The following is a 144,179-nucleotide window of genomic DNA, read 5'->3' on the forward strand; positions in this document are numbered from 1 at the left end:
TTTTTTGCCTTTAATACAAAGGAATTGTATCATCTTTAACTTGAGCCCTTTTACAGAGCATTTAATCTTCAACTTGCTTAACTGTTCACTATAATGCTATGTGCACACGTCAGGATTTCTTGCAGAAATTTCCTGAACGAAACCGGACATTTTCTGCAAGAAATCCACATGCGTTTTTCTCGTGTTTTTTTCGCGTTTTTTTGTGGATTTTTTGCGTTCTTTTCCCGGAGGTTCTGGGATGCAATAATATAGTGGGAAATCCACAAAAAATCTGCAAAATTAATGAACATGCTGCATTTTTTTCGCGGAAGAAAACGCAACATATGCACAAAAAATTGCAAAAAGCATTATAAATTATGGGATGCATATGTATGCGTTTTCTAAGCATTTTTATAGTGAAAAAAAAAACGCGAAAAATCCTGAACGTGTGCACACAGCCTAACAGTAATTTTTACCAGGGGTGCCCAAACTGTCACATGACACTGTATCTAAAAGATTTTTCAACCATTCCTGTTAACCATTTCACCACTTAAAGCTATAACCGCTACAGCTGCAGGGTGAATGCACATAGCTAGGAAACACTATCGCGCTGTTATTAGTGTCTGTCTTACTTTGGGAACATAGAAAGTAATGAGTTACAAGAGGTGGAGAGTTCTCCTTCAATGGAAGTCTTCAAACCAAGGCTGGAAAGACATCTGGGATGGTTTAGTGAATCCTGAATTGAGCAGGGGGTTGGTCATGATGACCCTGGAGGTCCCTCCCAACTCTAACATTCTACGATTCTACAGTAGGAGTTAAAATTGCTTTTGGATCACATACTCTTTAGTATATCAAGAAAGTGTCCAAATTCACAAGTTTTATCCTCTCGCTTTCACTTGGCGGTTCCTTATGGTCTGCATTATAGGCGCTGGAACTTTCTTTTCTGTACTTCCCAACATGCATTCTTATTGCATTTGTTAAACGCCTTGTCTGCCCTGACTACAAGTCTACCTCTCCGCTTTTACCTGTATGCAGCTTGAAAGACAGGGGAGAAGGAGCAGCGAGAAAGAATTTCCCTCATTTCCTGTAATCCATCTCTGATTCTCTGCTGCTGGAAATGGATTATATTTAACAGCAAGTAAGCAAGAAGGGGGACAACTAGTAACCTATGCTTTGGAGTGATTATTTAGGGGTGAGACAAATCATTTTAAATAAAAAGACAATCTGCAGATCACTTTACCAAAAGAAATTGTGAGACAAACCATGCAGGAAATTTAAAGAAGCCCTCCTATTAAATTTTAAATTTTTTACCCTCTCAATATATTGCAGTCTTCATATCATACAGCACAGTGTACTTACAATTGCTCATTTTGCCTTTCTACCCAGCTAATTTTCTCTGCTCTATGTATAAACAGGAAGTCTCTTGTCCCAGCAAAAATCATCCCCCTCTTCAGCTCCTGACCCAGCTGCTCCGCTCTTCACCCTGCCTGGAACAGTTGCAGTATAAACATAAGGATGAATGACCTCGGGGAGATCAAAACATCCAACACCGCGGAGACACCATCACGTGTTTCTCAACGCAGTGATCCAGAACACTGCCCCCATCCCTTATGGGATTTATGCAAATGCATGTAGAAAAACCGCGGAGACACCATCACGTGTTTCTCAACACAAGCAATAAATAGCCAGGTCTTTCACCGGGAAGGAACAACCACGGGAAGGGCAGCATCCAAAAGGAAAACCACCTATGCCAAAACATGGTATCCATCCACAGACAGCTGTGGTTGTTCCTTCCCGGTGAAAGACCTGGCTATTTATTACTTGCGTTGAGAAACACGTGATGGTGTCTCCGCAGCTTTTCTACATGCAGTTGCATATTTCCCATAAGGGATGGGGGCAGTGTTCTGGATCACTGTGTTGAGAAACACGTGATGGTGTCTCCGCAGTGTTGGATGTTTTGATCTCCCCGAGGTCATTCATCCTTATATTTATAGTCTTTTCACTAGGCACTGCTCCTAATAGCCAGTTTCCTACTCCACACTGATGAGGGGCAAATACCCCGAAACAGCTGTCTGTGGATAGATACCATGTTTTGCCATAGGTGGCTTTCCTTTTGGATGCTGCCCTTCCTGGTGAAAGACCTGGCTATTTATTGCTTGCGTTGAGAAACACGTGATGGTGTCTCCGCGGCTTTTCTACATGGAACATTTGCAGTGACTTATGAGTCATACAGGAAAAATAGATCTCCTGTTTCTACTTAGTGCATAGAAGGATTCAGCCAGTCAGTTTTTAAATACGGGATGTCATAAATCTAATGGAAAACAGAAGAATTATATCTGAGTAGAAAGGCAAAATGAGCACTTGTAAGTACTCAGTGCTATATGATAATTGCAATATGTTAAAAGAGGGTAAAAATGTTGATGGGAGGAGGAAGAGTGCTTCTTTAAAGGAATTTATGCTGCTATACCTTGAGCAGCACGCGGTGTGAACCTTAGGTCCCCACTCTCTATGTCACATGCACAGGTGTCTAGAAGAATATTATTAGCTTTTTTGGCAGAGTCCTTATACTGGACAGGAGTGATCATCAGGTCTTTATATTTATTCTGCTCCCTGTATGATCCACTTCTGATTTAGTTACACGAGTTGCAATCAGAATGCCGTATTTGACAATACATTTCCTGCCTCAAATTGCAAAAGTTCCCAAGAAATATATGTTGTGTCCCTTCAATTATTCAATAACTATATTACATTGTATCCCTTCCCACTAGAATTGCAGCAATAATTCATAACTGTATCTACACTGATAATTTCCGATGCGCATTAACTTCTAATATTTCCTATTACGTAGAAGCAAAAAAAGAGTCTGTTCCACCGCTCCACCCTAATGAGTTAAGGCCTTGATAATATTGCTAAGCAACAGGTATCCAAGCACCGAATCTTCCATGCGTTCCGTGGTGATCCTTTTCAGTATCCGCAGCAGTCCGCCTGCTCTTACATATCGTTATTTGCTGTCTTAAGTGTCTGTGCAGGGAATGATTAGTGAGGATTGGATTCTGCACATTGGACTGGCTTCCATATGTTTCTAGCTCAATAAGTGAATTAACTTTCCACCAATTCTGCGCTTACATCAGCAGCGTGATGCGTGCCAGACTAATGATATTATGCAAATCGCTCCAAATGGTGCATATGCCTGGGGTTGTCAACACCTGCAGAGATTATGGCGTGAGCAGTATTCACTGATATCTTAGTGCTGTCAGTGAATGTGTGATACACATAATTAAAAATTACTTTCTTAAAAGTGTTAACTCTATGGTTGGAATTACACGTTTTGATCCAAACACGGCATGGATACAAAAGCGAGAGGCATCTGTCTTGTCAGTATAATTTTCAATATATAACTTTCTTGTATTTACTCCCACCTTTGTCTTCAAAAATATAAATTAAAAAAATGCAAATGTTTCCAGTCTCACACATTTTTAAAGTGAACCCTGCAATGGATTTTTGTAAATTAAACTGAGTACCCCCTCCAGTTGGTGCTGCTCCACTCATTCTAGAACAGTTTTTCCTCTTTCTTCTGTGCCCCTCTTCCATAGTTACCATATATACTCGTCTATAAGCTGAGATTTTCAGCACTTTTTTGTGTTGAAAACGCTCCCCTCAACTTATACACGAGTCATTGTCCAGAAAGCCAGCGGGGGAGGGGGAGCGGCGGAGCAGGCGGTTGTGACATCATACTCACCCTCCTCAATGAGCAGTACCACGTGACCGCTGAGGACAGGAAGAGCTGCCAGCACCAGGACAACGGAGATGGGGAAGGAAGGGGAAGGACACCGAGCCATGCATACAAGAGGGAGGACGGGGGGGGGGGGGAAGGATGCCGAGCCATGCATACAAGAGGGAGGACACCGAGCCATGCATAGAAGAGGGAGGACCCAGAGCCAAGCATACAAGGGGGAGGAAGGGGGAGGATGTCGAGCCATGCATACAAGGGAGAGGATGCCGAACCATGCATACAAGGAAGAGGACGGCGAGCCATGCATACAACTAGGAGACCAGAAGAGCCATGCATACAACAGGGGGAGCCACACACATCAGGACAGGGATGAGAGGACAATGCATACCTGGCTTATACTCGAGTCAAGAAGCTTACCCAGTTTTCCATTGCAAAATTAGGTGCCTCGGCTTATACTAGAGTATATACGGTATGTCACCAGGTAATAAAGATGCTAATTTTCCCTTCAACCACACAAGGCATATACTACACAATTTTTCTGGGGGCGTTTCCTTTATCTCCTCTGATGTTGGCCAATCAAAAGCATTCCCATAGAGAAGTTCCGTAATAAAAGTCCGGTTGGTTCAAGGGAAATTTTGCACCATTGTTACCAGAGGGCATAACTTTGGAATGTAGGGGCACAGAAGAAAAAGAAAAACTTTTCCAGAATCAGAGCAGTGGCAAATTGATGGAGGTTATCAGCTTAAATTGAAAAATCTAGTGAAAGACCCTCTTTAAGCAAAAATATAGGGCTTTTCTTTTTTTACAAGTTTTCTTATTTTTTTAGTTTTCTTATTTTGTACATGTGTTTGGTTTGACATTTTTCAAGCCCTACAGAGAAACCTATGGAAAATATGCCAGATAAACTAATGAAATAAATGCCACAAACCACATAACTGGTAACACGTTGGCAAATCCATAGCTTCTACGTGGAGCATTACCCTAAACATTAAGGCCAAATCCACGATTCTGACATTGACAGTCCAAGTAGGGTCAGCGATGTCCACACTGGCCACGGATCCCCTGAAGCAAACTCAACAGTCTATGTCTAGACGCCTGGTCCAAACACATACTAGCAATGTGCCTTGTGAATAAAAAACATAAGATTTTACAAACATTATCTGAATCTGTGCAAGTAGTTGTTGTCCAGCATACAATTACAATAAAAATAAAAAGCTCATAGAAAATTTGTATCAAAAGTGAACACTATTTTGCAATACCGTTTTGTTTTTGTCTATGTGGTACATTACGGTTGTATATATTTGGTCAAAAAGAATAACAAAAAACAAGACATCTAAGGTTATCAGTTGGACTCAAAAAGATAAATAATTAATTTTTCTCATTTAATCTAACTAGTGGATAGATCATAGATGACCTTCAAGAAAATCAAGATATAAGACGTTCACAGAACACAGATAAAGAGAAAGAGCAGCATTCTTTTCATAAAACATCAACAATACTGAATTATGTGTTGCCATTAACCATGAAAAATTCATAAAAAAACAAACATAGGGAAGATCCTCTGTACTGCAGCATTAGGTCCTGCTGTATTTGGGCCCATTATTGTGTCATAGCTTGGGCCAAAAAGGATCCTGGTGGGTTGGTCTGATTCTAATATGGCTTTTGTTCTATCAAGTTGGGTTAAGTATTAGTCATGAGCTAGTATTACTTAAAAGGGAACCTATATACAGAAAAAACGCCATTAACCTGCAGATATGGGGTTTATCTGCTGGTAATAGCATTATTAAACAGCCCAGTGCGAACTTCGCAAAAGCTGTGGGGTGAAAATTAACTTTATTCCCCTTGGCAGCATTTTGGTATCAGCCACCTTTGTGTCTGAAACCTGAACGCTGAGGGGAAAAAGTTCATTTTCTCTCCACAGCATTTGGATAAGTGCGGGTGCCAGTCAAGTTAATAACACTATTAGGCCGGGGTCACACTAGCGTATTGCATCCGATGCGAGATCATCGGATGCGATATGCTAATGACTCTCAGTTCCTGCTCTGCTGCAAGAAGGAGCTGAGTGTCATGTGTCTGTGTTCCGATTCGCTCGCACAGGGAGGATCAGAGCACAGCTGCAGAGGAGGCGGAGAAACTAATTTCTCCATCTCCTCCATTGCCGGGGTCAGCGTATAACGCACATCAGTCGGATGATATCCGAGTGATGTGCGCTGTCTCACTCGCACCCATGGGCTTATATGGGTGAGAGTGAGCCTAGAGTTGGCCGAGGGTCGGTGACAATTGCAGCATGCACCTCCCACCTGCCAGCATCCCCGGCTCCTCTGTTGATTAGCCAGCCTGGTGCCATGTCATCTGCGCATCACACCAGAATGAGGATTTCTGGCTCCTCTGTTGATTAGTTAAGTAAATAAGTTAAGTAAATAAGGCAGCACACTACAGTGCTAGAACATGCAAACTTGAAAAACGAAATTTGAACTGCATTACTGCACTAGAAATATGAAAAATGAGAGCCTTTAGCGCATAAAAATGGCCAATTTTATGTGTACCTGGTAGCCCCGTTACGGCATCTCTCTTATACCAGGTCCTAAACTTGCCTTACCTCACTGAGAATAAACGTCTCCATCTGAATGGGTACATGTGAAAACCTCTTTTTCATATTTCTAGTGCAGTAATGCAGTTCAAATTTCGTTTTTCAAGTTTGCATGTTCTAGCGCTGCAGTGTGCTGCCTTATTTACTTAACTATATACGAGTTGGCGACTCTAGGTTCAGCACCTGTTCACACTGAGTCTATGTTTGGATGTGCCGGTCAGGTTTTGGAAATGTATTCTCTAGCCTTCTGATCGTGCACTGCGCCTCCTAGCTTCAGGTGTTTTAATTACAGCAGGTCCAATACCCCTCCACAGAGAGAGAATTTTAGTCTAGTAAGAGGTTTTCACATGTACCCATTCAGATGGAGACGTTTATTCTCAGCGAGGTAAGGCAAGTTTAGGACCTGGTATAAGAGAGATGCCGTAAAGGGGCTACCAGGTACACATAAAATTGGCCATTTTTATGCGCTAAAGGCTCTCATTTTTCATATTTCTAGTGCAGTAATGCAGTTCAAATTTCGTTTTTCAAGTTTGCATGTTCTAGCGCTGCAGTGTGCTGCCTTATTTACTTAACTATATACGAGTTGGCGACTCTAGGTTCAGCACCTGTTCACACTGAGTCTATGTTTGGATGTGCCGGTCAGGTTTTTGAAATGTATCCTCTGTTGATTAGCCAGCCTGGTACCAGTCATCTGCGCATCACGCCACAATGATAATCCCCGGCTCCTCTGTTGATTAACCAGCCTGGCCCTATGTCATCTGCACATCACGCCACAATGATAATCCCCGGCTCCTCTGTTGATTAGCCAGCCTGGCCCTATGTCATCTGCACATCACGCCACAATGATGATCCCCGACTGCTCTGTTGATTAGCCAGCCTGGCACCATGTCATCTGCACATCACGCCACAATGATAATCCCCGCCTCCTCTGTTGATTAGCCAGCCTGGTACCAGTCATCTGCGCATCACGCCACAATGATAATCCCCGGCTCCTCTGTTGATTAACCAGCCTGGCCCTATGTCATCTGCACATCACGCCACAATGATAATCCCCGGCTCCTCTGTTGATTAGCCAGCCTGGCCCTATGTCATCTGCACATCACGCCACAATGATGATCCCCGACTGCTCTGTTGATTAGCCAGCCTGGCACCATGTCATCTGCACATCACGCCACAATGATAATCCCCGCCTCCTCTGTTGATTAGCCAGCCTGGTGCCATGTCATCTGCGCATCATGCCGCAATGATGATCCCTGGCTCCTCTATTGATTAGCCATTCTGGCGCCATGTCATCTGTGCATCACGCCATAATGATAATCCTGGCTCCTCTGTTGATTAGCCAGCCTAGCGCCATGTCATCTGCGCATCACACCATAATGATGATCCCCGGCTCCTCTGTTGATTAGCCAGCCTAGCGCCATGTCATCTACGCATCACACCATAATGATGATCCTGGCTCCTCTGTTGATTAGCCAGCCTAGCGCCATGTCATCTGCGCATCACACCATAATGATGATCCCCGGCTCCTCTGTTGATTAGCCAGCCTAGCGCCATGTCATCTACGCATCACACCATAATGATGATCCTGGCTCCTCTGTTGATTAGCCAGCCTAGCGCCATGTCATCTGCGCATCACACCATAATGATGATCCCTGGCTCCTCTGTTGATTAGCCAGCCTAGCGCCATGTCATCTCCGCATCACGCCATAATGATGATCCCCGGCTCTTCTACTGATTAGCCAGCCTGGTGCCATGTCATCTGCGCATCATGCCATAATGATGATCCCCGGCTCCTCTGTTGATTAGCCAGCCTAGCGCCATGTCATCTGCGCATCACGCTATAATGATGATCCTCGGCTCCTCTGTTGATTAGCCAGCCTGCCCCCATGTCATCTGCGCATCACATCACAAAGATGATGCTGCACCAGGTCGGCTAACCATAAGAGGATCCATGAATGCTGGCAGGTAAGAGGCGGTATATTGAGATGGCTGCTGGAGCAGGGTCCAGTGAACCGATTCGATCATCTCCACTATCTACATATCTAGGTTATCATGGATATCAGCCCATCGGCAATCCAATCTGATATCTAGCATGACTTTTACAGAAAAATCAGTAGTTAAACAGTAAAAATATCAGACTTCATCATACATGATGGGACAATCTTCTAAGTTAAAAATGGAGGTTTTTATTGAAAGTGGGCGTTCCCAAGTGGGTTTTGGGTAGTAGTAACAGGAGTAGGGCTAAAATGTACTGACTTTGCTGATCTAAATTTTGACAAATGGATGCTAATTCCACTGGCAAGTGACAGACAGATGGTATTTAACATTGTGCTCATAAGAACCCATAAAAAAAAACTTAATAAATCTAATGTTGCGAAATGCCTTGATTAAATGATAACCTTTTCCATTTATTTAGAATATTTTGCGTAATGTTCTGGATTTACATTAAATATTTGTTAGATCATTCTACACCAAGAAAAAAAGCGCTGGGAATCATTTATTGAAACTAGATCGTAGAGTTATTGGCCTTGTTCTTCATGGCAACCAATCAGAGCTCAGCTTTCAATATTTAACCTGCTGCGAAAAAAGAAAGCTGTACTGTGATTGGTTGCTATGGGTCACATGGCCAGCTTTTCTGCTAGATAGCTTTAATAAATGAAGCCCGATTAGCCCGTTTACACCAAACTTACGAAGATATATTAAGATATAAAAAGTCCTTGCTTTGGTTGGCATTTTCCGGCAGTCATTCTGGCAGAAGTCAAAACATACATAAAAAAATATTTTTTTTTTCTCCTTTAAAAAGCAAGGTTCTCTTTGCAAACATGTATTCACTTCATATATGTCTAGGTCCATACAGCTGCAAAGGGTTGAATAAGGTAGTCTTGGTAATCATGTCCCACTGGATTTCATGCTGCCCTGTGGTAGGATGGCCGAAGGACCGCCCAGCGGTGCCCTCTGATCCTTAGTGCAGTTGCCATGTCTTCCTCCCAATCAAAAATGGCAATAAAGAGTCTACTTCTGGTCCGATAGACGGATCTTGGTGCGGCTCTCTTTAAAATGTTGGTTTGTTCATATATTCTTCCATTGTCTAAAAAAAAAAAAATACAAACAAAATATGAAATATTGCCCGAGTAAGTCCGCCATTGGGGGTTCTACAGCATAAAAGGGGCTGCTTTTGACACTTTTGTCCCCAGACTATAACTTGATAATAAGGCATCTCCTTAGCAAGTGTTCAATTCCCTGCAGCGTCTCCGCAGGAGAAATGAATGTAATTAAATGAATGGGCTGTCCAGGTCCTCCAGAACTGCTCCCGCTACTGGAGGAGGGTCCTGTACAGCAGGGGTGTCAAACTGCATTCCTCGAGGGCTGCAAACAGGTCATGTTTTCAGGATTTCCTTGTACTGCACAGGTGATAATTTAATCACCTACACAAATGAGTTGGTGATTAAATTATCATCTGTGCAGTACAAGGAAATCCTGAAAACATGACCTGTTTGCAGCCCTCAAGGAATGCAATTTGACACCTCTGCTGTACAGGAAACACCTACTCACTCACAACTGAACATCAGTAAACGCAAAAAATCCTATACAAAGAAAAAATAAGCATAAATGTAAGAATTCTTCTTGATTGCGCGGTCCTATGCCTTTTACTCCTTAACCCCTCTGTGACCTTAGACGTACTATCCCGTCGAGGTGCCCTGGGCTTATCTGACCCTGGACGGGATAGTACGTCATAGCCGATCGGCCGCGCTCACGGGGGGAGCGCGGCCGATCGCGGCCGGGTGTCAGCTGCTTATCGCAGCTGACATCCGGCACTATGTGCCAGGAGCGGTCACGGACCGCCCCCGGCACATTAACCCCTGGCACACCGCGATCAAAGATGATCGCGATGTGCCGGCGGTGAAGGGAAGCACCGCGCAGGGAGGGGGCTCCCTGCGGGCTTCCCTGAGCCCCCCGCAGCAACGCGATGTGATCGCGTTGCTGCGAGGGTCTCCTCACCTCCCTCCCTGCTCGAGCCCCGGATCCAAGATGGCCGCGGATCCGGGTCCTGCAGGGAGGGAGGTGGCTTCACAGAGCCTGCTCAGAGCAGGCACTGTGAAGGCTGCAGCGCTGCATGTCAGATCAGTGATCTGACAGAGTGCTGTGCAAACTGTCAGATCACTGATCTGTGATGTCCCCCCCTGGGACAAAGTAAAAAAGTTAAAAAAAAATTTTCCAAATGTGTAAAAAAAATTAAAAAAAATATTCCAAAATAATGAAAAAAAAAAAATATATATTATTACCATAAATACATTTCTTCATCTAAATAAAAAAAAAAAAAACAATAAAAGTACACATATTTAGTATCGCCGCGTCCGTAACGACCCGACCTATAAAACTGTCCCACTAGTTAACCCCTTCAGTAAACACCGTAAGAAAAAAAAAAAAAAAAACGAGGCAAAAAACAACGCTTTATTATCATACCGCCGAACAAAAAGTGGAATAACACGCGATCAAAAGGACAGATATAAATAACCATGGTACCGCTGAAAGCGTCATATTGTCCCGCAAAAAAAGAGCCGCCATACAGCATCATCAGCAAAAAAATAAAAAAGTTATAGTCCTGAGAATAAAGCGATGCAAAAATAATTATTTTTTCTGTAAAATAGTTTTTATCGTATAAAAGCACCAAACCATAAAAAAATGATATAAATGAGGTATCGCTGTAATCGTACTGACCCGAAGAATAAAACTGATTTATCAATTTTACCAAACGCGGAACGGTATAAACGCCTCCCCCAATAGAAATTCATGAATAGCTGGCTTTTGGTCATTCTTCCTCACAAAAATCGGAATAAAAAGCGATAAAAAAAAGTCACGTGCCCAAAAATGTTTTCAATAAAAACGTCAACTCGTCCCGCAAAAAACAAGACCTCACATGACTCTGTGGACCAAAATATGGAAAAATTATAGCTCTCAAAATGTGGTATTGCAAAAAATATTTTTTGCAATAAAAAGGGTCTTTCAGTGTGTGACGGCTGCCAATCATAAAAATCCGCTAAAAAACTCGCTATAAAAGTAAATCAAACCCCCCTTCATCACCCCCTTAGTTAGGGAAAAATAAAAAAAAATGTATTTATTTCCATTTTCCCGTTAGGGCTAGGGTTAGGGCTAGGGCTAGGGTTAGGGCTAGGGTTAGGGCTAGGGTTAGGGCTAGGGTTAGGGCTAGGGTTAGGGCTAGGGTTAGGGCTAGGGTTAGGGCTAGGGTTAGGGCTAGGGCTAGGGTTAGGGCTAGGGTTAGGGCTAGGGTTAGGGTTAGGGTTGGGGCTACAGTTAGGGTTGGGGCTAAAGTTAGGGTTAGGGTTTAGATTACATTTACAGTTGGGAATAGGGTTGGGATTAGGGTTAGGGGTGTGTCAGGGTTAGAGGTGTGGTTAGGGTTACCGTTGGAATTAGGGTTAGGGGTGTGTTTAGATTAGGGTTTCAGTTATAATTGGGGGGTTTCCACTGTTTCGGCACATCAGGGGCTCTCCAAACACGACATGGCGTCCGATCTCAATTCCAGCCAATTCTGCGTTGAAAAAGTAAAACAGTGCTCCTTCCCTTCCGAGCTCTCCAATGTGCCCAAACAGGGGTTTACCCCAACATATGGGGTATCAGCGTACTCAGGACAAATTGGACAACAACTTTTGTGGACCAATTTCTCCTGTTACCCTTGGGAAAATACAAAACTGGGGGCTAAAAAATAATTTTTGTGGGAAAACAAAAAGATTTTTTATTTTCACGGCTCTGCGTTATAAACTGTAGTGAAAAACTTGGGGGTTCAAAGTTCTCACAACACATCTAGATAAGTTCATTGAGGGGTCTAGTTTCCAATATGGGGTCACTTGTGGGGGGTTTCTACTGTTTAGGTACATTAGGGGCTCTGCAAACGCAATGTGACGCCTGCAGACCAATCCATCTAAGTCTGCATTCCAAATGATGCTCCTTCCCTTCCGAGCCCTCCCATGCGCCCAAACGGTGGTCCCCCCCCACATATCGGGTATCAGCGTACTCAGGACAAATTGGACAACAACATTTAGGGTCCAATTTCTCCTGCTAACCTTGGAAAAATACAAAACTGGGGGCTAAAATATAATTTTTGTGGAAAAAAAAATATTTTTCATTTGCATGGCTCTGCGTTATAAACTGTAGTGAAATACTTGGGGGTTCAAAGCTCTCACAACACATCAAGATGAGTTCCTTAGGGGGTCTACTTTCCAAAATGGTGTCACTTGTGGGGGGTTTCTACTGTTTAGGTACATTAGGGGCTCTGCAAACGCAATGTGACGCCTGCAGACCATTCCATCTAAGTCTGCATTCCAAATGGCGCTCCTTCCCTTCCGAACCCTCCCATGCGCCCAAACGGTGGTTCCCCCCCACATATGGGGTATCAGCGTACTCAGGACAAATTGGACAACAACTTTTGGGGTCCAATTTCTCCTGTTACCCTAGGGAAAATACAAAACTGGGGGCTAAAAAATAATTTTTGTGGGGAAAAAATTTTGTTTTATTTTTATGGCTCTGCATTATAAACTTCTGTGAAGCCCTTGGTGGGTCAAAGTGCTCACCACACATCCAGATAAGTTCCTTAGGGGGTCTACTTTCCAAAATGGTGTCACTTGTGGGGGGTTTCAATGTTTAGGCACATCAGTGGCTCTCCAAACGCAACATGGCGTTCCATCTCAATTCCTGTCAATTTTGCATTGAAAAGTCAAACGGCGCTCCTTCCCTTCCGAGCTCTCCCATGCACCCAAACAGTGGTTTACTGCCACATATGGGGTATCAGCGTACTCGGGACAAATTGGACAACAACTTTTGAGGTCCAATTTCTTCTCTTACCCTTGGAAAAATAAAAAATTGGGGGCAAAAATATAATTTTTGTGAAAAAATATGATTTTTTATTTTTACGGTTCTGCATTATAAACTTCTGTGAAGCACTTGGTGGGTCAAAGTGCTCACCACACCTCTAGATAAGTTCCTTAGGGGGTCTACTTTCCAAAATGGTGTCACTTGTGGGGGGTTTCAATGTTTAGGCACATCAGTGGCTCTCCAAACGCAACATGGCGTCCCATCTCAATTTCTGTCAATTTTGCATTGAAAAGTCAAACTGCGCTCCTTCCCTTCCGAGCTCTCCCATGCGCCCAAACAGTGGTTTACTGCCACATATGGGGTATCAGCGTACTCAGGACAAATTGGACAACAACTTTTGAGGTCCAATTTCTTCTCTTACCCTTGGAAAAATAAAAAATTGGGGGCAAAAATATAATTTTTGTGAAAAAATATGATTTTTTATTTTTACGGTTCTGCATTATAAACTTCTGTGAAGCACTTGGTGGGTCAAAGTGCTCACCACACCTCTAGATAAGTTCCTTAGGGGGTCTACTTTCCAAAATGGTGTCACTTGTGGGGGGTTTCAATGTTTAGGCACATCAGTGGCTCTCCAAACGCAACATGGCGTCCCATCTCAATTTCTGTCAATTTTGCATTGAAAAGTCAAACTGCGCTCCTTCCCTTCCGAGCTCTCCCATGCGCCCAAACAGTGGTTTACTGCCACATATGGGGTATCAGCGTACTCAGGACAAATTGGACAACAACTTTTTGGGTCCAATTTCTCCTGTTACCCTTGGTAAAATAAAACAAATTGGAGCTGAAGTAAATTTTTTGTGTAAAAAAGTTAAATGTTCATTTTTATTTAAACATTCCAAAAATTCCTATTAAACACCTGAAGGGTTAATAAACTTCTTGAATGTGGTTTTGAGCACCTTGAGGGGTGCAGTTTTTAGAATGGTGTCACACTTGGGCATTTTCTATCATATAGACCCCTCAAAATGACTTCAAATGAGACGTGGTCCCTAAAAAAAAATGGTGTTGTAAAAATGAGAAATTGCTGGTCAACTTTTAACCCTTATAACTCCCTAACAAAAAAAAAAATTGGTTCCAAAATTATGCTGATGTAAAGGAGACATGTGGGAAATGTTACTTATTAAGTATTTTGTGTGACATATCTCTGTGATTTAATTGCATAAAAATTCAAAGTTTGAAAATTGCGAAATTTTCAAAATTTTCGCCAAATTTCCGTTTTTTTCACAAATAAACGCAGGTACTATCAAAGAAATTTTACCACTATCATGAAGTACAATATGTCACGAGAAAACAATGTCAGAATCACCAGGATCCGTTGAAGCGTTTCGGAGTTATAACCTCATAAAGGGACAGTGGTCAGAATTGTAAAAATTGGCCTGGTCATTAACGTGCAAACCACCCTTGGGGGTAAAGGGGTTAAAGGTGTTGTCACGGGACTAATATATTGATGACTTGCCAAAGGATAGGTCATCATTTTGAGATAGGTGGAGGACTGAAACCTGGCACCATTCTTAACTGAATGGTGCCAGCACGGTGGCTCAGTGATTAGCACAGCAGCCTTGCAGAGCTGGAGTCCTGGGTTCAAATCCCACCAAGGACAACATCTGCAAGGAGTTTGTATTTTCTCCCCATGTTTGCGTGGGTTTCCTCGAGGTTCTCCCGTTTCCTCCCACATTCCAAAGACATACTGATAGGGAATTTAGATTGTGAGCCCCACCGGGGACAGTGATGATAATGTGTGCAAACTGTAAAGCGCTGCGGAATATGTTGGCGCTATATAAAAATAAAAATAAAGATTATTATTATAAAGAGAGATAACCTGCAGTACTCAGCAGCAGCTGCTAAAGCTATATACAGAGCTGCAGTGTTCCACTTGGTTCATCTCTTACATCTGGCTTTCATTGAGTGTCGGACACCAACCTATCTCATCTTGATGACCTACACTACGGATAGGTCATCAAAATTGAAAGGGGTTGTTCCCTTTCAGAAAATGAGTGTCCCAGACTGTTGGTTATTATAAAGAAAGAGCTGTACTCTTCCCTGGGTCCACCAGCGAGTCTCTGCCAATGCTACAAGTGTCTGGTATTGCAACTCTAAAAGGGGGAGCAGTGTCTAAACTGGATGAAGCTCTGAGCTTACTGACTGGCCACTGTACGCTCAACGTGACATCGGTGCCGCAGCAAAGGCCACACACTGGGAGTATTGGCAAAGACTCACCGGTGAACTGGAGTAACAGCCAAGGTGGGGGACGGGTCATGGCAAAGCCTGCCCGACTAAAGCAATGAAAAGTTATGGAGTACCTAATTCCAGCTGTCAAATTTTCCTAATCATTAAAAGGGGTAATCCCATTTCCAAGATCCTATCCCAACATTAATAATAATAATAATAATAATTTTAGCAAATACCTCCAATTAGAAATGTAGTATAGTTTTTCTGATTCCCTATGTCTCTTTCCACATGTGCAGGCATTGCAGGACCTTAGATATCCATGGTTACGACCACTAGCAACTAGCTAATACTCACTATATCAGTGGTCGTAACCATGGATCCCTAAGGTCCTGCAATGCCTGCACATGAGGAAAGAGACATAGTGAGTCAGAAAAACTATACTACCATATTTTTGGGATTATAAGACGCACTTTTGTTCCCCCAAATTTTCGGGGAAAGTGGGGGGTGCGTCTTATAATCCGAATCTGTGTGCTGTGCTGTAGAGGAGGGGGAGCAGCTCTGGGGAGGTGTCAGGGGGCTGGAGTGGGCTGGCTGAGGGCTGCAGAGACAGCAGGAGATCCTGTGCTCCCGCTCATTAGCCTCATGTAATATTCACTGCACCTGCTGTCCATCACCTCGGTGCTGAAGCTGCAGGAGTTGATTCACAGGGGAGCAGCGAATATTACCTGTGCCTGCATCTCCCCTCCTTCCCATCATGGATATGCCCCCCCCCTGTCACTCTTATATGCCCCCCTGTGCTACTGTCAGACACATGCCCCCCACCCCACCTCTGCTGCTGGCAGACATGATAAAATAACAAACATTTAACTCACCTTCTGATGATGGCTCCTGCTCACAGCTCCTCGGTTGCTTCCTGTGTCTGTGCGGACATCTGATCATGTGATCGGCACAGCACAGTGATGACATCACTGTGTGCCCAGGTCACATGATCCGATGCCTGGGAAACAGGAAGCAACCGAGGAGCAGTGAGCACAGAGCCATCATCTGAAGGTGAATAAGTGTTTGTTATTTTATCATGTGTCTGCAAGCAGTACAGGGGGGGATGGGTCTGCAAGCAGCACAGGGGGGGGGGGGGCATGTGACTGCCAGTAGCACGGGGGGGACATGTCTGCCAGCAGCACCGGGGGGCATGAGTCTGCAAGCAGTACAGGGGGGGCATGTGTCTGCCAGCATCATCACGGGGGGGGGGGGGGGACATGTGTCTACCAGCATCATCACGGGGGGGGGGGGGGACATGTGTCTACCAGCATCATCACGGGGGGGGGGGGGGGCATGTGTCTACCAGCAGCACGGGGGGGCCTGTGTATGTCAACAGCACAGGGGGGGCATGTGTCTGCCAGAACAGGGGGGGGGGGGCATCTGTCTTCTAGCAGCACAGGGGGGGGGGCATTGTCAGCTGTACAGGGGGCATATTGTGACCGGGGGGGAATGTACCTGCCAGCAGCACAGGGGGGCATGTCCCTGCCAGCACAGGGGGGCATATTATGACTGGGGGGGCATGTGCCTGCTAGCACAGAGGGGTATAGTGACCCAAGAGGGCATGTGCCTGCCAGCAGCACCGGGGGGCATATAGTGAACCAGGGGGGCATGTCCCTGCCAGCAGCACAAGGGGACATATTGTGACCAGGGGGGCATGTGCCTGCCAGCACAAGGGGGCATATAGTGACCCGGGGGCAAGTGCCTGCCAGCAGCACAGGGGGGCATATAGTGACCCAGGGGGGCATGTGTCTGCCAGCAGCACAGGGGGGCATATAGTGACCAGGGGGGCATGTGACTGCCAGCAGCACAGGGGGGCATGTGCCAGCACAAGGATGGGGGTTATATAGGTACCAGGATGAGGGACATATGATTTGTAAGACGGACACTGGAATTATAAGACAGACCCCCATCTAACAGAAAAAAATATTTTTTTCTCTTTTTCTTCACCAAATTTGGGGGTGCGTCTTATAATCAGGTGTGTCTTATAAAGCGAAAAATACGGTACCTTTCTAATTGGAGGTATTTGCTAATATTATTATTACACCTACTACATATAGGGATAGGATCTTGGAGATGGAAATATCCCTTTAAGTGGCAAGTGCCTCTTAATGAATTATGCTCATTTACTCCAACACGCCCATCACGAAGACTGGCGTCCTCAATGCTGATCAAGAATCAGCCCCCAAATCTTTTCATTTGGTTACCATACTCTCAGAACACTCACAGGTTTCTTATTTTTCTGTAGACAGAGCTTTGCGAGTGCTTTTCTATTTATACGCTGAACTTCAGTTTTTACTAGTTCCTTTTTCAGGATCATATGACTTAATGGTCACCTTTTCCTTTGTTCTTAGGGAGGGATGAACAAAAAACAGCAATTCTGGCATTGTTTTTATGGGTTCGATTAATAATGACAGCTTATAGCACTTCTAACCAACTGAAGCCCATGCTCCTTAGGAAGCTTCATATATACCTTTATTCCTGTATATGACGACAGCAGCAACGTTTCCACCTGTATGGTATTAGTAATACATAAGTGGTGGAGCGCATTAGCTCAGTCTGTCAGTGTAACAGTAACATGCAGCCTATTAGACCCCAAATCCTGCAGGGACTAACAGGTTTTGGTTGAGTGGCAGACCCAGATGCCATGGTTATGCTTGTGGTTGCCATAGTAACCCATCGGCATCCCACAATCATGCTGTGGGGGACTGATGGGCTTTCAGAGGGAGCCATTTCCCTCAAACTCCAATGAATAGGTGAGAATTTTCAATGTTGGGAATAACCCCTTCATAATGGCAACAGAAACATAGAAAATTGCCAGCAAATACAATATATGATCTATCTAGTCTGCCCTTAAACTATTTCTTCTTTTATTTGTACTTGTTCATTATTTTCTGACATTTCTTCTCATCCTCCACTGAACGGATTTCATCTTGTGCCTCCTTGTTCTGGTGTTAAGTCTCTTACTGAAACACTTTGAACCTTATTTAAACCTGTAAGATATTGAAGGTTTTCCATCGTGTCCTCCCTTTCCCTTCTTTACTAAAGGCTATAGAAATTAATGAAGGTGAAACCAGATTAACCCGAGTGTGTGATGCCCAATCCCAAAATATCCACCAAGATGGGATTACATAGGAAAGATTACAGTCCTGGCCACAACAGTACCAGATGGTTGGCATGTTTTTTTTAAGTAAGCATTTTTTTCTCCATAGCTTTCTTAACATTACAGAGTGCACAGGTTGTGCTTCAAGTAGGCGCAAAAGGAAATTACCTCTTGTAACATATCCGAATCCTCAATGGCCCTCACTACAGACTCTTTGGAGGTCTCCTGAATTTCACCTCCCATGAGAAACTCATCCAGTATGAAGTATGCCTTCTCAAAGTTAAAAATGATGTCCAGCTCACAGACCTAGGAAAGCAGATCAAAACATACAGTAGTTACACAAATGTTACTTAAACGAACTAATTTATTAATGTGCGTTTGCATTTTTACTGTTCGAGCTGTGACTGTTATATCGATCATTTTGCAATCTGGCTGTAATTGTTAAAGGGAACCTGTCAGCAGAATTGTGCTGAGTAATCTACAGACAGTGTTAGGTCGGTGCCGTTATACTGATTAAAATAATTCCTTGGTTGATGAAATATGTCTTGTGGTTGCTATTTAATATTTCCAGTTTTCAGTTAGTGATATGCTCGTGCTGAGGGGCGGCCTGTGGGAGGTCTTCATGTGGTGCTCTGATTAGGTATTCACCAGTATGGCTTATGACAGGTCACCAATCCCGCAGTGAACTGCCCCCTATTTTACATAACGAATAACATATAAATTGTATGCTATATACTATCTACTATATAATTGTCTAAGGGTCGCTTCTGTCTGTCTGTCACGGATATTCATTGGTCGCTGCCTCTGTCTGTCATGGAATCCAAGTCGCTGATTGGTCGTGGCAAAACGCCCACAACCATTGCCACGACCAATCAGCGACGGCCACAGTCCGACGGCAACATGGCCGCTCTTTCCTCCCCGCAGTCAGTGCCCGCTCCATACTCCCCTTCAGTCATGCAGTCAGCCCTCACACAGGGTTAATGCCAGCGTTACCGGAGCGCGATGTAACGCACTCCGGTTACCCAGCTATTACCCCTGTGTGACCAACTCTTTACTATTGATGATGCGTATGCAGCATCAATACTAAAAAGAGCTAATGTTACAAATAATAATAATAAAAAAAAAACGTTATTCTCACCCTCCGACGTGGCACTGTTCTCGGCAGTGCAAGCGACAGGTTCCGGTGCTAAGCATGCTATGCGAGAAGGACCTGCCATGACGTCACGGTCATGTGACCGCAACGTCATCACAGGTCCTGCGCTCATACCAACCCTGGGACCGGAAGCTGCAGTGCACCCAGTCCTCATCTCTCTCTCCAGCCTGCAGCTATGGCATTTCCAGGAGGAGGCTACTATCCGGCCCAGGCGGTGAGTGCTGCGCCGCGGCCTCTGTACGCTCACTGACTGCTTGTGGTTAGTGATGAGCAGGAGGGGGGCTAGGTATAATCGCATGCGGTACCGCGTGTAGTCTGCACTGGGAGCTCACAGGGCGGATTGCAGGGATGCACAGGGTGTGGTCCCTCACTTGGTCCCTGGAGGAGAAGTCACTTTTAGGGCAGTTCCCACATTTTGCAAATTGGACCATAGTCCTGTATGGGGGGTAATAATGCAAAAAAGGAAGTTCTAGGAGCCACGTAATACTATGTGGCTGGGCAATATACTACGTGACTGGGCAATATACTACGTGGCTGGGCAGTATACTACGTGACTGGGCAATATACTACGTGGCTGGGCAATATACTACGTGACTGGGCAATATACTACGTGGGCATGCATATTCTAATTATATATATATGTATATATATATATAAATGAGAGAGAGAGAGAGAGAGAGAGAGAGAGAGAGAGAGAGAGAGAGAGAGAGAGAGAGAGGTGATTTGAACTTTTATAATTTTTTTTAATATTTTTAAACACTTTTTTTTTTTCCTTTTGCCATGCTTGAATAGTCTCCATGGGAGACTGGAAGCTGCCATAACCTGCTCTGCTACATACAGGGGATGATCACATTGCCTGTATGTAGCCGAATTGCTCACTTGCTCTGAGTGCCGACCACCAGGCGGCGCTCATAGAAAATCCAGCAGTGACAACCATAGAGGTCTGCTGGAGCCCTCTGGTTTTCATGCCAACCCATTGGCGATCAGCGGTCATGTGACACGGGTGCAGATGGGTGGGATTTCCATCGTGCTTGCCGGAAAAGCGTGTTAAATGCTGCTGCTGTTAGAGGCACATGTCAGCTGTTCAGAACAGCTCACATGTGCCAGCAAAGATGTGGGCTCAGCGCCGATCTGGATAGGATGTCTGAATGGGCAAACATTTATCTACATTAAATCTCATTTGCAAAATGTAGAGTAATGCACCTAGGACGAAGTAATCCTATTGCTGCATATACATTAAATGAGAGTATACTCAGGAGTACAAAACAGAATAAGGACTTGGGTATTCTTTCTGATTACAAGTAAGCTGAGCAGTAGTACTCAATGTCAAGCTGCAGTCGCAAAAGCAAACAAGATTGTAGGATGTATAAAAAGAGATGAAATCCCGCAATCCCGACATATTGTTAGCCCTTTATAAATCACTGGTGATGCCACATCTAGAATATGGGATCCAGTTTTGGTCTCCACATTTTAAAAAATGGTACCGTATTTTCTGCCGTATAAGACGACTGGGCGTATAAGACGACCCCCAACTTTTCCATATAAAATATGGAATTTGGGATATGCCCGCCATATAAGACGGGGGTCATCTTATACACCCAGTCATCTTATACGGCGTGTGGTTCCCAGGGTCTGGAGGAGAGGAGACTCTCCTTCAAGCCCTGGGATCCATATTCATGTAAAAAATAAAGAATAAAAATAAAAAACATGGATATACTCACCCTCAGACGGGCCCTGGCTCACAGCGCTGCTAGCGTCTGCCTCTGTTCCTTAGGAATGCAGTGAGTGAAGGACCTTCAATGACGTCGCGGTCACATGAGCGGTCAGGTGACCGGTCACCTGACCGCGACATCATCGAAGGTCCTTCACTCACTGCATTCCTAAGGAACAGAGGCAGACGCTAGCAGCGCTGTGAGCCAGGGCCCGTCCGAGGGTGAGTATATCCATGTTTTTTATTTTTATTCTTTATTTTTTACATGAATATGGATCCCAGGGTCTGAAGGAGAGTCTCCTCTCCTCCAGACCCTGGAAACCACACGCCGACATGCAGGATCGCTCCCTGCACAAGCTGTACCCAGCGTATAAGACGACCCCCGACTTTTGGGACAATTTTTAGGGGTCAAGAAGTCATCTTATAAGCCAGGAAATACGGTATTCCGAATTTAGAGTCAGTTCAAAGGAAGCAACTAGATTATTACAAGGGATGGAACTCGAATACTGTGTCCAGTTCTGGGCAGCACATTTAAAAAACGACATTGAAAAACTGGAGCAAGTTCAGAGAAGAGCGACCAGGATGGTGAGCGGACTGCAAAGTATGTCCTAAGATGAACGGTTAAAGGATCTTTGAATGTTTAGCTTGCAAATCAGAAGGCTAAGAGGAGACTTAAAGGGAACCTGTCACCCCCAAAATCGATGGTGAAGTAAGCTCACCGTCATCAGAGGCTTATCTACAGCATTCTGTAATGCTGTAGATAAGCCCCCGATGTAACCTGAAAGAGGAGAAAAAGAGGTTAGATTACACTCACCCAGGGGCGGTCCCGCTGTGGTCCGGTCAAATGGGTGTCTCAGGTCCGCTCCGGCGCCTCCCATCTTCATTCCATGACGTCATCTTCTGGTCTTCATGCTGCGCAGGCGTACTTTGTCTGCCCTGTTGAGGGCAGAGCAAAGTACTGCAGTGCGCAGGCGCCGGGCCTCTCTGACCTTTCCGGTGCCTGTGCACTGCAGTACTTTGCTCTGCCCTCAACAGGGTAGACAAAGTACGCCTGCGCCGGAGCCGCGGCGTGAAGACCAGAAGAGGACGTCATGGAATGAAGATGGGAGGCGCTGTTCCAGACCTGAGACACCCATCGGAGCAGGACCGCCCCTGGGTGAGTATAATCTAACCTCTTTTTCTCCTCTTTCAGGTAACATCGGTGGCTTATCTACAGCATTACAGAATGCTGTAGATAAGCCCCTGATGACGGTGAGCTTACCTCACCATCGATTTTGGGGATGACAGGTTCCATTTACATAGTAACATAGTAACATAGTTAGTAAGGCCGAAAAAAGACATTTGTCCATCCAGTTCAGCCTATATTCCATCATAATAAATCCCCAGATCTACGTCCTTCTACAGAACCTAATAATTGTATGATACAATATTGTTCTGCTCCAGGAAGACATCCAGGCCTCTCTTGAACCCCTCGACTGAGTTCGCCATCACCACCTCCTCAGGCAAGCAATTCCAGATTCTCACTGCCCTAACAGTAAAGAATCCTCTTCTATGTTGGTGGAAAAACCTTCTCTCCTCCAGACGCAAAGAATGCCCCCTTGTGCCCGTCACCTTCCTTGGTATAAACAGATCCTCAGCGAGATATTTGTATTGTCCCCTTATATACTTATACATGGTTATTAGATCGCCCCTCAGTCGTCTTTTTTCTAGACTAAATAATCCTAATTTCGCTAATCTATCTGGGTATTGTAGTTCTCCCATCCCCTTTATTAATTTTGTTGCCCTCCTTTGTACTCTCTCTAGTTCCATTATATCCTTCCTGAGCACCGGTGCCCAAAACTGGACACAGTACTCCATGTGCGGTCTAACTAGGGATTTGTACAGAGGCAGTATAATGCTCTCATCATGTGTATCCAGACCTCTTTTAATGCACCCCATGATCCTGTTTGCCTTGGCAGCTGCTGCCTGGCACTGGCTGCTCCAGGTAAGTTTATCATTAACTAGGATCCCCAAGTCCTTCTCCCTGTCAGATTTACCCAGTGGTTTCCCGTTCAGTGTGTAATGGTGATATTGATTCCCTCTTCCCATGTGTATAACCTTACATTTATCATTGTTAAACCTCATCTGCCACCTTTCAGCCCAAGTTTCCAACTTATCCAGATCCATCTGTAGCAGAATACTATCTTCTCTTGTATTAACTGCTTTACATAGTTTTGTATCATCTGCAAATATCGATATTTTACTGTGTAAACCTTCTACCAGATCATTAATGAATATGTTGAAGAGAACAGGTCTCAATACTGACCCCTGCGGTACCCCACTGGTCACAGCGACCCAGTTAGAGACTATACCATTTATAACCACCCTCTGCTTTCTATCACTAAGCCAGTTACTAACCCATTTACACACATTTTCCCCCAGACCAAGCATTCTCATTTTGTGTACCAACCTCTTGTGCGGCACGGTATCAAACGCTTTGGAAAAATCGAGATATACCACGTCCAATGACTCACCGTGGTCCAGTCTATAGCTTACCTCTTCATAAAAACTGATTAGATTGGTTTGACAGGAGCGATTTCTCATAAACCCATGCTGATATGGAGTTAAACAGTTATTCTCATTGAGATAATCCAGAATAACATCCCTCAGAAACCCTTCAAATATTTTACCAACAATAGAGGTTAGACTTACTGGCCTATAATTTCCAGCTGTCTACAAATATCTCAAGGGCTGTCACATAGTGGGATCATCCTTATTCTCATTTGCACAAGGAAATACGATAAGCAATGGAATGAAACTAAAAGGGAGAAGATACAGATGATGGAAAAAACTTTTTGACACTGAGGGTGATCAATGAGTGGAGCAGGCTGCCACGAGAGGTGGCGAGTTCTCCTTCATTGGAAGTCTTCAAACAGAGACTGGACAGACAACTTGTCTGAGATGCTTTAGTGAATCCTGCATTGAGCAGTGAATTGGATCAGATGACCCAGGACGTCCCTTCCAACTCTACCTTTCTATGATTCTATGAAGGACTCTCATATGATGAGGTGTTGGAAAAGTTGGGTTTGTCTAGTTTAGAAAAAACAACGCCTCAGAGGAGATCCCATTTACATGTATAAATATATGTGTGTTCAGTACAAAGGACTGGCTCATATCTTATTCCTTCCCAGGACCATACGCAAGACAAGGTGGCACTCATTATGGGTGGGAGAAAGGCACTTCCAGCAGCTAAATAGGAAAGGGCTCGTTAGAGCAGTCAGACTGTGCAATGCCCAACCACAGGAGGTAGTAATGGCAGACACTAACAGCTTTTTAAAAAGGGCTGGATGATTTTCTCGATACACATAACATTGTGGATTATAGTTAAATTAGTGACAAAGTGTACAATTGGTGGATAAAGGTTCAACTTGATGGACCTAGGTCTTTATCAACCTACAGTATGTAACCATCAGGCATGTAGTTGCTAATTATGTGCCTGTCTTACTTGGTGCTAATCTCTGCCGGCTCAGAGCGGTCATGGACCGCGGCTACAAGTGATTCCGCGATTTCCGCTAACATCTCTTTGGCAAAGTAGCACCTTCTCTGCCATTCTGGTCTGTTGATAGGGGTGTCTCTGCCCCAGTGTCATGCTTATTGACAGCTGGCTCACTACTGCCCAACTTCGAGGAGCCAGCTGTCAATCAGCATTACAGTGCAATGACATCCCGTCAACAGAGCAGAACAGAAGAGAAGGTGCTGCCCTTGTTGACAAGAGATGAAATGAAGCAAGGGAGTCGCCGGTAGAGACCGTCCCAGTGCAAATCAGGCAGTTAGTTACTATCTGCCCATTCATTCTTAGCGCTATACACAAAGATATTAAAAGTCTTGGATAACCCCTTTAAAACCCAGCTGTTAGAGATTGTAAACTCTATGCCATGCATGCTGGAGCTCATTTTCCCCTCCACAACATTGCCTTCAGAGCACTGATGGGTTACCATTAGTGAGGAGCAAGTGTACTCGTTGCTCGGGTTTTTCCGAGCACGCTCGGGTGACCTCCAAGTATTTGTTAGTGTACGGAGATTTCGTTTTCATCACCTCAGCTGAATGATTTACAGCTACTAGCCAGCCTGAGTACATGTGGGGGTTGCCTAGTTGCTAGGGAATCCCCACATGTAATCAAACTGTCTAACAGTCGCAAATCATCCAGCTGCTGCGAGGAAAACTTAATCTCCGAGTAGTCATAAATACTTGGAGACCACACGAGCGTGCTTTGGAAAACCAGAGCAACGAGTACACTCGCTCATCACTAGTTACCATGGTAGCCAGGGATCGACTGAAGGACCCCGTTGCTGCCATCTTCGTACTCTTATGAAGTTGAACCACAACTTGAGCTTCAAAAGGAGACTTAAACTTTCATGATATATTGCGACACTGAGGTATTGTAGTATAAAGCGATTGGATAATCGCAGGTTCAGATTCCTTAAAGACGCTCTGACATATATATATTTTTTAATTATATATGTGCATGTATTGTGGGTCTATTAATATACTGAACTCCCGCCGCTCTCTCCGGTGTCAAGCGCCATTCTGCTCCTCTGCTTCTTAATGAGGACATCCCAAATGTGTTTAGCCACCTCACTCCATGCGAAATGCGTGAGCTGGGAGTCTATTTTACACTGTAAGCCTATGGGGCTACGTTCTGACGCTCTATAGACTTACATTGTAAAAGCCACTTCCAGGTCACGCAGAGCTCAGTGTGACCCCAAGAGTTTGCAGAGAAGTGACGTCACTGAGAAGTGGAGAACAATGGTGTGGGACACCAGAGAGAGCAGCGGTAGGCGAGTACGTTAATGCACTCACACTACATTACATGAACATATAGACACATTTAGTACAAAAAATACCGGGAAGTGCTTACTTAACCACTTAGGCTGGGTTCACATTGCGCTAGGTGTGTCCGTCTAACGGACTCGTTTTTAAGTAGTAAAAACGCAATGTAACGCACATACTAACGCGCCCATAGACTTGCATTGTCTGACGCATCGTGACGCATCCCTAAATTGGTATGCGTTTGTCACATAACGTTTTTTTTCTGACGGACCTTCAACGCGGCTTGCAGCGTTTTCGGGTCCGGCCAAGCTAACGCACTACTAACGGAAGCGTTCATTCTGCCATAGAAGGCTATGGCAAACGCAGTCAGACGCAAATCATGAAAAATTTCCAAATAGAACCACACGTTTTAATAGCTTTTGAAGGTGGTCACATGTGGTCATGTGACAGGAAATGTGACTTCGGCCATTAAAATATCCCACTCACACAAAGTCTCCTGCACGTGACAGAGTGTTTTGCCGTAGAATGAATGTTAACATTATTTAATGTTAAAATATTTTTTTTTACATTTTACATACACAATAGGTTGTGGCACAAGGAGGACAAAAAAAGAAAAAAGGTCCCTAGCCGTCTGTCGTCGCCACAACTGCCAGTGGTAAATATAAAATAGAAATATTCTATCCAATATTTACCAACAAAAAAAAAAGAACAACTTTATTGACAGTGACAAACGCAGACAAACGGATACTTCGTAAACGGACATCAAAATGAAAAAACGCGATCACATGCGTTAACGCTAGCGTTACCGTGACGACGAATTTCACATATTTTTGCTCCGTTTCTGTACATGCGTTTAACGCATCCGTTTGACGCCATGTACTTGACGCAATGTGAACCTAGCCTTAGTGACAGAGACAATTTGGTACTTAATGACCGGGCTAATTTTTACAATTCAGACCACTGTCACTTTATGAGGTTATAGCTCTGGAACGCTTCAACGGATCCCGCTGATTCTGAGACTGTTTTTTCGAGACATATTGTATTTCATGTTAGTGGTAAAATTTCTTCAATATAACTTGCGTTTATTAAAAAAAAATGTAAATTTGGCAAAAATGTTAAAAATTTAGCAATTTTCATACTTTAAATTTTGAGTTATGTCCCACAAAAGTTTTTGAGTTTTTGAGTTATGTCCCACAAAATAGTTAATAGATAACATTTCCCACTTGTCAACTTTACATCAGCACAATTTTGGAGACTTTTTTTTTTTTTGTTCGGATGTTAATAAGGGTTAAAAGTTGACCAGCGATTTCCCATTTTTCCCCAACAAAATTTACAAAATCCGTTTTTTAGGGACCACCTCACATTTGAAGTGAGTTTGGGAAGGGGGGGGGGTCAAAATAACAGAAAATACCCAAAAGTAACATCATTCTAAAAACTGCACTCCTCAAGGTGAACAAAACCGCAATCAAGAAGTTTATTAACCCTTCAGATACTTCACGAGAGCTAAAGCAATGTGGAAGGAAAAACTGAACATTTTACTTTTTGTCACAAATCATTTACTTTAGAACCAATTTTTTTTATTTTCACAAGGGTATCAGGAGAAAATGGACCACAAAACATGTTATGCAGTTTCTCCTGAGTACGCCAACGCCCCGTATGTGGGGGAAAGCCACTGTTTGGGCAAATGGCAGGGCTCAGAAGAGAGGGAGCACAGTTTGACTTTATTTTTTTTTTCATTCTTTTTCATAGAGTTTTATTAGCATTTTCAATATAACATACAGGGAAAATTAGGAAAGAATTAATTGGGAAGGGAAAAACAAAAGAGGAGGGGGGGGGAAAAGGGAAAAAAGAAATAGAGGAAACTTTAGATTACTTTAAATCTAAAAATTTCCAACCATAAAGCAACTTTTCAAAAAATTACAAATAAAAATAATTGTAATAACATTTAAGGAAATAATTATGACCATCTATTCCTTTTTTTTTTTTTAATTTATCAGAACAGGAATTAAGCAGTGCTAGTTTATATTCGGATGATTTATGTAAGTTTGACTTTTTGAATGCAAAATTGGCTAGAATCAATGGTGTTTGCTATGTCGCGTTTGGAGACCCCGTGATGTACCTAAACAGTGGAAACCCCCCAATTATAACTCCAACCCTAAGGGTACCGTTACACTATACGATTTACCAACGATCACGACCAGCGATACGACCTGGCCGTGATCGTTGGTAAGTCGTTGTGTGGTCGCTGGAGAGCTATCACACAGACAGCTCTCCAGCGACCAACGATGCCGAGGTCCCCGGGTAACCAGGGTAAACATCGGGTTACTAAGCGCAGGGCCGCGCTTAGTAACCCGATGTTTACCCTGGTTACCAGCGTAAAAAAAAACAAACACTACATACTTACATTCCGGTGTCTGTCCCTTGCCGTCTGCTTCCTGCACTGACTGACTGCCGGCCGTAAAGTGAAAGCACAGCACAGCGGTGACGTCACCGCTCTGCTCTGCTTTCACTTTACGGCCGGCAGTCAGTCAGTGCGGGAAAGCAGACGGCAAGGGACCTGACGGACACCGGAATGTAAGTATGTACTGTTTTTTTTTTTTTTACATTTACGATGGTAACCAGGATAAACATCGGGTTACTAAGCGCGGCCCTGCGCTTAGTAAGCCGATGTTTATCCTGGTTACAAGCGAACGCATCGCTGGATCGGTGTCACACACACCGATCCAGCGATGACAGCGGGAGATCCAGCGACGATAGAAAGTTCCAAACGATCTGCTACGACGTACGATTCTCTGCAGGGTCCCTGATGGCTGCTGCGTGTCAGACACAGCGATATCGTATGGATATCGCTGGAACGTCACGGATCGTACCGTCGTAGCGACAAAAGTAACACTGTGAGATGGTACCCATACCCAAACAAATCCCTAACCCTAATCCCAACCCTAACTGTAATCCCAAACATAACCAAAACCACAACCTTAGCTCCAATCCTAACGGAAAAATGGAAATAAATACTTTTTTGTTTTATTATTATTTTTACTTAACTAAGGGGGTGATAAAGGGGGGTTTGATTTAATATTTTATATTGATCATTGGAATAGACCCTATCACAGTAATCAAAATGAACCAATAAGAAAAATTTCCTATTGTTGCCAGGTGCCGGTCAGCAGATCTCGGCGGGAGCAGTGCGTATGCGCCCGCCATGATCTTCCCGAAAGAAGAGGTCGACAGGTGGGGGCCAAGACCAAGGCATACAGCAGGGGCAAGGGACACTAAAGGTACGGGGGAGTGGGGCGGTCTTAGGGGACCCCATTTCTCTCTCCTTTGATGTGCTAGATCATATCAGAGGAGAGAGAAATTAAATGGGAAATCAGACTTTTTTTCAGTGAATAACAGTGATCGCAACACTGGGGTCGGTAAAAACCGACCCGAATCATGTTCTCTGGGGTCTCGGCTACCCTCAGTAGCCAAGACCCTGGAAAATTTCCGACACTGGGGAGCGCTATAACCTTATTTCTCAGCTCCGTTAAAAAGCGGCGCTGGGGAATAAGTTTCCTTAACTGCCACCGTTAAAGGCGTATCGGCGGCCGTTACGGGGTTAAGTGGACTAAAATATACAAAAACATTTAATAAAAAAAAAACAAATATATATTGTGTGGGTCAAATCCGCAGTTCAACCACAGATATAAAAACCATCTGCGGATTAGCTGCAGATTTGGTGCAGTTTTGGGTGGCAAAAATGCTGCAGAACGAAGTGATGTCATAAGTGTGGAGGAAGTCTGTGGGCGGAGTGTCGAGAAAATGGAGTCGTACCGTCGGATGGGGATCGATGTGAGGCGTATGGTGGAAATGGTATGTATGTTGTTTTTGTGTCTGTGTGTCTGTCTGTGTCAGTCCATCAGTAGTGACTCATTGTAGTCATTCGTCGGATGGGACTACTTCTCTCATCGAAATCTGATGATGGGAGAGTTGTCCAATTGTCAGGCGACTGACTACAATGGGTTAAAAACACAAAACATACATTACATACACCATAGCACATGTAGTTACATACTCACCACATACGTCCCCAAACTCCACCTCCCTTGATAATCCCGGCAAAAAAAAAAATCCGACGTAATCCAATAATACAATGTCCCACGACGTCCTCCGGTAATACACTGCAAGAGTTAATCACTCCTGCAGTGTATCGGAGCTGCCCAGTCATTTCCTGGAGTTCAATGAACGCCGGGAGCTCACTTTATGGCACTTGACCTGCTGAGAAATTTTCTCACGCAGCAGTGTCGTAAAGAGAGAGTCCCGGAGTTCATTGAACTCCGGTAAACTCCCGAGCATGCACAGTCACACTGCAGGAGCTTTAGCTTCTATCAGTGTGTTTTGGAAGCCGTGGAGAGCAGTCACATCTCCTGATGTGGCTGTTCTCCATGGCAGATTGTCGTAGGACACTCATTATGGGATTTCTGTGGACAGGGAGTATGAATTTGGTTTGTTTTGTTTTTTTGCAGGACGAGTGTCTTCAGGAGTATTGAGCGTAGAATAAAGGAATTGTCAAAAAGTGTCATTATTTCATTAAAAGAATTTTTTCTAGTGTCTTTTTTTTTACACTTTACTAGGATTAATAATGGATAGGCGTCTTATTGACGCCTCTCCATTATTAACCGGGATTAAGGTCACCTTACAATAGCAATAATTATTACAACATTTCACACTGCTACTAGGCAGTGGAAAGAGAGGGACTAGTCAGGGATCACACATGTGATAAACACATCCAATTATTGCTTGTTAATACCTGCCATTGCCGCCGTTAGTCATGATTGTAGCCCGCTGCCGCAGGGCAATACATGGAGCTGCACACTACGCTCTGAAGAAGTGCATTAGCCAAGGCCGGGTATTAACATACATGACTTGTTTGTGTTTCTCGCATGTGTCGTCCCCGCCAAGGGCCATGTTAGGCCTCTTTCTATCGTTTCTATCTGCGTTGCCTCCGCCTGATGGACACCGATTTTATGCCGGATCCTGCGCACAACGGATGAAACGGATGGTCATCCCTCACAATCCGTTGCTAATACTAGTCTATGACAAAAAACTGGATTGTGCAAATCTAAACGATGCTAAATGTTTGTGTTAATATCAGGCCTAGGCTCTCTCTATGGGTATACATATGTGTATATATATATCGTATTTTCTGATGTATAAGACGACCCCCAACTTTTCCATATAAAATATGGAGTTTGGAATATACTCGCCGTATAAGATGGGGGTCATCTTATACGCCCAGTCATCTTATATGCCCAGTCATCTAATACGGCGTTTGCGGTGCATATGGTTCCCAGGGTCTGGAGGAGAGGAGACTCCTTCAGGCCCTGGGATCCATATTCATGTAAAAAAAAAAAAAGAATAGAAATAAAAAATATGGGATATACTCACCCTCTGACGGCCCCTGGCTCTCAGCGGTGCAAGCGACGGCCTCTGTTCCTCAGGATGCATTGAGACAAGGACCTTTGATGAGGTGCTACGCTCAATGCATTCTTAGGAACGGAGGCCGCCGCTTGCACCGCTGACAGCCAGGGGCCGTCGGAGGGTGAGTATATCCATATCTTTTATTTTTATTCTTTTTTTTTTTTTTTTTTTTTACATGAATATGGATCCCAGGGCCTGAAGGAGAGTCTCCTCTCCTCTAGACCCTGGGAACCATAGAGGATCGCTCCCTGCGTATAAGACGACCCCCGACATTTGAGACGATTTTCAGGGGTTAAAAAGTCATCTTATACGCCGGAAAATACAGTATGTATCAAATATATAGGTGTGTCTAGATTTTCTATTTGTTTTTTATAATTAATACATTTTATGAATGTCACTATTCTATATGAGCATGTTTTCTTATTATATTTGAATACAGAATATAGATAATAACATGCCCGCCATATGGGACCCGGCCGATGAGGCCTACAAAGATAACTATTCCCGTGATAACTGCTGGACCAGGATTTTCCGGGACCTTTATCCAGATTATGATGGATACAACTGTGCCCTGCAGCAGAAAATTAGTAATTAGTTTTTTACGGCCTTTCCTAACATTCTTTTTTGTAATGGAATGGAATGATCATATTTTATTATTTTAGATAATGTCAAACAACGGTGGAGGTCGGTTCGAGATTGGTTTAAAAAAAAAAAAAACACATAGCAACCTTTCGAAGAGGAGCGGGTCTTCCCCGGCCAAAGGGAACTTCAGTCTGTATGAAGATTTGACTTTCTTGCTCACAGCAGGACTTTGAGGATGTAATTTTTTTAGAGATAAAGTGAATTCAGTAATGATGAAGAAAAGGTTTTGTATGAAACTAAAAAAATTCCTTGTCTTTGTTTTCACAGCACTGAAGGGAACATTTCGGCTCCTGAGCCAGGAGAGGACGCCTCCCAAGAAACTTCAGGAACTTCGGAGTCGGCAGATGATGGATCTCCATGTGCTGCAGCAGCCTCTATCCCTGTTGTAGCAGGAACATCTGCTGCATTAGGTTCCAGTTCAACATAATCTGGGACGGCTTCTGCGGACCAAAATGATGCCACACAAAACCAACAAACCTCTGTCAATCCGGTAGCAATAACTGTGCCCCCCCCCAAAAAAAAAAAAAAAAAAAAAAACAAAAGAAAAGAAGATCAAACAATAAAAAAGGTAAACGATACAATAGATCTTCTTAACAAATTAGCAAAAGAGGATTACATGGATCTATTTGGCTCAAGTACAGCGAGCAAGGCACGGTTATTGCCACCGGATAGACAGAGCAAATTTATGACCTCTGCGCATGCTCTCTTAGATGCCTTTGAGGAACCGGGACCAATTGCCCCCCTAGCGGACATTGTCATGGGGGTCACACAGAGTGCGAGGCCAAAACCACCGACACCACCACTGCAGCATGAGCAATACTATCACCGGCCTACCAGCCATTATTATTATACAGATAACAACTCACAATTTGGTTTTGGGCCGAACTACACTAGTTTAAATGAATTCAAAGTGTGACAATTATAATGCAGTTCAATTTTATACAGTTTGTCACACTGGTTGTGTATACCAACACCCAGGTTTTTTTTTTTTGCAAGCAATATAAAAAAAATCACCTATTTTCCTAAAATTGTGATTTCTTTACAGTTAAAATTTAATGAGAAATAAATTGTATGTAATTTTTGCTAAAAACAAAGCAATTTTTGCGTTGTTCCTACAGTATTTAAATGTTTTAAATAAATTTATATTTTCAATATTTACTGGCGTATTGAATCAACTATAATATAAGGGGTATATGACATGGTTTGTATTAACCCCCAAATTTTTTATCAATTAATCAACTCCATAAAATTTGCTGGATTTTTGTAAAAATAAAAGGATTGGGGGACCTATAGAAGATACGAGATAAAAATATCTTCCTAGGCCTACAACTCCTGACTGGGCCCCGATGAAGCTACTATGGTTACCCTTCGTTCACGGCACCGCACACACACGACTATTGGCCCTCAGCATTATATAACATAAGTCACACAACCAGTGATGGAAAAGAGACAATAATGTGATGGTCTCTTTCCCATCACTCATAATTATACTAAAGAGAAAACTAAAAATTAAAAAAAAAAAAAAAAAAAATCAGATTAGTAATATTTTTTAATCAATGAAAATATAATACAATTTTTTTTGTAAAAAAAGGGGAATGATTTTTCTTGGTCTTCGGTTTAGTTTTCTTCACTCCTCTGCTGGTCCGGCTGTACATCACTGACACGGGAGTATTGCCAGTGCACGGCACCTTCTGGACTCTTAGTCAGTGAAGGTTTCTCTCACACACGCACCGGAGCTGGATGGTCTTCCTAGATCCACCTTGACCACTGGATTTAATACAGGCTGCTGGTACTCCACATCTACGTCAGTGCTGTAGTCAGCAGCATAGTTGTGGAGTACACAGCAAATCTTCATCACAGCGTCAACGGTGTCAGTATCCAGCTGGATGGGTGTGTGAAAGATCCTCCACGTACTACTCATGATCCCAATGGTTAAAAATCCTCCGTCGGGCATCCAGTCCCCTTCGTGGGTATGGGCGCAGCAGGTTGGTCGTTAAAGCAAAGGCCTCATCCGATACTATCACAAAGGGTACTGAATGTGTGGAACCCGGCAAAGGTCTTGGGGCTGGGAGCGTTCTGCCATCTTGAAGAATTTGCATCCCAATTTGTGACATTCGCAACACCCGAGAATCCCCAGTACTACCATAGGCACCAATGTCAATGGCAACAAATTTGTAATGGGCATCAGCCACCGCCATCAGGACCACAGAAAAATACTTCTTATAATTAAAGAAGCGTGATCCTGATCGTGGTGGCTGCTGAACCCTAACATGTTTACCATCGACTGCACCTATGTAGTTTGGGAAATTGGCCACAGAATTAAAGCCTGCTGCAACCTGCAGCCAAGTCTCCTCGGTCGGGGAAGGCATCACGATGGGCTGCAACTTCTGCCAGATGACGGCACAAGTGCACCGCACAATTTAAGAGATGGTAGATTTACCAACTCTAAACTGGAGGTGTAGGGATGTATAGCTCTCTCCTGTGGCCAGACCTCTGCAAGGAAAAGAAAAGATGGTTAGTAAGGTCACCCTAAAATTATGAATTATGTAGTCCCCACAGCCATCTATATAATGTATGATGTCCTCTAAGCTCCCACTATGCAGTATGAGGCCTCTACATCTCCGTTTATATAATATAATGGCCCAACAGATTCCTATATAAAGTATCATGGCTCCCACAGTTTTCCTTAGGCCGGGATCACAAACACGCGAGAAGTCCAAGTCTGGCATGGTAATCCCCGACCCTGGCGCCTGCACTCCAGAGCGGAGTGTGCGGCTGCATAGCAATACATGGAGCCACACGCTCCGCTCAGGAGTGCAGGTGGCAGGGCCGGGGATTACCATGAGAGACCCGGCCGTATCTCACGTGTGTGTGTAATCCCGGCCTCATATGCAGTATGGATGTCACAGGTATACCGCAACAGAGAGGAGCCAAAATACTGCAGCGGCATCTGGTTACATGAACTCCTGCACTCAGTGTACCATGCGGCCGAAAAATGGAAAAAAAAAAACAAAAAAAAAAACTAATTTCCATAAAACCAAGCTGACATGTGCATAGACCCAAAGATTTCAATGGTCGTGTGTCAGTGTCTCCAAGACATGGGAAAACTGTCACCACACGTACCGGAGACATTGACGTGCCAAAGAGGACTTCTGACATACAAAACAAAAAAAATACTTACCGCAAGGTGACGAGAAGCCTTTCCTCAGCAGAGATGGACTTCCTCATCACTGTGTCGTTGTGCGTCAGTTCAGCTCGCAATGACACAAATTTATCCGGATAACTGGAAAAAAAGGAGGAAGATTCGGTCATACATGGATAAGTTTACAGGAAAACATTTCACATAAGAAAAACTTACCTCCTCAAATCTTGGTATAGAACACGAAAATGACCCTTTTCAGTCCTTTCTGCAACTATTGGGTGGAGCCACATTTTTCGGGTTCTCCTTCTGGTCTGCGACTAAGAAAATTATGGGTTACTGCACAGCACATAAATAAAAAAAAGAGACATGTAATATTATTTTACACATAGCGTAGCTTACCTGCAATCTTTGCTGATTCAGATAATCAAGCAATACCCCAAATATTTGGAGGCGTTGTGGCCTGCGTATCCGTAGATTACTTTACACACGCTCTTCTCCATGGGGTGGGCTACGTTTTTCGCTCCGTTGTACATTTAAACGGTTAGCACTCATGGTGATGGCTTTCAGAAAATGTGCTTATGGCTTTCCAAAATGGAGATTCAGAAGACGTTGGACTAGGAAATGACATCACCATTTTTGTGTTTTTTGTTTTTTTTTAAGTTTGTCTCTTTATGTAGCTTGACAAAAACGCTGGAAAATCCACATGAAAAACGCATAAAAAAACCGCACAAAATCCACATTAAAAAACGCACCAAAACTGCACTGAAAAAAACGCATTAAAAACGCATCAAAAGCGCATTAAATCTGCAGGACAAGTCTCCAAAACTGCAGCTGCGTTTTCTGCCAGGAGGTGCAGATTTTGTGCAGAAAATTCTGCACCCAAATCTGCAACGTGTGCACATAGCCTAAGTGCTGAGAGGGGTTAATCGACCATGACAGATTGATTGTGAGCAGCTGATGAGTTGGGAGAGACTGCTGCTCACCATATCTCCACCCCTGGATGGGGTTCACTTTGTAAATTGAGATCTGTTTGTCTCAGACTGACCTGTGTGTGTGGAGGTTGCAGATCTCCTGGATCGTGTGCCTTTGCTAAAAGAACTAAGAAGCTGGACTCTAAACCAGTCAGGCTAACCAGCACTATTGCATGGGCTTGTTACTTTATGTTATACCTTGTGCCGGACAAAGGCTCCATTTACATTTTCCGGTGAACTGGTTTATGAGGACTGCAAAACCAGCCAGAAAGTTAAACAGAAACTGTACCTGTGTCCAGCACTTTAAGAAGCCGAGTGAGTCGACCTACTACAATATGTACACATTTTTACAGACATGTCTATACCAAAATATTTTTTTTTCTTATTTCTACCACATTAGAAATTTAAAAAATAATATTTGGCATAGACATGTCTATAAAAGTCTGGTCTATCAAAATAGAATAATTAACCTATATGATAACTGTCATAACAACAAAGAATAAAATCATTAGAACTGTGTTTGTTTGGTCACTACTCCTACTGACAAAAAAGAAAATAAATGCACCATCATGTAATGTACTGAAAAATAGAGAAAACTAAAATTCCAATTGGGGTAAGATCTCCCGAAACACGTGTCTGCAAACTGACTTGTATCCTAAGTCATGTGGCAAGGCTCAAGAAAGGATCAACATTGACTATTAGGATTGCTACTTCCAATAGGTGGCACTAGAGTTCAAGTTGTCTTCCGCTCTGAAGACACAATTTGCATATTTAATTTCCCAGAAGAGCATTGCATGGCTTATAAGCCTCCTTACACTGGCATGTCACTCTCCATAAGAAGACTATAAAGGCACAGATGATTGGCCTCGGGGAGACCAAAACATCCAACACTGCGGAGACACCATCACGTGTTTCTCAACGCAGTGATTCCAGAACACTGCCCCCATCCCTGTTTCCGAAACAGCTGTCTGTGGATGGATACCATGCTTGGCATAGGTGGCTTTCCTTCATAGGATGCTGCCCTTCCCGTGGTTGTTCCTTCCCGGGGAAAGGCCTGGCTATTCACTGCTTGCGTCGAGAAACACGTGATGGTGTCTCCGCAGCTTCTTTACTTGCATTTGCATATTTCCCATAAGGGATGGGGGCAGTGTTCTGGAATCACTGCGTTGAGAAACACGTGGTGGTGTCTCCGCAGTGTTGGATGTTTTGGTCTCCCCGAGGCCAATCATCTGTGCCTTTATAGTCTTTTTACTAGGCACTGCTCCTAATAGCCAGATTCCTACTCCACACTGATGAGGGGCAAAAACCCCGAAACAGCTGTCTGTGGATGGATACCATGCTTGGCATAGGTGGCTTTCCTTCATAGGATGCTGCCCTTCCCGTGGTTGTTCCTTCCCGGGGAAAGGCCTGGCTATTCACTGCTTGCGTCGAGAAACACGTGATGGTGTCTCCGCAGCTTCTTTACTTGCATTTGCATATTTCCCATAAGGGATGGGGGCAGTGTTCTGGAATCACTGCGTTGAGAAACACGTGATGGTGTCTCCGCAGTGTTGGATGTTTTGGTCTCCCCGAGGCCAATCATCTGTGCCTTTATAGTCTTTTTACTAGGCACTGCTCCTAATAGCCAGATTCCTACTCCACACTGATGAGGGGCAAAAACCCCGAAACAGCTGTCTGTGGATGGATACCATGCTTGGCATAGGTGGCTTTCCTTCATAGGATGCTGCCCTTCCCGTGGTTGTTCCTTCCCGGGGAAAGGCCTGGCTATTCACTGCTTGCGTCGAGAAACACGTGATGGTGTCTCCGCAGCTTCTTTACTTGCATTTGCATATTTCCCATAAGGGATGGGGGCAGTGTTCTGGAATCACTGCGTTGAGAAACACGTGATGGTGTCTCCGCAGTGTTGGATGTTTTGGTCTCCCCGAGGCCAATCATCTGTGCCTTTATAGTCTTTTTACTAGGCACTGCTCCTAATAGCCAGATTCCTACTCCACACTGATGAGGGGCAAAAACCCCGAAACAGCTGTCTGTGGATGGATACCATGCTTGGCATAGGTGGCTTTCCTTCATAGGATGCTGCCCTTCCCGTGGTTGTTCCTTCCCGGGGAAAGGCCTGGCTATTCACTGCTTGCGTCGAGAAACACGTGATGGTGTCTCCGCAGCTTCTTTACTCTCCATAAGAAGAGACGCTACCCCTTATATTTTACACTTTAAATAGTTTATGAACAGATTCATGTGGGACCAAGACGTATGGGAGAATTAAAAGCAGGGACAGCACTGAAACAAACCAAAGGGTCCAAAGCCTGTAAATAAGCATAGTCTATATCACAGTGAAAATGGTAAGACATTCATCCATTCAATGATGCAATTATTGGGTTGTATGCATGCTCCGATATAGATGCCAAGACACTGACTACAAGAGCCATTCCTACAATATGTAAGGGATGTGCTGGGATCATGCACACACCCCTCATTCTCATGATGTTGTTTATATGTGCATTACTGCTGTGTATTTACATTCACTGGTTAGTAGGGAACAGTGTCGCTGCTCCCATTAGGCGATTTGAGCTTTTTGGCTCAGGCGGGAGAAGAGAGGGGGCGGCAGATTCTGTAGTACCCGGCCCCTAGAGGCCCCCAGCCAGGAGTGGACATACCGCCAATGCCACTGCTCTGGGGCTGAGAGGTGGAGGGTGGCCCCTGCAGGCAGGCCCCCTATCATGTAGGATCGGGCCCCTGTCACTCGTTCCTGTAATCCTGCCAACACCCTCAGCTGGGGAGAGAGCGGCGCGGGAAGTGCAGGAGTTCAAAAGGGGGGCGTGTCATGCAGGGAGAGATGCTGGCCAATGAACGCTTTCCTCACCAGACTGAGGAGAGCGCTCACTGGCTGCTGTCTCTCTGTCCTCCTGCATGGCGCACCCCTGGTGACTGGTGAGTACTCCCTCCCTTACAGTACAGTCAGGGGCCCCGCCGCACAGCACACAGGGACAGCAGTGGAGGAAGAGCAGGACTTGGGGTACCGTCACACTAAGCGACGCTGCAGCGATACCGACAACGATGTCGATCGCTGCAGCGTCGCTGTTTGGTTGCTGGAGAGCTGTCACACAGACAGCTCTCCAGCGACCAACGATCCCGAGGTCCCCGGGTAACCAGGGTAAACATCTGGTTACTAAGCACAGGGCCGAGCTTAGTAACCCGATGTTTACCCTGGTTACCAGCGTAAACGTAAAAAAACCAAACACTACATACTTACCTTACGTGTCTGTCCCCCGGCGCTGTGCTTTCCTCTGTACTGTCAGCGCCGGTCAGCCGGAAAGCAGAGCGGTGACGTCACCGCTGTGCTTTCCGGCTGGCCGGCACTCACAGCCAGTGCAGAGAAGCAGAGCGCCGGTGGACAGGCACCGGAATGTAAGTATGTAGTGTTTGGTTTTTTTACGTTTACGCTGGTAACCAGGGTAAACATCGGGTTACTAAGCGCGGCCCTGTGCTTAGTAACCCGATGTTTACCCTGGTTACCAGTGAAGACATCGCTGGATCGGTGTCACACACGCCGATCCAGCGACGAAATAAAGTGCTGGACTTTGTTCAGCAACCAACGATCTCCCAGCAGGGGCCTGATCGTTGGTCGCTGTCACACATAACGATTTCCTTAACGATATCGTTGCTACGTCACAAAAAGCAACGATATCGTTAACGATATCGTTATGTGTGACGGTACCTTTACAGTGTCTTCTTCCTCCACTGTTCTGTCCCCAGCAGGCTGCAGCATCTCCGTCCTCACTGTGAAGAGATGGGGGAGGAGCTCACTGCACGGGACAGCACAGCAGCACCAGGGGGCTGTTATCAGTCTGCTCTGTGCACCATCCCCCAGTGAGTTCTGCAGCCCTCTCCAGCTGAACTGACCTCCTCCAAGGCTCCTCTGATCACCTATACAAGATTAGTATGTGTGTATGTATATGCTTGTATATGTATGTATGTGTGTGTGCATCTGTGTATGTACAGTATGTGTGTATCTATGTGTATGCTTCTGTATGTATCTGTGTATGCATGTACAGTATATGTGTATGTCTGTGTGTATAATATGTGTGTATCTGTATGTGCGATATATTTGTATGTATATATGGTATGTATGTTTATGTGCATGTATGTACAGTATATGTGTATGTCTGTGTGTACGGTATGTGTATACTTTGCGTATATAACTGTATATGTATGTACGGTACGAGTATGTGTATCTATGTGTATGTACGGTATATGCATGTATGTATGACGGTATGTGTATCTGTGTGCATGTACAGTATATGTATGTACGGTATGTGTGTGTATGTACGGTATATGCATGTGTGCGCGATATTTACCCCTCCTCGTTCCAGTGCGGCTCTGTCTTCAGCGTCCTCTAGCAGTGACGCTCAGGTCAGAGGACCCGGTGACGTAGTCAGTGCGCGCCCTCTGCTGAACGTAGTGCCGAAGACAGAGCCGCACGAGGAGCAGGTAAATATTGCCAGTGCCGGAGTCCTGAGCGAAGAGAGGTGAGTATGTGATTTCATTTTTTTTATCGCAGCAAAAGCATATGGGGCAAGTGGCTGTACGGAGCATCTTATGGGGCCATAACACTTGTGCAGCACTATATGGGGCAAGTGGCTGTACGGAGCATCTTATGGGGCCATAACACTTGTGCAGCACTATATGGGGCAAGTGACTATATACGGAGCATCTTATGGGGCCATAATGCTTGTGCAGCACTATATAGGGCAAATATCTCTATGGAGCATCTTATGAGGCCCTTATTACCCTTTATTCAGGATTATATGGGGCATATTTTAATATGGAGCATCTAATGGGGCCTGTCAAACTTTATGGAGCTTTATATGGGGCTCCTGATTCAATATGGATATTCAACAACACTTAACCTGCTGATGTCTCAATTAATTTTACTTTTATTGGTATCTATTTTTGCTTTTCAAATTTACTGGTAGCTGCTGCATTTCCCACCCTAGGCTTATACTCGAGTCATTAAATTTTCCCAGTTTTTTGTAGCAAAATTAGGGGGGGGGCGGCTTATACTCGAGTATATACGGTAACTGGATTTGCGCTGCTAGGTTTTTTTTTTATTATAAAACTCCGGGGTCAAGTATAGCAGGGACACTGTGTGTGTGTGGGGAAGGGGGGGGGCGCCATTTTTCCGTTCGCCTCAGGCAGCAGAGAGGCTAGGTTCACCCCTGGTAGGGAAAGTGAGTTACTCCGGGTCAGCCACTAGATAGGGGTATAATGCTTAAGGGGTGTATTACCTCAGATTGGCCACTAGATGGGACATAGTAAATAGCTACGGTTCACATAGGAGGGACTTCCTGATAGGAATTAGTCGGGGCAAGGGCGCCCATCAGCTCAGGAGGGCTGGCTAGCCCTGGGCAACAGGGGCGGATTATCAGAGGGTCAATATGGGCGGTAGCCCAGGGCCCAGTGGTCTGGGGGGGCCCTGGGCTACCGCACAGATTAACCTTCCGCTAATGGTCTGTGACTGCCCGCCGGGCGGCGTTTATGTGCCCCCGGACCTGGTGGGCAGAGAGAGGGGGCCCGCATCGGGCCCCTTCTCATCTGCTCACCGGGCCCTTTCCGGCGCTGCGGCAGTTTCCTATTGACGTGCGGGCACGCGCCCGCACGTCAATAGTTAACAACGACAGCCGCCAGCCAATTGGAGGCTGGCAGCTGAAGTCGGCTGCAGCGCACACGTCGCCGGCGTCTGAAGTCATTGTCAGTCGCCGGCGAGTGTGCGCTGCTGCAGGGAGCTCGCCGCCTGGAGCGCGGACAGGTGAGGAGACTGAGAGTTATCAGCTATTGGTGGACACACTGGGGGGCAATGCTGGAGGACACACTGGGGGGCAATGCTGGAGACACTGAGGCAGCTTGGAGGACACAATGGGGGGCAATGCTGGAGACAGTGGGGCAGATTGGAGGACACACTGGGGGGCAATGCTGGAGGACACACTGGGGGGCAATGCTGGAGGACACACTGGGGGGCAATTCTGGAGGACACACTGGGGGGCAATGCTGGAGGACACACTAGGGGGCAATGCTGGAGGACACTAGGGGGCAATGCTGGAAGACACTAGGGGGCAATGCTGGAGGACACACTGGTGGGCAATGCTGGAGGACACACTGGGGCAGATTGGAGGACACACTGGGGGGGCAATGCTGGAGACACTGGGGCAGATTGGAGGACACACTGGGGGGCAATACTGGAGACACTGGGGCAGATTGGAGGACACACTAAGGGCAATGCTGGAGACACTGGGGGGCAATGCTGGAGGACACACTGGGGGGCAATGCTGGAGGACACACTGGGGGGCAATGCTGGAGACAGTGGGGCAGATTGGAGGACACAATAAGGGCAATGCTGGAGACACTGGGGCAGATTGGAGGACACACTGGGGGCAATGCTGGAGACAGTGGGACAGATTGGAGGACACACTAAGGGCAATGCTGGAGACACTGGGGCAGATTGGAGGACACACTGGGGGCAATGCTGGAGACAGTGGGGCAGATTGGAGGACACACTGGGGGCAATGCTGGAGACAGTGGGGCAGATTGGAGGACACACTAAGGGCAATGCTGGAGACACTGGGGCAGATTGGAGGACACACTGGGGGCAATGCTGGAGACAGTGGGGCAGATTGGAGGACACACTGGGGGCAATGCTGGAGACACTGGGGCAGATTGGAGGACACACTAAGGGCAATGCTGGAGACACTGGGGGGCAATGCTGGAGGACACACTGGGGGGCAATGCTGGAGGACACACTGCGGGGCAATGCTGGAGACAGTGGGGCAGATTGGAGGACACACTAAGGGCAATGCTGGAGACACTGGGGCAGATTGGAGGACACACTGGGGGCAATGCTGGAGACAGTGGGACAGATTGGAGGACACACTAAGGGCAATGCTGGAGACACTGGGGCAGATTGGAGGACACACTGGGGGCAATGCTGGAGACAGTGGGGCAGATTGGAGGACACACTGGGGGCAATGCTGGAGACAGTGGGGCAGATTGGAGGACACACTAAGGGCAATGCTGGAGACACTGGGGCAGATTGGAGGACACACTGGGGGCAATGCTGGAGACAGTGGGGCAGATTGGAGGACACACTGGGGGCAATGCTGGAGACACTGGGGCAGATTGGAGGACACACTAAGGGCAATGCTGGAGACACTGGGGCAGATTGAAGGACACATTAAGGGCAATGCTGGAGACAGTGGGGCAGATTGGAGGACACACTGGGGGGCAATGCTGGTGACACTGGGGCAGATTGGAGGACACACTGGGGGCAATGCTGGAGACAGTGGGGCAATGCTGGAGACAGTGGGGCAATGCTGGAGACAGTGGGGCAGATTGCTGGAGGACACACTGGGGGGCAATGCTGGAGACAGTGGGGCAGATTGCTTGAGACAGTGGGGCAGATTGCTGGAGACACTGGGGCAGATGATTGCTGGACACACAAGGGCAATGCAGGAGACACTGGGGCAGATGATTGCTGGACACTCTGGGGCAATGCTGGAGACACTGGGCCAGATTGCTGGACACACTGGTGGTAATATGCTGGACACACTGGGGCAGATTGCTGGACACACTGTCTGGGGCAATATGCTGGACATACTGGGGCAGATTGCTGGAGACACTGGGGGTAATATGCTGGACACACTGGGGGCAGGACTGGAGGCATGGGCAGAATGGAGACACGGGGCATGATTGGAGACATGGGGCAGGATTGGATCATGGGGCAGGATGGATACGATGGAGACAGATGGGGCAGGATGGGGAGATCATATGGTGTAGAATGGATACTCATGAGTGCAGGATGGGAGAACATATGGCTGGAGCCAGGAATGAGATAAACGGGGCCAGGGTGGGGAATATTATTACCATAGGGGCTAATTAAGGGATATTATTACTGCAGTGATGTATTTATTTTATTTTTTGAGTATACTGTTCTAAATGGGGGGGCGATCCTGTTACTGTGCAGAGTGACACTATATCGCCTTTTTATCTTCATGTGGTGTAATGTAGAAGTTGTGAAAAATTAAGTAATGTGTTCTGCAAGCGGAGCTCGAGATAACTGTGTTATTTCCTGCAGAAACGAGTCCTGGCTGGAAGAAATTATGGCGGTCTGTGCTGGATGAAAGATGAAGGACTTCACCTAGAGATGTCACTGGTGAGTCAGTGTTACCTATACACTGACACTATACACTGTATACTATATACAAAGGTCCTGTGTACAATGTCACCAGTGATCACTGTATTACCTATACATTATATACAGAGCTCCTGTGTATAATACCACCAGTGATCTCTGTATTACCTCTACACAGACACTGCATATTAATTACAGATCTCCTGTGAATACTGGCACTTATGGTGATAGTATTGTGTTTTTTGTTTTTTTTTCATTACTGATCAGTATTGTAGTATTCAGTCACTATGTGGTGGTAATATGTGGTCTGGAAATGGTGTTGTGGTATTTGTCCCTTGTATGTGCTATTTGGTCACCAAGTGGTAATATGTGGTCTTGACATGGTGCGGTGGTATTTGTTCCTTGTATGTGATATTATTCGATCACTGTGGTTGTAATTTGTGGTCTGGTCATGGTGCGGTGGTATTTGTTCCTTGTATGTGATATTATTGGTCAAGATATACCTAAATTGTATTGCAGATTTTAACAAATATTTAATAGGTTACAGTAGAGTAGGGCCCGGCCATTTTTCTGGAATAATCTGGTTCGGGTATATCATGACCCCCGTCTCATGACCCCCGTCTCATGACCCCCGTCACATGACCGGGGGGCCCACAGTGTGTGAACAGCCCGGGGCCCTGGCTACCCTTAATCCACCCCTGCTGGGCAACATCGTGTCACGCAATGTTTAGCTCAAGCCAAAGGCCCAGCATATAATATCCGTAACCAGGATTGTTACAGAGGGATCTACAGCAGTGCAGCAGGGTGGGAAGTGCAGAATAAGTGGGTCTGCAGCTGCCATCCGAAGACTAAGCAGTACGAGCAGGTCACCCAGGATGTAGCAGCTTATCACGTGGGCGGATGCCCTCAGGACTGGGGTGAAGCGGTCATGGGGCTCTAATGGATTAAGCCTGCACAGAGTAGATGCTGAGAATACGGAAGGTACAGCCCATCCCGGAAGCGAGCTTAGTGACAGAGAGAGGAGGCAGGGGACAGAAGAGAAGCTGTATGTTGTGAATCCTGATGATGATCATGCTGGATTGAATATGAATATGCTGTGTACAAGTCTCAGTAAAGTTGCCACGTTTAAAGTTGGACTGTGACTCTGTTATTTCTAAAGTGGATCCCAAAGTCCTCCAGAAACGTACGGAGGACCCTGATGGAGCAGCGAAAGGCGATGCAGGTATGCCGAATGATAGGCAGCGTGTTTATGTAATGGAAGGCCAGGGCACACTGTTGCAGATGCTGGTGGCCAGTACAACTGCCTTATCCTTCCCTCACAAATACATGGAAGCACTTGCACGGGATGTTGTGTTCTCTATGTTTTTAGTGGTCAAACCAACATGTGGCCATTTTATTGTTTCAATAACAGATGAAAAGATGGTGAAAAACTTACATTTCCAAAGTATTTATCGAGCAGCTCCACAAGCCTATGAACGATCTCCAACGTCAGCAGCTCATTATCTTGATCTTCTATGGCACAGCAGAAGTACAGGCTGGCATACCTGAAAAGTCAGAAGACAAAAGGCCAAAAATAATTGGGATAATTGCTACTTATTAATAAAGCAGTGTAGGTAGCAATCAGGAATCACAGATCTGGGCTGACCTTTTTTTTTAATAAAAGAGTGAGGAATCCAAGATTTGGGAGTTCTCTAAATATAATCCAGTAACAAAACACATCAAAAGGGTCATTAATAACCAACGAAAGGGCACAGCTTTCCAGTAAAGTCGGGTCTGAATTTTTAGGTTGCGAGATCCCAGCATGCAGATCGAGATCCCACAGCCTCTTTTGTAGTGAAAACACGAGATATTACTTTTTTAGCCAACCCAGCACTCCTTCATACTTTCAGCAAGTGCTTGTCTTGTTACCTGAGAGCAGTAGGAGGATGTAGAGGCAGAGACCTAGATTCCAATGATGTGTCACTTATTTGGCTGCTTGCTGTCATTTTGATAATAAATTCCTCTTTTATCTGCTGCAAATCTGCCAGTGCTCAGAATACTGAGCTCTGGATAACCCCGCCCACGCCACTGATTGGCAGCTTTCTGTGAACACTGTGCAAAGGCAGAAAGCTGCCAATTAGTGGGGCAGGATTACACAGAGCAGGAAGACTACATGGCACAAAACAGCTAGTCAGGCAATGATAATCTCCTGCTGATAAAACACTGATTCAACTGAAACTACAAACACACAGCCTAGTAAGTGACACATCAGAAATCAGAGTCTGCCCCTATAGCATTGCTGTCCTCAGATTACCGTATATAAAAACCTGATCACAAATTCTCTTTAAGCTGTTACCGATTGGTAACATTATTACTATTTTGTAACAGCTTAAAGTATGCAGCAGTGTTGGATTAGTGGAAAGAGCCAGAGTAACTACGGGCGGGTTTGGGATCTCGGAAAGTCTGGCTCTTACTGGGGCCATTAGGGCAATTTCTGCTATTTTTATTACTAGGAGATATATATAACATGTATTTGGTGCTGCCCGCTGTTTTATTAAATGGCTGAAGTTCTCAATCATCTAAAAATCTCAATGATCCCTTAGGAGTGTTCTGTTGTTAGGGCCACCCGGTGGCTCAGTGGTTAGCACTGCGGCTCAGTGGTTAGCACGGTTGCTTTCTAGTCCTGGGTTCTTTGGTTCAAGGGCAACATCTGTATGGAGTTTGTATGTTCTCCCCATGTTTGTGTGGATTTTCTCCGGGTTCTCTCCCACACTCCAAAGACATACAGATCGGGAATCTACATTGTGAGCCCCAATGGGGCCAGTAAGGCTACGTTCACATTCGCGTCTTTCGACGGAGCGTCGTCAACGCAACGCACGACGCAAGTAAAACACATGTCCAATGCAGGTTTTGTAGCCGCACGCGTTCAACGCATGCGTCGGAAAACGCTTCGTTTTTTTTTGTAATATTTGCGTTTTTGCAAAAAACGCAGCATTTTCTGACGCATGCGTTTACCTAAAGTGATGTCATTTTTTACACAATTGCACAAAAGAAAGCCACAATTTACTGTCTAGACACTAGATAAGGATCACCAATGGCTAGAAGAGGCCCGGTGTAGTGTAATTGGGTATATATACCCTGGCATAGATGAATTCCTCAGATTTTGCTTGTTTCCAGCATCATGATGGCGCGTCCTATGGAGAGTATCTACATGAATAGGGAGTTGGATTTTGCCTTGGCTATTGCTTATGCTATTGCCTTTCATGAACAAAGGAAAAGAGAAAAACGGAGGAGTCATCGGCGCTTTTGGCTACACCCTATCGTGGAAGTCCAGGAGAGCCGTGGAGCCTACCATTGTTTGTTTGGCGAGCTAAATGAGAACCAGGAAAAATATTTTGAATATACCCGGATGTCTTAAGACAGCTTCCGCTATCTTCTGCGTCGTGTGGAAGGAGCCAATACCAGGCAGGACACACAGCTCCGGAGATCAATTTCCGCAGAGGAACGGCTGCTGGTGACTCTACGGTACATAATGTAGTTGTATTTGAACGACTGTCATATGTTCTGGCCTTTTTAAAAAAAATATTTTTGGGGTTGGTATGTTTTTTAATTTTTTTTTATTACAATGTACTTTAATTAAATTTATTTATTTATCTTCTTGCCAGTTTTCTGGCTACCGGAGAGACCTTGAGATCCCTGCATTTCCAATTCAGGATTGGAGTTTCCACACTTTCGGATTACAAAGCCTGCAAGAAGTGGATCTCTGTTTTTTAATTATAAAAAAATACTTTTCCACCGTGCTCATAGCAATTGCAGGTGCGGACTGCAGGTTTCTCGCCGTGGACATTGGAGCTTTCGGCCGGACCAATGACTCGCGGACATTTAAAGAGTCTGATATGGGCAGAAGATTATATGGGAACAATTTTAATTTCCCCCAGCCACGACCTCTTCCCAACACCGAAGGCCCGGCGATGCCATTTGTTGTGGTTGGGGATGAGGCATTTCAAATGTGTGCCAACCTACTGAAACCCTACTCCAGTCGTGGCTTGGACCACACCAAAAGTGTATTTAATTACAGACTGTCCAGGGCCAGAAGAACAGTGGAGTGCGCCTTTGGGATCCTGGTGTCCAAATGGCGTATTTTAGGATCCGCCATCAATCTGAAAATTGAGGTGGTGAAGGCTTGTGTGGTTCTACACAATTATGTTATTGCTAAAGAGAGACTGAATGTGGAACTAGATGAACCCATACCAAACCCTTTGCCCGACTACCATGATCATCCTCTGAGGACAAGTGTTGAAATTGGGCAGATGAGGGACCGATTTGCTTCCTATTTTGTTTCTGATGTTGGTCGTGTGTCATGGCAAGATCAAATGGTGTAGTGTTTATGTTTCAGTTCAACTTTATCTGGCTTTTAGTTTACCATACATTTATTGTGATTAAAGTCAAATAAAATACTGACATAAGATTGTAACACAATTGGGTCCATAAAATGTAACCAGTTGGGTGGCTAATGTAATGTTCTTCTAATTTTCTAAGGTACTGTAAGACTCATGCTGGTGTGGTAGTTGGAGGCAGGTATATCTCGCCCAGGTGTTTGTCCTATGTGAATTAGGCCACTCAGTATCTTCAGGGTGCTAATGGGTTAATGATTGCAGGAATAAAAGATGACCAGCTGGGGGTTTTCAGCGTCTGCCTGGGGCACACAGATTGCCTGCCTGTGTGAGACAAACGTGAGTGAAGAGCTCTGCTCAAGAATTTTGTGATGTTAGCTGGGTGGGAGAAGCCCCCCCAGTTGTTGAGATAGCTACTTATTTGTTTAGTTAGTGCCGGACAGGCTAGGATTTATTTTTATGTTTTGTTCATGTTGCTTTCACGTTAATAAATCTGACCTGAGGTCAGCCTGCTCAGAAACCTGCTGTACGCCTCAGATTCAATGCACAAACCACATGACCTTTGACCCCAGCAAAGGCGATCCCAGAGTGTTTTGTCACAGTACCTAGAATATCTACTGTGTTGTTTTTTGAACAAATGTACGTGAATGTGCCTTTCCTTTATAAAAACGGTTCCCCTTTTTTAACCAAAAGTTGTGGTCAATAAAATTTTGTAAAAAAAATATTCCTTTGTCCATTTTAATACCAACTGTGTGTACCACTAAAAAAATGTAGTCAGGTGATCACCATTTCCCAAAAACACTCTGCCTAACCACCCCACTTATGTTCACATCCGTGTGTTGCATAGTTGAGCGAACATGATCGGCTCCCTCCTTGTCAAGTTATGAAGCTTGCAGACTAGTTGCATATGGAACGCGGCTTCATGTAGTGCGCTGGTTGAAGCATTTTTCAGCCGCCGCAGCTGCATGTGCCGCGGCTGTGTGACAGGCATTACACATGCATGGCGAGGCCTACAAATTAGGCTTGGGTTGTGCATGTGTTCTGCATGTCACTCAGCCTCGGAACATGCGGCTGCGGTGGAGGAAAAAAATCCCCACTCTAGGAAGCCGGCTTCCATATGCTAGTAGTCGGCAAATGTTAGCTTGCCAAGGAGGGAGCTGATCATGTTTGCTCAACTCTAGTGAGTTAACACTATTGAACTCTGGATGATTGACAACATCCTGAGTCAAATAGTGGCGACACTTGGCCACGTGACCATTGCTACCACCTCACCTGACCCATTACCTTCAAGTATGTTTAGGCTGCCGTCACACTAGCAGTATTTGTTCCTTAATTTTACATCAGTATTTGTAAGACAAAACCAGGAGTGGGTGATAAATGCAGAAGTGGTGCATATGTTTCTATTACACTTTTCCTCTATTTGTTCCAATCCTGGTTTTGGCTTAAAAATACAGAAGTAAAATACTGACCAAATACTGCGAGTGTGACGGAAGCCTAAAAATTGTAATATTTCCTCTCTTTGTGTTTAACACCTCATAGTACAATGAGAGACACACAAAAAAAGAAAATAAAAAAATTTATAAAATAGTGTCTGACATTGCAGATATGAGGTGTGAAAAACATTAGATATGTGTACACGGCGCACGGTGTGAGTTGCTGGCAACAACAATAAAAATAAATTGAGTTTGTAAACAAACTTTTTTATTGGGGGACACAAGAAAAAAAAGGGAAAGATTAAGGGGTATCCACGTCGGCAATTAAGGGCGACTCATATCCACCGGTTTGGGAGTATGTTGGGGAGGGGGTGGAGTAGGGGGAGGTGGAAGCATAATCTAGGATGCTTGAAGGTATCTCCGACCACCCTGTGGCCGTCGGTGGTGTGGCCCTCGGTGGTGACATTGCCAACTCATGAGAGGGGGGAGGAGGCACAACAAGTGTACGAGTTCCTGTTGACAGGCTCCGGCTACTCCAGCTCAGGCTTGAACCCGGCCGAGAGCTCGGTGTGGTTGCAGGAGCTGCCTGAGCCGCCGTAGCTGTCCGGGTTTTCCTTTTTTTTCGGTGTCCATCTTGTTGTTCCTCCGCAGGCTGTCTTTGTGAACTTGAGGGCCTGGCAGGAGCAGGCCTCAGCGGCTCGGTGCGATGGTGTCGGTGGCGGCGTCCCTCAGCACCCGGACCTCGGTAGAGTTGCTCTGCAGCAGGACTAGGAGTCATGCTTGCCAGCGTTGGAACTACTGGCATTGTAGCCGCTGACTGCATTATCCTAGCCTGCTGCAGAGCACTCACATAGGCGTTGTTGCAGGCCTGCATCACCGAAATCTGGAGTTCCGGCGTAAGGTGTTCCACCATGCCCTTCGCAATTGTACTAAAAAAATGTTTCGCCGGCTTCATGAGCTTGGATTCCATTGATTCAAGGCGCCGGTCGATAGTGGACAGAGCAGTGTCCATCCTATCTCCCAGCACCTTGAAACAATTTTGGAAAACCGTGCCCAAATGGAAATATTCGGGCATTAGCGGCCTGTCCCAGGCCCGCTGACGCTGTTGGGAATACCCGAAAGAAGGAGCGCCAGAGGCCTCGGCCAGGCGAAGACCAGATGTACCGGCTGCCGGTTCTCCAGATCCTGGTGCAAGCCTGCTCACGCTGTGGGATGGCTGTGACGGGTCTGATGGCGATTCATGAAGGACCGCTCCAGATGGACGAACAGGCTCGAGGGTGCTGCTGTGTGTTCTGTGAAAACATAAGCAAAACATTAGTATACAAAATCTTACATTTTACATTCGCCACCTCCTGTGTACTAAAAAGTTAACATTGCATCACACAACACTATAAAATAATCTAACATAATTGTAAAGGGTCAGTTCCGTCTGTCAGTCTGTCTGTCCTTCAGTACCCGTTAATCGCTGATTGTTCTGTCCAGCTGGCTGTCATGGCTGACGCGACCAATAAGCGATGGGCTCAGTCCTGAATAAAATGACCGCTCCTTACTCCACGCAGTGAATGCCTGTCGCCCGCATACTCCCCTCACCGCGGGTGCAATCCGTTGCCGCTGTTTACCTTGATGTCACCCACGTTTTAATATTGACGCGGCCTATACCGCATCAGTATTAAAAAAATGTAAAAATTTAGAGTTTAAAACTAACCAGGGTATACTCACCCTCCGTTGACGTTTGTGACGGCCGTCATGGTTTACACTTATCGTCTGACCTGCCATGACGTAACGGTCAATAGACTACACCACTATGAAATATTGGACGTGGCTGGGCAATATACTATGTGTCTCTGGAATGTAGACTACGTCACTGGGCAATATACTAAATGGCTGGGCAATATACTACGTGAACATGCATGTTGTACAATACACGATGTGGTGGAATAGGAACTAAATACTTACTCTCGGCAGCCAAGGATCGGTCTCATGAACTGTAGAAGTCGTGCGTACTTATACGTTGATGTCCTTGCCGCAGCAGCACCACTTCGAGCCTGTTCCTCCTCCTTCCGCAGGAATTTATTGAAACGGTCCTTCATGGAATGCCATCTTGTCTTCAATTTTTGGACTGTTAAAAAGCAACAACAACAAAAAAAATTAGAGATTGTACCTTTTCAAATGATAAAACAACTGTGTGCGATACAACAAACTTGCAGGAGTTGATCACATCGCATACGGTTGTGATATCCTGGCCTGATGGGTCATAGTGGCGTTTCAGCAATACTTACCAAATTTTCCTTTGTCCGTGGGTGAAGCGCTGTCAAAGCCATCCCACAGCGATTTTGCCACCTCATTCCACAGGCGCCTCAAAACAACCTGGTCCGCGTGCCGGGGGTCACGGCTGTCCCACAACGGGCCTCGCTCCTGGATACAGGCGACCATCATATCGATGTCTATGGACTCCTGTTGGTCCCGTCATGGAACCTATAAAAATTGGAAAACATTAATGTTTGCAAGCTAAATAACCCCCCCACCACCACCAAAAAAAAAAAAAAAAAGGGTTTAAACATTAAAAACATTCCTTGAAGAAATACTTACTCGCCGGCTTGCCACCACAGCTTGGCCCCGAGGTTGCTGCTCCTGCTGGTTCTCTTCCTCCTCATTTGAAGAAGCCTGGAAAACAGTTTACAAAAAATGTAATGACATGTGTACAAATACAACGAATAGTAACCAACAGTGGATCATGTACTCACCGAACTCCCCTGCGGTGTTGTGTGGTTTGAGTCGCTGGTCATGGTGTACAAGATAAATTCTGCAAGGAAACAGTTAAAAAATTATTACATTAACAGAATGCATAATACTCAGCCACATAGCTGAAAATATAAAAAATCCATACATAAACATTACGACCACAACGCACAGTGCACTCTTAGTACAATGCCAACTGAACAAGCGCTGAGCAAACAACACCGCCATACATTTAAAAAAAATCAATAGCAAAGACGACACAATGGCAGAGTATAGCAAAAACAGAATACAACAGTCCCAGAAAAGATAACAAAAAAAATAAACTACAGCCCCTATGTGCAAATCAAAAAAAGACACATAATTCTTTTTATAACAAAAATGGCACAAGACAAGGCTATCCAGAATAAACCACCATATTTTCCATTCTTCTTAAAAAACAAGAAAGCCAAGATAACGGTTACATAGAAGCCCAGACACATCAGAGCCTGATAAGAAAAAAAACATTTCCAATAAAAAAAAAAAAAACTGGAACAACCGCATGCAATACATAACAACCCCGAAAAAATTTTAAACACCACAAACTCATAGAAAAAAAACAAAAACAAAAAAAAAAAAAGAAGGGAAAAGAAAAGTCAATCCTGGATAGAACACCGTAAATTACAAAAAAACCTAACAAGGCCGGAGACAATGAAACGCCATCATATAACGGCAGAAATACATCACAACCAGAATAAAAAAACACCAATTTCCATATTTCCATTAAACAACAACAGTATAGCCAGAATAAAGTACAGTACAACATCCACAACTTGCAATAAAAAATTTTTAAAAATAAAACACAAAGAAAATGTGCAGAATCCATTCTATACTTACATAACTTGAAGAGAGCTTGTCTGGTGTGTGTCCAATGCTGCAGCCAACTGACAAACAATGCATCAACCTATATTTTATATCTAGGTTGTTTTGTCATTGTCTAGACACAGTCTAGACACTTTATCTTGTTATTTTATTAAACGACGCATGCGTCGCACAACGCGCTGCAACGTACGCACTTGCGTCATCTGCGTCGTCAATTGGTTTCTATGGGAAATTAAACGCATTGACGACGCAAGGCCGACGCATGCGTTTTTTTTTTTAAATTTCGCCGCTACAAAAACGCAACATGTAGTGTCGACCGCGCCCCTCCAGGTGCAGCAAAACGACACATGCGTCGGAGAACGCATGACAACGCATACAAACGCATGTCCATGCGTCCCCAATGTTAAAGATAGGGGCGCACGACGCATGCGTTGATATGCGTCGTCGACGCTGAGTCGAAAGACGCGAATGTGAACGTAGCCTAACAGAAAAAAACATGTCAATTCTAGTGTATATGAACGACCATGCAGACCTCTTCACTAACAGCAGTTCTGACTTGTCCCGCTGGTAACAGCTGATCACTTGCAGGTTAACAAAGTAAGACCGGCAGTCGGGGACTCTCTGGCGAAGCGGTAGCGAAACGCGTGTTGCAGTGGTGTGTGGGGGCCGTGGTGTCCTTTTGATGGTCAGTATAGTGGTTACATCGGCAGTTTCTGACTGGCTTTATCTCATTTTCATCTATTTCCATGAGTGTCATACATTTTCAAACTGTGCAATATTTATTCTAAAATAATTTAAACATTTTATGGACATCTTATGTCCCATTAATCAGTTCATTTTATCACCAACTTATTATTTATTGTTTGTGTGGTGCAATATTTTGTTATTAATGTTTTGCCCATTTAGTCATTTGTATTAATTTGGATTTATGTAATTATTTATATATTTGCAGTTACCGTATATATAAATACAATGTATATACATACATCTTTACGCAGTATTGATATACTACATTTAATCCCCTTTATAGTTTGTGCGTCCATCCCCCTCCCCCTTTTTATTCCTTCCCACTCCCCACACCCTTTTGCCTTTCCCTTATTTTTTACTAGTTTGTGTTCTAGGTTTAGAACATATCAATTAATAAAAAAAACACACGATTTGTACAACTTTATTTTGTATTGTATGCAGGCTGTCAATCGTGCCCAGGAAGAGGGAAAATAGAAGATCCGAGGCAGGACTAATCTGGGGAAGAGATGCCCTGCTGGACTAGTCCTCATTAGCACATGCGATACTGCAGACTTAGGAACCAATTCACAAAGGCTTTTTCAACAATTTTCTGGTGTAAAATACCTGAGATGTTGCAAAATATATTTTTCTATCTCATATGCAATGTTTTGAAAAACTATTTTATTGGTAGTATACAGAGAAAGATATCTAACAATGTCACACCATGTTGTGAGAAGAGGGCAGCCGATGGATATTTCCAATGGGAACTACATGTGTCTGTAAATGATATATAAATCGTGCTCACATGGCTAATAAACAGAAATGTTTATGCTCACAATGGTACAAGTTTCTTTTATCCGAGCTCTCGGGACTGAAAGGGCCATGTCCCACCATTTGGCCTCACTGGTGATCCCGTGATCTGACAGAGTCCGAATATATTGCTACAACAGGACCCAAGGATGTAACTGGCCTGGGAGTGGTAGCAATGCTCCTCTGTGATGGGCCAACCAGCAGCTGCACCCACGCCGTGCCAGCAGTGCCTAGTGCCGATGCTGCATCAGAGATGCTGGCGTAATGGGGGCAGACAGGTAGAAGAATGGGAGTATATGGACAATATACCTCTTGTATACAAGTTTTAAATCCTTCCAGTCCACAAAGCTGCTGGTCTTAGGGCTCCGGGTCAGAATTATGTGCATCAGCTCCCGTGTTATCTTGCGTTTCTCTTTCTCGGTCAGGGTTACATACCATTTCTGCAGTCTCAACTTCCCTTGCCGGCTGAACAGAAGGAGGAATCGAATCTGTAAGACAGGCCAGAGCAATGAGAAGAGAAACATACCCAACCTTAAAGGGGTTTTCAGGCATCAAATAACGAATGACAATGAGCTCGCTCTGTTTGAAAATATTAAACTCAGCTGTTACTCACCCTCCCCAGCTTCAGTGTCGCCCCACTGCAGAAAGGCCGTACTGGGGGTCCACGGCACGTAAGGGGAGGCCGCCATGACGGGGTTACGTGGGACCTGGGGAGCTGGAGCAGTTAGAAGGGATACGGTTGTAAGGGGTTAACTGGGAACTCAAGGGGTGGCTTTAGGGGCATTTTTTTAAAATAAGGGGTGGAACTAGGGGACTGCGGGGAGGGGGCACATAAAAAGGGGCACGCTCCTCACGCAGGCATCCATTTTAGGTGCCTGCGTGACAAGTGAGGAATCTCCCGCCCACCCTCCCTTTTTTGGTTAGGGTAATGGGGGGGGTGAAGTCGGCATATGTGGGCTTTTGGAGTATTGTTTTAAGAGGCGTCTAAATGTATTTATTTTGTTATGTGAATGCGGTCAGGGTATTGTCACGGCAGTTGGCGGGGGTGGAGGTCCTCGAAGTCGGTGGAAATGGTAAATCGTGGTTCAATGGGGTGGGGATCTTGAGAGGTCCTGGACACCCCATGAGAGAATTTAACAAGGCGCGGTACGGTTATCCCGTGTGAGGTGGATTTATGGGCCCCTGGCATGGGGGTGGGTTCAGTGGACCAGGATTGGTTGTTATCTATCCCTGAGCTGGTGCTTTACGGCTGGGGGTAAGACTCATCCTGGGCTGAACATTGTGGAGTTTTTGGGATACTGAGTTTTATAACTTTGGGGCTTCGAGGACCGCCCCTCCTATTCTGGGTTGTCATAAAAGTTCTGTTATCTTTTATTTAATAAAATGGCTGCTGTGGCCAATTAAATCCAACATATGTCTCCGTCTGCGGTTTTGAGTACGTTAGAAGTTTATTCTTTAGATTGTTAAGAGGCCTGTTTAAGGGGGTTGGGGTAATTTTTCCAGGTCACGGAACTCACGTATACCCTATGTCATGCGGTTCTCATCTTTGTTGACAGGCTGTATTAGTGTCATCACTACTACCTTGGCATCACTCTCGAGCCTAGTGATTGGCTGCAGCAGTCATATGTGCTGTAGTTGTATCACCGCTGCAGGTTGTGAATAAAGACAGTAGTAGCAGAAGAGAGCAGGCAGTGCTGGAGCCGGAAATCCCCTCTTAGGCATCTTTCACACTTGCATCGGTACGGGTCCGTCGCTATGCATTGGGCCGACGCATCCACTGCCCAATCTGCAGTCTGGGGAGGAGGGGGCGGAGTTTCGGCCGCACATGCGCGGTCAAAAGTGGTGGACGCGACGCACAAAAAAAGTTACATTTAACTTTTTTCGTGACGACGGTCCGCCAAAACACGACGGATCCATCGCACGACGGACGCTACGTGTGGCAATCCGTCGCAAATACAAGTCTATGGGCAAAAAACGCATCCTGCGAGCACATTTGCAGGATCCGTTTTTTGCCCAAACCAACTGATTGCAAAAAACGGAAGTGTGAAAAAGGCCTTAGTTCACAGGTTGCAGCGGTGATAAGTTTGATTGCACTGTGAGAATGTGCACACTCTGCTCATTACTGGGTGCACATGTTCCCGCCCCAGCGTCTGCTACGTGGGTGCACATGCTCCCGCCCCAGCGTCTGCTACGTGGGTGCACATGCTCCCGCCCCAGCGTCTGCTACGTGGGTGCACATGCTCCCGCCCCAGCGTCTGCTACGTGGGTGCACATGCTCCCGCCCCAGCGTCTGCTACGTGGGTGCACATGCTCCCGCCCCAGCGTCTGCTACGTGGGTGCACATGCTCCCGCCCCAGCGTCTGCTACGTGGGTGCACATGCTCCCGCCCCAGCGTCTGCTACGTGGGTACACATGCTCCCGCCCCAGCGTCTGCTACGTGGGTGCACATGCTCCCGCCCCAGCGTCTGCTACGTGGGTGCACATGCTCCCGCCCCAGCGTCTGCTACGTGGGTGCACATGCTCCCGCCCCAGCGTCTGCTACGTGGGTGCACATGCTCCCGCCCCAGCGTCTGCTACGTGGGTGCACATGCTCCCGCCCCAGCGTCTGCTACGTGGGTGCACATGCTCCCGCCCCAGCGTCTGCTACGTGGGTGCACATGCTCCCGCCCCAGCGTCTGCTACGTGGGTGCACATGCTCCCATCCCAGCGTCTGCTACGTGGGTGCACATGCTCCCGCCCCAGCGTCTGCTACGTGGGTGCACATGCTCCCGCCCCAGCGTCTGCTACGTGGGTGCACATGCTCCCATCCCAGCGTCTGCTACGTTGGTGCACATGCTCCCATCCCAGCGTCTGCTACGTGGGTGCACATGCTCCCGCCCCAGCGTCTGCTACGTGGGTGCACATGCTCCCCGCCACAGCGTCTGCTACGTGGGTGCACATGCTCCCGCCCCAGCGTCTGCTACGTGGGTGCACATGCTCCCTCCCCAGCGTCTGCTACGTGGGTCCACATGCTCCAGCCTCAGCATCTGCTATGCGGTGCACATGCTCCAGCCTCAGTGTCTACTATGAGGTTTATTCTCCATCTCTAATGTTTCCTATGATATATTTACTCCAGCCCCAGCGTCTCTTATGTGATGTACATGCTCCTGCCCCAGTGTCTCTTATGTGATGTATATGAAACACCCGCCAGGGCTGTGCGGTAATCGGTACAGGGTCCGCTCGTTATTAATGGGGTGGTCACAGTGGCAACGACCCGGTCCGGGGCCCTGGGTACCCAAGTAAAAGGGACGGTCTTTAAAGGGATTTGAATAAAGTTTGTAGAAATGGGAAATGTTTGTGACGCCACCTGTGGTACTTGATCAGGGGTGACCGACGCTGCTTAAAGGGGTCCTCTGGGGGTGATAGTACTGCAACAAAGATGGTATCGCTTCCCACAGGTGAAGCAGGGTCCCCAGGGCTCCCGATGTGTTTGGCAAGGATGGTGTGGTGCCAGAATAATCAGAGGACACAGAGTTGCATTCTCTTTACCTAGCTTACTGAAGATGAACAGTCTCAGTCCAGGGTACCGGCAACAGGTGACGGTGGAGTCCTGTCAGTATGGAAACGAATTGAACCCCCTTTGTCAGGTCATCTGACCCCTTTGTCAGGTCAGATTGGGAGCCTTCCACTATGCGCTGAATGTTAATCCCTTGCTGCCTGCGGCTTCCTGACAAGGTCCTCTCTTTGTCTCCTGTCCTGGGACAGTACCTGCAAGGTAGGCAACTCAAGCTGTTTCCTTGGGGTCTCTATGCACGGGGACTCCAGGTTCTGGATGTTGCTGTACATCAGGTGTAATGTGGACAAGTCACTTTCAGTTTCCTGCCCCCGGTTCTGCAGTGGGACTTGTAGTTCCACACAGCCTTGGGCTCCCGATGCCCGCTTTCTGCGCTTTAGCTTTCTTTCGCAGCTCTACTGTAGCTCCTGACTTCTCCTGTGCTCCTTCCCTGTTCCTTGTCTGCACCAGACTAACTAACTCCTCCTCCAGACCAGAATGTATATTATCTAAGGAAGCTCCCTCGAAACCGGGTTTAGAGCTCACCCTTCTGGCCTGGAGTCAGAAAGTGTTGCATGTACAGTTTACCTGTCAAAGGAATCCTCCTCGTTTCCAGGTATGGCATCACCCTCCCTGAGAGGAAGGCAATACCACTGTGGTACCCGAACTCCCGGGGTGCCACATATACAGTAGTCTCAGTGTCTCCTATGTTTATGCTGCAGTACCAGTGTCTCCTATGTAATGATCGTGTGGATGAGATTGAGAGTAAAGTATCGGACTTTGTTGACGACACCAAACTATGCAGGATATTAACCCCTTTCTGACCTTGGACAGGATAGTATTAACTGGTTAAATGCCGCTGGCAGCGGCATTTAACTAGCGCTTCCGGCCATCGGGCTGGAAATGAGCGCATTGCTGACCCCGTCACGTGATCTGGTCATCGATGCGTTGGCATGACAACCAGAAATCTATTGAAGACCTCTATGGTTGTTGATGCCAAATTGCTGTGAGCACCACCCCGTGGTCGGCGCTCATAGCAATGCAGTAAATCTACTATATATGAGTGGTCTCAGCATCGCTCCTATGTAGCAGAGCCAATCAGGCTATGCCAGCTTCTAGCCTCCCGTGGAGGCTATTGAAGCATGGCAAAAGTTTTTTAAAAAAAAGTGTTTTGAAAAAAATGAAAAAAACACATATACATACATATATCTACTATATAATTGTCTAAGGGTCACTTCCGTCTTTCTGTCTGTCACAGATATTCGTTGGTCGCGGCCTCTGTCTGTCATGGAATCCAAGTCGCTGACTGGTCGTGGCAAAGCAATATACTACGTGGACAAGCATATTCTAGAATACCCGATGTGTTAGAATCGGGCCACCATCTAAATATATATATATATATATATATATATATATATATATATATATATATATATATATATATATATATATATATATATATTTATTTTTATTTATATTTAAATCACCCCCCTTTTCGCCCCATTCAAAATAAAAAAAAAAAAAAAAAAAAAAAAAAAATCAAACCTACACATTTGGAATCGCCCGATGTATCAGTGATAAGGATTAACCTGATAGCTAGACGGCGTAGCGAGAAGAAAAAAAATTTGAAACACCAGAATTACTTTTTTTGGTTGTCACGACATTGCATTAAAATGCAATAACGGGTGATCAAAAGAACGTATCTGCACCAATATGGTATCATTAAAAACGTCAGCTTGGCACGCAAAAAAAAAAAGCTCTCACCCAACCCGAGATCACGAAAAATGGAGATGCTATGGATATTGGAAAATTGTGCAATTTTTTTTTTTTAGCAAAGTTTGGAATTTTTTTTTACCACTTAGATAAAAAAGAACCTAGACATGTTTGGTGTCTATGAACTCGTACTGACCTGGAGAATCATAATAGCAGGTCAGTTTTAGCATTTAGTGAACCTAGCAAAAAAAGCCAAAACAAAAAACAAGTGTGGGATTGCACTTTTTTTTGCAATTTCACCGCACTTTGAATTTTTTTCCCGTCTTCTAATGCACAGCATCCTAAAACCAATGATGTTGTTCAAAAGTATAACTTGTCCCACAAAAAATAAGCCCTCACATAGCCATATTGACGGAAAAATAAAAAAAGTTATGGCTCTGGGAAGGAGGGGAGCGAAAAACGAAAATGCAAAACCGAAAAAAGCTGGGATCATGAAGGTAAAGGGAACCTGTCACCCCACCAGCTTCAGGGGCTTATCTACAGCATTCTGTAATGCTGTAGATAAGCCTCCGATGTTACCTGAAAGAGGAGAAAAAGACGTTAGATTATACTCACCCAGGGGCGGTCCTGCTGCGGTCTGGTCAAATGGGTGTCTCAGGTCCGTTCCGACGCCTCCTATCTTCATTCCATGACATCCTCTTCTGGTCTTCACGCCGTGGCTCCGGCGCAGGCGTACTTTGTCTGTCCTGTTGAGGGCAGAGCAAAGTACTGCAGTGAGCAGGTGCCGGAAAGGTCAGAGAGGCCCGGCGCCTGTGTACTGCAGTACTTTGCTCAGCCCTCAACAGGACAAAGTACGCCTGCGCCGGAGCCGCACCATGAAGACCAGAAGAGGACGTCATCTGATGAAGATTAGAAGGCGCCGGAGCGGACCTGAGACACCCATTTGACCAGACCGCAGCGGGACCGTCCCTGGGTGAGTATAGTGTAACCTCTTTTTCTCCTCTTTCAGGTAACATCGGCGGCTTATCTATTACAGAATGCTGTAGATAAGCCACTGATGGCGGTGAGCTTACCTCACCATCGATTTTGGGAGGTGACAGGTTCCCTTTAAAAACAGACCTTGATCGTACAATATTACAAAACGATCTGCATAAGATATCTGAATGGGAAAACACAGTACACAACATTGTTGGTTATAGATAATTTAGTGACAAACTGTAAAATTGGTGAAAAAAAAAAAAGGTTGAACTTTATGAATCTAGGTATTTTTTCAACCTATGTTACTATGTATACTACAGTCTCAGGGTCTCCTATGTGATGTATATGTATATAGTACTGTAAATGTTATGTGAGCGGAGATTAATTTCACACTTTGAGGGGACATGCAGAGTAATCTACACTGGTGTTCAGAACTTACTGCTACGAGTTCTTTATAAAACTTACCACCACAACAAGTCAACTGTGATCCAAACCAACACATGGCGAGTAGCAACATGATAAGTATCGGCTAACATCACGCGTCTCACCACAGAGAAGCGGCTTTTCTTGGCCTCCAGCTATGCAGTGGGAATTAGTTTAGATTTTTGCCCAAATCTACAATCCTCAAAATTCTAACACATGTGGAGCTGAGGAAAGTAAAAGCAAATCAATATTTCCATGGGAAAAAGCACGTTTTTGGTTTACGCTTTGGTATATGAAATAGATTGATAATTAGGGCAAGCATTGCTAATACTTGTTTACTTAATCCATTGTTACTCGAAGTCTTTAGCTTTACAATGAACCCTACCCACAATAATAAAGCTATTATTACACAAGCATGGGGTGAGGTAGAAACCCATTATCATATAATATATCATTACAGCACACTAGAAACCTCCCATCCAAACAAGACATTATAAGCCACAGCAAGAACACACAGTTCCCCCATAATCTAGAGACTTTCATCCTTAGATTATCTGTACAGTCATTTTACTGGGCGCCCAGGAGCTCCCCAGCGCTGACATCATTTATTTTATAGCTACACTTCCTACATTTCTTCTCGTAACTCATTAATGAAAAGTCAAAATTCTGCACATGGATAACATTTCCCTTCTGGTGCAATGAAACCAACCCTTCTTGTCAAATTTTGCAGCGGAGTAGTTTTATTCCAACAAATATTTTTATTTAGTCCGGAGTCCTAACACAAATATGAGATGAAAAATTAAAAAAAAGGGAAATAGTATACGGCTCTGTGTGTAATGGTTAGTTGGGATATGGTCGCATCAGGGATTGAACTTCCAGTAAGAGTTTCTGTCAATTTAACTGAAAGTGAAAGAGAAGCACAAAGATGTTATTTTTTTTCCTGCTAAAATGACAACAAAAAAAACTAACAAAAATCCAATATGGTCATTATGGGATACCAGTGACAGTTTGTGTCCGACATATCCATAAAGTGGAATCCCTAATAAAGGTGTGATCCTAACCGTAACATGTATCCCAGGAAATGTCCATAAAGACAAGAAAAAAAAACAAACCAAAAAAGGTTACATTGGCCAAAGACAAAAAAAAGTGCCACACGTATGCAATCCTTGAGCAGCCGATCGAGAGTGCATACTGCTGTGCGAGATGTGAGCACGTTGTGCATTTGGAAACCCAGATTCTGAATCTAAATGTGCAGCTGGCAACACTGAGATGCATTGACAATATGGAGAGGAGTCTTCTGCTCACGGAGCAGACGCTCAATGGGATAGATGAGGGGGGGGGGATGGTAGGATGGAGCTGTAGGACGATGAAGTAGCAAGCTGGGTGACAGTTAGGAAGCGGGGTAGAGGGAAGAGTGCCAGGGAGGCTAGTCCTGATCTGGAACACCCCAATAAGTTTGCTAAGTTGGCAGATGAGGGGGGTGCCAGTACAGGGGTAGCACTGCTGCAGCCAGGCATGTCCTCTGAAAGCCGGAGGAGTGACTGCTCCAGTAAGGAGGGAAATAGGAGAGCAGGGCAGGCCAGACAGGTGCTGGTAGTGGGGGACTTAATTATTAGGGGAACAGATAGGGCAATCTGTCACAAAGACAGGGATCGTCGAACGGTGTGCTGCCTATCAGGCGCTCGAGTCCGACACATCGCTGATCGGGTGGACAGATTACTGGGAGGGGCTGGTGAGGACCCAGCGGTCATGGTGCACATTGGCACAAATGACAAAGTTAGAGGTAGGTGGAAGGTCCTTAAAGATGATTTCATGGAATTAGGCTGCAAGCTGAAAGCAAGGACCTCCAAAGTGGTATTTTCCAAAATACTGCCTGTACCACGTGCCACGCCAGAGAGGCAACGGGAGATTGTGTTGAGGGAGAAAATGGCTAGAAGGTTGGAGGAGTGTTTAACCCCTTTACCCCCAAGGGTGGTTTGCACGTTAATGACCGGGCCAATTTTTACAATTCTGACCACTGTCCCTTTATGAGGTTATAACTCTGGAACGCTTCAACGGATCCCAGTGAATCTGACATTGTTTTCTCGTGACATATTGTACTTCATGACAATGGTAAAAATTCTTTGATAGTACCTGCGTTTATTTGTGAAAAAAATGGAAATTTGGCGAAAATTATGAAAATTTCGCAATTTTCCAACTTTGAATTTTTATGCAATTAAATCACAGAGATATGTCACACAAAATACTTAATAAGTAACATTTCCCACATGTCTACTTTACATCAGCACAATTTTGGAACCAAAATGTTTTTTTGTTAGGGAGTTATAAGGGTGAAAAGTTGACCAGCAATTTCTCATTTCTACAACACCATTTTTTTTTAGGGACCACATCTCATTTGAAGTCATTTTGAGGGGTCTATATGATAGAAAATACCCAAGTGTGACACCATTCTAAAAACTACACCCCTCAAGGTGCTTAAAACCACATTCAAGAAGTTTATTAACCCTTCTGGTGCTTCACAGGAATTTTTTGAATGTTTAAATAAAAATGAACATTTAACTTTTTTTCACAAAAAATTTAATTCAGCTCCAATTTGTTTTATTTTACCAAGGGTAACAGGAGAAAATGGACCGCAATCATTGTTGTACAATTTGTCCTGAGTACGCCAATACCCCACATGTGGGGGTAAACCACTGTTTGGGCGCATGGCACAGCTCGGAAGCGAAGGAGCGCCATTTGACTTTTCAATGCAAAATTGACTGGAATTGAGATGGGACGCCATGTTTCGTTTGGAGAGCCCCTGATGTGCCTAAACATTGAAACCCCCCACAAGTGACACCATTTTGGAAAGTAGACCCCCTAAGGAACTTATCTAGAGGTGTGGTGAGCTCTTTCACCCACCAAGTGCTTCACAGAAGTTTATAATGTAGAACCGTAAAAATAAAAAATCATATTTTTTCACAAAAATTATCTTTTCGCCCCCAATTTTTTATTTTTCCAAGGGTAAGAGAAGAAATTGGACCCCAATAGTTGTTGTACAATTTGTCCTGAGTGCGCTGATACCCCATATGTGGGGGTAAACCACTGTTTGGGCGGATGGGAGAGCTCGGAAAGGAAGGAGCGCCGTTTGACTTTTCAATGCAAAATTGACAGGAATTGAGATGAGACGCCATGTTGCGTTTGCAGAGCCCCTAATGTACCTAAATAGTAGAAACCACTCACAAGTGACACCATTTTGGAAAGTAGACCCCCTAAGGAACTTATCTAGATGTGTGTTGAGCGCTTTGACCCACCAAGGGCTTCACAGAGGTTTATAATGGAGAGCCGTAAAAATAAAACAAAAATTTTTTCCCACAAAAATTATTTTTTAGCCCCCAGTTTTGTATTTTCCCGAGGGTAACAGGAGAAATTGGACCCAAAAATGTGTTGTCCAATTTGTCCTGAGTGCGCTGATACCCCATATGTGGGGGGAAACCACTGTTTGGGCGCATGGGAGGGCTCGGAAGGGAAGGAGTGCCATTTGAATGCAGACTTAGATGGAATGGTCTGCAGGCGTCACATTGCGTTTGCAGAGCCCCTAATGTACCTAAACAGTAGAAACCCCCCACAAGTGACCCCATATTGGAAACTAGACCCCCCCGGGAACTTATCTAGATGTGTTGTGAGAACTTTGAACCCCAAGTGTTTCACTACAGTTTATAACGCAGAGCCGTAAAAATAAAAAATCTTTTTTTTCCCACAAAAATTATTTTTTAGCCCCCAGTTTTGTATTTTCCCAAGGGTAACAGGAGAAATTGGACCCCAACAGTTGTTGTCCTATTTGTCCTGAGTACGCTGATACCCCATATGTTGGGGTAAACCCCTGTTTGGGCACACGGGTGAGCTCGGAAGGAAAGAAGCACTGTTTTACTTTTTCAACGCAGAATTGGCTGTAATTGAGATCGGACACCATGTCGCTTTTGGAGAGCCCCTGATGTGCCTAAACAGTGGAAACCCCCCAATTATAACTGAAACCCTAATCCAAACACTCCCCTAACCCTAATTCCAACGGTAACCCTAACCACACCTCTAACCCTGACACACCCCTAACCCTAATCCCAACCCTATTCCCAACTGTAAATGTAATCTAAACCCTAACTGTAACTTTAGCCCCAACCCTAACTGTAGCCCTAACCCTAGCCCTAACCCTAGCCCCAACCCTAACCCTAGCCCCAGCCCTAACCCTAGCCCTAACCCTAGCCCTAACCCTAGCCCTAACCCTAACCCTAGCCCTAACCCTAACCCTAGCCCTAACCCTAGCCCTAACCCTAGCCCTAACCCTAGCCCTAACCCTAGCCCTAACGGGAAAATGGAAATAAATACATTTTTTTATTTTTCCCTAACTAAGGGGGTGATGAAGGGGGGTTTGATTTACTTTTATAGCGGGTTTTTTAGCGGATTTTTATGATTGGCAGCCGTCACACACTGAAAGACGCTTTTTATTGCAAAAAATATTTTTTGCGTTACCACATTTTGAGAGCTATAATTTTTCCATATTTTGGTCCACACAGTCATGTGAGGTCTTGTTTTTTGCGCGACGAGTTGACGTTTTTATTGGTAACATTTTCGGGCACGTGACATTTTTTGATCGCTTTTTATTCCGATTTTTGTGAGACAGAATGACCAAAAACCAGCTATTCATGAATTTCTTTTGGGGGAGGCGTTTATACCGTTCCGCGTTTGGTAAAATTGATAAAGCAGTTTTATTCTTCGGGTCAGTACGATTACAGCGACATCTCATTTATATCATTTTTTTATGTTTTGGCGCTTTTATACGATAAAAACTATTTTATAGAAAAAATAATTATTTTGGCATCGCTTTATTCTCAGGACTATAACTTTTTCATTTTTTTGCTGATGATGCTGTATGGTGGCTCGTTTTTTGCGGGACAAGATGACGCTTTCAGCGGTACCATGGTTATTTATATCTGTCTTTTTGATCACGTGTTATTCCACTTTTTGTTCGGCTGTATGATAATAAAGCGTCGTTTTTTGCCTCGTTTTTTTTTTTTTTTTCCTTACGGTGTTTACTGAAGGGGTTAACTAGTGTGCCAGTTTTATAGGGCGAGTCGATACGGACGCGGCGATACTAAATATGTGTACTTTTATTGTTTGGTTTTTTTTTTATTTAGATGAAGAAATGTATTTATGGGAATATTTTTTTTTTTTTTTCATTATTTAGGAATATTTTTTTTTAATTTTTTTTACACATTTGGAAATTTTTTTTTTTACTTTTTTACTTTGTCCCAGGGGGGGACATCACAGATCAGTGATCTGACAGTTTGCACAGCACTCTGTCAGATCACTGATCTGACATGCAGCAGTGCAGGCTTCACAGTGCCTGCTCTGAGCAGGCTCTGTGAAGCCACCTCCCTACCTGCAGGACCCGGATCCGCGGCCATCTTGGATCCGGGACCTGGAGCAGGGAGGGAGGGCGGCAAGACCCTCGCAGCAACGCGATTACATCGCGTTGCTGCGGGGGTCTCAGGGAAGCCCGCAGGGAGCCCCCTCCCTGCGCGGTGCTTCCCTGCACCGCCGGCACATCGCGATCATCTTTGATCGCGGTGTGCCGGGGGTTAATGTGCCGGGGGCGGTCCGTGACCGCTCCTGGCACATAGTGCCGGATGTCAGCTGCGATAGGCAGCTGACACCCGGCCGCGATCGGCGCCGCTCCCCCCGTGAGCGCTGCCGATCGCATATGACGTACTATTGCGTCCTTGGGAAGTAGGGCCCACCCCCCATGGACGCAATAGTACGTCTGATGGCAGAAAGGGGTTAAACTAGGAATTGGTGGGAGGGTATTCAATTTATAGGAGGGGAAGATAGTGCAGATAGAGACCTGGGCACAAATAAGGAAGATGGGGGTGGCAGTGGGATGGGGGGTGGGGTTAGAACAGTTAATAATTTAAGACAGAATAGAGGTACAGAGAAGAACATCATGTGCATGTATACTAATGCCAGAAGCCTTGCCAACAAAATGGACGAATTAGAACTAATGTTGTTGGAGCATAATTATGACATGGTGGGGATATCTGAGACATGGCTGGATGAGAGCCATGACCGGGCTGTTAACTTGCAGGGCTATAGCCTGTTCAGAAATGACCGTACAGATAAGCGAGGGGGTGGGGTGTGTCTATGTAAAATCGTCCTTAAAACCCATCCTGCGTGATAATATAGGTGAATTTAATGAAAATGTAGAATCCCTGTGGGTGGAGATAAGGGGAGGGGGAAAAAATAATAAATTATTGATAGGGGTTTGTTATAAATCTCCAAAAATAATGGAAGCAATTGAGAATATCCTCGTAAAGCAAATAGATGAAGCTGCGACTCAAGGAGAAGTCATTATTATGGGGGACTTCAACTACCCTGAAATAGATTGAGGAACAGAAACCTGCAGTTCCAGCAAAGGTAATCGGTTTTTGACAACTCTGAGAGACAATTACCTTTCACAACTGGTTCAGGACCCAACAAGAAGGGGGGCACTGCTAGACCTAATATTAACCAACAGGCCAGACCACATAGCAAATATAAGGGTTGGGGGTCACTTGGGAAATAGGGATCACAAAATAATAAGTTTTCATGTATCCTTTAAAAAGATGTGTAATAGAGGGGTTACAAGGACACTAAACTTCAGGAGAGCAAATTTCCAACGGATGATAGAGGATCTTGGTGCAATTAACTGGGACGATATCCTGAGACACAAAAATACACAAAGTAAATGGGAGACATTTATTAGTGTCTTGGATAGGACCTGTGCACAGTATATACCGTATGGGAATAAACATACTAGAAATAGGAGGAAACCAATATGGCTAAATAGAGCTGTAAGGGGCGCAATAAGTGACAAAAAGAAAGCATTTAGAGAATTAAAGGAAGTAGGTAGTGAGGAGGCATTAAATAAATAAAAAAAATTAAATAAATTCTGTAAAAAGCAAATCAAGGCAGCAAAGATTGAGACAGAGAGACTCATTGCCAGAGAGAGTAAAAATAATCCTAAAATATTCTTTAACTACATAAATAGTAAGAAACTAAAAAATGGTAGTGTTGGCCCCCTTAAAAATAGTCTGGGTGAAATGGTGGATGAGGACGAGGAAAAAGCCAATATGCTAAATGACTTTTTTTCATCAGTATTTACACAAGAAAATCCCATGGCAAACAAAATGACTAGTGATAAAAATTCCCAATTAAATGTCACCTGCTTAACCCAGCAGGACGTGCGGCGGCGTCTAAAAATCATTAAAATTGACAAATCTCCGGGCCCGGATGGGATACACCCTCAAGTACTGCAGGAATTAAGTACAGTCATTGATAGACCATTATTTTTAATCTTTAAAGACTCCATAATAACAGGGTCTGTACCACAGGACTGGCGTATAGCAAATGTGGTGCCAATATTCAAAAAGGGGACAAAAACTGAACTCGGAAATTATAGGCCAGTAAGCTTAACCTCTACTGTGTGTAAAATCCTGGAGGGCATTCTAAGGGATGCTATGCTGGAGTATCTGAAGAGGAATAACCTCATGACCCAGTATCAGCATGGGTTTACTAGGTACCGTTCATGTCAGACTATTCTGATCAGCTTCTATGAAGAGGTAAGTTCCGGACTGAACCAAGGGAACCCAGTGGATGTAGTGTATATGGACTTTTCAAAAGCTTTTGATATGGTGCCACACAAAAGGTTGATACATAAAATGAGAATAATGGGGATAGGGGAAAATATGTGCAAGTGGGTTGAGAGCTGGCTCAGGAATAGGAAACAAAGGGTGGTTATTAATGGAGCACACTCGGCCTGGGTAGTGGTTAGCAGTGGGGTACCACAGGGGTCAGTATTGGGCCCTCTTCTTTTTAACATATTTATTAATGACCTTGCAGGGGGCATTCAGAGTAGAATTTCAATATTTGCAGATGACACTAAACTCTGCAGGGTAATCAATACAGAGGAGGACAATTTTATATTACAGGATGATTTATGTAAACTAGAAGCTTGGGCTGATAAATGGCAAATGAGCTTTAATGGGGATAAATGTAAGGTCATGCACTTGGGTAGAAGTAATAAGATGTATAATTATGTGCTTAATTCTAAAACTCTGGGCAAAACCATCAATGAAAAAGACTTGGGTGTATGGGTGGATGACAAACTCATATTCAGTGGCCAGTGTCAGGCAGCTGCTACAAAGGCAAATAAAATAATGGGATGCATTAAAAGAGGCATAGATGCTCATGAGGAGAACATAATTTTACCTCTATACAAGTCACTAGTTCGACCACACTTAGAATACTGTGCACAGTTCTGGTCTCCGGTGTATAAGAAAGACATAGCTGAACTAGAGCGGGCGCAGAGAAGAGCGACCAAGGTTATTAGATGACTGCAATACCAAGATAGGTTATTACACTTGGGGCTATTTAGTTTGGAAAAACGAAGACTAAGGGGTGATCTTATTTTAATGTATAAATATATGAGGGGACAAAACAAAGACCTTTCTGATGATCTTTTTAATCATAGACCTGAAACAGGGACAAGGGGGCATCCTCTACGTCTGGAGGAAAGAAGGTTTAAGCATAATAACAGACGCGGATTCTTTACTGTAAGAGCAGTGAGACTATGGAACTCTCTGCCGTATGATGTTGTAATGAGTGATTCATTACTAAAATTTAAGAGGGGACTGAATACCTTTCTGGAAAAGTATAATGTTACAGGGTATATGTTATGACCTGGTGGTAAGGACAATAATGGACCTGGTGGTTAAGAGCACACGGAATGACCCGATAGTTACAAATAATATAGGACGAGCTCTGAGACGTGGGAACTCTGCTGACCGCAATCCCTAATCCTATCACACACACTAGAAATAGCCGTGGATTGCTCCTAACGCTCCCTATGCAACTCGACACAGCCTAAGGAACTAGCTAGCCCTGAAGATAGAAAAATAAGCCTACCTTGCCTCAGAGAAATTCCCCAAAGGAAAAGGCAGCCCCCCACATATAATGACTGTGAGAAAAGATGAAAATTACAAACACAGAGATGAAATAGATTTAGCAAAGTGAGGCCGACTTACTGAACAGACTGAGGATAGGAAAGGTAACTTTGCGGTCAGCACAAAAAACTACAAAAAGACCACGCAGAGGGCGCAAAAGACCCTCCGCACCGACTCACGGTGCGGAGGCGCTCCCTCTGCGTCCCAGAGCTTCCAGCAAGCAAGACAAAAATCAAAATAGCAAGCTGGACAGAAAAATAGCAAACTAAAGAAAAACAAGCAGGAACTTAGCATCTGCTGGGAAGACAGGTCACAAGAACGATCCAGGAGTGAACTAGACCAATACTGGAACATTGACAGGTGGCATGGAGCAATGATCTAAGTGGAGTTAAATAACGCAGCCAGCTAACGAATTAACCTCGTCACCTGTGGAAGGAAACTCAGAAGCCGCAGCCCCACTCACAACCAACAGAGGAAGCCCATGGACAGAACCGGCCGAAGTACCATTCATGACCACAGGAGGGAGCTTGACAACAGAATTCACAACAGGTATATACACTAGATTCCTTGATAGAGCGTTGATCCAGGGAACTAGTCTGATTGCCGTATGTGGAGTCGGAAAGGAATTTTTTTCCCCAAGGTGGAGCTTACTCTTTGCCACATGGGTTTTTTTTGCCTTCCCCTGGATCAACATGTTAGGGCATGTTAGGTTAGGCTATGGGTTGAACTAGATGGACTTAAAGTCTTCCTTCAACCTTAATAACCATGTTACTATGCAAGTCTAAGGCCGGGGTCACACTTGTGAGTGCAATGTGAGAAACTCGCGCGAGTCTCTCGCCTCAATACCCGGCACTGCCGCCGGCACTCGGAATCAGAGTGTGCGGCTGCATGTATATCTATGTAGCTGAATGCTCCGGTCCCGAGTGCCGGCGGCAGTGCTGGGTATTGATGTGAGAGACTCGCGCGAGTTTCTCACACTGCACTCACAAGTTGTGACCCCGGCCTAAGGTGCGGCATACAAGGAAATGATGAAAGGTGAAGTTAGCAAGACTAATATGAATTACATATACAACTTGTCTAGTATCTGCTTATTGAAAAACACAATTATACCTGTGGAAAATAAAAGCAATTTGAGTGAGAAATAAAGGAATTCAGTGACCAGCAAAGTGAGTGCTTTAAAAGGGAACCTGTTACCAGAAAAAACACCACTAATTTGCATATACAGGTTTTTTAACCTCTCCAGCACCATAGCAGAACGCTGTGGAGAGAAAATGAACTTTATTACCCCCGGCAGCGTTCCGGTTTCAGCCCCGGTGAGCAGCTCCGGTTCAGTCACCGCTTTGAGTATACAGAGCAGCAGCTGTATCCTTGCTCCCGACTCTCACTAACACTGGCTCTGCATTGGGCCGGCTGTCCGTCAGGGCCGGAAGCACGGTTACAGCTGCCACTCTGTATACACAGAGCAATGACTGAACCAGCGCCATGACAAAAACAGGGAATAAAGTTACCGTAATTTTCTCCCCGCAGCATTCGGCTAAGTGCGGGCGCTGGGCAGGTTAGTGACGCTATTAACCGGGAGATTAACAGCGTTTTTTATACGACAGGTTCCCTTTAATGTGGGTTTCATCTATAGGATACTGAGGCCTATATTTAGGTTTCCCATTCCTTGAATAAGAGCAGATCTGCAGTACTTGTCGCCACTAAGCAATATCAGAGCTCAGCAGTTTGTATCCGTACACTGTGTACATCCGGCCACTGCTGGAGATAACAGGTGATCGTGTGGACACAAGGTGTCATACCTTCATGATGAGATATTGATGACCCATCCGAAGCATAAAAAGTCTTATTCAGATGTCAGGTTAATAGCATTTAGGGACAATACAGGTTAAAGGGGTTTTCCCAAGCACAAAGTACATTTTATTCAATAGCTCTAGTAATAAAAATAAGTTCCACAATTGGATGTAATTAAAAAAAAAAGTTCCTTTGCTGAAATAATCCTCTGGGCCAGGGGAGGAAGCATAAGAGAATACATAAATTACAGCACGGGGTCGCAGCTGATTCGTTTTGGGAGGTAAAGCATTTCCCTGCCTGTTTTTAAACAATAGAAAGAATAAATGGCTAGCACACGACTAGAGTTTGCTAAGTGTTAAGGTGCCGGTGAACGGAATCAATAATCCCATCGATAGGTAAAGTCTAAAATCACTGCACTCACAACAGGAAATATTTGCTTCAAGTGAAAACACTGCGTGCAGAATTATTAGGCAAGTTGGATTTTGTTGAAAAAGCCATTTGGCGAAACGTGCGTTCGGGGGCTGTGAGAAGGAGGGGGTGCGCTTCCAGACACGTAAGATGGGTAAGCCTGTTATGTGCTACTAGTGACATCTTGCTATGCATGCATATGGGATACCTGTGGGACCCTTTATTGCATATGTGCACCAGTGCACTAGAGCTATTTAACGATACATAGGGAGCGTTTGTTCCCCTTCCCTTCTCACTTTTTTCCGTCATGTCTCTTTCTTATTGTTCCTCCTGAGTTTGCATGGTGCATACAGCACATTTTGGAACATTTGACTGTTTATGTATACGTATTGTTGTGATTTTTTGTCTTTAATAAAAATAAGATTGACATTTTTACTATAATTATGTTTTTGTGGACTTTATTACTCTATTTTTCTGTGCTCATATTTGTCTGGAGTGGTCCCAGTGATAGGACACCGTGCTGGTGTTTGGGGAGAGCAGAATGTTTTCGCTCTCAGATACACTATACTTTGGTGCTTCCTGATTGTGTTAGTAATAAGTTGTATTTTGATCACATGATACTTTTTATACATGTTGTCCTACTCCAAGCTGTTAAGGCTTGAGAGCCAACTACCAATTAAGTAAATCAGGTGATGTGCATCTCTGTAATGAGGAGGGGTGTTGTCTAATGACATCAAAACCCTATATAAGGTGTGCTTAATTATTAAGCAACTTCCTTTCCTTTGGCAAAATGGGTCAGAAGAGAGATTTGACGGGCTCTCAAAAGTCCAAAATTGTGAGATGTCTTGCAGAGGGATGCAGCAGTCTTGAAATTGCCAAACTTTTGAAGCGTGATCATCAAACAATCAAGCATTTCATGGCAAATAGTCAACAGGGTCGCAAGAAGCGTTTTGGGCAAAAAGGCACAAAATAACTGCCCATGAATTGAGGAAAATCAAGCGTGAAGCTGCCAAGATGCCATTTGCCACCAGTTTTGCCACATTTCAGAGCTGCAACATTACTGGAGTAACAAAAAGCACAAGGTGTGCGATACTCAGGGACATGGCCAAGGTAAGGAAGGCTGAAAAACGACCACCTTTGAACAAGAAACATAAGATTAAATGTCAAGACTGGGCAAAGTAATATCTTCAGACTGACTTTTCAAAGGTTTTATGGACTGATGAAATGAGTGACTCTTGATGGGCCACATGGCTGGATCAGTAAAGGGCAGAGAGCTCCACTCTGACTCAGACGCCTGCAAGGTGGAGGTTGGGTACTGGTATGGGCTGGGATCAACAAAGATGAACTTGTGGGACCTTTTCGGGTTGAGGATAGAGTGAAGCTCAACTCCCAGACCTACTGCCAGTTTCTGGAAGACAACTTCAAGCAGTGGTACAGGAAGAAGTCGGTATCGTTCAATAAAAACATGATTTTCATGCAGGACAATGCTCCATCACATGCCTCCAACTACTCCACAGCGTGGCTGGCCAGTAAAGACCTCAAAGAAGAAAAAATAATGACATGGCCCCCTTGTTCACCTGATCTGAATCCCATAGAGAACCTGTGGTCCCTCATAAAATGTGAGATCTACAGGGGGGGAAAACAGTCCACCTCTCAGAACAGTGTCTGGGAGGCTGTGGTGGCTGCTGCACGTAATGTTGATCGTAGACAGATCAAGCAACTGTCAGAATCTATGGATGGAAGGCTGCTGAGTGTCATCATAAAGAAAGGTGGCTATATTGGTCACTAATATTTTGGGGTTTGGTTTTTGCATGTCAGAAATGTTTATTTCTAAACTTTGTGCAGTTATATTGGTTTTCATTAAGTTGCCTAATAATTCTGCACAGTAATAGTTACCTGCACAAACAGATATCCTCTTAAGATAGCCAAATCTAAAAATAACCCACTCCAACTTCCAAAAATATTAGGCTTTGATATTTACGAGTCTTTTGGGTTGATTGAGAACATAGTTGTTGATCAATAATAAAAATAATCCTCTAAAATACAACTTGCCTAATAATTCTGCACACAGTGTATGTTTATTTATAGACAAGCGACAGGCAAATTTTCCTACTGTGCATGCGCCGGCGGTGTCCGTCACTTCCGGTCATCTGACCGTTTGGCGCTTTATACAGCAGCGGTGTCAGAGCCTCACCAGCTTCTCCCCGCTTAGGCATAGTTTTGCCAGCTCTCCCACCTTACCACCAACGTCGACTCGTACCTCCGCCTACCTTCTGATATCGTAGGATGTAAGCTCAGCTTCAACTCAGATAAGTACCGCCATATATTTTACCGCCTTATTTATCAGTATAACCTTTTATCCCACAGCTGTATGTGCAAGTATCATTGACCACATTGCGGCCCCAGCACTACTCCCACTTAAAGTGGTAAATATATATTTCTTTACCTATCTACAATATGGATATCTTTATAGAACATCATCCATACTACTACATAAGCAACTTGTTTCCCCTTTTTGCAGCCATATTACCAATGATCAATCCTGAGAATCCAGTGCATATTTGATCCAGTGTGGTAAACTTCATTCCACCCATTTTTTTATCTTTGCCTCTGCAAGTTGCACGGTCACTATATCATAATTTTACTGCTCTACCTTTAGTACTACACTGTGTACACACCTTTCCACCTAGCCCACCATACCACTCTACGTACTATTAAAGACAACATTTACCATGGGGGATCATAATGCTTTATTATTCCTAACAGTGTCACGGGGAGCCTAGGTAGGCTAAAGCTAATAACCCGGGCCCCTGCGATATCCCTCAGACTAGGGAAACCCTGTCTGTCCCTCTCCCAGAGATTACACTGGTGTGCTTGTCTGGGCCGCCAGGCCTGATCCTGACTCCTGTTTCAGTACTATTCTGAAACCTCCACCCTCCACCCAGTGTTAATTCCTCACACCAACCCCTACAGAAAGCACAGACAGGGAAAACCAAAAACGCACCACGCCGCAAACACACTCAGGAAAACACTCTAATGGGCACAGGGCAAAACAAAACACAAACATAGGAAGGAGAAATATGACAAAGGATCATACACCACTAGATATGATATTTCCACTCCAAGACCACCACTCCGAACTGAGATCACCAGGTACAAGACACAAGCTATAATCGGCGACGCCCAAAGTTCAGAAGAACTATATAAAGGCCGTGGGCGTGACCCAACCTCCAATCCGAGTACCAGCTAGATTAACCCCGAACAACCTAGATAAAATCTAGCCGGCGCCACTGAGCGCATAGTGGACGAATGCAGAATTACCGCTGTCTGTCGGACGCCCTAGTGTGAATAGCGTCCGACATGACAAACAGGACATACCCATCACATATACCTTTTCCCAAAGGGGATGTACAAGTACGACTTGCTGAAGTAACATTACAACGGTATGTCTGTTTATTCATCATTTTTTGTCCTTTCCATCTCATCATGCTATACAACCATACCATGTATGAGTTTTTTCAATCCCTCTCGTGCCTAGCCTCCTCTTGATGCTCCCTATACCAACAATATAAGTTTTTGTATTCATATGTAGCCTATTACCTAATACACTTATTCATTATGTAATTCCTCTTGACATGTGTTCATCCTCTTTGTAAATATGTAATACATGCTTTGTAATTATATGTCCCACTGTATATATTGTACATAATATATTTTTTCAATTCATTCTTTTCAGCGACATTGTGATCAAGGCCACAGCGTGGTCGAAACGTCAAATTACCTGTCGCTTATCACATATAAATAAACATATTCACTTAAATTACCTGTCGCTTATCACCTATAAACATATTCACTTTAAGCAAAATATTTCCTGTTATGAGTGCAGTGATTTTAGACTTTACCTGTTTTTAAACAATGTTTTACCTCACAGAAAGAATCAGCTGTGATCCCATTCTGTCCTGTCAGTATACTCTTTTGTGTCCTCCCCTGCCCAGGAGATGCGGTATGATCAGACCATGTCCTTGTACAGTCAGACACGGCCATTACACAGTACACAGCAGGGGCACAGTTATAAGATTATCTCCGCACAGGAACATTTTTTTTTTTAAGCACATCCAATTGTGGACGTTATTATCATTCAAAGATTTACTGATTAAAAAGGAATTTTGTTTGTGGGACAGCCCCCTTAAAAGAATTGAAGGCCACACAATTTCCCAATATTCTATCCAACGTTCCTGAAAATAGGTCACTGATAGAAAGTACACGGCTCAGGAACAAGAGTAGCTCAGAGTGACCTTGTCGCGAGTTCATTCCGGTGGAAATTCTCCCTTTTAAACAAACACAAATAGAACAGTTTTACAAGTGGACGATCGTCTCCTAAGCGTTTAAAGGTACCGTCACACTTAGCGACGCTGCAGCGATACCGACAACGATCCGGATCGCTGCAGCGTCGCTGTTTGGTCGCTGGAGAGCTGTCACACAGACAGCCCTCCAGCGACCAACGATCCAAGGTCCCCGGTAACCAGGGTAAACATCGGGTAACTAAGCGCAGGGCCGCGCTTAGTAACCCGATGTTTACCCTGGTTACCATCGTAAAAAAACAAACAGTACATACTTACATTCAGCTGTCTGTCCCTTGCCGTCTGTTTGCTGCACTACTGACTGCTGGCCGCAAAGTGAAAGCAGAGCACAGCCACAGCGGTGAGTCACCGCTGTGTGACTCACCGCTGTGCTGTGCTTTCACTTTCACTTTGCGGCCAGCAGTCAGTGCAGGAAATAGACGGCAAGGGACAGACAGCTGAATGTAAGTATGTACTGTTTGTTTTTTTACGATGGTAACCAGGGTAAACATCGGGTTACTAAGCGCGGCCCTGCGCTTAGTTACCCGATGTTTACCCTGGTTACCAGTGAAGACATCGCTGAATCGGTGTCACACACACCGATTCAGCGATGTCTGCGGGGAGTCCAGCGACGAAATAAAGTTCTGGACTTTCTTCCCCGACCAGCGACAGCACAGCAGGGGCCTGATCGCTGCTGCCTGTCACACTGGACGATATCGCTAGCGAGGACGCTGCAACGTCACGGATCGCTAGCGATATCGTCTAGTGTGACGGTACCTTAAGGAAAAGCAGAAGTAGGAAGCTTCCAACAACATGTTTCATGTACTAACATGATAATATCGCTTGTATTTAAACACAAACACACCTAAACACAGATTTGCCGTTGGTGATGTGTGTTACAAAAGGAGAACGGTCAAGTGTAGAAATAGAAATTCTAATAATAATGCACAAAGGGAAATGACAGAACAAGTGCTCCCTTAGGCCGGTTTCACACGTCAGTGGCTCCAGGACGTGACGTGACAGTTTCCTCACGTACTGGAGACACTGACACACGTAGACACATAAAAATCAATGCATCTGTGCAGATGTCATTGATTTTTTGCGGACCGTGTCTCCGTGTGCCAAACACGGAGACATGTCAGTGTTCGTGGGAGCGCACGTATTACACGGACCCATTAAAGTCAATGGGTCCGTGTAAAACACGTACCGCACACGGACGTTGTTCGTGTGCAGTCCGTGTGCCGTGCAGGAGACAGCGCTACAGTAAGCGCTGTCCCCCCCACTGGTGCTGAAGCCGCAAAGCATATCTTCCCTGCAGCAGCGTTTGCTGCAGAGAAGATATGAATAATAGTGTTTAAAATAAAGATCTATGTGCCACCCATAGGGGTGGAGCTGCATATTCATTACTGCAATCGGCGGCCCCACGTGACCGCATACAGGAGATGCGGCCAGAACAGGAAGCAGCGACAGCCAACGAAGGAGCTTGGTGAGTATTTTCAGAACAGCGGGGGGGGGGGGGGGGGGCGCACAGGATGGGCACAGTGTTTAAAATAAAGATCTATTATTCATATCTTCTCTGCAGCAAACGCTGCTGCAGGGAAGATATGAATCGCGGCTTCAGCACCAGATGCTGGTACGTGTGGTTCCCAGTGGGCACACGGGCGGCACACGTGTGCGGCACTGATGTGCCACAGAAACGTAGGGGCACACAGACACGGATAATTCCGTGGACGTGTGAAACCGGCCTTAGGCTGTGTGCACGCGCTGCGGATTTTGCTGCGGATCCGCAGCGGATTTGGCTGCTGAGGATCCGCAGCAGTTTTCCCAAAGTTTAGGCTACGTTCACATTAGCGTTACGCTAATGTGTGTCGCTGTTGCGTCGGCGACGCAGCGGCGACGCGCCCCTATGTTTAACATAGGGGAAGCGTGCGTTTTTTTGTTAGCGTTTTTCGACATGTGCGTCGTTTTCGACGCTAGCGTCGGACGCACGAAAATGCAACAAGTTGCATTTTTCGTGCGTCCGATTTTCGTCAAAAAACGACGCACGCGTCGCAAAACGCAGCGTTTTTGCGCGCGTTTTTGGTGCGTCGCGCGTTGCGTCGCCGACGCACCGGCGCGCAACGCTAATGTGAACGTAGCCTTACAGTACAATGTAAACCTATGTGGAAAAAAAAAAAAACGCTGTGCACATGCTGCGGAAAAAGCCGCGCGGAAACGCTGCGGATTATCTTCCGCAGCATGTCAATTGTTTGTGCGGATTCGGCAGCGGGTTTGAACCAGCACCAATAGGAAAGTGCTGGTGAAAACCCGCAGAAGAATCCGCAGAACAAACCGCAAGAAAATCCGCAGTGAAAAATCCGCAGGAAAATCTGCAGCGTGGGCACATACCCTTATACCTTTACCCGTCTCCAAAATCTGTATGAGACATGTGAACAAAATCCAAGGTCATTTTGAGTCCCGCCACCTTTTCACTGTGCTGGTTAGCCCCTTTATGGCCACGTTCACACGTTGCGTTTTTCTGCTTTTGGATGCAAATTTTGAGCTGCGTTTTACAGTACTAGCAAAGGCTATGAGATTTCAAGAATCTCATCTGCACAAATTGTTTTTTTGCCTGACTGGGAAAACTGCTGCGTTTTTGCAAACTGTAGCATGTCACTTCTTTCAGTGGTTTGTCACCCATAGAAAGCAATGGGCAAGTGCAAGAACGCAGCAAAAAACGCAGATATCAGGTTTTGCTGCATTTTTGGTGTAAAAACCTAAGTTGAATCATTTTTTTTGCTGCTCTAAACTTAATCAGCATGTACAAGAGACATTTAAAACGCAGCAAAACATGCCGTTTATAAGCAGCTTCCTTACTACCAAGAAAGCAGGTTTTGCCGCCTTCAGAAAAAAAACCAGAAACGCAATGTGTGAACACAGCTTTAGGGGTCTTGAAGCTGCGATCGTCTGATCACTTTTGCTGCAAGCTGCAATACCACAAAATTGCTGCTTATGGTAAAAATAACGGACTCCTTTTGACGCCCAGCTCCACCTGCCGGGTCTGGGGCGAGTTCATCCTGCGAGCCCAATTCACACCCCCGCTACCGACTTGCTCCATATATGTGCGATGGATATCGATAAGGGGTTAAGGTTCCCACAATGCTAAAACACGGAGCATTTTTGCTGCCTCTTATATCGCCGGCATCGGATTTTTATAAAAAAAATATCACGCACGTGCTGCCAAAAATACAAGAGCTGTGGGTTTATTCATGTGCACTCCGGCTTCATGAAACATACCTCTCCCAAATTAAAGTAAATTAATGTGCATTAACGGCGTATGCTTTTCCAGAGCAAGAAGAAGAAAACGAGGACATCATTAGCAAAAAAAATCCAATTTAGTACTTTGTTATTCTTCCTTGGGCTTTCATCCACTCCACATTAACCTGCTTCTAACTCCAAGTGCAGAGCTAAGCTTTGCATGTTGACGCTTTGACATGGACCATTTGCTGCTCATGTGGTCAAGTGTTCTTAAGTTTCCTTTTCTCAAGAAAAAGCTTTAAAACCACTCTTTGCTTGAAATTCACCATCATCCTGAAAAGAGGACTTAAAGGGAATATGTGAGCAGGTTTTTGCTATGTAATCAGAGAGAAGCAGGATGTAGGGGCAAAGACCCTGATTCCAGCGGTGTCACTTATTGAGCTGCTTGATGTAGTTTTTATAAAATTACTGATTTATCTGCAGAAGATCATTTGGAGGAATCGTAAACCTGCTGCCATGTAGTGCTCCATATTAATGAGCTCTACATAACTCCGCCCCCACCGATAGGCAGCTTTCCGTGTATATTGTACAAGGGCAGAAAGCAGCCAATCAGTGGTGTGGGCGGGGCTATACACAGCTAAACATTTAGAGCACTGCTAGATCTGCAGCAGATAAAACAGAGGAGATTATATAAAAATAACTGCAACTAGCAAATAAAGTGGCGCATTGTTGGAATCAGGGTCTCTGCCCATACATTAAGCTGCACACAGATGGGGCAGCAAATACTTGGTGACAGATCCCCTTTAATCATCACTAAATCTATAACATATTCTAGAAAGGAGAAAAGTGTCCAAAATCTCTAAGAAAACCTGTGCACAGACTTTTTAGGTAATGAGTGTCATCTTGTATTGTCCTCTAGCTTATTACGTGTTAGTGCGTTTCAGTTTGGCTTTTCTATAGGTAAAATCCCATTTCATTCAGGTCATTTCTCATAATTCTATCACAAATATTGACTCCTGTTTCCACCCATTGTTTTTCCATTTGTTTTGTTCGGTACTTTCTATTTTCAAGGCATATTGCGTTGAGATATTTATCCTGACAACTTCCTTGATCTACACCCAGGGCTGTATTTATAGTTAGTGCTGCCCTAGGCCCCGAGATCTCCCCTTTTACTGGGAGTCCTCTGTGCATTTTGGGAGAATTGCCAACTATAGTATTAATTTAAAGGGGTTATCCACTACTGGGATGACCTCTTCTCAATCAATATGTTTCCCACCCCCCACCAAAAAATAAAAAAATAACTGAGGGAAACCCGATGGCTGGGGGGTAATATTAATATTATGGGAACAGGCCAATAGCCCTAAAGGTTCCCAGAGTATTAATATCAGCTCACAACTGTTTGCTTAGCCTGTACTGGTTACAGCTTTCCCCCTCCCCCCAAAAAAATATGTGGGGTCCCCCCTATAAAATCAATAACCAGCAAAGGCTAAACAGAGAGCTGGGGGCTGATATTAATAGCCTAGTAAGGGGCAATAGTTATAGGCCCCCTCCCAGACTAAAAAAATAAATAAAAATAAAAAAAATCAGCCCTCAGCCTCCCCAGAAATGGTGCATCCATTAGATGTGCCAATTCCGGCAATTAGCCTTGCTCTTCCACTTGCTCAGGTGCGGTGGCAAGTGGGGTAATATTTAAAGGGGTTAATGTCAGCTGTGTAATGTTAACTGACATCAACCTATTGGCTGGGCAATATACTACGTGGCTGGGCAATATACTACGTGGCTGGGCAATATACTACGTGGACATGCATATTCTAGAATACCCGATGCGTTAGAATCGGGCCACCATCTAATATATATATATATATATATATATATATATATATATATATATATATATATATATATATATATATATACACATATACACACACCGTATATACTCGAGTATAAGCCGAGCTTTTCAGCCCATTTTTTGGGGCTGAAAGTACCCCTCTCGGCTTATACTCGAGTCATACCCGGGGGGTCGGCAGGGGAGGAGGAGCGGGGGCTGTGTAGTTATACTTACCTGCTCCCGGCGCGGTCCCTGCAGTCCCTGGCTTCCCCGGCGCTGCATCTTCTTCCTGTATTGAGCGGTCACATGGTACCGCTCATTACAGTCATGAATATGCGGCTCCACCTCCCATTACCATGTTGTAATACAATACTGCAATTTTAATATCAGCCATCATTTATTGCCGTGTCGCCATAGATGAAAGTAAAAGGTGCCACAGACAGTATACACAATGGGAAATGGGTGCCCGGAGCACATCTACAGCCATAGAGAAAACTCATGCCCGAGCACTGATTGGCAAATGTCCCTGATGACTGAACTTTACAATGCAATGTGTGGACAGAAGCGTGCCACTTGTCTAATGCTTTTTTTTTTTGCATACACGTATGCACAGCCAAGAGCTTGTGATCATTTCCAATAAAAACGCTTTCAGGTACAGATAATGCTCTAACCTTGGAGGATAAAAAAAAACCATGACATCCATATTACAGAATGACATAAACAGTAATTCCGCCATGTTATATTTGTGGGGAGAGAAGGGGCAATATCACATGTCCCGCTCTACTGTCATCTCAGCCAATTCCATTAATAAACATTAAGAAAGTGCTATTCTAAAGCCAGGATCGCTGTGCGCCCCCCACGCCTACAATGTGCCAGCGATGAGGGAACAAGCAGGCACAGAGCACACTGTGGGTGTAAATGCATCAATGTTTTCTAAAAATTAGATTTTGGAAAAAAAAAAAAAGAATATACATGATTTATTCATCATAACCAATTCTAGTTCTGTGAGAAAATGACTGATGTGATAAAAAAAAAAAAGAATATACATGATTTATTCATCATAACCAATTTTAGTTCTGTGAGAAAATTACTGATGTGTGTATATTGGCTGATTCGCAAGAGAAATGACCTGGAAATCCCCAGGTTGCTTCAAATCCTATTATTGGATCAGTTCCACATCTTAGGGTCTCTCTTTACACGTCCGTCCATTTTAGGAGTAGACAAACAGAATAAATGATCCATTGCATTATCAGTTATGCAACAGAGGGGCCCCATTGATAAGGAGTGGTAGTCAGGGAAATTGAGGAGTCGGAGGCTTGGCTTAGGCCCCTTTCACACATCAGTTTCTTGCAGTTAGGCCTCTTTTCCACTTGAGAGGGAAAAAAACGGTTCGTAATCTGGACCGAAAAAAAAGGATGAAAAGTATGCGTTTGTCATGCGAGTTCAATGCAATTTTTTAATCGCACCATCCGTTTTACATCCGTATGACATCCGTATGCAATCCGTTTTTTTTCTCTGCGACTATTTTTATAGTCATTTACAGGACTATTTACAGTGTTCTATGCCACAGAATGGTAAGGTATCTGTAAGAAACAGATGGAAAACAGATGGTCCGTATTCCATGCGTTTTTCTCGCACCCATTGACTTGCATTGGCGAGTCTCGCAGCGTGCTGCGATTTTTTTTCTCAGTCCGATTTCAGCTGAGAAAAAAAAAAAAAATTGCAATTGGAATGTCACCTATTGAATAACATTGGTCCGAGTGCAATCCGATTTTTTTATCGGATTGCACTCGTCCGTTTTTCTCTTAAGTGGAAAAGAGGCCTTAGTCACAATCCATTGGCTCGATGGATCCATCGCATCAGATTTTTCATCCGTTTCTTCCGTTTTGTCATCAGTTTTACAACAGATCCGTTTTATTTAAAAACACCTAATGGGAGGCTCCCAAATATTATTGGCTACTGAAAACCTATATCTATATATACAGTGTTTCTACACCTCATCTTGACAGGTTGTAGAGCAAGTGGCAAAAATGGAAGGTGTGATTGCGAACATTGTGAAGAGCTATGTGGATTTTACTTTTGAGGCGAATCGTTTCGAAGCGATCGTTCTTGAAAAGGAACGAGAAAGACAGCGTATCATGCGTCTGCGCTGTTTTTTGATCCACCCAATCACTGCACTGAGAATGACACATGGGGTGTATTCTACTTTATATATGGAGCTGAGAAGTTTTTTTTTTTTTTTTTTAACTATGTTCGTACGAAAGCGGAAAACTTTGGGGGCCGGCTAATTGGATCCTAAATAAATCGGAGCATGCTTAGTTAAAAAAAAAATAAATAAAAATGAATCAGTCACCGGATTCCGCCATTTGACGGAGGCTTTCATTCGGGCAAACGACGGACAACAATGGATCCGTCGCTGTCCGATTTTGACATACACAAAAAAATATAGTTACTTTGTCCATCGTCTCCGGCTGCCGGACAATTATCGACGAATCTGGTGAACGACGGATGAAACGTGAGGCCATCTATCGCAATCCATCACTAATACAAGTCGATGAGAAAAAAAAACGGATTCGGTGGCATCAGGCGCCGGATTAATTTTTTTTTTAAAATTCGACGGATTGGGACTGATAGCAAAAAAACTGATGTGTGAAAGGGGCCTTACCGACACTACAGCCCTGCCACTAACAACTAACTGTCACTATGAGTGGTCATAACCATGGATACCTAAGCTACTGCAACGCCCAGAAGTGCCTAAGTGACATAGAAATATAGCATAGTTCTTCTCATTAACTAACTGGAAGGGTTTGCTAATATTAAACTTACTACATACTAGGATAAGATCTTGGAGATGTGAATACCCCTTTAAAGCCACACTCTCCTCCCATAAACCATATCTGCTTGATAAGTGATAGAAAAAAGCATCCAAAACACATGCTAAATAGGTCTAAAATTTGATGTGAAACTATGCACCCAGACCAAATTTGGCATACTTTGGTGCAAACAAATGAGCAAATCTGCATGGTTTGAAAGTCTGGCCTTCGTTGACAATATGCCCTAAGGCAATTGGACATTATACAGTTAGTCCCCTTCTAACGTTCCGCGCAATGAGCTAGAGCAGAGAACATCTGCAAAGAACAGATTAGGCTTTGGTGGTCTTGCTGTACTGAACAAATACCATCTCATCCTCAGGGCCGCCATCAGGACATTACTGCCCTGACTGGCGTATGGGGCCCCAGCGGCAGGGCCCTGACGCTTCAGTAACTGAACTTGTGTCCGAGACGCAGGTTCAGTTAAACTCTATAGACGTGCGGGCACCGGGCCCGCACGACAATAGTTAAAAGCTGCCAGCCAATCAGAGGCTGGCAGCTGACGTCAGCACGCATGTCGCCGGCATATGACGTCATTGTCATTCGCCGGTGAGTGCACACTGGAACTGCGAGGACAGAACTTCGCCGCAGGAGAACGGCAAGGTAAGGACAAAGGTTTTTTTTTTTATTTTTATTGAAAGCGGTATGGGGGGGCAGGATGGGAGACACAGGGGGGCAAGAATGGAGACACAGGGGGGCAAGAATGGAGACACAGGGGGGCAAGAATGGAGACACAGGGGGGCAAGAATGGAGACACAGGGGGCAGGATCATATGGAGCAGGATGGAGACAGATGGGGCAGGATCATGGGGCAGGATGGAGACAGATGGTACAGAATCATGGGACAGGATGGATACGATGGGGCAGGATCATGGGACAGATGGTCTGGATATGGTGGGGTGGTAATTGTTCCTTGTATGTGGTATTATAGGTCACTATGTGGTGGTAATATGGCCTCTGGTCATAGTGCGGTGGTATTTGTCCCTTGTATGTGATATTATCGGTCATTTTAAAAATTGAAAAAATAAAATTATATATATATATATATATATATATATATATATATATATATATATATATATATATATATATATATATATATATATATATATATATAGTGTGTGTGTGTGTGTGTGTGTGTATATATTTTATATATACACAAAAGCTGCAGGCTATATGTGTGATCTGGTGATGGGAACTGTTAGGTCGGGGTCACACTTGCGAATTCAATGCGAGAAACTCAAGTCCAGGCACTGCCGCCGGCACTCTGGACCGGAGTTTGCGGCTTGCGGCAGCAGTGCCAGGACTTGATGACTTCAAGCGAGAGCAGTGGGGCTGTGGACAGTTCAAGGGGTGGAGGGTGGTTCAAGGGGGCCCCGAAAATTTTGCCAGTATGGGGCCCCAAAATTCCTAATGGCAGCCCTGCTCATCCTATCCAAAGACAACTGACAACATTTGTTACAGGATGAGCTACTCGACTCCCTTTCTTTGGCAGCTGCACAGTGGTACGCCTTGTAGATGAAGATCAGAAAAAGCATGTGCTCCACTGGATGGCAAGAGCTGCATCAAGTTACCTCTCCTCCTCAACATCACAAACAGTACAATCGTTAGAGGTGGCACCCCAATTACCCTTGTTTCCCCAGTGTCACAACTTTCCAACCGCCCAACTGGCGGCAGGGAACCACAGATGGGCGAGTGTGCAGAGCTGTTCACACATTCTATTCCATGGGCATTAGAGTGCTCTGCTTCAAAGATTCACAGAATCCAGAGGAGGAAAGCATCTGCACCGATGCCCCAATTTTTTTCCTGTTGGATCCGGGGCCGGACGAAGTAGAGTCCGTGCACAATCCAAACCCTCACCACCAGATGTTAACTTCTGGGGGTGGAGGTGATCCTTATGAGACTCAGATACCTGAGGTGCATGCAGACTGTGGAGTGCTGTCAGGGCAGGAAGAGGAGGAGGGTGACTTTCAGGTTGAGGAGTGGGAGAACAGAGGATGATGAGGAGGTTGTAGATCCCACTTGGTGTTAATCTAGCATGTAGCTGAGTAGCTCAGCAGAGGAGTTGGAGGAGGAAGACAAGGAGGTTATGCTTCGGCTTGCTGCACAGACATGGAGTGATACAACCACGATAGGCACTGCATCCTTAGCCACAACTATGGCTAGCATCGGTCACAAGTCTTCAGTTCACAGGGGCATCAAGGGTTGCCTAGCCTGGGCATTTTTGGAGACCGCAAAGGCTGACAACTCACAATATCTTCCAACTTTGCAAAAAACAACTCTGAGGCAAAAATTGCAATAATTTAATTACTACATGCATGAACCGGCACATGCATGATCAACATGCCTTAGTCTGGGAAATCGCACTGCGCTAAAATGTGGAATAGCGGGCCTCACCAACCACCGAACATCCCATCAACCGCATCTGCTGCCTCTTCCATCACCATGGCAAGTGTTCTCTCACACAGGTCTCTGGCTGCAGAACCTCCATTTGTTTACCTCTACAGTTGGGATAAGTGAGAGCCCGTCAGCTGTTACAGAAGTGGAGATGCCAGCTGTTTTTGTTTCACCGAGCACACCACATTTTTCTCAATCCACCATAACATCTCTGCCTACACCTCACTCTCAGTCGTCCAGCAGTTTGTCCTGTTCACCGTACCCCACCCTCTTTCAGCAAAGTAGCCAGCCTTCGGTCCCGCAGTTGATGTCACGTAAAACAAATATTTCTTACTACACATGCCAAAGCTAAGAGCTTGAACTCCACCATCTCCAATCTGTAGGCCACAGAAATACTGCCTTTCTGCCTGGTGGATAGAGACAGTTTCTGAAAGTTGATGGCAGTCGCAGTCCCCCAGTCCCAGTTGCCCAGTCCTCATTACTTCTCTAAGGGCAGTCCCACACATCCAGATAATTCCGGTACCGGAAAAATCGGTACCGGAATTATCCGTGTCCGTGTGCCCGTGTGTTTCTGTGCACATCAGTGTGGCACACGAGCGGCACACGTGTGCCGCCCGTGTGCCCACTGGGTACTACACGCACCGTGCAGGAGACAGCGCTAAAGTTTAGCGCTGTCCCCTGCATCTGGTGCTGAAGCTGCGATTCATATCTTCTCTGCAGCAGCGTTTGCTGTAAAGAAGATATGATAAATCCTTATTTTTGTTTGTTTCTCGTGTTTAAAATAAAGGTCCATGTCCCCACCCCCCTCCCACCCCCTGTGCGCCTGTCCGCTGTTCTTAAAATACTCACACGGCTCCCTCGCTGGCTGGCGCTGCTTCCTGTCCTGGCCGCACGTTCTACTGTATGAGCGGTCACGTAGGGCCGCCGATTACAGTCATGCAGGGAAGCTGACACCGGGGGACGCGACAGACACCGGAATTTAACCCCTTTCTGACATCGGACGTACTATCCCGTCGAGGTGGGGTGGGCCCCCATGACCATGGACGGGATAGTACGTCCAGCGCGTATCGCAGCTGACATCCGGCACTATGTGCCAGGAACGGTCACGGACCACCCCCGGCACATTAACCCCTGGCACACCACGATCAAAGATGATCGCGATGTGCCGGCGGTACAGGGAAGCACTGCGCAGGGAGGGGGCTCCCTGCGGGCTTCCCTGAGCCCCCCGCAGCAACGCGATGTGATCGCGTTGCTGCGAGGGTCTTACCTCCCTCCCTGCCTGCTCGAGCCCCGGATCCAAGATGGCCGCGGATCCGGGTCCTGCAGGGAGGGAGGTGGCTTCCCAGAGCCTGCTCAGAGCAGGCACTGTGAAGCAGCCTGCACTGCTCTCAGATCGGTGATCTGACAGAGTGCTGTGCAAACTGTCAGATCACCGATCTGTGATGTCCCCCCCTGGGACAAAGTAAAAAAAAAATTTCAAATGTGTAAAAAAAAAAATTAAAAAAAATATTCCAAAATAATGAAAAAAAATAAAAAATATTGTTCCCATAAATACATTTCTTTATCTAAATAAAAAAAACAAAACAAATAAAATAGTTTTTATCGTATAAAAGCGCCAAAACACAAAAAAAATGATATAAATGAGGTGTCGCTGTAATCGTACTGACCCGAAGAATAAAACTGCTTTATCAATTTTACCAAACGCGGAACGGTATAAACGCCTCCCCCAAAAGAAATTCATGAATAGCTGGTTTTTGGTCATTCTGCCTCACAAAAATCGGAATAAAAAGCGATCAAAAAAATGTCACGTGCCCGAAAATGTTACCAATAAAAACGTCAACTCGTCCCGCAAAAAACAAGACCTCACATGACTCTGTGGACCAAAATATGGAAAAATTATAGCTCTCAAAATGTGGTAACGCAAAAAATATTTTTTTGCAATAAAAAGCATCTTTCAGTGTGTGACGGCTGCCAATCATAAAAATCCGCTAAAAAACCTGCTATAAAAGTAAATCAAACCCCCCTTCATCACCCCCTTAGTTAGGGAAAAATTAAAAAAAATGTATTTATTTCCATTTTCCCATTAGGGTTAGGGCTAGGGTTAGGGTTAGGGCTAGGGCTAGGGTTAGGGCTAGGGCTACAGTTTGGGTTGGGGCTAAAGTTACAGTTAGGGTTTAGATTACATTTACAGTTGGGAATAGGGCTGGGATTAGGGTTAGGGGTGTGTCAGGGTTAGAGGTGTGGTTAGGGTTACTGTTGGGATTAGGGTTAGGGGTGTGTTTGGATTAGGGTTTCAGTTATAATTTGGGGGGTTTCCACTGTTCAGGCACATCAGGGGCTCTCCAAACGCGACATGGCGTCCGATCTCAATTCCAGCCAATTCTGCGTTGAAAAAGTAAAACAGTGCTTCTTCCCTTCCGAGCTCTCCCGTGTGCCCAAACAGGGGTTTACCCCAACATATGGGGTATCAGCGTACTCAGGACAAATAGGACAACAACTTTTGGGGTCCAATTTCTCCTGTTACACTTGGGAAAATACAAAACTGGGGGCTAAAAAATAATTTTTGTGGGAAAAAAAAGATTTTTTATTTTCACGGCTCTGCGTTATAAACTGTAGTGAAACACTTGGGGGTTCAAAGTTCTCACAACACATCTAGATTAGTTCCTTAGGGGGTCTACTTTCCAAAATGGTGTCACTTGTGGGGGGTTTCAATGTTTAGGCACATCAGGGGCTCTCATAACGAAACATGGCGTCCCATCTCAATTCCAGTCAATTTTGCATTGAAAAGTCAAATGGCGCTCCTTCGCTTCCGAGCTCTGCCATGCGCCCAAACAGTGGTTTACCCCCACATGTGGGGTATTGGCGTACTCAGGACAAATTGTACAACAATGTTTGGAGTCCATTTTCTCCTGTTACCCTTGGTAAAATAAAACAAATTGGAGCTGAATTAAATTTTTCGTGAAAAAAAGTTAAATGTTCATTTTTATTTAAACATTCAAAAAATTCCTGTGAAGCACCAGAAGGGTTAATAAACTTCTTGAATATGGTTTTGAGCACCTTGAGGGATGTAGTTTTTAGAATGGTGTCACACTTGGGTATTTTCTATCATATAGACCCCTGAAAATGACTTCAAATGAGATGTGGTCCCTAAAAAAAAAATGGTGTTGTAGAAATGAGAAATTGCTGGTCATCTTTTAACCCTTATAACTCCCTAACAAAAAAAAATTTTGGTTCCAAAATTGTGCTGATGTAAAGTAGACATGTGGGAAATGTTACTTATTAAGTATTTTGTGTGACATATCTCTGTGATTTAATTGCATAAAAATTCAAAGTTGGAAAATTGCGAAATTTTCATAATTTTCGCCAAATTTCCGTTTTTTTCACAAATAAACGCAGGTACTATCAAAGAATTTTTACCATTGTCATGAAGTACAATATGTCACGAGAAAACAATGTCAGAATCAGTGGGATCCGTTGAAGCGTTCCAGAGTTATAACCTCATAAAGGGACAGTGGTCAGAATTGTAAAAATTGGCCCGGTCATTAACGTGCAAACCACCCTTGGGGGTAAAGGGGTTAAGTATGTAGTGTTTTTTTTTTTTACATTTACAATGGTAACCAGGGTAAATATCGGGTTACTAAGCGCGGCCCTGCGCTTAGTAACCCGATGTTTACCCTGGTTACAAGTGAACACATCGCTGGATCAGCGTCACACACGCCGATTCAGCGATGTCAGCGGGAGATCCAGCGACAAAATAAAGTTCTGGCCTTCTAGCTCCGACCAGCGATGTCACAGCAGGATCCTGATCGCTGCTGCGTGTCAAACACAACGATATCGCTATCCAGGACGCTGCAACGTCACGGATTGCTATCGTTAGCGTTCTAAAGTTGCTCAGTGTGAAGGTACTTTTGACCTGCGGTCCATTTAGTCTCCTGAATGGGGCGAGTATAATGTGATGGGTCTGGGCCTTTCATTCTATTGGGGTTCCTACATGGGGTTCCCCAGTCGATGATTTGCCTATTTTTTTCCATTGAAACCAAAGCTTGAAAATGGTTGCATAATTAATTTTTGTTGTCGGACTTGTCTGAGAATTGCTGTCGCACGAAAAATGGCCCTGCATGGCCCTGGGCTTATACTAAGCTGCTGCTCTCCATCATTCATATCTCCGCTCTCTTTTCCATCTTACAACTCAGATGAGCTCTTCGCTCACTTCTGCATCTTTCATCCTCCCGTCTGCAGGCCTTCTCTCATGCTGCTCTCATTCCCTAGGCTTTACTCTCCTGGAATATAAGGCTTGCTCCTAACATTCAGAATTATAAGCTCGCCTTAAAAAAAATTATTTGTTGAAGGGAATATATGTAACATAACCACAGTTATTACCCATCGACAACGTTAATTTGGTCTGAGACCCCTCCATTCCATTCTGCGCTCAGCCTGCTACACCCCCCTTGTATCAGTGTCGGCTCAGGCTCCGTTCACACATTCTTTTGTCTTTTCTGTTTTAGGAATTGACTGGTGTAAGCAATAAGTGATCTATTACATCAAGCAAATGGAAGAAGAAAGGGCGCCATTGATTAATATGGAAAATAACAAGTGACTGGCACACTCCGGACGTGTTGTGATGCAAAATAGGGGGTTTATTATACATACAGTAAACACAAACGTTTCGGTCGTAACTGGACCTTCATCAGTGTGCTAGATTACTAGTATGTTGGAGGAGCCCCACAAGTTAGAACTAAGATGCATCGGAAGCCTGAAGCTATATAGAATTCAGGTCGTAGAAGCAGTACATAGACGCAGGGGAGTATGTCCCAGGTGGTGCTATCAGCCTGATGAATGGAGGGAGCACGCAGTGTCCACTGCAAGTGCAGGCTGCACTTGCAGTGGACACTGCGTGCTCCCTCCATTCATCAGGCTGATAGCACCACCTGGGACATACTCCCCTGCGTCTATGTACTGCTTCTACGACCTGAATTCTATATAGCTTCAGGCTTCCGATGCATCTTAGTTCTAACTTGTGGGGCTCCTCCAACATACTAGTAATCTAGCACAATGATGAAGGTCCAGTTACGACCGAAACGTTTGTGTTTACTGTATGTATAATAAACCCCCTATTTTGCATCACAACACGTCCGGAGTGTGCCAGTCACTTGTTATTTACACATTGAGGCTTGGGAACCTATGACCGTGCACCTCCTCCCTTCGGCTGTGCTGAACATTTTCTATATTATTGATTAATATGGAGTCTATGTACTATTTTTAGAGCAGAGGACATTTTTTAAGTTCCAGAAAACGGACCCTACAACAATCCATAGTGCCCCTCTGCTTTCATTTACATAACTGAAGTAATCGATTGCTTATTTCACTTGTCTGTTCCTGAAACGGGACAGATAGACAGTGTGAACAGAGTCTAAAGGTACCATCACACATAACGATTTCTTTAACGATATCGTTGCTTTTTGTGACGTAGCAACGAGATCGTTAACGAAATCGTTCTGTGTGACAGCGACCAACGATCAGGCCCCTGCTGGGAGATCGTTGGTCGCTGGGAATGATCAGGACCTTTTTTTTTGGTCGCTGATCACCCGCTGTCATCGCTGAATCGGCGTGTGTGACGCCGTTCCAGCAATGTGTTCACTGGTAACCAGGGTAAATATCGGGTTACTGAGCGCAGGGCCGCGCTTAGTAACCCGATGTTTACCCTGGTTACCATTGTAAATGTAAAAAAAGGTTACCATTGTAAATGTAACAAAAAAAAAAAAAACAGTACATACTTACATTCCAGTGTCTGTCACGTCCCCCGGCGTCAGCTTCTTGCACTGACTGTCAGCGCCGGACGGCCGTAAAGCACAGCGGTGACGTCACCGCTGTGCTCTGCTTTACGGCCGTCCGGCGCTGACAGTAAGTGCAAGAAGCTGACGCCGGGGGATGTGACAGACACCGGAACGTAAGTATGTACTGTTTTTTTTTTACATTTACAATGGTAACCAGGGTAAACATCGGGTTACTAAGCGCGGCCCTGCGTGACAGCTCTCCAGCGACCACACAACGACTTACCAACAATCATGGCCAGGTCGTATCGCTGGTCGTGATCGTTGGTAAATCGTTAAGTGTAACGGTACCTTTAGACGATGGGCTGTCAAGGGCTAAAAGCTTTACATATGACAGGATAAAGGAATGATCCTTAAAAAAAAATAAAAATAAAATAAAAAAGCACCATGTACCAATTGTATCACTGGTTTCATTCATTTAGATTGTCAGCTCTTATAAATCAGGGAACTGACTTTTTTTGCCTCATTGTAAAACGCAGTGGAAAGTGCTGGCAATGCACGAATAAGTATTATTAATATCATCTCTGAATGCAAATGCACCCCACAGTAACGACTAGGTGATCGTCAATGAGGTGGCAATGATTCATACCCCGCCTAACAGACAACACTAGGATACCTGTGAATTTGCTTACATGACGCCTGCCGATCTGATATAATAGATCACCCAGCATGGTGCTATTCCTGACAGTTCTCATCTCTACAGCCAGAAGCTTAGAAGAAGACGTACAGAACAAAGGCCGCTTCCTAAGGGTTTATCTCGGCGCCACTCGTCTTTGCTGAATATTACAGCTGCAGCCATCTCTCATACAAGAAAAAAAAAAGAACCGAGAGATAAGGAATAATCTGATAAATGCAATCTGTGATCAAATATTGTCACTGTCACGAGAAATCACCGAGCCCCAGGAAATAACGGACACGATCCTATATTAAATGCATCACATACATTTGTATTATAGATGTGTAGGCACTATGTGTGCGCGGCTATACAGTGCCCATATGTGGCTCCATAGTCTGCACAAGCAACAATGCCAGTGTGGCTAATGCCTGGACAATAAGTCATCTGACAAAGTCAGAGGCACAAGGAGGCCGAGTGTGGGCCCATAACAGGCCCTTATTGATCAGGAATACTACGTGCCAGTATGAGCCCAGGGCGGGTTCAGATGAGCGCATTTACAGTCAGCGTGTGGTCAGACCACTCGCTGACCCATGCTAGTCAGTGTACAGGTGCACATAAGAGGTTTCCCTTGTGCAGCATGTAGTATTCTCATTCATAAAACAATGCGTGTAATGACAACGCTCTTACACCCAGGCATGATGCAGATGTAAAGAGATAGACATTCTGCCCAAGTTCTCCCTCAAAGTATAAGTGTATTTTTGTATTGTGTAATGTGAAAGGTGATGTGCTTTAATAATGTTGGCACTGTGTCCTGCCAGACAGTAGGGAGAGTTAGAATTAATGATTGGGACCAGCCCAGAATGGGAGATAAACAGTTTCTAGTCAGGATATCATATAGGGGCCAGCGTGAGTCTGAAGTAAACTTAAGGTCTGGACAGTATAAATGCTGCGTGGGTGTCCTGAAGTGAGGATAGACTGAGACTGTGGATAGTGTGAACCAGAGAAAAGGAAAACCAACATGAGGACAGAGTGATCAAACGGTGATGGGTCCTGGGAGCAGTACCGCCCAGAGTATATAACATAGAGAGGTAACGGGCCAAGATTGGACAGACTATGTGAGATGAAGAGTGCCCCAGGCTGGAGTCCCAAGATGTCATTGGTGCCGAAGTTAAAGGGAACCTGTCACCCTGAAATTTGCAGATGAGGTAAGCCCACCGGCATCAGGGGCTTATCTGCAGCATTCTGTAATGCTGTAGATAAGCCCCTGATGTTACCTGAAAAAGGAGAAAAAGACGTTAGATTATACTCACCCAGGGGCGGACCCGCTGCTGGTCAGGTCGGATGGGCGTCTCCGGTCCGCTGCGGCACCTCCCATCTTCATTACAAGACTTCCTCTTCTGATCTTCAGCCACGGCTCCGGCGCAGGCGTACTTTGCTCTGCCCCTGAGTGAGTATAATATAACGTCTTTTTCTCATCTTTCAGGTAACATCGGGGGCTTATCTACAGCATTACAGAATGCTGTAGATAAGCCCCTGATGCCGGTGGGCTTACCTCACCTGCGATTTTCGGGGTGACAGGTTCCCTTTAAGGACCTGCCATACTGGCAGAATAGTTCCATTGAAGGGAAAGAAGACGCGGAACCGCGGGTTGAGAAGAGGACGCTCTGTAACTGAACTGGAGTACTGAGCTGGATTGTGGTAAAGGGAAGTGAAACGGTGGAGAGAAAACAAATGAGTAATGAGAAAGGAATTGGAACTGTGTGTAGAAAATGCTCCATATAGTGAAGGAAACGTTCAAAACGATGTGTGCCTACTATCTACTGTACATAATCGTTGTGGTGGTCTCCCTCATTGAGCTGTTCAATATCTGGTCCTCATTAACCCAAGTCATCGCTAACAAGTGGCCTGCAAGGGCATAGCGACCCCACAGCATAAGCCAACACACCCAGCCAGGACCCCCACTTTCATGCAACGTGATGGGGCTTACGAAACGAGTACCTCACTCACAACTACCGCCTCACGCCACGATACATGGAAGTGGCAATAAGGCCGGGGTCACACTAGCGTATTGCATCCGATGGGAGAGCATCGGATGCGATATGCTAATGACCCCCGGCTCCTGCTCTGCTGCAAGAAGGAGCTGAGTGTCATGCGTCTGTGCTCCGAGCCCCTCGCACAGAGCAGATCGGAGCACAGCTGCGGAGGAGGCAGAGAAACTAATTTCTCCATCTCCTCCATTGCCGGGGTCAGCGTTCAACACACATTACTCAGATGATGTCCGAGTGATGTGCGTTGTCTCACTCGCACCCATAGGCTTAGTGAGCATGCTGCGATTGTCTCGGACCGAGTAAAACGGCCGACAAAAAAAAAAAAAAAAAAAAAAAAAATCGGCTGCTGGGAGCTGCCCCATAGTATAACATTGGTCCGAGTGCAATGTGATTAAAAATCGCATTGCACTCGTCCGTTTATGTCGCCAGTGTAACGCCGGCCTAATATTCATGGTGGTCTCAACCCAGCCCACAGGTTCCTTCAGATGAGCGTATAATGGGACTGTATGTATAATGGGACAGTAAGTTAAATGGGAAGCACATGGAACAATGCAAGTCAATGGGTTTGCATAAAAGTTTATACGCAGGTGGAGAAAATAAATAAATATCGCAGCATGCACTACTTTGATTTGTTTTTCAGGTCAGACTCGCCCATTGTAAGTCGGTGGATGCACAAAAACCGGATCACACATAGACCACCATCTGTATGTCATGCGTTTAAGGACACATTATGTGTGTTAACGGGAAACTGCATTTTGCCTTTTGTTATTTATGAAAGCGTTCATGTAAAAACCTAATGTCGTACATAAGCCATACGGATGGACAAAACAGACAGACAATTAGCATACAGATGAAAAATCAGCTGTTTTTTTTCTGGATGACAAAGACAATTTTGCACACACTTGTCTGAAGGCAGACTGAATCTGAGCACAAACAAGTATCCTGGTGATAGCAACATACAGTAACAATATATCAGTATGATAAAAATATATCTTATGCAAGAGGCTAACCAATGAGTATTTGGGGCACATGGTAACTTTAGTCGCACAGTATAAATGCGGCAATGTCCCTTTTTGCACCTAAAACGCACCATTAAAAATATAAAGGGATAAGCAGCACTGACTCCCAATAATATAAACTATTCAGTCTGTGACTCTCCCTCCCCAATTACCTGTTCGGCTCTGTGCGCATGGAAAATATGCAAAGTTTTACAGTACAGGAGAAGTAAATGAGATCCCTGAAGTCTCATGTACACGCTGATTTTTTTCCTTGCAGATTTGCAGCAGATTAAAATCTGCATAATGTCAATTCTTGCAGAATATTTCACCCGTACTAATGAAGAAAATACGTAAAGCACGGCAAAAATGTGGAAAAAAAAATAAATGTATTTTATGCAACTTTCTTCCTGCCATAACATTAGGATATGCAGCAGAATTTTCTCCTGAAAATCCTTACCATGTGCACATGCCATAGTCCCTGTCCTGTGCCCCCATCATTCATTATAAGTACTTGATAGCACCTTCTACCACCCCCAAATCCATTATGACGCTATCAGGTACTGAGCATCCTCCGCCACCTCCAAATTCATTACAAGCCCCTGACAGCGTCTTCTCCCACCTTTCAATTCATTATAAAAGGTACCATGCACCTTATTGCCTCCTCTCCCAATTCCCAATAAATTATAAGTCCTCCTTCTTCCCATCTCAATCCCCCACATCCCATCATTTTTCTTTCCCACCACCCTCATCATTGCCCTTTCTAACACACACTGTGATTTTGAGGATCAGACTGGGACATGCTCAATGCATCTGTAAGGGTATGTTCCCACGCTGCAGATTACTCTGCAGATTTTTCCCGACTGATTTTGGTAAATCCGCAGGTATTCTACACTGCGGTTTTTTGTGCGGATTCCACCTGCGGTTTTACACCTGTGGATTCCTATTGTGCAGCAGGTGTAAACCGCTGCGGAATCCGCACAAAGAATTGACATAGTGCAGAGTAAACAACACTACGTTTCCGCGTGTTTTTTTCCGCAGCATGTGCACTGCGGATTTTGTTTTCCATAGGTTTACATGGTACTGTAAATGCATGGAAAACTGCTGTGAATCTGCAGCGGCCAATCCGCAGCAAAATCCGCAGCGTGGGCACATACCCTAAAAGCGGGCAGCACATCAACACTGCACACAGATGTAGCCTTATCATGTATAGCACAGTACTCAGTATATAGTGTACTCAATTATTATGTATAACACCGTCCCTCATTACGTAGCATCCTCTCCAGTTATATATGATGCCGTCCCTTATTATGTAGCTTCCTCTGCTGTTATGTACAGCACTTTCTCTTACATAGTTTATTCTTGTTATTTACAGCGCCCTCTTTTATTACATAGTCCCCTCTCTATTTAGATATAAAATGACCAGAAGCAGCCAGTGACCAGTCCATCAGCTCCTCCATTAGAAAAGAAGCTTTCCCATGCTCCATCTGCCGTCGTTGCATTATACAGCTAATAAGAGAGGATGGTATGTAATAAAGACAGGGGGCTCTATCTAATCCGATATGTAAGGGACAGTGCTGTACATAACAAGAGAGGGCACTGTGTAATAAGGGACAGCAATATACCTAAAGGAAACCATGTAAATGTATATATATACACGTGTGTGTGTGTGTGTGTGTGTGTGTGTGTGTGTGTGTGTGTGTGTGTGTGTGTGTGTGTGTGTGTGTGTGTGTGTAGATTTTCCCACGGCACTCGCATTGACGTCAGAAAGGTGAAGTGAGTTCACTGACTGTGAACTCGTAGGACCTGTCTGACGGCACTGCGAGAAGGAGAACTTTCTCACGCTCACGGTGCTCTCAGACAGGGAATAAGGAGTTCACAGGAAGACACTGAGCACACGGTGCTCAGAGTCTGCTGGATGACAGGCTGTAGGGTCGCATCATGCAACCATGCATCCTACCATCTAGATGTAGCAGAGCTGGACCCGTTGTCGGACAAATGGATTAGCAGTATCTCTGCGGAAAGGTGAGGAATATTGCTGTTTGTTTTTTTAACTCTCTTGCAGATAACGAGGGCATCGGGGGACTTGGCAAGGTCATAATTATGGTTTAATTAACATTATTAAAGGAGTCTGTGTCTTTCTTTCAATTAAAAGGACTTTTTTGTTGGTGTCTGTGTTTTCATGCAATGTGACTATGGAGTTAGTAATGGGGGCGCCTTATTGACGCCTCTCCATTACTAACCTTGGGGCTTGATGTCACCTGACAATACAAAGGTGACATCAACCCCCCTCAACTATCACCCCACTTGCCACCACTACAGGGCAAGGGCCAGAAATGGCACATCTTAGAGGTGTGCCTTTTCTGGGGTAACTGAGAGCTGATGTTTTTAGCCTGGGGAGGGCCAATATTCATGGCCCCTTCCTAGGCTATTAATATCAGCCTACAGCTGCGTATCCTTTGCTGGTTATTAATTATAGGAGGACCCTACATCATTTTTTTTTTAGGGTCCCCCATTTTAATAGCCAGTAAAGGCTAAGTATACAGCTGTGAGCTGATATTAATAGCCTGGGAAGTTCCATGGGTATTACCCCCTTGCCAGGCTATAAACATCAGCCCCCAGCCGTAAGCTTTCCCTCTGCTGGTTACGAAAATTGCGAGGGAACCCACGGCATTTTTTCAGACAAATCTTTTATCAATTAAATACATGTACAGTAATCTGCACACACACTGCACTAATTATATTTGTCACTGACATCTGTACATCTAAATATTGTATTCGTGTTTACTGTATGTAATCCATCTCTTCTATCCTGTGGGCTCCTGCAGTGATTTTACAGTACACCGTCGATGAATTGCCGGATAGATAGAGATTAGAGATATATAGATATATCACTGACATCTATACATCTCTGTATTCTATGTGTATGTATATCTATTTATCTATTCTATTCTGTGTATGGGAGGATGTAGCACATACAGGCACCTGTGCAGCTGATCTCCGTGTATGGGAGGACGCAGCAAATACAGGCACCTGTGCAGCTGATCTCCGTATATGGGAGGACGCAGCACATACAGGCACCTGTGCAGCTGATCTCCGTGTATGGGAGGACGCAGCACATACAGGCACCTGTGCAGCTGATCTCCGTGTATGGGAGGACGCAGCACATACAGGCACCTGTGCAGCTGATCTCCGTATATGGGAGGACGCAGCACATACAGGCACCTGTGCAGCTGATCTCCGTGTATGGGAGGACGCAGCACATACAGGCACCTGTGCAGCTGATCTCCGTGTATGGGAGGACGCAGCACATACAGGCACCTGTGCAGCTGATCTCCGTATATGGGAGGACGCAGCACATACAGGCACCTGTGCAGCTGATCTCCGTATATGGGAGGACGCAGCACATACAGGCACCTGTGCAGCTGATCTCCGTGTATGGGAGGACGCAGCACATACAGGCACCTGTGCAGCTGATCTCCGTGTATGGGAGGACGCAGCACATACAGGCACCTGTGCAGCTGATCTCCGTGTATGGGAGGACGCAGCACATACAGGCACCTGTGCAGCTGATCTCCGTATATGGGAGGACGCAGCACATACAGGCACCTGTGCAGCTGATCTCCGTATATGGGAGGACGCAGCACATACAGGCACCTGTGCAGCTGATCTCCGTGTATGGGAGGACGCAGCACATACAGGCACCTGTGCAGCTGATCTCCGTGTATGGGAGGACGCAGCACATACAGGCACCTGTGCAGCTGATCTCCGTGTATGGGAGGACGCAGCACATACAGGCACCTGTGCAGCTGATCTCCGTGTATGGGAGGACGCAGCACATACAGGCACCTGTGCAGCTGATCTCCGTGTATGGGAGGACGCAGCACATACAGGCACCTGTGCAGCTGATCTCCGTGTATGGGAGGACGCAGCACATACAGGCACCTGTGCAGCTGATCTCCGTGTATGGGAGGACGCAGCACATACAGGCACCTGTGCAGCTGATCTCCGTGTATGGGAGGACGCAGCACATACAGGCACCTGTGCAGCTGATCTCCGTGTATGGGAGGACGCAGCACATACAGGCACCTGTGCAGCTGATCTCCGTGTATGGGAGGACGCAGCACATACAGGCACCTGTGCAGCTGATCTCCGTATATGGGAGGACGCAGCACATACAGGCACCTGTGCAGCTGATCTCCGTGTATGGGAGGACGCAGCACATACAGGCACCTGTGCAGCTGATCTCCGTATATGGGAGGACGCAGCACATACAGGCACCTGTGCAGCTGATCTCCGTATATGGGAGGACGCAGCACATACAGGCACCTGTGCAGCTGATCTCCGTGTATGGGAGGACGCAGCAAATACAGGCACCTGTGCAGCTGATCTCCGTATATGGGAGGACGCAGCACATACAGGCACCTGTGCAGCTGATCTCCGTGTATGGGAGGACGCAGCACATACAGGCACCTGTGCAGCTGATCTCCGTATATGGGAGGACGCAGCACATACAGGCACCTGTGCAGCTGATCTCCGTATATGGGAGGACGCAGCACATACAGGCACCTGTGCAGCTGATCTCCGTGTATGGGAGGACGCAGCACATACAGGCACCTGTGCAGCTGATCTCCGTATATGGGAGGACGCAGCACATACAGGCACCTGTGCAGCTGATCTCCGTGTATGGGAGGACGCAGCACATACAGGCACCTGTGCAGCTGATCTCCGTATATGGGAGGACGCAGCACATACAGGCACCTGTCCACGTCTCATGTGACATCACAGGGAGGACCGGCCGCAGATCATAAAGGCCGGTGGGGATGACAGGGTTAATGACCAGCTCCTGCACTGATCACCCACAGTCCATGATCACCACCTGTGACAGACAGCACAGCAGAGCACCGAGCTGTCAGCGGGACCCCGGTCATGTAGTCACAGAGCAGCCCATGCGCCGCTATTTACTCTGCTCCCAGCCCCGCAGTCCCGGTGCCTCACCCCCGATCTCCCCTCTTACCATTTCTGTTCCGGCGGAAAAGGAAGACACAGGTGACAACGACTGAGGTGAGACTGGAACCAGCACTTCACCGGCGGCGCCCCGCCCACTCGTACTACGCCCCGCCCTTCAGTACACCTGCCGTGTGCTCAGTCACACCCCTTTACTGAAGCCACGCCTACTCCTCCTGGGATCCTAGCAACCTCACACGGGTTGTGAGCGGCTCCTAGTAACAAGGTGACCCGGCCGCGCCCTCATTCCCCGCCTAACAACACCCACTTCCTTGTACCACGCACGAGTGTGCACGGCCGCTCCCTGGGGTCAATGTGAGAACTGGGGCATTAAAATCCCGCTGAGCAGTGTCGGCAGGTGTCTGTGGAGAGCGTCACTGTGTGTGGACGGGTGTCTGTGGAGAGCGTCACTGTGTGTGGACGGGTGTCTGTGGAGAGCGTCACTGTGTGTGGACGGGTGTCTGTGGAGAGCGTCACTGTGTGTGGACAGGTGTCTGTGGAGAGGGTCACTGTGTGTGGATAGGTGTCTGTGGAGAGGGTCACTGTGTGGACGGGTGTCTGTGGAGAGGGTCACTGTGTGGACGGGTGTCTGTGGAGAGGGTCACTGTGTGTGGACAGGTGTCTGTGGAGAGCGTCACTGTGTGTGGACGGGTGTCTGTGGAGAGCGTCACTGTGTGTGGACGGGTGTCTGTGGAGAGGGTCACTGTGTGTGGATAGGTGTCTGTGGAGAGGGTCACTGTGTGGACGGGTGTCTGTGGAGAGGGTCACTGTGTGTGGACGGGTGTCTGTGGAGAGGGTCACTGTGTGGACGGGTGTCTGTGGAGAGGGTCACTGTGTGGACGGGTGTCTGTGGAGAGGGTCACTGTGTGGACGGGTGTCTGTGGAGAGGGTCACTGTGTGTGGATAGGTGTCTGTGGAGAGGGTCACTGTGTGGACGGGTGTCTGTGGAGAGCGTCACTGTGTGTGGACGGGTGTCTGTGGAGAGGGTCACTGTGTGGACGGGTGTCTGTGGAGAGGGTCACTGTGTGGACGGGTGTCTGTGGAGAGGGTCACTGTGTGGACGGGTGTCTGTGGAGAGGGTCACTGTGTGTGGATAGGTGTCTGTGGAGAGGGTCACTGTGTGGACGGGTGTCTGTGGAGAGCGTCACTGTGTGTGGACGGGTGTCTGTGGAGAGGGTCACTGTGTGGACGGGTGTCTGTGGAGAGGGTCACTGTGTGTGGACGGGTGTCTGTGGAGAGGGTCACTGTGTGTGGACGGGTGTCTGTGGAGAGGGTCACTGTGTGGACGGGTGTCTGTGGAGAGCGTCACTGTGTGTGGACGGGTGTCTGTGGAGAGCGTCACTGTGTGTGGACGGGTGTCTGTGGAGAGGGTCACTGTGTGTGGACGGGTGTCTGTGGAGAGAGTCACTGTGGAGAGCGTCACTGTGTGTGGACGGGTGATGCCGTGTCTCCCGCTATGCACACTAGTATTACATGCCACCCGTCCCATACCAATGAATGAGAGGCCGTGATAAGAGCAAGATGGGCTGAGCGCGCTGCTGCCTGGCATAATGGCGATAATAGGTCGTAGCTTTGTAGTGATTACCCTTAGGCTGCCGTCACACTAGCAGTATTTGGTCAGTATTTTACATCAGTATTTCTAAGCCAAAACCAGGAGTGGAACAATCAGAGGAAAAGTATAATAGAAACATATGCACCACTTCTGTATTTATCACCCACTCCTGGTTTTGGCTTACAAATACTGATGTAAAATACTGACCAAATACTGCTAGTGTGACGGCAGCCTAAGGCCGGGGTCACACTAGTCTGTAAAACGGACAAGTGCTATGCGATAAAAAATCGCATAGAACTCAGACCAATGTTAATCTATGGGGCAGCTCCTGTCATGCGTTTTTTTCTCGTCCGTATTACGCATGCTGTGACTGCGTATCTCAGCTGAGAAACGCCAATGCAAGCAGGGCCGTCATCAGGGCATTACAGCCGTGACTGGCGTATGGGGCCCGGTGGGCAGAGGGGGCCCGCATCGGGCCCCATCTCATCTGCCCATCGAGCCCTGGCCCCAGCGGCAGGCTTCAGACAGTACACTGAACCTGCGTCTGAGACGCAGGTTCAGTGTCCTCTGTTGCTTGCGGGCCCGTCCGGGCCCGCAAGGCAACAGTTAAAGATACCAGCCAATCGGAGGCTGGCAGCGACGTCAGCACGCACGGACGTCATTCGCCGGCGACTCCACGCTGAAATGCCTGTGATGGATGTCGGCGCTGGAGCCTGGCCAGGTAAGGAGAAAGGTTTTTTTGTTTGTTTTTTTTACTGAATGCGGCAAGCCCGGGGCATGATAAAGATAAGAGGGCAGGATGGGAGACACGGGGGCAGGATTTAAAACACAGGGGGCAGGAATGTGAGACACGGGGCAGGAATGTGAGACACGGGGCAGGAATTAAAACACGGGGGAGGAATGTGAGACACAGGGTAGGAGTGTGAGACACAGGGCAGGAATGAAAACACTGGGCAGGAATGTGAGACATGGGGCAGGAATTAAAACACGGGGCAGGAATGTGAGACACGGGGCAGGAATGCAAACACGGGGCAGAATGTGTGACACGGGGCAGAATGTGTGACACGGGGTAGAATGTGTGACACGGGGTAGAATGTGTGACAAGGGGGCAGGATGGAGACACGGGGCGGGATGGAGACACCAGGCGGGATGGAGACTTAAGGGGCAGGTTGGAGACAGATGGGGCAGGATGGAGACATGGGGCAGGATGGAGACATGGGGCAGGATGGAGACATGGGGCAGGATGGAGACAGATGGGGAAGGGATATGGGGCAGGATGGAGACATGGGGCAGAATGGAGACAAATGGGGCAGGAATATAGGGCAGGATGGAGACAGATGGGGCAGGAATATGGGGCAGGATGGAGACAGATGGGGCAGGATGGATACGATGGAGACAGATGGGGTGGCAGGATCATTGGACAGATGGGTCAGGATCATGGGACAGATGGGTCAGGATCATGGGACAGGTAGGGCAGGATCATGGGACAGATGGGGAGATCATATGGGGGAAGAATGTGAGAACATATGGCTGGAGCCAGGAATGAGATACACGGGCCAGGATGGGGGATATTATTACCATAGGGGCTAATTAAGGGATATTATTACTGCAGTGATATATTTATTTTATTTTTTGAGGATACTGTTTTAAATGGGGGGCCGTCCTGTTACTGTGTAAAATGATACTATGTCGCCTTTTTTTTCTTCATCTGGTGTAGTGTAGAAGTTGTGGAAAAAATTAAGCAATGTGTTCTGCAATAGGAGCTCTAGATAACTGTGTTATTTCCTGCAGAGACAAGTCCTGGCTGGAAGACGTGATGGCGGTCTGTGCTGGATGAAGATGGAAAGCGAGGCTGAAGGACTTCATCTAGAGACGTCACTGGTGAGTCAGTGTGTTACCTGTACACGGACACTGCATACTAAGTACAGATCTCCTGCGCATAATGGCTCATATGGTGATATTAGTATTGTGGTTTTTTTTTATTAATGATCAGTATTGCAGTATTCAGTCACTATGTGGTGGTAATATGTGGTCTGGTCATGGTGCGGTGGTATTTGTCCCTTGTACGTGCTATTATTCGGTCACTGTGGTGGTAATACCAGGGCCGGACTGGCCATCGGGCAGTTCTGGCAAATGCCAGAAGGGCCGGTGGCAGTAGTGGGCCACTCGAGTGTGCCGCTGTTGGCACACTCCCCCCGCTGTCGGCACATTCCCGGCCCCGCATTCATAGACGACGATACAGTTGAATGCAATGATGGAGGAGAGAGAGCGTCTGCTGTCGCTCTCTCTCCCATCATTCCCCGCTCTGCCTGCCGCTGACACTGCGGGTGCGCGATGACGTCATATCATCGCGCACCTGCTGTGTGACCGGGCGGGCAGACTGCAGCTGCTGAGACCGGAGCCTGGAGCAGCGTGGGGCAAGAGGAAAGGTGAGGAGAGTGTTTTTTTATTATTATTATATATCAATGAGTGATAGCTGGATTGTGGGGCTATTGGGGGGGCTGCATTACATTCTATGGGGCTGGGCTGCATTATATTGTATGGTGGCTGTGCTGCATTACATCCTATGGGAACTGGCTGCATTACATTCTATGGGGCTGTGCTGTATTACATTATATGGGGGCTGTGCTGTATTACATTCTATGGGGCTGTGCTGCATTACATTCTATGGGGCTGGCTGCATTATATTGTATGGTGGCTGTGCTGCATTACATCCTATGGGAACTGGCTGCATTACATTCTATGGGGGCTGTGCTGCATTACGTTCTATGGGGGCTGGGCTGCATTACATTCTATGGGGCTGGGCTGCATTACATTCTATGGGGCTGGGCTGCATTGCATTCTATGGGGACTGGCTGCATTACATTCTGTGGGGCTGTGCTGTATTACATTCTATGGGGGCTGGGCTGCATTACATTCTATGGGGTCTGGCAGCATTGCATTCTATAGGGGCTGGCAGCATTACATTCTATGGGGCTGGCTGCATTACATTCTATGGGGACTGGCTGCATTACATTCTATGGGGGCTGTGCTGCATTACATTCTATGAGGCCTGTGCTGTATTACATTCTATGGGGCTGGGCTGCATTACATTCTATGGGGCTGGGCTGCATTACATTCTATGGGGCTGGGCTGCATTACATTCTATGGGGCTGGGCTGCATTACATTCTATGGGGCTGGGCTGCATTACATTCTATGGGGCTGTGCTGCATTACATTCTATGGGGTCTGTGCTGCATTACATTCTATGGGGGCTGTGCTGTATTACATTCTATTTGGGCTGTGCTGCATTACATTCTATGGGGGCTGTGCTGCATTACATTCTATGGGGGCTGTGCTGCATTACATTCTATGGGGGCTGTGCTGCATTACATCCTATGGGGGCTGTGCTGCATTACATTCTATGGGGGCTGTGCTGTATTACATTCTATGGGGGCTGTGCTGCATTACATTCTATGGGGGCTGTGCTGCATTACATTCTATGGGGGCTGTGCTGCATTACATTCTATGGGGGCTGTGCTGCATTACATTCTATGGGGGCTGTGCTGTATTACATTCTATGGGGGCTGTGCTGCATTACATTCTATGGGGGCTGTGCTGCATTACATTCTATGGGGCTGTGCTGCATTACATTCTATGGGGACTGAGCTGTAAAGCTGGATACAGCTGTAATTATTTGTTATATAGTCGTGTTACACTCCCCTCACTTCTTGTAACCTACAAGTGTACAAAGATATTATACAGTCACCATGTGACAAGTGGGCCTGTGTAACTTCAAATGCCAGGGCTGAATTTTAGTCCCAGTCCGGCCCTGTGGTAATATGTGGTCTGGTCATGGTGTGGTGGCATTTGTTCCCTGTATGTGGTTTTATTGACCACCATGTGGTGGTAATATGTGATTTGGACATGATGCGGAGATATTTGTTCCTTGTATGTGGTATTATTCGATTACTGTGGTGGTAATATGCTGTCTGGTTATGGTGTGGTGGTATTTGTCCCTTGTATGTGATATTATTGGTCATTTTAAAAATTGAAAAATAAATAAAAATATACTTAAATTGTATTTCATATTTTAACAAATTTTTAATAGGGTACAGTAGCGTAGGGCCCTGCCAAAAGAGTCTACCGTGTCGTGGTGGCAGATTAGAAAAATCTTTTGGCCAAAACAAAAGCTGCTGTTATATGTGTGATCTGGTGATGGGAACTGTTAATGTGTGATAGGTGAGAAGTGGAGTTTTTCCAAGAGAGAGCGGTGGGGCTGTGGACAGTTTGAGGGGTGGAGGCGGGGCTGGGGTGGAGCCTGGGCGGAGTCTCAAGGGGGCCCAAAAAATTTTGCCAGTATGGGGCCCCGAAATTCCTAGTGACAGCCCTGAATGCAAGTCTATGGGTGCGAGAAAAAATCACAGCACACGGACCATCAGTGTGACTTGCGAGAAATTCTCAGGCTTTGGGCAGGTGACAGGAAAGGCTCAGCCATTATTTGCTCATTTTGCAAGTGTGTGAGAAAATCTCACCATACGGATGAGAAACAAAAACATCCTGGCATTGCACACGGATGAGATACTGATCACCATACGGAGAACATTTGTGCGATTCTCAGCAGACAAAATCAGATAGATTTTTTATACATTGTGTGTGACTCCAGCCTAATAGTGCACCTCACCGTGCAGATACACCGGGGACGGCACATATTCAGGTCCAGGCTGGGGCCACACTGTGCGGATACATCGGGGATGGCACATATTCATGTCCAGGCTGGGGCCACACTGTGCGGATACATCGGGGCTGGCACATATTCATGTCCAGGCTGGGGCCACACTGTGCGGATACATCGGGGCTGGCACATATTCATGTCCAGGCTGGGGCCACACTGTGCGGATACATCGGGGATGGCACATATTCATGTCCAGGCTGGGGCCACACTGTGCGGATACATCGGGGCTGGCACATATTCATGTCTAGGCTGGGGCCACACTGTGCGGATACATCGGGGCTGGCACATATTCATGTCCAGGCTGGGGCCACACTGTGCGGATACATCGGGGATGGCACATATTCATGTCCAGGCTGGGGCCACACTGTGCGGATACATCGGGGATGGCACATATTCATGTCCAGGCTGGGGCCACACTGTGCGGATACATCGGGGCTGGCACATATTCATGTCCAGGCTGGGGCCACACTGTGCGGATACATCGGGGCTGGCACATATTCATGTCCAGGCTGGGGCCACACTGTGCGGATATATCGGGGATGGCACATATTCAGGTCCAGGCTGGGGCCACACTGCGGATACATCGGGGATGGCACATACTCAGGTCCAGGCTGGGGCCACACCGTGCAAATACACTGGGGAAGGCACGTGTTCTGCTCCAGTCTGGGGCCACACCGTGCGGATACATCAGGGACGGCACATATTCAGGTCCAGTCTGGGGCGACACCGTGCGGATACACCGGGGACTGCACATATTCAGGTCCAGGCTGGGGCCATGGGCTGCATATCCCTAGGTTTGTTAGGCTGCATTCACACATATACTGTTACCATCTGAGAGAAATCGCCAGTGTTTTCTCGGGTGCCATCCTAGTTATTTCCTAGTTGCATCTGTATTTATTTTCACTGATACAGGTAGACTATGAACTCTTTTCATCCATTGACTCTTAACAATGGAACAGTTAATGGATGAAACGCGGATGGAAATCTGAAATCCAAAGTCTGTCTTCCATCTTTCACCCGTTTTACACAGATACCCATAGACTTTAAAGTGAACCTGTCAGCAGGATTGTGCACAGTAACCTACAGACAGTGTCAGGTCGGCGCTGTTATACTGATTGCAATGATACCTTGGTGGAGGAAATCCGTCTTGTGGTTGTTTTTTAACCCCTTTACCCCCAAGGGTGGTTTGCACGTTAATGACTGGGCCAATTTTTACAATTCTGACCATTGTCCGTTTATGAGGATATAACTCTGGAACGCTTCAACGGATCTTGATGATAGTGGTAAAATTTCTGTGATATTACCTGCATTTATTTGTGAAAAAAAACTGAAATTTGTCGAAAATTTAGAAAATTTCGCAATTTTCCAACTTTGAACTTTTATGCCCTTAAATCACAGAGATATGTCACACAAAATACTTAATAAGTAAAATTTCCCACATGTCTACTTTACATCAGCACAATTTTGGAACCAAAATTTTTTTTTGTTAGGGAATTACAAGGGTTAAAAGTTGACCAGCAATTTCTCGTTTTTACACCATTTTTTTTTATTGACCACATCTCATTTGAAGTCATTTTTAGGGGTCTATATGATAGAAAATAACCAAGTGTGACACCATTCTAAAAACTGCACCCCTAAGGCTATGTGCACACGTTCAGGTTTTTTCGCGGTTTTTCGCGGTAAAAACGCTATAAAAACTCATTAAAAACGCATACATTATGCATTTTATCATTAGAATGCATTCTGCATGTTTTGTGCACATGGATGCGTTTTTTTCCACGAAATAAACGCATCGCGGTAAAAAAATGAGCATGTTCATTATTTTTGCGGATTTACAGCGTTTTTCCCGCAATTCTATGCATTTGGGAAAAAACGCACAAAAAATGCGTAAAAAATGCAGTAAAATCGCTGTAAAAACGCATGCGGATTTCTGGCAGAAATGTCCGGTTTTTGTCAGGAAAATTTCTGCAAGAAATCCTGACGTGTGCACATACCCTTAAGGTGCTCAAAACCAAATTCAAGAAGTTTATTAACCCTCAGGGGTTTCACAGGAATTTTTGGAATGTTTAAAAAAAAATGAACATTTAACTTTTTTTCACAAAAAATTAACTTCAGCTCCTATTTGTTTTATTCTACCAAGGGTAACAGGAGAAAATGGACCCCAAAAATTGTTGTACAATTTGTCCTGAGTACCTGGATACCCCATGTGTGGGGGTAAACCACTGTTTGGGCACATGGCAGAGCTCGGAAGGGAAGGAGCGCCGTTTAACTTTTCAATGCAAAATTGACTGGAATTGAGATGGGACGCCATGTTGCATTTGGAGAGCCCCTGAATTGCCTAAACATTGAAACCCCCCACAAGTGAAACCATTTTGGAAAGTAGACCCCCTAAGGAACTTATCTAGATGTGTTGTGAGAACTTTGAACCTCCAGGTGTTTCACTACAGTTTATAACGCAGAGCCGTGAAAATAAAAATTCTTTTTTTGTTCCACAAAAATTATTTTTTAGCCCCCGGTTTTGTATTTTCCCAAGGGTAACAGGAGAAATTGGATGGCAAATGTTGTTGTCCAATTTGTCCTGAGTACGCTGATACCCCATATGTGGGGGGGAACCACCGTTTGGGTGCATGGCAGAGCTCGGAAGGGAAGGAGCGCCGTTTGGAATGCAGACTTAAATGGAATGGTCTGCAGGCGTCACATTGCGTTTGCAGAGCCCTTAATGTACCTAAACAGTAGAACCCCCCCAACAAGTGACCCCATATTGATCGTGTGTTATTCCACTTTTTGTTTGGCGGTATGATAAAGCGTTGTTTTTTTACTTTTTTTTTTACGGTGTTCACTGAAGGGGTTAACTAGTGCGACACTTTTATAGGTTGGGTCATTACGGACGCGGCGATACTAAATATGTGTACTTTTATAGTTTTTTTTTATTTAGATAAAGAAATGTATTTATGGGAACAATATATATATATATATATATATATATATATATATATATATATATATATATATATATATATATATATACTGGCTGAAGAGCCCGGCGTTGCCTGGGCATAGTAAATATCTGTGGTTAGTTATAGCACGTCACTTCTCTTATTTTCCCATCACGCCTCTCATTTTCCCAATCACATCTTTAATTTTCCCCCTCACATCTCTCATTTTCTCCCTCACACCTCTCATTTTCTCCCTCACTCCTCTCATTCCCGCCTAACACTTGTCTTTTCGACCTCACATCTGTCATTTTCCGATCACTACACTATTTTCCCTCACTCCTCTCATTTTGCACTCACACCTTTTCATTTTCACCTCACACCTCTCATTTTCACCTCAGTATATACATGTTTGTCATCTCCCTTATATATAGTATACACCTGTGTCATCTCCTGTATATAGTATATACCTGTATGTCATCTCCCCTGTATATAGTATATACCTGCTGTGTGTCATCTCCCCTGTATATAGTATATACCGGTATGTCATCTCCTCTGTTGTGAATTCTGTGGCTGAATTCACTCCTGTGGTCACAAGTGGTACTGCAGCTTCTGAGCTTCCTCCCTCAGGTGTTCTGGTGAGCTCGTTGGCTGCTTTGTTATTTAACTCCACCTGATTCTGTCTTCCTTGCTCCTTGTCAATGTTCCAGTGTTGGACCTGAGCTTCTGGATCTTTCCTGTGGCCTGCTGCTCTGCTTAGATAAGTGTTTCTTTGCTTATGTTGCTACTTTTTCTGTCCAGCTTGTCTATTCGTTTTTGCTGGAAGCTCTGAGACGCAAAGGGTGCACCGCCGTGCCGTTAGTTCGGCACGGTGGGTCTTTTTGCCCCCTTTGCGTGGTTTTTTGCTTTAGGGTTTTTTGTAGACTGCAAAGTTCTCTTTGCTATCCTCGCTCTATCTAGAATATCGGGCCTCACTTTGCTGAATCTATTTCATCCCTACGTTTGTCTTTTCATCTTGCTAACAGTCATTATATGTGGGGGGCTGCCTTTTCCTTTGGGGTATTTCTCTGAGGCAAGTCAGGCTTGTTTTTCTATCTTCAGGCTAGTCAGCTCCTCAGGCTGTGCCGAGTTGCATAGGTAGTGACAGGCGCAATCCACAGCTGCCTTTAGTTGTGTTTAGGATAGGTTCAGGTATTGCGGTCTACAGAGATTCCACGTCTCAGAGCTCGTTCTATTGTTTTTGGGTTATTATCTAATCACTGTATGTGCTCTGATTGCTGGCACACTGTGTCACTGGATTGCCTACATAACAGTACAAGGAGCCAACCTAATGATTCTCAATAGAGGGAAAAAAGAAGTTCTGACATCATTTTTTTTTCTCAGCTCTGTGTTCAGTCTTTTTTTCCCCCTAGACATTTGGGTGTTTCAGGACACAGGTGTGGACATGGATATTCAGGGTCTGTGCTCTTCAATGGATAATCTCGTTACAAATGTACAAAGGATTCAAGATACTATTGATCAGAAATCTATGTTAGAACCAAGAATTCCTATTCCTGATTTGTTTTTTGGTGATAGAACTAAGTTTCTTAATTTCAAAAATAATTGTAAGCTATTTCTGGCCTTGAAACCTCATTTTTCTGGTAATCCTATTCAACAGGTTTTGATTATTATTTCTTTTTTGCGCGGCGACCCTCAGGACTGGGCATTTTCTCTTGCGCCAGGAGACCCTGCATTGAGTAATGTTAATGCGTTTTTCCTGGCGCTCGGATTGCTTTACGATGAGCCTAATTCAGTGGATCAGGCTGAGAAAAATTTGCTGGCTTTGTGCCAGGGTCAGGATGATATAGAAGTATATTGTCAGAAATTTAGGAAGTGGTCTGTACTCACTCTGTGGAATGAATCTGCGCTGGCAGCTTTGTTCAGAAAGGGTCTCTCTGAGGCTCTTAAGGATGTCATGGTGGGTTTTCCTATGCCTGCTGGTTTGAATGAGTCTATGTCTTTGGCCATTCAGATCGGTCGACGCTTGCGCGAGCGTAAATCTGTGCACCATTTGGCGGTATTGTCTAAGATTAAACCTGAGCCTATGCAGTGCGATAGGACTATGACCAGAGTTGAACGGCAAGAACATAGACGTCTGAATGGTCTGTGTTTCTACTGTGGTGATTCCACTCATGCTATTTCTGATTGTCCTAAACGCACTAAGCGGTTCGATAGGTCTGCCGTCATTGGTACTGTACAATCCAAATTCCTTCTGTCCATTACCTTGATATGCTCTTTGTCATCGTATTCTGTCATGGCGTTTGTGGATTCAGGCGCTGCCCTGAATCTGATGGATTTGGATTATGCTAAACGTTGTGGGTTTTTCTTGGAGCCTTTGCGGTGTCCTATTCCGTTGAGAGGAATTGATGCTACACCTTTGGCCAAGAATAAACCTCAGTACTGGACCCAGCTGACCATGTGCATGGCTCCTGCACACAAGGAAGTTATTCGCTTTCTGGTGCTACATAATCTGCATGATGTGGTCGTGTTGGGGTTGCCATGGCTGCAAACCCATAATCCAGTATTGGATTGGAACTCTATGTCGGTATCCAGCTGGGGTTGTCAGGGGGTACATGGTGATGTTCCATTTTTGTCTATTTCGTCATCCACTCCTTCTGAGGTCCCAGAGTTCTTGTCTGATTATCAGGATGTATTTGAAGAGCCCAAGTCCGATGCCCTACCTCCGCATAGGGATTGTGATTGTGCTATCAATTTGATTCCTGGTAGTAAATTCCCTAAAGGTCGATTATTTAATTTATCTGTGCCTGAACACTCCGCTATGCGCAGTTATGTGAAGGAATCCCTGGAGAAGGGACATATTCGCCCATCGTCATCACCACTGGGAACAGGGTTCTTTTTTGTAGCCAAGAAGGATGGTTCGCTGAGACCATGTATTGATTACCGCCTTCTTAATAAGATCACTGTTAAATTTCAGTATCCCTTGCCATTGTTATCTGACTTGTTTGCTCGGATTAAGGGAGCTAGTTGGTTCACTAAGATATATCTTCGTGGTGCGTATAATCTGGTGAGAATCAGGCAAGGAGATGAATGGAAAACTGCATTTAATACGCCCGAGGGTCATTTTGAGTATCTAGTGATGCCGTTCGGACTTGCCAATGCTCCATCTGTGTTTCAGTCTTTTATGCATGACATCTTCCGTGAGTATCTGGATAAATTCCTGATTGTTTACTTGGATGACATTTTGATCTTCTCAGATGATTGGGACTCTCATGTGAAGCAGGTCAGAATGGTTTTCCAGGTCCTGCGTGCTAATTCTTTGTTTGTGAAGGGATCAAAGTGTCTCTTCGGTGTGCAGAAAGTTTCATTTTTGGGGTTCATCTTTTCCCCTTCTACTATCGAGATGGATCCGGTTAAGGTCCAAGCCATCCAGGATTGGACTCAGCCGACATCTCTGAAAAGTCTGCAAAAATTCCTGGGCTTTGCTAATTTTTATAGTCGCTTCATCTGTAATTTTTCTAGCATTGCCAAACCATTGACCGATTTGACCAAGAAGAGTGCTGATTTGGTTAATTGGTCTTCTGCTGCTGTGGAAGCTTTTCAGGAGTTGAAGCATCGTTTTTGTTCTGCCCCTGTGTTGTGTCAACCAGATGTTTCTCTTCCGTTCCAGGTCGAGGTTGATGCTTCTGAGATTGGAGCAGGGGCGGTTTTGTCACAGAGAGGTTCTGGTTGCTCAGTGTTTAAACCATGTGCTTTCTTTTCCAGGAAGTTTTCGGCTGCTGAGCGTAATTATGATGTGGGCAACCGAGAGTTGCTGGCCATGAAGTGGGCATTCGAGGAATGGCGTCATTGGCTTGAAGGAGCTAAGCATCGCGTGGTGGTATTGACTGATCATAAGAACTTGACTTATCTCGAGTCTGCCAAGCGCTTGAATCCTAGACAGGCCCGTTGGTCGTTATTTTTTGCCCGCTTCGATTTTGTGATTTCGTACCTTCCGGGCTCTAAAAATGTGAAGGCGGATGCTCTGTCTAGGAGTTTTGTGCCCGACTCTCCGGGTTCATCTGAGCCGGCGAGTATCCTCAAGGAAGGAGTCATTGTGTCTGCCATCTCCCCTGATTTGCGACGAGTGTTGCAAAAATTTCAGGCGAATAAACCTGATCGTTGTCCGGCGGAGAAACTGTTCGTCCCTGATAGGTGGACTACTAAAGTTATCTCTGAACTTCATTCTTCGGTGTTGGCTGGTCATCCTGGAATATTTGGTACCAGAGAGTTAGTGGCTAGATCCTTCTGGTGGCCATCTCTGTCACGGGATGTACGTACTTTTGTGCAGTCCTGTGGGATTTGTGCTAGGGCTAAGCCCTGCTGTTCACGTGCCAGTGGGTTGCTTTTGCCCTTGCCGGTCCCAAAGAGGCCTTGGACACATATTTCGATGGATTTCATTTCTGACCTTCCCGTTTCTCAAAAGATGTCAGTCATTTGGGTGGTCTGTGATCGCTTTTCTAAAATGGTCCATCTGGTGCCCTTGGTTAAATTGCCTTCCTCCTCTGATTTGGTGCCTTTGTTCTTCCAGCATGTGGTTCGTTTGCATGGCATTCCTGAGAATATTGTTTCTGACAGAGGTTCCCAGTTTGTTTCGAGGTTTTGGCGAGCCTTTTGTGGCAGGATGGGCATTGACCTGTCTTTTTCCTCGGCTTTCCATCCTCAGACTAATGGCCAGACCGAACGAACCAATCAGACCTTGGAGACATATCTGAGATGTTTTGTTTCTGCAGACCAGGATGATTGGGTGTCCTTTTTGCCGTTGGCTGAGTTCGCCCTTAATAATCGGGCCAGCTCGGCTACCTTGGTCTCTCCATTTTTCTGCAATTCTGGGTTCCATCCTCGTTTCTCTTCAGGACAGGTTGAGTCTTCGGACTGTCCTGGTGTGGATTCTGTGGTGGACAGGTTGCAGCAGATCTGGACTCAGGTAGTGGACAATTTGGCCTTGTCCCAGGAGAAGGCTCAACTTTTCGCTAATCGCAGACGCAGTGTGGGTCCCCGACTTCGTGTTGGGGATCTGGTTTGGTTATCTTCTCGTCATATTCCTATGAAGGTTTCCTCTCCTAAATTTAAACCTCGTTTTATTGGTCCGTATAGGATTTCTGAGATTCTCAATCCTGTGTCTTTTCGTCTGACCCTCCCAGACTCCTTTTCCATACATAATGTATTCCATAGGTCGTTGTTGCGGAGATACGTGGCACCTATGGTTCCATCTGTTGAACCTCCTGCCCCGGTTTTGGTGGAGGGGGAATTGGAGTATATTGTGGAGAAAATTTTGGATTCTCGTGTTTCTAGACGGAAACTCCAGTATCTGGTTAAATGGAAGGGTTATGCTCAGGAAGATAATTCCTGGGTTTTTGCCTCTGATGTCCATGCTCCAGATCTTGTTCGTGCCTTTCATGTGGCTCATCCTGGTTGGCCTGGGGGCTCTGGTGAGGGTTCGGTGACCCCTCCTCAAGGGGGGGGTACTGTTGTGAATTCTGTGGCTGAATTCACTCCTGTGGTCACAAGTGGTACTGCAGCTTCTGAGCTTCCTCCCTCAGGTGTTCTGGTGAGCTCGTTGGCTGCTTTGTTATTTAACTTCACCTGATTCTGTCTTCCTTGCTCCTTGTCAATGTTCCAGTGTTGGACCTGAGCTTCTGGATCTTTCCTGTGGCCTGCTGCTCTGCTTAGATAAGTGTTTCTTTGCTTATGTTGCTACTTTTTCTGTCCAGCTTGTCTATTCGTTTTTGCTGGAAGCTCTGAGACGCAAAGGGTGCACCGCCGTGCCGTTAGTTCGGCACGGTGGGTCTTTTTGCCCCCTTTGCGTGGTTTTTTGCTTTAGGGTTTTTTGTAGACTGCAAAGTTCTCTTTGCTATCCTCGCTCTATCTAGAATATCGGGCCTCACTTTGCTGAATCTATTTCATCCCTACGTTTGTCTTTTCATCTTGCTAACAGTCATTATATGTGGGGGGCTGCCTTTTCCTTTGGGGTATTTCTCTGAGGCAAGTCAGGCTTGTTTTTCTATCTTCAGGCTAGTCCGCTCCTCAGGCTGTGCCGAGTTGCATAGGTAGTGACAGGCGCAATCCACAGCTGCCTTTAGTTGTGTTTAGGATAGGTTCAGGTATTGCGGTCTACAGAGATTCCACGTCTCAGAGCTCGTTCTATTGTTTTTGGGTTATTATCTAATCACTGTATGTGCTCTGATTGCTGGCACACTGTGTCACTGGATTGCCTACATAACACTCCTCCTATATATAGTATATACCTGTATGTCATCTCCTCCTATATATAGTATATACCTGTATGTCATCTCCTTCTATATATAGTATATACCTGTATGTCATCTCCTCCTGTATATAGTATATACCGGTGTGTCATCTCCCCTGTATATAGTATATATCTGTGTGTCATCTCCTCCTGTATATAGTATATACCTGTATGTCATCTTCTATATATAGCATATACCTGTATGTCATCTCCTCCTGTATATAGTATATACCTGTAGGTAATCTGCTCCTGTATATAGTATATACCTGTGTGTCATCTCCTCCTGTATATAGTATATACCTGTATGTCATCTCCTCCTGTATATAGTATGTACCTGTATGTCATCTCCTCCTTTATATAGTATATACCTGTGTGTCATCTCTCCTGTATACAGTATATATCTGTGTGTCATTTCCCCTGTATATAGTATATACCTGTGTGATCTCCTGTATTAGACCTCGTTAACACGTTATTTGCTCAGTATTTGTACCTCAGTATTTGTAAGCTAAATTGGCAGCCTGATAAATCCCCAGCCAACAGGAAGCCCTCCCCCTGGCAGTATATATTAGCTCACACATACACATAATAGACAGGTCATGTGACTGACAGCTGCCGTATTTCCTATATGGTACATTTGTTGCTCTTGTAGTTTGTCTGCTTATTAATAAGATTTTTATTTTTGAAGGCGAATACCAGACTTGTGTGTGTTTTAGGGCGAGTTTCGTTTGTCAAGTTGTGTGTGTTGAGTTTTGTGTGGCAACATGCGTGTAGCAACTTTTTGTGTGTCGAGTTGCATGTGACAGGTTAGTGTAGCAAGTTGTGTGCAGCAAGTTTTGCGCGTGGTGAGTTTTATGTCTGGTGCCTTTTGAGTATGTGCAAGTTTTGTGCGAGGCAACTTTTGCATGTATTGCAAATTTTGTGCATGTGGCAATTTTTCCGCATGTGCAAGTTTTGCGTGTGGCGAGTTTTCCATGAGGTGAGTTTTGCACTTGTGGCGAGTTTTGCGTGAGCCTATTTTTTGCATGTGGCGAGTTTTGCGCGTGGTGAGTTTTGAGCGGCGACTTTTGTGTTTCGACTTTTATGTGGCGAGGTTGGTGTATGTGTGGTGAAATGTGTGCTGAGGGTGGTATATGTGTTCAAGCACATGGTAGTGTGTGGCGCATTTTATGTGTGTGTTCATATCCCCGTGTGTGGTGAGTATCCCATGTCGGGGTCCCACCTTAGCAACTGTACGGTATATACTCTTTGGCGCCATCGCTCTCACTCTTTAAGTCCCCCTTGTTCACATCTGGCAGCTGTCAATTTGCCTCCAACACTTTTCCTTTCACTTTTCCCCATTATGTAGATAGGGGAAAAATAGTTTGGTGAATTGGAAAGCGCGGAGTTAAAATTTCACCTCACAACATAGCCTATGACGCTCTCAGGGTCCAGACGTGTGGCTGTGCAAAATTTTGTGGCTGTAGCTGCGACGGTGCAGATGCCAATCCCGGACATACACACACACACATACACACACACACATACACACATTCAGCTTTATATAGTAGATATATATATATATATATATACAGTGTGGCAAAAAAGTATTTAGTCAGTCAGCAATAGTGCAAGTTCCACCACTTAAAAAGATGAGAGGCGTCTGTAATTTACATCATAGGTAGACCTCAACTATGGGAGACAAACTGAGAAAAAAAAATCCAGAAAATCACATTGTCTGTTTTTTTAACATTTTATTTGCATATTATGGTGGAAAATAAGTATTTGGTCAGAAACAAAATTTCATCTCAATACTTTGTAATATATCCTTTGTTGGCAATGACAGAGGTCAAACGTTTTCTGTAAGTCTTCACAAGGTTGCCACACACTGTTGTTGGTATATTGGCCCATTCCTCCATGCAGATCTCCTCTAGAGCAGTGATGTTTTTGGCTTTTCGCTTGGCAACACGGACTTTCAACTCCCTCCAAAGGTTTTCTATAGGGTTGAGATCTGGAGACTGGCTAGGCCACTCCAGGAGCTTGAAATGCTTCTTACGAAGCCACTCCTTTGTTGCCCTGGCGGTGTGCTTTGGATAATTGTCATGTTGAAAGACCCAGCCACGTTTCATCTTCAATGCCCTTGCTGATGGAAGGAGGTTTGCACTCAAAATCTCACGATACATGGCCCCATTCATTCTTTCATGTACCCGGATCAGTCGTCCTGGCCCCTTTGCAGAGAAACAGCCCCAAAGCATGATGTTTCCACCACCATGCTTTACAGTAGGTATGGTGTTTGATGGATGCAACTCAGTATTCTTTTTCCTCCAAACACGACAAGTTGTGTTTCTACCAAACAGTTCCAGTTTGGTTTCATCAGACCATAGGACATTCTCCCAAAACTCCTCTGGATCATCCAAATGCTCTCTAGCAAACTTCAGACGGGCCCGGACATGTACTGGCTTAAGCAGTGGGACACGTCTGGCACTGCAGGATCTGAGTCCATGGTGGCGTAGTGTGTTACTTATGGTAGGCCTTGTCACATTGGTCCCAGCTCTCTGCAGTTCATTCACTAGGTCCCCCCGCGTGGTTCTGGGATTTTTGCTCACCGTTCTTATGATCATTCTGACCCCACGGGGTGGGATTTTGCGTGGAGCCCCAGATCGAGGGAGATTATCAGTGGTCTTGTATGTCTTCCATTTTCTAACTATTGCTCCCACTGTTGATTTCTTCACTCCAAGCTGGTTGGCTATTGCAGATTCAGTCTTCCCAGCCTGGTGCAGGGCTACAATTTTGTTTCTGGTGTCCTTTGACAGCTTTTTGGTCTTCACCGTAGTGGAGTTTGGAGTGTGACTGTTTGAGGTTGTGGACAGGTGTCTTTTTATACTGATAACAAGTTTAAACAGGTGCCATTACTACAGGTAATGAGTGGAGGAAAGAGGAGACTCTTAAAGAAGAAGTTACAGGTCTGTGAGAGCCAGAAATCTTGATTGTTTGTTTCTGACCAAATACTTATTTTCCCCCATAATATGCAAATAAAATGTTAAAAAAACAGACAATGTGATTTTCTGGATTTTTTTTTCTCAGTTTGTCTCCCATAGTTGAGGTCTACCTATGATGTAAATTACAGACGCCTCTCATCTTTTTAAGTGGTGGAACTTGCACTATTGCTGACTGACTAAATACTTTTTTGCCCCACTGTATATATATATATATATATAATTTTTTTTTTTTTTTTTTTTCTTTATTTAGGATTTTTTTTTTTTTTAATACATCTGAATATTTTTTTTTTACACTATAACATTGCCCCAGGGGGGGACATCATGTTATAGGGTCAGATCGCTGATCTGACACTTTGCAGAGCACCATGTCAGATCAGCGATCTGACAGGCAGGGCTGCAGGCTTACCAGTGCTTGCTCTGAGCAGGCGCTGGTAGGCCACCTCCCTGCAGGACCCAAAAGGCCCCCTGCGGCCATTTTGGATCCGTGGCCTGCAGGGAGAAGGAGGTAGGAGACCCTTGGAGCCACGCGATCACATCGCTTTGCTCCGAGGGTCTCAGGGAAGCACGCAGGGAGCCCCCTCCCTGCGTGATGCTTCCCTATACCGCCGGCACACTGCGATCATGTTTGATCGCGGTGTTCTGGGGGTTAATGTGCCAGGAGCGGTCCGTGACCGCTCCTGGCACATAGTGCCGGATGTCAGCTGACACCCGGCCGCGATCGGCCACGCTCCCCCGGTGAGCGCGGCCGATCGCATATGACGTACTATCCCATCGGTGGTCATACGGGCCCACCCCACCTCGACGGGATAGTACGTCATGAACTGAAAATAAGGATTAACCCCTTTCTGACATGAGTTAATGGTATGCTCACTGCATGTCAAGTCGCCAGTTCCTTTAGTTTGACAATAAATGGCTTTACCCAACCACTAACCATGAGTGGAGAAAAAGTTTTGGTGTTATTATTCATATTCTCTGAAAAAAGGCCAAGAAAGCAACAATTCTTCCGGGGTATGTAAACTTTTGAGCACATCTATCTATCTATCTATCTATCTATCTATCTATCTATCTATCTATCTATCTATCTATCATATTATATATTTAAAAAAACTTCTTCTGTAAGCAGGCACCAGCGATGGCTCCTGCGCTGCACGATGATCGCATATGTAATGTGTGTATAATTCACTTGTTTGACGTTATCCTGAAATTCATTTTAAAAAAATGTTAAAAAAATGGCTGCTCCTTCGCAGTAGCAGCTATCGGATCACCGATAGCTGCTACTGTGCATATATAGAAAATGTTCAGCACAGCCAAAAGGAGGAGGTGCACGGTCATAGGTTCCCAAGCCTTTATGTAAAATGCAAGTGACTAGCACACTCCAAAAGTGTTGTGATGCAAAGTGGGGGTTTTATTTACATACAGTATTCACAAACGTTTCGGTCCTTACTGGACCTTCATCAGTGTGCTAATATACTAGTATGCTTAGAGAAGCCCCGAGTAGCAAAGTTAGATTGCATCAATAAGAAGCCTGAAGACATATAGGTCGCGGGGGGAGGCACAAGCCGCAGAGATACAATGGTGTGTCACAAGTGACACTAACTGCTGGATGGAGCAGGAGCCACGCGGAATGTACTGCCAGTATGGGCTGCAAAATAGTGCGCATGAGGTAGAAACAAGCTACTGAGATAGGGCAGTGTGTTACGGACTGACACTATCTGCGGAATGAAGCAGGAGGCACGTGGTATGTACCGCCAGTATGGGCTGCAAAATAGTGCTCAAGAGGTAGGCACAAACTGCTGAATGAAGCAGGGGCCACACAGTATATACCGCCAGTCAGGGCCGTATTTGCCACTAGGCACTTGAGGGCACGTGCCTAGGGCGGCGGGATGCGGGGGGGCGCCCTTGAGCTAGGTTTTTTCTTTTTTTTTTTTTTTTTTTTTTATAAAACTCCGGGGTCAAGTTTCCGCCCCCCCTCCTCCCGCCCCCCTTCCCGCCCCCCCCTCCTCCCTCCTTCCCGCCCCCCCTCCCTCCCTCCCTGAAGACGTAATACTCACCTTCCTCCAGCGGTGGCTGCAACTGCGTCTCAGCGCCGTCCTGTCTTCAGCGGTCACATGGTACCGATCATTAAGGGTGATGAATATGCGCATATTCATCACCCTTAATTAGTGCTACCATGTGACCGCTGAAGACAGGAAGGAAGACGCTGAGATGCCAGGAAGTTCTGTGCTGCGCGCCGGTGAGAGGTAAGTATGACAGGGAAAAAAAGTGGGGTGCCGTGCACACAGGGGAGAAGGATGGGGAGCCGTGCATACAGGGGAGAAGGATGGGGAGCCGTGCATACAGGGGAGAAGGATGGGGAGCCGTGCATACAGGGGAGAAGGATGGGGAGCCGTGCATAGATACAGGGGAGAAGGATGGGGAGCCGTGCACACAGGGGAGAAGGATGGGGAGCCGTGCATACAGGGGAGAAGGATGGGGAGCCGTGCATACAGGGGAGAAGGATGGGGAGCCGTGCATACAGGGGAGAAGGATGGGGAGCCGTGCACACAGGGGAGAAGGATGGGGAGCCGTGCATACAGGGGAGAAGGATGGGGAGCCGTGCATACAGGGGAGAAGGATGGGGAGCCGTGCACACAGGGGAGAAGGATGGGGAGCCGTGCATACAGGGGAGAAGGATGGGGGAGCCATGAACGCAGGGGAGAAGGATGGGGGAGCCATGAACGCAGGGGAGAAGGATGGGGGAGCCATGAACGCAGGGGAGAAGGATGGGGGAGCCATGAACGCAGGGGAGAAGGATGGGGGAGCCATGAACGCAGGGGAGAAGGATGGGGGAGCCATGAACGCAGGGGAGAAGGATGGGGGAGCCATGAACGCAGGGGAGAAGGATGGGGGAGCCATGAACTCAGGGGAGAAGGATGGGGAGCCATGAACGCAGGGGAGAAGGATGGGGGAGCCATGAACGCAGGGGAGAAGGATGGAGGAGCCATGAACGCAGGGGAGAAGGATGGGGGAGCCATGAACGCAGGGGAGAAGGATGGGGGAGCCATGAACGCAGGGGAGAAGGATGGGGGAGCCATGAACGCAGGGGAGAAGGATGGGGGAGACATGAACGCAGGGTGGGAGGATGGGGGAGCCATGAACGCAGGGGAGAAGGATGGGGGAGTCATGAACGCAGGGGAGAAGGATGGGGAGCCATGAACGCAGAGTGGGAGGATGGGGGAGCCATGAACGCAGAGTGGGAGGATGGGGGAGCCATGAACGCAGGGGAGAAGGATGGGGGAGCCATGAACGCAGGGGAGAAGGATGGGGAGCCATGAACGCAGAGTGGGAGGATGGGGGAGCCATGCTTGCAGGGGAGAAGGATGGGGGAGCCATGAACGCAGGGTGGGAGGATGGGGGAGGCATGAACGCAGTGTGGGAGGATGGAGTATAAATATGGAGTATAAATACTGGGCCCTATAAGGGGGACACAGTGTGAGAGGACAGTGAAGAGGGGACCGGTATAGAAAGGAGAGGACAGTGTGAAGAGCATGTACCATAAGAGGGACAGTGTGTGGGTCATACTTTGTGCAGACAATATAGTGAGGGGCAATTTTTTATTTGGGAGCATTATAATGACACTTGTATCTTTAAGGGCGTCATGTGGAGACTTTCTGCAAAAGAGCGGCGAAGATGGAAGTCTGCAGAGATGGCTGTGGATGAGAAAAAACTCATCATGGGATCTGGACAAGATGAAGAAAAGGAGAACGGCTCCAGAGGCGACGTCATCTATCAGGTGCCTGGATGTAAATGTTATTTGTGATGCTAACTCTCATGTTTTTATATATGTTAGGAGATTTAAAGGGACACTGTCACCTGAATTTGGAGGGAACAATTTTCAGCCATAGGGGTGGGGTTTTCGGGTGTTTGATTCACCCTTTCCTTACCCGCTGGCTGCATGCTGGCTGCAATATTGGATTGAAGCTCATTCTCTGTCCTCCGTAGTACATACTGTACCTGCACAATCTGCAATCTTGCCTTGCGCAGGCGTGTACTATGGAGGACAGAGAATGAGCTTCAATCCAATATTGCAGCCAGCATGCAGCCAGCGGGTAAGGAAAGGGTGAATCAAACACCCGAAAACCCCGCCCCTATGGCTGAAAATTGTTCCCTCCAAATTCAGGTGACAGAGTCCCTTTTAAAGGGGATGTCCAGGCTTGTGATGAGTCTGCAGCCATTCTTTGTGACTGCAGACTTCTGAATTCTCACAGTGCACACTGCACGCTGTCAGGATTCTCTCATGCTGGGGATTTACATTAATGCGATCACGTGCTGACTAGACATGCGTGACCTCCGTCAATGAAAATGAACTGAGCGAGGCCGGGCACATCTAGTCGGAATGTGGTCAGAAGTATACAAATCACATACTTGTGCTGACATGACCGTCCACCGGCAAGGGAGAATCCTAAAAGTGTGCAGTACATGCGTTGTGAGAATTCAGAAGCTGCGATGTCAGGATTCAGCTCTGCAAGTTCCAGTAGTCGTCACATGGACACGTCACTCATATGCGATTTTTCAGACTTAGGGTATGTGTCCACGTTCAGGATTGCATCAGGATTTGGTCAGTATTTTACATCAGTATTTGTAGCCAAAACCAGGAGTAGGTGATAAATACAGAAGTGGTGCATATGTTTCTATTATAGTTTTCCTCTAATTGTTCCACTCCTGGTTTTGGCTTACAAATACTGATGAAAAATCCTGACCAAATCCTGATGCAATCCTGAACGTGGACACATACTCTTATGGTCCTGCGACAACGAGCTTCTCTTCTGCTTCTCTTAGTTTTTCACTGAACATTGAGAGCATTAGGGAGAGGAGCTCGTGGGCACATGACTGAGTGTGCAAATCACATATGTCCTTGGCGGAGGGGGGGCACCAAAATGAATTCTTTCCCCGGGTGCCAGAAACCCTAGATACACCTCTGCCGGTATGCTACTGCGAGCGGCGATTACCGGGTGCGGTGGAGGGAGGTCTGTGCACAGGCAGTGAGGCAGGGACTGAGGGTGTGCACAGAGAGGATGGAGACCCGGACACTGCCCGTCCCAGTCTACGCCGTAGCCTAGAGCCCTCATTATCATAGGAATATGTCAGTTAATAAATTGCTTTTCTGAAGCTTTATAGTGTAGTTATAGGTCAGAGAGGGTTGGATAGGGATGAGCTAGCAAGGTGCAGGGACAGGTAGTGATGGCTACTTGCGAACATGTGCGGCAATTGCGGTTTTGCACTTACGATGATACATAAAACACTGCTAGTAGTGTTTTTTCTCATTGCTGCAAGTACCGCATTTGCCGAATGGCGGCAAAACCGCAAGTGCCGCACATGTCTGTAAGTCCCATAGGGAATGAATGAGGCTGAACGCAGTGTTGCCCTAAGTGATCCATTACGCGGCAGATGCGGAAAAACTGTCGGATCTGCTGCAAAAGGCGACTTTCATATCAGCGATTTTTGCCAAAGTCACTGCCGATAGTGTCATACTCACCAAAGGGGGAGGCAGCACTAAAAGTGCCTAGGGCAGCAGAAACTCTAAATACGGCCCTGCCGCCAGTCTGGGCTGCAAGAATAGTGCGCACTATCCGCCTCATCAGCAACAGGAAGCACGCGGTGTCCACCGCAAGTGCAGGCTCAAGCACTTGCGGTGGACACCGCGTGCTTCCTGTTGCTGATGAGGCGGATAGTGCGCACTATTCTTGCAGCCCAGACTGGCGGTATATACCGTGTGGCCCCTGCTTCATTCAGCAGTTTGTGCCTACCTCTTGAGCACTATTTTGCAGCCCATACTGGCGGTACATACCACGTGCCTCCTTCTTCATTCCGCAGATAGTGTCAGTCCGTAACACACTACCCTATCTCAGTAGCTTGTTTCTACCTCATGCGCACTATTTTGCAGCCCATACTGGCAGTACATTCCGCGTGGCTCCTGCTCCATCCAGCAGTTAGTGTCACTTGTGACACACCATTGTATCTCTGCGGCTTGTGCCTCCCCCCGCGACCTATATGTCTTCAGGCTTCTTATTGATGCAATCTAACTTTGCTACTCGGGGCTTCTCTAAGCATACTAGTATATTAGCACACTGATGAAGGTCCAGTAAGGACCGAAACGTTTGTGAATACTGTATGTAAATAAAACCCCCACTTTGCATCACAACACTTTTGGAGTGTGCTAGTCACTTGCATTTTACATAGCTGCTACTGTGCAGGCACGGCTGGCGCCATTTTCAAATGGATTTTTTTTTAATGAATTTCAGGATAACCTCAAACAAATGAATTACATATAACTGAAAATAAAGATTAAACAATAACCACAAGACAGATTTCATCACCTAGGGATCACTGTAATCAGTATAACGGCGCTGACCTGACACTGTGTGTAGGTTACTGTGCACAATCCTGCAGACAGGTTCCTTTTAATGGCCAAGTCTCTTAGTGGCCTTAGCACTTAGTAGGTTAGTGAGGGGGATATTTTGCAGCTAAGGGGACATGATTTATTAGACCCGCCGCCTTCTCCATTGTTCCATGGTCCAGATCTGATGCCCATTGTAGACACATTTGGAGGTCTCATGGAGCTAATGACTGGTTAGCAGCTCGATTATTTTTCAAATGCATTGTCATCTCTATTTATATCCATTTTTATGTCGGTAGGCAAGCCTTATGTCCGTTTTGTCTATCCGTTTGTCTTTTTTTTTTTTTATATGAACATTTTAATATCTAATACAGGACAAATACAGTTTCCTCAGTTGTCTTTCTTTATAAGGCCAAATTCACACTAGCAGTATTTGGTCAGTATTTTACATCAGTGTTTGTAAGTCAAAACCAGGAGTGGAACAATTAGAGGAAAAGTATAATAGAAACATATGCACCACTTCTGTAATTATCACCTACTCCTAATTTTGGCTTACAAATACTGAGATAAAATACTGAACGTGGCTTTATTGTAATGTATCCGTGAAAAACAACGTACAGATGGTAAGCCATATGTGATTCGTTTTTTTACACACCCATTGACTTTTTATGGGCGCACTGACACCACCATATAAATTGAACGAGCGCTATGTGATTTATCTGATGTTTAATCTGTTCATCTGAATGAGCCCTTAAAAGAAACAGACTCAATGATCAGCCACTGCCTGAGGGGGTTAAATCTTCTCCCAAGGAAACACATTGATCTTTTCTTTTTTTATACCTGGGTCTCTCATTGTGTGAATCGGATTCAGACCTCGGTGATCTGAGATTGTCTTATTTTTAGCCCAAGTAATTTGGCTGCATGGTTAGTGACTGCGCTGATGTCAGCGTGCGTCAGGCTCAGCAAGCTTGTTTATCCTCTTCCATCAATCCTGCCAAACAAGTTCAACACGATCTGCGGAGGCACAAAGTCTCGCTTACACCATGGTCTCTTATTATTACATACAGTGCACAGAAGAAAAGAGCCAGGCAGACGGGAAGCCTGGGAAAGTACCACACCGTCATTAACACCTTCTTCATGAGTGTTGTATGCGCCATTTTTACACTCTTTGTGTAACATTATCAACTCCGAATTCTCTAGGTTTCTTCTCTTTAGGGAATAAAAGGTGTACAACCAATGGCGATCTACTCTATAATTCAATACCAAGTACAATATTCAGCAATCCAAAGCTGCTGGCCACATTACACATGGGGTGGCAAAGTGGAAAGTTGATAATCAAAATTGTTGAAAAATATCAACAATCTCAAGTTTACAAGTCCATCTGCACAGATCTTGATGTTTCTTTGTCCATGGTGCACCACATAATCAAAAACTTTACAAGCCACGGCATTGTAGCTGATCTCCCTGGATGAGGATGGCAGAGGAAAATGTATTAAAGGTTGCAACGCAGGATAGTCTGGATGGTGGATAAGCAGCGCCAATCAATTTCCAAAGATATTCAAGCTGTCCTGCAGGCTCAAGGGGGAGCAGTGTCCGTGCGAACTATCCGTTGACATTTGCATTAAATGAAACGCTATGACAAGAGACCTGGGAGGACCCCACAAGCATGGTGCTTGCATGGGCGTCTGTGATCTCACTATTACGAAGCATACGAGCCATCTCCACTGCTGTTTGTGGTGCCAGAAAGGATAGACCTTATGATGAGCCGACTTGTTGACTCCGATATTTTGCCTGGATGTCCACCTCTTGGCTTTTGAATGGATGAATGGACTTCATTTAGTACTCTGCCAACTCTCTTGGCACTCACATGATGCAGTTTGGCAATTTTCTTGGCCAAGAGGCCGGCATCTATGAGCTGGAAGACGCTGTTTCTCTTTTCTTGGGAAATCTTCTTTATGGCTGCTTTTCAATTCAAACCAGTGACCTTTTGCTTGGGAATCAACCTAATAACACACTGAGCTATTAGGGAATATGAGATCAATTTGTATTATACAGGAAGAAGATTTTTCCACAACCAGGAGCAAAACAGTAACAGTGCAGTAACATGACATAAATCTGCAAAACTAATCATATGTTAAATAGTTACAAGTCAAATTTATGTATGAGCTAGCCAAGATGATTGTCTATAAAATGACAGTAGTCTCATGTTCGAAGCAGTAGTGAATGGTTATATATGGAGCCTGAAAGTAAAAAGTTCAAAACATCGGTACCCTTTTTCTCATCAGTGTATCTATATAAATTTTTGCATATTTTTAACGCATAAAAATCAGTCATTTGTATTCTGCATTCTATTTTGGTACGTGTCACATGGACAGTACACACATACACGCAGACGGCCAACAGAAAACCACACTGATGGTAAAAACGGACTGTCTCGCACGTATGTGATTTTTTTTTTTTCCAGTGGACATGTGAAGGGGCCATAACAGAAACCCAGTTGACAATGTTGAGTCTGTTAGATGATCTTAGTGCCGATCAATGTTTTTATGGATCCGTACTTCTGTCTCTTTCACTGAGTATGACCAAGGAAATGAACAATGCAGATGTTGCATAGCCCTGGGGTGGGGAAAAGGAGTGGTCACACTGGGCCCAAGCACACAGAGCGGCCCACCTGGAACCATCACCACGTATAACTGTATTGGTGTATACAGCATACCGATAAATCCAGTGGTATAGCTGAGACATGGTCTTATGGTTCTACCTCTCTCCATTCTGTAGACTGCAGATTGCTTAAGACCTACGGTTTAAAGAACAGTCGAGTGGTGCACAGGATGTCAAAGTCCTGGCATGGGCGAAGCAATGTGGTGACATCATTATTAATGCGAAAGTTTGAGGTCATGTATGTGCCCCAGCGCTATTATGTCGATACTTTAGTCCACCCCCACAGTGACTCACCGTGGCTGCAGACTCACCGGGACGCAAGGTTAGGTGAATATGTGATGTTTGTTTTTTTATGTGTGGATCATACAATATGTGCGCCCATTACTGTGTGGGGACTACTGTGGGGGATAATAATAATTTTTATTTCTACAGCACCAACATATTCCACAGCACATTACATTTCAGAGGGGACGTGTGCAGACAATAAAGACATTACAGCATAACACATAATTCATCCAATACCAAGAGGAATGAGTGCCCTGCTAGCAAGTTTAAAATTTATGGGTCATACTAGTTGTGGCAGATTACTGTGTGGGGCTTTGGGAGCAAACATATTGAGTGGGGGATTGTGTGTATACATACTGTATATATTTGTTTATTTTCTGGTGTACTATTAATATTTTTCTGTGGGAGACTCAAGGGGCATTATTACTGTATATGTGGGAAGACTCCAGAGTCATCATTAATGTATGTAGGGGGGAATTCAAGGGGCTTTATTACTACATGTGGGGGAGAATCAACTTTATCATTGTGGGTCAACTTTGGGGACATACTATATATGGGGGAAGTCAAGGGAAATTAACTGTTAATGGGGGCGGCAAGTAAAGTGGATGTTCACTGAGCGGATAACCCCTTTTCAAATGCTATATTCCCTATACAATCTATTCTCACCTCTGCAGCAGGCGCCATTCCAGCAATATGACGGCACTCAGTCTATACCATGTGAAACCAACAGCCAACCAGCAGCTGTTTCGCTCTCACTTTTTTCAGATGCAGCTGACATTCAGAGGAGGTCAGAGGCCTCAGGAGACATTAATACTTTTTAGCGCACTCACAAAGGGCAGTAATATTTTCTAGGGGTCAATTTTACCATCTACAGGGCATAAAGGGGGCATTTTACTACGTGGGGTGCACAGTGGTGTGTATTATTTTGTGGGGCAGTAAAGAAAGTGCGTAACAAAAAGATTTTCCAGCCAATTCTTGATTAACATATTTCAAAAACTTTTATTCCATATTGTAAAAAGTAGCACTCACAACTCCAAGCATGATGTAGCTACTATGCGTTTCAGACTAAAAAGAGTTCTTAATTGTGGATAAAGTTTACAACATACTCCCTGTTTAAATAGAAAAACTCACTCCTCTAAGGCTTCTTTCACACTTGCGTCGGTACGTGGCCGTCGCTCAGCATCGGCGCGACGTACCGACGGACGTTGTGAAAATTCGGCACAATGCGGGCAGCGGATGCAGATTTTCAATGCATCCGCTGCTCATTCTAAAGTCCGGGGAGCAGGGGGCGGAGTTCCGGCCGCGCATGCGCGGTAGGAAATGGAGGGTGCGACATACGAAAAAACGTTCCCTTGAACGTTTTTTTTCGTGACGACAGTCCGCCAAAACACGATGCATCCAGTGCACGACAGACGCGACGTATGGCCATACGTCGCGATCCGTCGGCAATACAAGTCTATGGGAAAAAACGTATCCTGCGGACACATTTGTGGAGCTCCCCCACGTTAGGGCAATGGTGTACTCGGTACCAGGTCCTTCGGTTCTTGATGTGGAGGTCACGGTGGCCCGACCCGGCCCGTGGCCCTTCGAGGGGCGTGCAATCAAATGAAGAGTTTCAATTAGAATAGTGTTCGTGACGCCACCTGTGGTATTCGGCCAGGGTGACCGACGCTGCTTAGGGGTCCGCTGGGGTGATGTTATGGCAGCTAGATGGCATACCTTCCCACAGGTGAAGTATGTTCCCAGGGCTTCCCAGAGTGTAGATGGTGGGTGGTGGATAATGTAAGGCGCAGTGAATAACGAGGACATAAGGTTGCAGTCTCTTTACCTTTACTGAAGGCTTCAACATCCAGTCCAGGGCACCAGATCGCAGGGCAGGCAGAGTCCAGCCGGTCCAAAGGCAAATCCAGAGTTCCCCTTATTCAGGTGGAATTTAGTAGCCTTCCTCTAGCGCCTGTGTATTGTAGTCCCTCCCTGCTGAGCTTCTCGGTGAGGTCCTCACAACTATTGCAGATGTAATGTCTCTTTCTCTCTATCCCCCTGATGGATAGGACAAACCCGTATGGCTGATGGCCTGAGGCTTTTTACAGGGACTCTCACGCCCCGGCCCCCCACAAGTTGCCACCGTGCCTCCTGGGTGTAAGGTCGGGCAGCCAACGTGGAATTGACTGTCCTGCCAGTCTCTGTAGTAAAGCATAGAGATCCTTACTCCCTCGGTGTTCTGGCTACCGGCTTCGGCGCCTCAGAAAGGAGGCAGCCTTTTACAGGGCAGAACTGCTTCTGGTTTCCTCTCCTTTGCTATGACTTCATTTCTCACTCACTACAAGACAATTCCCTTCTGATATCTCTTTCTTAGGATGCTGCCGCACGTGGGGCAGGCGCAGCTCCGTGGACCCTCGTCGTCCGCAGACCTCAATCTGCGTCTGGCTCCCTCTCTCTCCAGCCAGCTTATCCCCCTCTTCCTGTCCATAATACTACCAGTTTTACCTAGTTGTGAGGAGTGCCCTAATAGATAGAAGCATGACTCCCCCTGGCGGCCTGGAGTGTGAAGTGGTTTGTGATACCTGGTGAGGTGATCTCCTTTATTGCCTTCAGACGTAACACCACTCCCCTGGTGGAAGAATGACATTACTACAACGACCAGGACCCTGGGGCGCTGCATTTGCAGGATGCGTTTTTTTCCCAAAACGACGCATTGCGACGGAGGCCAAACTCCGCAAGTGTGAAAGAAGCCTATGAGGGTGAAAACTAAAGAGCAGTGATAGGGACAAATATGACAACAGTGGCTCAGTATTGGGGTATGAGCAGGATGCAGAGTTTGTGCAGGTTGAGAATAGATGGGGACAGTGCTGGAAATGTGAGAAGTCAGATATGTTTTTGTTGGAAACTCTATAGAGGAGTAGTGGCTGGAGAAGTTGTCATGTTGGTCAGGGTCAAAAAGAAAAGAGGAAAAATGAACAACTTCTTCAGAAAGAATGTCACCTGTCAGTCCCTATCTATAACTCTACTGTTGGGCGGAATATGTCAGTATTGGTCTTTGCATAGTTATTTGTTTCAGTAACATCATGGTTATCTGCTGAGGTTGCCCTTTACCCACTATGATTAGGGTGTGCCACCATAGTTGCAAACATGGTTACCTAGAATAGGGGGCTACTAAGGTGTGTTTGCCCCCCTCTCGCAAGCTGAACCCTATCTATACTTTACTTTGTAAAAAACGAGCGCTCATACAGCAATGTCAATAGAAAAATTAAAGGTTTTCTCCAGAAATTGCAAGTTTTCCCCTATTAACAGGCTGACCTTTGGGACCTCCCAGCAATCTGGAGAATGTGTTTCTGTACTACTCCATTCATGTTCATTGAAATCATAGTACCCAATAATTTGATGTTTGCACCTATACTCTATACCAGGAGTCTGAAACTCGGCTGTGTATATGGGCCGCATATAGAAAAAAATTGAATTTGGGGGGCCGCATTTTTTGAAGGACAAAGTGACATTTTTAGTTATACCATTTTTTTTTCTATAGACCGTTTGGACATTTTTGTCTTGTTTTTTTTTTTTTTTTTTTTTTTCAGAGCTTGGGTCGTTATTAGAGATGAGTGAACATCGTTGGCTCCCTCTTTATTCGGCAAGCTAAAGCGCTTACCGAAGAAGCTGCATCGGGACCCTGGATACCTGGAACTCTCCCGATGATCACCTGTTCGGCGCCGCAGCTTCATATGTCGCAGCTGTGTGACAGTCACAATACATGCATGGATAGCCCAACAAACAGGCTCTCCATGCATGTACTGTGACTGTCACAACTGTAGTTATGTCTCCATCCAGGTCCTCATATTGTAGGTATGTCCCTATATTGTAGTTATGTTCACATCCAGGTCCTCATATTGTAAGTATGTCCCCATCCAGGTCCTCATAGGCTATGTGCACACGTAGGAAAAGAGGTGCAGAATTTTCTGCACAAAATCTGCATCTCCTGGCAGAATCCGCAGCTGCGGATTTGCTGCAGTTTGAGGCTATGTGCACAAAAGAACTGCACAAAAGAAGTGACATGCACTTCTTTGAAATCTGCAGCGTTTCTGCGCGGATTTTTCTGCACCATGTGCACAGCTTTTTTTTTTCACATTGATTTACATTGTACTGTAAATCACAGTGCAGTTCTGTAGCGTTTCTGCTGCAGAAAAAAACGCTGCAGATCTGCACTAAATCTGCATCGTGTGCACATATAGTTATTTCCCCATATTGTAATTATGGCCCCATCCAGATCCTCATATTGTAGATATGTCCCCATATTGTAGTCCTGTCCCCATATCCAGATCCCCATCCAGGTCCTCATATTGTAGTTAAGTCCCTAGGTTTTAGAGGAGGAAAATAGAAAAAAAAAGTGGAGCAAAAAATGTGGTCAATGCTGTACTAATACCCCCCGTCTTGGAATATGCAGGGTGGGCCATTTATATGGATACACCTAAAAAAAAATGGGAATGGTTGCTGATATCAACTTCCTGTTTGTGGTGCATTAGTATATGGAAGGGGGAAAACTTTTCAAGATGGATGGTGACCATGGAGGCCATTTCGAAGTCGGCCATTTTGGATCAAAATTTTTTCCAATGGAAAGAGGGTCATGTGACACATCAAACTTATTGAGAATTTCACAAGAAAAACAATGGTGTGCTTGGTTTTAACATAACTTTATTCTTTCATGAGTTATTTACAAGTTTATGACCACTTATAAAATGTGTTCAAAGTGCTGCCCATTGTGTTTGATTGTCAATGCAACCCTCTTCTCCCACTCTTGACACACTGATAGCAACACTGCAGAAGAAATGCTAGCACAGACAACCAGTATCCATTATTTCAGATGCTGCACATCTCGTATCTTTACAGCATAGACAATTGCCTTCAAATGACCCCAAAGATAAGTCTAAGATCAGAAGACCTTGGTGGCCATTGAACTGGTCCACGACGACCAATCCACTTTCCAGGAAACTGTTCATATAGGAATGCTCGGACCTGAGACCTATAATATGGTGGTGCACCATCTTACTGGAAAAACTCAGGGAACGTACCATCTTCAGTGCATAAAGAGGGCAACATCATCATGTAGCAATTTCAGATATCCAGTGGCATTGAGGTTTCCATTGATGAAGAATGTCCCCACTATCTTTATATGGGGTGGTATGGGTATCGTGTGGTAAATGGGGTACAAAGATAGTGGGGCCATTCTTCATTAATGGAAACCTCAATGCCACTGGATATCTGAAATTGCTACATGATGATGGACATCCATGCTAGCGTCCATTGCCGTCTTGTTCTTCACCATGATAGCCTTTGAGAGTGGTGGCGTGTCGTTAATGGAACATCTGTAGCTGGACATCTGGCTCGTAGGCCAATGTCATGCAAATGTTTTCTGATAGACACTGACCATTAGGCTAGGGTCACACAACAGTATAAAAAATTGGTCCAATTTTCATTCAGAAAAGTGGTATTATTTTTTCTCACTTGTCATTCATGTGCTGGATAGCACTTATCCGATTTATACGGTAGTGTGAATGAGCTAATGCCCAAATCCAAAAGCAATGAATTGTAGCAGAAGACCAAATACCATCATGTTCATAGGATGACAAACATGGACATGTATTTACCTACATCTGGGTTTATGAATGCACTGCACCTTTATAGCACATGCATTTATTTTTTGCATGATACAGGGCTTTGCAGTGATTTATTCATAGTCCTTATGCCATGTGCACTTCATAGGTATTACTACCTTTTTACTACCTTTTTGCATGCACTGTCACTTTATCTTTTTGCTCTTTGAATTATGTAAATAACTTGTTTAGTCCTATGAATGTTTAATTTTAGGCTATGGCATACTAATGTCTGGGTGGTTACCCTTTTGGGATCCATTTATTAACACTATTTCTCCTTTTTTCCACATGGGCATATGAGGTGTACTTAGCTACCCATACAAACTTGAAACTGATTTTTTTTACCAATTTGGGACCAATTATTGATATATTTACCCTATGATCTTTTTTCTGTATGACCTATTTTTCTGATATTTAATTGTCTATCGTTTCAATAACATTTTGTGTTTCATAATGACTTGTTGTTTGGGGGGGTAATTTTTGTAGGTTTCATCAAGTTTAAATAGTAGTAGGAAGTGTATGAGAAAAGTGCTGCCGTTGTGGATGAACTACAACAATTGAGACTAAGGGACAATTGAGTAGCGTAACCTCGAACTGGTTGAAGATGAGACAGAGTGACCTTCAACCTTAAAGGGTTGAAGATGAGAGAGAGAGAGAGTGACCTTCAACCTTAAAAGGGTCCTTGGGTAGGACAGTGTGTTACAAGAATCTCTGAGCTTGTGAAACAAACCTAAACAGGACTGAATTCATGGGACTAGAAGTTGTCCTGAGCAGTAGATCCAGGGCGCCAGTAATGGAAGAAATAGGATACGGAACCGCAGAGCAAGTAGAGAGACTTGATGATCAGGACTGTGGTGACAAGCTAGGCTCTGACAAAGTAAGGAGTATTGCTATGCCCTGTGCCCCTGCATGGTGTCCCGGCCTGTCATCATGCGGGGACGCAAGCTTCTTCGTGCTCCTGTTTCTTTCCTCCTGTGTGCCTGCTGCTCTGTCTCAGCGGCATGTCTAGGGCATGGGTGGACTGCTCCTCTGTTCTTAAAAAGGCAGCACGCGCATGGTAAATGCTCCCAGCAGTTGATGGTAAGCATTTAGTAAAGTGTGATTTCACCTACAAGTTGTTTCCCAGCCAATAGCTGGAAGACATCTTGTATAAAAGGCACCCTCCCCTACTGAGAGGTGCCTGAGCAACCCCTATAGTTCTGTTATGTGGTTGGTGGCAGGGCTGTTGTGAATTCTGCTTTTGGGTTCCCTCCAGTGGTTGTAGGTGGGAATGCAGTTGTCTCTGAGTCGCAGTCCTGGCCAGGTGTATTTGCTGATTACAGTTCTGACTGGGATATTTAGGTGTGCAGGATTCATTAGTCCTTTCCAGTTGTCAATGTTTCTTGTGAAGTGTTGGATCACTTTCTGGCTTCTCCTGCTTAGCTGCCAATTCAGCAAAGATAAGTGTTTGTTTCTTTTTCTGTGGCACACATGCAGTGTGCTTATATTCTGTGCTATTCATTTGTTTTTCTCTTGTCCAGCTTAGACTGTGTCAGTGTTTTCTCAGTCTTGTTGGATTCTCTGGAGTTGCAGATATACGCTCCACATCTTTAGTTAGATGGTGGAGTTTTTGTATTTTCTGCTGTGGATATTTTTGGAAGGATTTTTAATACTGACCGCTTAGTATCCTGTCTTATCCTAATTTTTCCAGCGTGGTTAAACCCTTGACCGATTTGACGAAGAAAGGCGCTGTTGTGGCGAATTGGTCCTCTGCGGCTGTCTCTGCCTTTCAGGAGCTTAAACGTCGATTTACTTCTGCTCCGGTGTTGCGCCAACCGGATGTTTCTCTTCCGTTTCAGGTTGAGGTTGACGCTTCTGAGATTGGGGCAGGGGCCGTTTTGTCTCAGAGGGATCCTGTTGGTTCCTTAATGAAACCGTGTGCCTTCTTTTCCCGTAAGTTTTCGCCTGCTGAACGCAATTATGATGTCGGCAATCGGAAGTTGTTGGCTATGAAGTGGGCGTTTGAGGAGTGGCGACATTGGCTTGAGGGAGCTAAGCACCGTATTGTGGTTTGACCGATCATAAGAATCTGATTTACCTCGAGTCTGCCAAACGGCTGAATCCTAGACAGGCTCGATGGTCCTTGTTTTTTTCCCGTTTGGATTTCGTGGTCTCGTACCTTCCGGGTTCTAAGAATATCAAGGCTAATGCCCTCTCTAGGAGTTTTTTGCCTGATTCTCCTGAGGTCTTAGAACCGGTCGGTATTCTGAAAGAAGGGGTGGTCCTTTCTGCCATTTCCCCTGATTTACGACGGGTTCTTCAGGAATTTCAGGCTGACAAACCTGACCGCTGTCCTGTGGGGAAACTGTTTGTTCCTGACAGATGGACTAGTAGAGTGAGTTCTGAGGTTCACTGTTCCGTGTTGGCTGGTCATCCTGGCATTTTTGGTACCAGAGACTTGGTTGGTAGGTCCTTTTGGTGGCCTTCTTTGTCGCGTGATGTGCGTTTTTTTGTGCAGTCCTGTGGGACTTGTGCGCGGGCCAAGCCTTGTTGTTCCCGTGCTAGTGGGTTGCTTTTGCCATTGCCAGTCCCTGAGAGGCCCTGGACGCATATTTCGATGGATTTTATTTCTGATCTTCCGGTCTCCCAGAAGATGTCTGTTATCTGGGTTGTTTGTGACCGGTTCTCTCAGATGGTTCATTTGGGGCCTTTGCCTAAATTGCCTTCCTCTTCAGATTTGGTTCCGTTGTTTTTTCAGCATGTGGTTCGTTTGCATGGTATTCCGGAGAATATTGTGTCCGACAGAGGTTCCCAGTTTGTTTCTAGGTTTTGGCGTGCCTTTTGTGCTAGGCTGGGCATTGATTTGTCTTTTTCTTCTGCATTTCATCCTCAGACAAATGGCCAGACCGAGCGAACTAATCAGACTTTTGAGACTTATTTGAGATGCTTTGTGTCTGCTGATCAGGATGATTGGGTGGCCTTTTTGCCATTGGCCGAGTTTGCCCTTAATAATCGGGCTAGTTCGGCTACTTTGGTTTCGCCTTTATTTTGTAATTTTGGTTTTCATCCTCGTTTTTCTTCGGGGCAGGTTGAGCCTTCTGACTGTCTTGGTGTGGATTCTGTGGTTGACAGGTTGCAGCAGATTTGGGCTCATGTGGTGGACAATTTGGTGTTGTCTCAGGAGGAGGCTCAACGTTTTGCTAACCGTCGTCGGTGTGTTGGTTCCCGGCTTCGGGTTGGGGATCTGGTCTGGTTGTCTTCCCGTCATGTTCCTATGAAGGTTTCTTCCCCTAAGTTTAAGCCTCGGTTTATTGGTCCTTATAAGATTTCTGAGATTATTAATCCGGTGTCTTTTCGTTTGGCGCTTCCAGCCTCTTTTGCTATCCATAATGTCTTCCATAGATCTTTATTGCGGAAATATGTGGTGCCCGTTGTTCCCTCTGTTGATCCTCCGGCCCCTGTGTTGGTTGATGGAGAGTTGGAGTATGTGGTTGAGAAGATTTTGGATTCTCGTTTTTCGAGGCGGAGGCTTCAGTACCTTGTCAAATGGAAGGGTTATGGCCAGGAGGATAATTCTTGGGTTTTTGCCTCTGATGTCCATGCTGTTGATTTGGTCCGTTCCTTTCACCTGGCTCATCCTGATCGTCCTGGGGCCCTTGTGAGGGTTCGGTGACCCCTCCTCAAGGGGGGGTACTGTCTGCTTTTGGGTTCCCTCCAGTGGTTGTAGGTGGGAATGCAGTTGTCTCTGAGTTGCAGTCCTGGCCAGGTGTATCTGCTGATTGCAGTTCTGACTGGGATATTTAGGTGTGCAGGATTCATTAGTCCTTGCCAGTTGTCAATGTTTCTTGTGAAGTGTTGGATCACTTTCTGGCTTCTCCTGCTTAGCTGCCAATTCAGCAAAGATAAGTGTCTGTTTCTTTTTCTGTGGCACACATGCAGTGTGCTTATATTCTGTGCTATTCATTTGTTTTTCTCTTGTCCAGCTTAGACTGTGTCAGTGTTTTCTCAGTCTTGTTGGATTCTCTGGAGTTGCAGATATACGCTCCACATCTTTAGTTAGATGGTGGAGTTTTTGTATTTTCTGCTGTGGATATTTTTGGAAGGATTTTTAATACTGACCGCTTAGTATCCTGTCCTATCTTTTCCTATTTAGCTAGTGTGGCCTCATTTGCTAAATCCTGTTTCCTGCCTGCGTGTGTCTTTTCCTCTACTACTCACAGTCAATATTTGTGGGGGGCTGCCTATCCTTTGGGGTTCTGCTCTGAGGCAAGGTAGAATTCCTATTTCCATCTATAGGGGTATTTAGTCCTCTGGCTGTGTCGAGGTGTCTAGGTTTTGTTAGGCACACCCCACGGCTACTTCTAGTTGCGGTGTTAAGATCAGGGTTTGCGGTCAGTATAGTTACCACCTACTCCAGTGAAAGTTTTCATGCTGCTCCAAGGTCACCTGATCATAACACAGGGCCGGCTCCAGGTTTTTATGGGCCCTGGGCGAAAGAGTCCCTGTGGGCCCCTTTAACACATACCACAATTCATAATGCACCGATACGGCAGAGAAATATAGGTATAGTACAATGCCAAAGATTTCACTTCTTACATTACTTGAGTGATATCTACATTAGCTCAGAAACCGGACAATATAGTCCTCTATACAGAATAATGAGCCCCATATATTGCTCCAAACAGAATAATGAGCCCCATATATTGCCCCATACAGTATAATAGCCCCATATAGTGCTCCATACAGTATAATTGGCACCACATAGTCCTCTATACAGAATAATGAGCCCCATATATTGCTCCAAACAGAATAATGAACCCAATATCTTACTCCATACAGAATATTGAGCCTCATATAATGCTCCATACAGTATAATGGGCACCACAGAGTGCTCCATACAGAATGAGCCGCATATATTGCTCCATACATATGGAACCCCTTTCTCATGTACAGCACCATGGAATTAATGGTGCTATATAAATTAATAATAATAATAATACGGAATTGACCCCATATAATGCTCCATACAGTATAGTGAGCCACATATAATTCCCCATACAGTATATGATGGGCCCCATCTATTGCTCCATATATAATGGGCCTCATATAATGCTCCATACAGTATATGATTGGCCCATATATTGCTCCATACAGAATGGGCCCCATATAATACTCTTTACAGAATGGGCCTCATATAATGCTCCATACAGTATATGATTGGCCCCATAAAGTATACTGAGTCCCATATATTGCTCCATACAGAATGGGCCCCATATGATGCTCCATACAGAATGGGCCCCATATAATACTCCTTACAGAATGGGTCCCATATAATGCTCCAAAAATAATTGGCCCCATAAGATGCTCCATGTATAATGGGCCCCATATAATGCTCCATATATAATTGGCCATATAAAATGCTCCATATATAATTAGTCCCATAAGATGCTTCATATATTATTGGCCCCATATACTGCTCCATATGTAATTGTCCCCATATACTGCTCCATATTGAATTGGCCCCATAAGATGCTCCATATTAAATTGGCCCCATATAATGCTCCCTATAGAATTGGCTTCATAAGATGCTCCCTATATTATTGGCCCCATAAGATACTCCATATAGAATTAGCCCCATATAATGCTCCATATATGGGCTCCTTCTGATGGTCCCCATATATTGCTCCAAATATTAAAAAAAAAATTAAATACTCACCTCTCGTTGCTTGTTGTCACTGCTCTGCTCTGGACTCCTCACCATCGGCATCTTCCTGCTCTCTGTGCTGCGACTGCTCAGGCAGAGGGCGCGCACTGGGGACATCATCGCGCCCTCTGACCTGAACATCACAGTCAGAGGAAGGAAGACGCTGCAGCACTGGAACCGGGAGAGGTAAGTATCGCAAGTGCCGGGGCCCGGAGCAGGCGGGGCGTCCATTCGCGGGGGCCGGCACTATAGCACGCCAGTGTCCCCGACAGCAAGTGGGCCCCCGCCTGCTCAGGGCCCCGGCACTTGCCCGGGTGCTGACACGTCCCTGGTTGGCGGTATGTGGCCATGTCCCCCTTGCCTTGTCTGTTAGTGGCTCGTATCTAGTGTTCCCGCTAGTCCACCATAGTTAGCCTTTGTTTCCTGTGAGTGCCTCAGCGGTGCTCGTACCCCATGGTTGAATCGGAAGTAGATGTCTGCCACCCTGGGGGCTGAATACCCAGCCCAGAACTGTTAACTTATCCCTGTGGCGACCCTGTATGCACTGGGAGAATCCCAGTGGCCATCCTGTGTGAACTTTTCTGTGGGCCATTCTGTCCAATATTGTATCAAGAGGCTGTCCAGTCTGAACTTTTCCTAAGTGGCCATCTTGCTTTGTCCAGGTACTGCCAGACATTGCCTTGGAGTGGTACCTGGCAGCTACCTGACGCGCAAGTTTGACCTCACCACTAGAGGCTTCAGCGAACACCTAGGTAGCTGTTTAGTCACGCCCCTCCAGCGTGTGTCCGATCTGTGGTATAGTGTTTCCACAAACCTCGTGCACCGCTTAGGAGCATAACATTGGGCGAATCAGTGTGCTTTACCGGCCCTAGAGTAGAAGACAGAGGAAATAAACAATGTGTGTGAAAATGCTTTACACTTTGAAGGAAATGTCCTTAAAACTTTGTACCCAATATCCCTTGTAAAACACACTTACCAAGTTACCATTCAGTAAAGACTGTGTTTTAGAATGGGAGCCTCCTTTATTGAACTATGAAACCTATGGTCCTGGCCAGCCAACACCATCTGCAACAGATGGCCTTCATGGGCGCAATGCCCTCACAGCATCAACATCAATGCTCAGCGAGGACCCACTGTTTCATGTGGCACGCCAAGGCGTCACAGAAGATGAGTGCCTCGCCCGTGGCTAGCACTTCTTAATGTGCCACAATACCACAGGCACCTCTGCAGCACTGCCGTCAAGAGATGTATCAGTAATTACACTTATGTCTGTTGTGCTCAACTGGTAATTGCTTTGCAGGGAGAGCAGAGATAGATATCAATATATCTCACACAGCAGAAGTCTAGAACAGAGATGTAATGACAGCCCCGATCTCGCTGCAGAGTGATTTGAAAATTGCCTCAGCACAGCAGAGGTAAGGTTGATTACTGACAAACTCAGTAATCAGGAGAGCTGATAGAAAGGTTTTTAATGTAGTACAGCTAAACTCAGCTGCACTCTCCTCTTCTTACTCTGACTCCTGCTGGAGGTTACACTGAGGTTACACACAAGTTATGGTGGGGACGTGACCTTTTCTTTTGAGTGTTGCTGCCTACTTATGATTAGCATCAGACAGGGAGAAGACGTACACAACTCCGGTGAAAACTGTCTGATAACACCTACTTGGACTTAAAAAAAGTAACTTATTAAGTGCCAAACACTTTAATTGCTAATATCTTTGTAACGGAGAGGCAAAATTGAGAAAAAAACAAAAACATTCTATTTCGCTCTGCAGCCACAATTACATCGTGTGTCCAGTTCAACATGACAAATTTGGTGAAAGGTCTTCTTTAACACGCATAAACAAGCCGTTCACCACAGCCTCCTCATCAGTCAACAATAATAGCCTATGCTGCACTAAATAGGCAACACATAATATAATAGTACAACATGTAGAAGAACGTTATCTTTTCAGCACTAAATCGCCCTCCTTTACCGAATTACTAAAGACAATGGTTGGCAATTCTGATTTAGTAAATGTTGACCCAAAACATTTGCAATATCAACAATTCTCATCAGAGGACATAGCACAGGATTGTATTTCATCACGAAGCTCAAGTCTTTCTTTGTTTGATTTGAGGAACTAAACACGAATTAAGGGTCAGCGGGAGTTCTTCATTATCCTCATGTCCCACAATGCTACCGGCATCTGCAGGCATCAAATTGTAGTTCTGTGTTGTTATTGAATATTGGAAGCTCTGAAAGGAATGCCTTGTCTGACTCATTAGTGATAATAAATAAATGGCAATGAGATAAAAATATACTTACAATTAATTCTATCAGTATCCGAAACATTGTAGAGTTTCTCCTAATGTCTCTATCTATTGAGCTACATTCACACTTCTGTTAAACATATAAACACAGACGTATTTTGAACAACATTAGAAAAAACTTTATTGATTTATAAAACTCATATAGCCATTAAAAAGTAGCCACTAGTGCTTGTAATGAGCCAGAAAGATACAAAAGTGGCATCACCATAGGGTTGGCAAAATTAT

General features: G+C 45.4%; 2 protein-coding genes across 2 annotated transcripts; both read right to left on the minus strand.

Annotated features, from left to right (window-relative positions):
• Nucleotides 1–8,689: 8,689 nt before the first annotated feature.
• AP1S3 (adaptor related protein complex 1 subunit sigma 3) lies at nt 8,690–102,913 on the minus strand. Its single transcript, XM_069727674.1, has 5 exons — nt 102,545–102,913; nt 55,814–55,992; nt 46,001–46,109; nt 18,664–18,801; nt 8,690–9,390 (listed from the first exon to the last, which is right to left on the minus strand). Exons 1-5 carry the CDS (start codon nt 102,545–102,547, stop codon nt 9,355–9,357), a joined length of 465 nt encoding a protein of 154 aa, XP_069583775.1. The 5' UTR covers nt 102,548–102,913; the 3' UTR covers nt 8,690–9,354.
• Nucleotides 50,671–53,330, minus strand: LOC138638416 (uncharacterized). The gene is made up of 5 exons (XM_069727673.1): nt 53,116–53,330; nt 52,961–53,035; nt 52,651–52,846; nt 52,328–52,490; nt 50,671–51,663 (listed from the first exon to the last, which is right to left on the minus strand). Exons 3-5 carry the CDS (start codon nt 52,805–52,807, stop codon nt 50,673–50,675), a joined length of 1,311 nt encoding a protein of 436 aa, XP_069583774.1. The 5' UTR covers nt 52,808–52,846; nt 52,961–53,035; nt 53,116–53,330; the 3' UTR covers nt 50,671–50,672.
• Nucleotides 102,914–144,179: the final 41,266 nt, after the last annotated feature.

Source organism: Ranitomeya imitator, chromosome 5 (assembly GCF_032444005.1).
Source record: "Ranitomeya imitator isolate aRanImi1 chromosome 5, aRanImi1.pri, whole genome shotgun sequence".
Lineage (NCBI taxonomy): Eukaryota > Metazoa > Chordata > Amphibia > Anura > Dendrobatidae > Ranitomeya > Ranitomeya imitator.

What these genes read in the sequence shown, in the direction of transcription:
- LOC138638416 (XM_069727673.1), bottom strand. Translation starts at nt 52,807, where the DNA reads ATGATGGTCGCCTGTATCCAGGAGCGAGGCCCGTTGTGGGACAGCCGT. An exon ending in CACGGACAAAGGAAAATTTG is followed by an intron (nt 52,491 to 52,650) that starts GTAAGTATTGCT and finishes GCTTTTTAACAG; the next exon opens with TCCAAAAATTGAAGACAAGA. An exon ending in CCGATCCTTGGCTGCCGAGA is followed by an intron (nt 51,664 to 52,327) that starts GTAAGTATTTAG and finishes ATGTTTTCACAG; the next exon opens with AACACACAGCAGCACCCTCG.
- AP1S3 (XM_069727674.1), bottom strand. An exon ending in TTAAAACTTGTATACAAGAG is followed by an intron (nt 46,110 to 55,813) that starts GTATATTGTCCA and finishes CTGACTTTTCAG; the next exon opens with GTATGCCAGCCTGTACTTCT. An exon ending in ATTCGGATATGTTACAAGAG is followed by an intron (nt 9,391 to 18,663) that starts GTAATTTCCTTT and finishes TTTTTTTTTTAG; the next exon opens with ACAATGGAAGAATATATGAA.